The following is a 144,179-nucleotide window of genomic DNA, read 5'->3' as shown; positions in this document are numbered from 1 at the left end:
TCTAGAATCATTGAAAGTTCTGTAGCTAATGCACATACAACGCAATACATGGGGATTTTTATGTTCAAACAAAGACATTTCCTCCTTTTCTTTTAATGTACACCCTCTTCAGCGTGTGTGCACGTGCGTGCGTGCGCGCGTGTGTGGATAGGGGCTAGCTAGTGAGGGCGTATGCTACAGTTTTGGATTAGTGTTTGGTGATTTTTAACTCTGCAACTTGATAATTAAAATAAATTAATCTTCACTTTAGTCTCAGTTCCCAAGGATACCTGAATAAAAGGACTAAAGCTACAATCATATTCTCACGGTTAATTTTCACCTTTCAATAAAGAATATCCCCAAGAGATGATGGCGTTTACTTTGTATTACAGGACGTTTTTTTTCTTTCTTAGGATGCTTTGCATGAAACAATGGTGGTTCAGTTGTGTATGCGATGCTCAAGTATGGTGATACAGGTGTTATTTTCACTTTAAAAAAAAAGGACATGGTGACGTTATAAAGATGACATTATCTGGTGTTTGAGATTAGGAATTTCATGATGGTAGTGAGTTTGGACATTCGGCGTACAAAGACACCTAACGGCATTAGTTGTGCAGATCTAATTATGAACAATAGTAGTTTGTCAAGTGTCTAAGGTGTTGTTAAGACGATTACTTTAATTTTTCTGTAAAACTAATCGTGGCGTCGAGGTGCTCTCTCTCTCTCTCTCTCTCTCTCTCTCTCTCTCTCTCTCTCTATATATATATATATATATATATATATATATATATATATATATATATATATATATATATATATATATATATATATATATATATATATATGTATTGAGATTTGAAATATACCAAATCACTTTTGGACCATCAAGGACTATTTTTCATTTTCCCTATAGGTTGAGTTGTAGAGGACTCATTTTTTCATAGTATATGCTTATAGATTGATCAGATCTGCCGCGGTCTAGTTTTCAAAGGACCGGTGCAAGCCACTTAATGCGTTGTTAGTTTGTAGATGAAAAAACCACGCGCCTGTGCGCGCGCGCACACACACACACACACACAGAGAGAGAGAGAGAGAGAGAGAGAGAGAGAGAGAGAGAGAGAGAGAGAGTCCAAACCTGCATGTTGTTGTACCTATTGAAGCTCTTATTGCAGACCGAGCATGTAAACTGTGTAGCTCCAACGAGGATCTGTGAAGGTGTTGGGATCCAGTACTTGCTTTTCAAGTTTCCACCATCTCTTCTTTGATTACCCTGATCAGACCCTTTCCCCATGTAGTCCTCTTCCTCTCCTGAATTAGGCAAACCGATGTGTAGGGCAACCATCGCTTGCTCATCATCTTCTTCACTTTTCACAACCAAACTCTCTCTTGGTACTGATGTGACCTTTTTCTTTGGTGGCGGCTTCCTTTCTTCAAACTGGCTAAGCAAGGGAAGGCACCGCGTCTCTTCAACATGGTGAGTCTCCTCTTCAACATGGTTTCGATAGAAGAGTGGTAGGCTTAAGAAATCCATGGCATACAGTTTGCCTGAGTGAACAGATTGAGCAAGAGTCTGAGAAGATCCGATCGGCAAGATTTCCTTTGGTGTTTGAGACCCTGAACCTGATTCCTTCAGCCACTCAACAAAAGTGGTAGCCGGATGATCTTTAATTTTCATCTGAGAGAGAGAGAGAGAGAGGCTGGTGGGATCGCTCGGTGGACAAACGACGCGCTTTCACACGGGAGCAGACAAAGGGCAAAGGAAGCGCGCTTTGTCTCGACGACGTGGACGCAACCGATTGGGTCCGAGTCGTCTCGGCCAAATTCTATGGCTTCTGGTCCGAACCTTTTGGTTTTAATTCTACGAACGTCCCCTTTGGCTGTACGCACGTGGCGCGCATTACGTACATCAACGTATACCATTTTTTGTTTATACTGTGCACTCACTGGACACTGCTCCTACCAGACAACCGGAACCCCGTTGGTATCAACGTATACTAAATTGATCTTGGTGTATTTCTGCTAAATGCCAAGATATTAATATTTTAATGGTGTTTGCCACTGACGTCATTCTCTTCCTTTATTCTGGGATTGGTACTAGTAGGATCAAAGCCTCACTAATTGTGAGTTAACAACAATCAAGAAAACAGGTCATTACGGACCAAAATGATAGTGATGATAAATTATCATGGTCAATAATAATTTAATGCCGACAACATATAATGAAAATCTATATTGTCCATGATATTTTATCGTCCCTCTTATCCGGTCGATAATATGATTAGGAAGATGTCAAATATGGACATGAGGAGATATAGCCGATCATATTATCATCCACATTAAAGCACGATGATAATTAATCATCACATGAAATCTTTTATAATTACGATGATCATTAATCATCACCATTTCTAAGACGACGATAATTATCATCGAGTTTAGTCAATAGCCGACGATAATTATCGTCGAGTTTTGATTTTTTTTTTTAATTCTGAAACTAATATAGCTGTTGATAAAATTGGTTGCTTATATTTCTTATAGTGATGACAAATTATTGTCGGCTATATTAGTTGCAAAAGAAAAATATAGATCTAATCAACGATAAAAATCATCATATATATTTCTTATAGCGATGATAATTTATTGTTGGTTATGTTAGTTTTAAAATTAAAAAAAATAGATATCATCGTCAATATTTATCATCTGTTTTAAATGAATATAGCCGACGATAATTTATCATCGGTATTAGCAATATAGCCGATGATGTTTATCGTCGGTTATATCCTTATGAAACTAAGATAGCCGACGATAATTTATCGTCGATATTAGCAATATAGCCGATGATGTTTATCATCGGTTATATCCTTTTGAAACTAAGATAGTCAACGATAAATTATCATCGCTATACAAACTATAGGCAACCATTTTTATCATCAACTATATAAGTTTCAAAAAAAAAAAAAGAATTGGATATCACCAATGATCAAAATTGTCAGCTATATTTCTTATACCGATGATAATTAATCATCGGCTACATTACTTTCAAAATTAATAAAAAATTGATATAGTCGACGATAAAACTCATTCGCTATATTTCTTATACAAACGATAATTAATCATCAGCTATGTTACTTTCAAAATTAAAAAATGGATATAGTTGATGATAAAACTCGTCAGCTATATTTCTTTTACCGACAATATATTATCGTTGTCACTAGATTATAAATAATCAACATAATTTATTTTATTGAGTAAAGAGTGATTTTAAATGGAAAATGTTCGTACTGTATGTCAAGTATCACAAAAAATGAAATTAGCACAAATGGATCTACGAAAATCATTAATTTCACATGATATCCGATGCAAAATTCTCGATAATCCTTCTAAAAGCCCCTCACAAATTTTGCACATATAGTATTAAAATCATGACAATCCTTGCAAAAATCTCTTGCAAATTTGGTCAAGAATTTCACAGTGGTAGTTGCAAAAATGTACTTTCTATGCGAAAATCATGAAAAGTTTACATAAATGATAGACTTTTGCATGCAATCAACTTTAAGAGATGCAAAATTCTATTTTAAAATGTGAATTTACATGTATATATAGGGTTTGTGTTTTTTTTTCGTTTGTATGTGAAAAGAGCAGTAACCCTTTCCCTCTAGAACACTGACCCTTTTTGTTGTATCCTTGCAGGGATTCCTATGAAAGTGTTTTCGCTCTATTATGTTGTAGATCGACTTGCTCGATTAGTTTTTTTATTTCGTTCCTACATTTCTTGTTGTTTCTAAACTTTTTTTTCTATAGATATGAGCAGTTAATGGCCTTATAATATTTTTGTTTGGTTGTTGTTGTGATTATATTATGTATGTTTTCCTATTGTGGATGTTGTATTTAATATTTGACAAATAAAATTTGCAAGTTTAATAAAAAAGTGGAAGAGAAAGATGAATTTAACTAATCACCATAAAGAAAAATCACATAATTAGTCACTAAGGAACAAATAAAAATTTGTAACATGGGTCCTTTTCTTGAATTTCTAATCTTCATTGTCAGTTAAACTCCAAACAAGGGCATAACTTATATTTTGACAAGCAAAGAGAGATTGATCAAAATGCGTGAGAAAAATTAGAAAGTCAGATACAAAAAGATGGCAAACTATACTGAAACAAGACAAGTACCTCGAGCATCTTTGACATCGATACAATTTTATTTCTTGCACCAAACAATGTAAAAAAAGCTATCAATAAATTGAACAAACTATGCACTTAATAAAAGCATATCTCTTGGTGCTATAAACAAATTGGAGAGAGTCCTTGCATGCATGAGTGAGCTATCTGAGAGGGCAAAGTCCCTCCTCCATGACATCCTCTAGTCCCTTGAGAGTCTTACTGACCTCCATGACATCCTCAGAGTCAGTATTTAGCTATTAGTTTTTAATAAATATTCTATTATAAAATTTCTTTGTAATTTATATAGGGTTTTTCAATAAACTTCTCTAATGTCCTATGTCTGTTGTGTATATCTTAGGTATCTTGCGATGTCTGCTACACATAGACATGACACAAGAAAGGTCTTCAAGTATAGGTCACTGGCCTCAATGCCACCCCAAGCAATATTTCAATTATGGTAGTTGAGGTATAATTATTAATGTCTCGAGTTATGTATGTATACAACCAATGGTACTTGCATATAAGTATTGATATTCAATTTCAATTGGCTATGAAAATAATGTAATGAGAATTAGAAAGGTATGCAGAAGCCAACAATTCATGAAGCGCTTTTGTTAGGAGAAGAAACATTATTGGTCAGTGAAGTAGTATATCATATGTTGTTTGGTTTGCTATTTTTCTACCATCTAATAAAAACTAATCTATAAATATTGAAATTTATAGCAAATGCTCGAGAGGCAAAAAAAAAATGAGAAGGGTCTCGCAATTGCTTGGAGACTGACCAATTGTTGTATCTATTCTGTGAATGTGAGAAGGTATGCTTGACATTTACGTTTACATAATATAAATTTTCAATTGCACAATGACCTCAAACTCAATTTATGTTGTAGATCTTGATTCATGTCAACTGGGGCAATTATCATTGGGTTCTTTGGGTATAATTCTATGGGTCTACAAATCTTACTGATCAGAACCTTGGAGATATTGTACGATAACATTACTTATTCAATAATGTGCTTATTTTTTTCAAGTACTCGTCAGGTTAAATGATGTATTGTATGTTCATTTTTTTACAGGGTGGTTTGGCTATGATGTTTACACTGATCGGAAGGCTACTATTGTGCAAGATATTCCTAAACAAGTGAACTTATAATAATTTTATACATGCTTGTTAACTTAATTAATATGTGCTCATGTTATTGACTTGATATATGATTGTGGAATATTTGTCCTCATCTACATGCATTTCTTAGGCTTTGGCAAAGATTTAAATTTCACATAGGTTACTAATAACCCTTATTTTATTATGGCTTATGCATTGATTATAGAATATTTGTTATTTTTATTTTATGTTTTAAGCTATTATTAAAAAGTTACTAATATAATCTTTATTGCAGACTGATGCAAACACATACAAAAAGCAAATGATGAAATTTTATAAACGTGAGAGGAATAAGGTCTGGCATGTGTGAGCTAAAGTCATGGCTGAGAAAGAGGAAAAGAAGAAAGGCAACGACCTTAAGGAAGATCATACTAAGGGGGAGAAAGCGAGGGTCGAGAGAAAAAAAAAAGGCAACGACCTTAAGGAAGATCATGTTGAGGGAGAGGAAGAGAGGCCAGTGGACGATGAGTTGCCGGATGCTGAGGAAAACTTAGTTGAGTTGTAGACAAAATTTGATATACAATGGATGTAATATTGATGTAAACTTCATTCATAGTTGTATTTAAAAACTTTATTACAATTTTGATATAAACTTTGGTTAAAATTTATAATTTTTTATTTATGTTTGTATGTCAATTTTAGTTATAAATTTTAGATATTCTGTTTTAGATGATGAATTTGGATATAAGGTTCTTTATGTTATTGTTCTATAAATTTTAGATGTTTGTTAAATGGATATGTTTTGTCATAGTTAAATTGTTAAATAGATGGATATAGGAAATTTCACATAGTTTAAGAAAATTTGCATAATTAGAAGGAAATGTGCATGCTACCGTGCAAATTTGCTTATAAATTTTGTATAGTTTTATGGAAATTTGCACAATTAGAAGGAAATGTGCATAGAATAGTGTTAATTTGCATACAACTTTTGCACAATTTGATAAAAATTTGCTCACTTTGGAATAAAATACATAGAATCATATGAATTTGCATAGAACTTCTACGTAGTTTGATGAAAGTTTTCTCAATTAGAAGAAAATACACATAGTTTGATGGAAATTTGCACAAAACTTTCACATAGTTTGATGAAAATTCTTACAATTAGAAGGAAATGCGCATAGAATAGTGAAAATTTGCATAGAACTTTTGCATAGTTTCATAAAAATTCGCTACATTGGAATAAAAATTACATGAAATTGTATGAATTTGCATAGAACTTCCATATAGTTTGATGAAAATTTTCTCAATTAGAAGAAAATACACATAGAATCATGAAAATTTATATACAAATTTTTTATAGTTATATGAAAAGTCGATCAATTCTTGGGAAATTTGCATTGAATCATGCAAATTTCCCTAAACAACTCTTCAATTATTACAGAAAAATATAACACTTCAAACAAACTTTAAACTCTGCTATTACAGGAACATTTCTAACATACTTCAAACAAACCTCAAAAACTGTTATTACAGAACACTTTAAACTTTAATTCAAATTTCAGATTTTTCTGTTATTATAGAAATTGCTCTTCAATTCAAATAATCAAGCATATATAATTTAAAACAGTCCATAATGACAATTATTATAACAATTTTACATAATTCAACAATTATTATAGGAATTATTACACAAAAATATAAACAATAGTCCAACAATTTAATTAAAACTTCATATACAAAACAAGAACCACAAGAGTCTAATATAGTCCAACAAATTAACTACAATTTCAAAATCATTCTTTTAAGCATGACCTTAACTCATTGTTGAACTTCTCCATATTTTTGATAAGGGCAGTTTGACCTATTATTACAACTTCCTTTTCTTTAAGCAACTTCCTTAACTTGGCCATCTCTACATGAATGTTTAGACTTCTTGCCTCAACTTCCTCCTCTTCTTCCTGAGTTTGGACCTTAACTTTCTCATCATCAGGTATCATGGTACCAATGTCTTCCCCATCGTCGTATCAATCTTCAAGTTCGAATTCAAACAACATCGGGTAATCCTTCTTTTGATCATTGTATATGCCATAAACGATTTTACTTATTATACTAGGGTAATCAGGTGGTTTCTGCTGAACATAGCAAAATTGTCAGACCACTCAGCTGGCTAGTTGGCGATCAACTTCATTCATGTTGTATAATCAAATATCCCTTCTCGTGAGACCCTTCGATTCCATGACTACATCCTGGTTATCCTCATCCACCACATTCACATAGGGGCATCACATTACCTACGATAACATTTCATTCATGGTTGGTCCTATATTTTATTATAGCAAAAAATATAAGAAATTATTTCAAGAATACTTATATGTGTCATGGTAATCTTGCACAATTCTACATCACTAGCTTCCTTGCTAATACAATGACCCAACGATCTTCTCTCATTTGTACCCTCATCTTTGTGAATATGTCTCTACATTGCAATACAAGAAAATTCAGGAAAAAACTCAGATTCAGGGACCTTCCAATGGATAAGTGCTCTCATATCTAGACCTATAAGGATCAATACAAGGATTAATTAACAAACAAGTATATCAAATAAATTTATGTAATGTTCGAATATAAATCAAAAGTAAATGAAAAATAAAAGAATGAATACCTCAAACAACATAAAAAATCTGACAAGGTTTTTTTTGCCATTCATGCACTCATAAAAACTTGCATATAGATGTGCAAGTGTAACAACTCTCGATGCGTACTCATCGACTTGATCCAGTGATTGCAAGCATTCTAAGTATGATGCATGGATCACCTTTCTACCAGTGTTGATGAATAAACATATGCCAAAAAAGTAGAGAAAGAATGCTCTTACCTCCTTGTCCAGACTATAGCCCTTCCCTCCAAGACATGGTAACTTCATACTGGAACCTTGTGAAATGGCAGGGTCATAGTGACTCCTCAACTAAACTAACCCAAGCTTGTCACCTATGAATGTATCATCCTTTGTATTTAGGAGCAGTTTACCCAACTACTTGTTGTCCATCGATATCCCATCACTAACTTCCCATGGCACTTAAATCCATTGATTCATGTCACATCCTCCAATGTAATGGTCATCTCATTGCTTTCGAACTTGAATATGTTTATTGACGGATTCTAGAATTTGACAACAGACTCTAGTAGATTATGACCAATGTACTACAGTTCTATCTCAAAGAATTTTTGAAAACGCATCTGATCTAGCCAATCCTTCACATTTTTCGTTAGTGTTCAGAACCAAAAGTGGGATTGGAACCAATAGAATCGGTGCATGAGGGACACTGGACCCTATGAATCTCTCTGTGGATCCCGCATTCATAATTATTTTTGTCATGTTTAAAGCATGAATAATAGTATGTTTGAATAACTATGCTTACACAAACTAATATAACATTTTAAAACTTAAAATTCATAAGTTTATTTCAGACTTTGGATACAAAGCATTAAAATAATAAAAAAAAATAGCAATTGATATGTAACTCATAACACATACTACAATTCTAAGAAACTTGAACCAAGCCTAACAATGTAATCATCTATTGTACAATACTTTTAAACAATATGAAATGTACATTAGCAGACAATGTTTATATATATATATATATATATATATATATATATATATATATATATATATATATATATATATATATATATATATATATATATATATATATATATATATATATATATGCTAACAAAAGAACAAGATTAAAGTCAAAGTCATGTGGTTACACACAATAGAGGAATGTACCTCTAGATAAGCACCAAACCTTGTTGGCCGCTGTGACCTCTCCCTTGGAGACACTCTTTCTCGGAGCCCCACTCTCCTCCACTTTTGGGTCCTATGGAGGAGGAATCTCTTGTGCACTCTTATCCACTTTCGGGTCTGAACTCTCTTCTGCTTTCCTCCCCACCCTCATATCATCTTGGGAAGGAGGAACCTTCTGTGCACTTTGCAGCCAGCCTCACTATCATCCATTATAGGGCTCTTACTCTCCTTCACTCTGCTCCCCACCCTCGCATCCTCCTAGGGATGAGAAACCTTCTGTGCACTTTGCAGCCAGCCTCACTATCATCCATTGTAGGGCCCTTACTCTCCTCCACTATGTTGCACACCCTTGTATCCTCTTGGGGAGGAATAATCTTCTGTCCACTTTGTAGTCTAGCCTCACTTTCATCCAATATTTTAGCAACAACCATATCAAACCTTTTTGAAGCTTCTATTGTATCTTTGGGCTATTCTGAAACTAGTCAATGTTGTGATATTGGAAGTGCGACCAATTGTTGGGTTGAGTGAAGTTTTTTACATTCGGGCCTAGTGAAGGTATCTTTTTTATGCATTATATCTGATACCCACAATGTTGGCCATGGAATAGGCTCCCTCTCTACCAAGATAACAAGCTTATTGTATGTTTCTGTATAGAAACTATAACCCCACTGCGTAATGATCATTAAGTACTCCACGTTGTGTGTTTAAAGTACGTTTACTCTTATTTGTGAAGCCTATTATTGTAAGCTGTGATTTTTTTCTCTTCTTTGGTGCCATATTGCAATTCTCAGAATAAGAAATTTTTATAATAACAAAAATGAGGAATAAACAACTGAAAATGTATGACAAACAATATTGAAATGAACATAATTTCATTCTTGCCTACCTGATAAACAGTATTAAAATGAACAAAATGCAATTAAATTTACCAAATCCAATTATAATATTACATATGTTGGACAATATCTGACCTAACATTTCAGAATAGATCACGTATCAAAATGGTTAAGGACTAATGACCTGATTTTGAATAACTTACACTCATATTTTGTATAAACAACTGCCATAAAATTTCATTTAGAATGGTTTGTATAAACAAGCTATGTTTTGAAATTTTGTTTTAACACATGATTATGTTGTTTAGTGCTTCTATAAATCATCGGTTTATATAAACATGTACTAACATAATTAACTAGAATTGGTATCATCATGAGGAAAATGTTACACACACAACCCTAATTTCTACAAACATTCGTGGATTACAAACATAAAAAATCTATGTTTATGGTTTATATAGTTCCTATACCGAAACATCATAATTATGCTTGCATGCTAATTGATAAAAAAAACTTCTTAATGTTTTAATCAAAATAAAATCATGCAATATTCATGGATTTATGCCTAATGGTAATTTAAAAAAAAATAGAAAAATTCAAAATCCAGCAAACATAAAAAATTATGCATTGATGTTAAGTCATAAAAAACTTTAATATTCTAACCAAAATCAAATCACACATAAACTAAAAAATACACCAAAAAAAAAAACCTTAGAACCACAAACTAACCATTTATGTCATTCTAAAAACACCACATCAAAACCCTAAATTTGAAAAAATGACCTTACCACAAAAACACCACATCAAAACCTCATAACCATTTATGCAAATATTGGCACCATACTAAAACAACAACATTACTGAAAAAACTTAAAGGATTTCACCGATTCGGGACCGCAAGATGAAGTGCAGACAGTTGATGATCAAGTGCCGCCAAAAGTAGCCATCATCAGAAATAGTCGCCCAAAATAATCACCATAAATTTTGATTGGGAAGAAGAGGTTAGGAGACCACCATTTGGAGACCACAATAAGCCCTAGATTCTACGAAAATAGGGTTTGGGGACCACCGATTTGGTAGTTTTTCTTATATATATACTAAAACAAAATTTTGTACGCTATAACAAAATTTCATATTATAAGCCGACAACATGCAAAAATCTTGACAAATTTTACAGAAAATGTTTTAAGAAGGGAAATAACACACTTAATGCTTGCAAAATTCTCATGAAGAAAATAAATTTTGCCCCAATTCCAGCGATATTTAGAGATTTTTGCAAACATTCATCATTAATAAGCTGATTATTTGTAATCTGTTGATGATGATAATTATCGACGTTAATATTTTCATTATTTGTAATCTATTAACAACAATAATTATCATCATAGAAATACTCATTATTTCTAAGTCATTGATTTTCAAGCCTTAAAAGATCCTTCTTATATATCATAATCGGTTGATCCAAGAGTCTATTTCTATAAAACCATGCATCTAGATTTCATTCGTATGGTGAACTTTTAGAAAAAAAAACTATAAAAATCTTGGTACATGCCAGTTTACATATTTTAGTTACCCTGGATAAAAGGAAATTGAAATATATAAACTGTTATGAACCAAGATTTTTATAGGTCTTTTGAAAAATCTAACTCTGCAGATGCTTTTAGCATGGTCTATTTGCTTGGATTCGATTATTAGATAATCATAATCGAATCAAGCAATATGATTTTTTATGTTTTTATATTTACAAAATTTCTAAGCCATTGATTTACTCTCCTTAAAAGATCCTTCTTATACATCATAATCAGATGATCCAAGAGCTTGTTTCTATAAAACCATGCATCTAGATCACATCCATATAGTGAAATTTTAGAAAAAAATAAAATAAAAACTATAAAAAATCATGATAATTATAAATCTAATGATGGCAATAATTATCGTCATGAATATAAATCTACAACTTGCGATAATTATCCTCATCATTATGTAGATGTATTGGTAATTTATTCATATTACAATGATAATTATCATCGTCAATATGCTGAATTTGTAATCTATTTACTAGGATAATTATCATCATGAATAAATTGATTAAATTCGTACAATTAGAAGAATTTTTTTATCTATTCATCAATTTTTGCAAACATTAAGAGACTTTCACATACATTTTAGGAATTCCACAATGATTGTTGCGATTTTCATATTATAGATGTGAAAATCATGCTTACCATCCTAAAGTGTCAAAAGTTTTGCATCAAATATCATGTAATTGTCATTTTTAATTATATTTGGCAGAATCAAGAGAGCATCATGATGTAACATGCAAAACTCTGTAAATCTGCTTGCTCGAAGGGTAAAGAGGTCATGAAAAATAAGGTAACACATGTTAATTATCGTCGTTAAGAAACTAGATACACAACTGACGATAAATATTGTCATTGATGTTTAAATTTTAGATTTTGGTGAGAGCCCTCCTTCCCTTTTTCTTTTTGTTCTGTCCCAAAAATCTCACATCCCCCTTCTCATTGCCCTCTCCCTTCTAAGCTCCCTCTGTTCACCATCGTTTTCGGTGCCGACGACCTGGCCAACACCGTCGCAGGCCCCCGATCTATCTCTTAACCGAGCTCTCTCTCTCAGTGGAGTCCACAACCATTGCTCTAGTGGACCTCTTGTCCACCCTCAATCACAACATCCACAACTCAGAGTTTGAGTAAACCCTCTTTGTCAAAACCCATATCGGTATTTTCCATCTCTTCCTATTTTTTTCTTATTTGAAGGTTTTATGACATTGTTTTTTCGTGATTCAATAAAACCCCAAATTTTTCTAAAGATTCTTAGGGAATTTATTGTCTTGGGCTTGCAAAAAACCTAAGGATGGGTTTTCTTATTTTACTGTATGGAGCTCTTGGTGATATATATCGTAAAATAAGAAAATGCATGAAAGGTTTAAAACATAAACAAGAAAATCTATGCCTAGTGAATTTGATAGATGCACCTCCATGTGTGTGTGAAAACTCAAAAGATCAAGAACAAATTATATGTTCACAGGGATTCACAACATTAAGTAAGAAGCAAGGGCATGGATAAAAGTTTCCCTAGTGAGAAAAGAATGCAACTCTAGTTCCATGAAAATAGGAAACTCTTCTATTTCATCAAGATTTAAATAAACATATCAGATCTCCATCCACAAGCACAAAATTTAAAGGTCAAACTATCCAAAATTCAAAGGATTCACAGTTTACAAACCTATTGGCTTTCATCTGCAAATTTGAAAAAATTTGTCATCACCCTGCAGAATCACAAAGCAACTATCTATTATCATTGCAAAATTTTACTTTTGCAAGTCAAACTGACCTTTGAAAAAGATTTTGAAAATAACTCACCTATGTTTTAAAATGTAGGACAATTCCGAAGAATGAGACTCACTTGTCGGTACGAGGTTCAAATGTTTCGAGCACCATAACCAGGGGTAATTGAACCAAGGATCAACCATGTGCTTTGCTTTGCTCAACTTGTCTAAATCGATGTTCTATCCCTAAATGCATAAAGAATCAGGCATGTGCTATGAATTTCAGAAAAGATGCAGACTGAAAATATGATGTTTGCTTCAAATATTAGAAAATACTTGGAAGGAGGAAAACTTTGAAAATCGTGAGCCACATCTGAGAAGCATTTTTGAAGAAAGGAAAATCGATTTCTGAAGAAAAGGATATCAAATTCTGAAGAAACTTTGGAGATGTTTGAGAAAATCGGTTTTTGTTGAGATTGAATTGGAAAACATCAAAACATATGAGTGTGTGGCCTTGTGAAAGTCTTTTCATGATGCAGTCTAACTTAGATGAATGAATGAATGCAATTTGCAAAAATATTTTTGAAGAATTTGAGGAAAATCATTGATAAAAGATTTTTTGTGCCTTATAGAACTTAGATGAAATAAATTCTTTACATATCCCTGACTATGGCCACGAATATGTATTGAATATAGTTTATTTGATTCTAAAAGAAGAAAAATATTTAGAAAACTTTGAAATATGCAATAATTTCTAAAAATGCCAAGAGTGTAGGCCATTTGTGGCTTAAAAAAAGATGATAAATCTAGGTTTTGTTCGTATTCTGACTATGGCCATAAATACGAAACCCACCAAGTTTATCAACTCCTTAGAAGCTAGTGCATGTTTCATTTGTGTAGACCATGGTGAGTTTGAATATGCATGAATCATCATTCATCACACATTAATATTATTGAAAACTAAAACTATATGCAATGCTATCATATTCTAAGCAGGAAAAAGTAAATTCTTATTCCAATGTTTACAATTACAATTTACACAAAAAAGGAAAAAAATAAAATAAAATACACTATTGAATGCCCCTACAAAACTAGAAAACTTGTTAGCGAAAATATGTTAACTTTTCTGGATTTATCTAATAATATCTAGAAATTGTTGGATTTATCCGGATATAAGTCTTTTTCCATATTTTCCTGAGATAAACATAATAAAATATGATATAAAATTAAATAAATAATTAAGATAAATAACTTTATAATTCAGAATTTAGAGAAAAATGACAAAAATACCCCTGAAAACAAGACTATGACCTTGAAATCAGGGTTTTCAGAAAAAAATTTGGTAAAAGTTTAGATTTAGGGCTCAAATGGATGCAAATAAACACCAAATCGGGTGTGAATTACCCTAGCATGATTATAAACATAATCAAATATTAAAAACATAAAACTTTTTATAAAAAATTTGAAATATCACAAAATAGTGATTTTTGCCAGTGTTTTACTCAAACTGGGACTCCGTAGGCACCTCGTTTTCATGATTTAATCAAATAATATATCAAATGAATTAAAAATCCTATAAAAATCAACATGAATAGTTCTGATAACCTTAAAATTAAACTGCATTCAAAAAACTATATTTTTGATATTATTTTAATATGAAAATTGAATAAAACTCTAAAATATACAATTTTGCCCACGGGCACATACTTGTCACAGTGTCAGAACAGAATCAGGTATCAAATCACCATAGAAATTTATAAAAAATTACAAAGAGGTACTAGATAAAAAAACTGAGATTTTCTTTTTTACAGATTAGAAAAATCATCTTCGATTAGGGAGATATCGCTCCGGCAATATACGACTCATTTGTGCTTATATGTAACAAGTTGAAATAAATACATCCGGTTTTGTGTGCAGAAAAATACAGCAAATCCTGTTCAAAAATTGTAAAATTTTTTATATAAAAACAGACACACAAATGAAGGTTTTCCTTTTTACGGATCATCGATCGGATTTTTTGTGAGGGAGATACGATTGACACAAGTCAATTTAGGGTTTAGACAATGCATAACGAGCTCTATAAAATTGATTCTACTTTATGATAAAGGAAAAAGAGCAAACAGATGCATAAAAATCTAAAAAATTTATAAGAAATATTAGACATGATAACGAAGACACTGTAACTTACGAATTATCGATCAGATCTTCGATAATAGAGATATCACCTTGGCAAGTCATTTCTGAATCCGTATAGCGATTTCACAGTTTAAAAAGTAAGGTTTGGTTTTCTATTTTTTTGATAGGGTTACAAAATCCAAAATAATTTGATTTTTTTACAAGAAATCACTGACATATTCACGATTTAATCATAAAAAAATTAGATTTTTTTTGACAGAAAAACATACATGAAATAACACTGCTTCCGCATGCCCGAGATCCAGGATTGCATATTATCGATAAAACTTAAAAAACTCTAATCTAAACATGAAAAATAATAAGAAAAACATGTAAATAATATCACAAATTTGGATTTGATGCTTGAATGAGTAAAATAAACATTAATATGATAAGAAAATAAAAAAATCAGAGAATAAACGGTTAGAATTTGATTTAGCCTTCGAAAAGAGAGATTCGACCCATTTAACAGGTGAATCTCATCTTTCATTTGGTTTAAATATAAAAAATGATATTTCTAACGATTTCAACGAATTAGAATCATGGAAAATGCTCTCAAATAGCGTTAAATCACTTTTTTGAATCAATTTTATGGTTCTTGAATGACGAACAAGCTTGAAATCCATATGCAAGGGGCGACAATGGTGAAATCTATGGAAAACTTGTAATAAATTTAATAAAATAATGAAAATAAGTAAACAAAATTTACCTTGGGTTGCTGCAGCTTCAATGGAGAAAGGAGAGGATGTTGGGAGGAGAGAGAAGCAACAATAAAGGGAGAGAGAAAGCCTAGGGGTCGACCCCTCCTTTGCCTCCTTTTTATAGATTTTTTCAAAGGCTATTAATTAGGGATAATTAATGCCTTTTGACTTTTTCAAAATTCTATCTAAATCCACTAAGGGGGGTGATTTTTTGGTGGGATTTTAACCCTACATAGACTCTAACTAACTAACCCTAATTGAAATTCTAATTGTTTTAAGAAGCTTCCAAATGTGGCACCACATTTGGTTTTTTAAAACCCTAATTTTTGAAAACTTTAAAAACCAAAGTTAAAATCTAAGTGAAAATGAAAATTTTTAAATCAAGTTTTGATTCTTCTAGACTCCTAACCTAATTAGAACACTTGCTAACCCTGACTCTTTCAAATGTGGTGCCACCCAGAGTGGGGCCCACTTGATTTTCAAAACTTGAAAATGAAAGTTTTCAAAAAGAGGTTTAGAATTTGGAATTGAAATTGAAAGTTTTTTTAACCAAATAGAGTTCTGACTGGATCAAAACTTCTCCATATGTGGCGTCAACTGGGTGGGCCCCACATCAGGGTTTTAAAAAAGTTAAAATAAAGACTGAAAATGGTTTCAAAATAGAGTAAAAATCACCAAATGAAAATCAGAAGTTTTAAAAATAAAGTCCTAAGCGAACTGAAACTCTAGACTAAAGTCCTAAACCAACTAAAACTCTAAAATTTAGGTTTTTAAAAGCCAAATGAAGAGGTTTTTGAAATATTTTCTCAAAATAAATGAAAATAAGTCAGAAAAAGCAATCAAGGTTAGAGTCCTAACTCAACTGAAACTCTGAAATAGAGTCCCGAATCAACTAAAACTTTGCAAAATGGACAATTTTTTGAAAAACAACTGAAGAGAATGAAAATGAAAGTGGAAACATAAATTAGAATGGAGTCCTAACTGGATTAGGACTCTGGGACAGAGTCCTGATCGGACTGAAACTCTAGATTTGTTGGTTTTCTAACAATAATTGAGAGAGTTTTTAGAAAACATGTGGAAATAGGATGAAATTTGAAATCAGGATTAGAGTCCTAATCCAACTGAAACTCTAAGACAAAGTCCTAGTTCAACTGAAACTCTAAAATTTTGGGTTTGTTTTTTAAAAACAAGTAAAATAAAGGTAACAAATGAAATCATGGTAGAGTTCTAAACTGATTGGGACTCTGGGACAGAGTCCTGATTGGGACTCTGGGACAGAGTCCTGATTCGACTGAAACTCTAGAATTTTGCTTCTTTTGGAAAACAGATGGAAGGATTTTCGAAAACAAGTAAAAATACCGACAAGCAGTAAAATTAGAATAGAGTTCTGACCCGACTGGAACTCTAGAGATAGAGTCCTAATTCGACTAAAACTCTAGAATTTTGGCATTTTTGAAAGATGAATAAAAGAGTTTTAAAAGGTTTTCTCAGAATTTGATAAAATGAGCTGAAAAATGAAGTTAGGGTCAGAGTCTTGATCAAACAGGAACTCTGGGATAGAGTCCTAATTTGACTAAAACTTTCAGAATTTTGAACAAACAAAGAGGTTTTATAAGCTTTTTTGCAAAAATAGATAAAAACAAGGTGAAAACTGAAATCAGAATTAGAGTCCTGATCCAACTGAGACTCTAGGACAGAGTCCTAATTCGACTAAAACTCTTAAAATTTAGGGTTTTAGAAAATAAATGAGAGGGTTTTAGAAAATAGGTAAAAATAAGATAGAAATTAGAGTCAGGTTCAGAGTTCTGATCTGACTAGGACTCTGGGAAAGAGTCCTAATTCGACTAGAACTCTGAGAATTTTTTATTTTCTCAGAAGCAAATGACGATATTTTGAAAAGGAATTTTGAAGACAAGTGAAAATGAAATAACAAAAATGAAATCAGGATAGAGTTCTGATTTTATTAGGACTCTGGGGCAAAGTCCTAGTCTAACTAAAATTCTAAAATTTTGGCCAAAATGAAAGGTTTTGAAAGGTTTTCTCGAAAAGAGATAAAAATAGAAGTGAAAAGTAGAGTTCTGATCCGACTAAAACTTTGGAAAAGAGTACTAATCAGATTGAAACTTTGAGATTTTGGCCAAAATGACAGGAATGAACAAGGAATAAGACTACCTCTGATTTAAAACAAAAATAGAATTTCGAAAAAAGTTTAAAAAGTAAAAAGATAGAGTCCTGATCCGACTAGGACTCTGAAAATTTGATAAATTTGAAGAATGAAGGAATCCAGAAGTGACACCACCTAGATGTGTCTCATCTGAGAACTAAGATCAGTTAAAAATTGATTTTAAAATGAATCCAGATCATTTTGTAAAGAAAATATTTTGAAATACAAGAATATAAGATCTTGGGGGTTAACAAATGGCAAAATGTCGATTTAAAACCCAAATATTTGGAATTGATTTTGAAAGAAAAGTTTTAAAATCGAATCTGGATTGAATATTTTGAAAAACAGGAGTACTGGATCTCAAAAATGCCATGCAATGCCATGAAATGATATGCCAAATGCATGCAGTGATATGCAATGACACATGAAATGTAAACCCTGGATGAGGAACTTGGAATCCCGAACCTCTAGCAGACACAAAGGATTAAAAATTCTTATCTGAGGACAAGAACTGATAATTGAGATTGAGCCAAAATGAGGATTAAGTCTTGATTGTAGGATGAAGTATTGAAATTTATTGTAAAATTTGATCTATGAACAACCCTCACTCAGATATCGACCAGCTGGTTCTCTGAAGGCTTCAGAGGGAAGGCCTCTAGTAGCAAGAGGAAAGGGTTTGTGAATGAAGGTGAGGTGTTTACACTATCATAACATTTTTTAAAGTGTCAAAATATAAATTTTTGATAAACACGATATAACACAAAAATATTCTTCTAACAAACACAAGAAATAAAAAACAGGTTCATCTTATTATCCAAATCAAACCAATAATAGTTCATATTAGAGGCAAGCAAGTATGTTGTTTCATCAAGTTAAGTATTAGAACTTATGCTTATGATGCACAAGAGACTTATATATTATTCAAACCAAATGCATGCAGTGATATGCAATGACACATGAAATGTAAACCCTGGATGAGGAACTTGGAATCCCGAACCTCTAGCAGACACAAAGGATTAAAAATTCTTATCTGAGGACAAGAACTGATAATTGAGATTGAGCCAAAATGAGGATTAAGTCTTGATTGTAGGATGAAGTATTGAAATTTATTGTAAAATTTGATCTATGAACAACCCTCACTCAGATATCGACCAGCTGGTTCTCTGAAGGCTTCAGAGGGAAGGCCTCTAGTAGCAAGAGGAAAGGGTTTGTGAATGAAGGTGAGGTGTTTACACTATCATAACATTTTTTAAAGTGTCAAAATATAAATTTTTGATAAACACGATATAACACAAAAATATTCTTCTAACAAACACAAGAAATAAAAAACAGGTTCATCTTATTATCCAAATCAAACCAATAATAGTTCATATTAGAGGCAAGCAAGTATGTTGTTTCATCAAGTTAAGTATTAGAACTTATGCTTATGATGCACAAGAGACTTATATATTATTCAACCCTTATTTAGTACACAAGCATCAAACAAATGAATGAAGTCACTAGTTTTAATCCTTAGGGCAAAGAAAGCGCATCATTTTATAGTAAATAAGCACATCTGACATGAAACAATGAAAGAAAAATGTATGAGGGGTGAATGAAAATTGATAGAATCAAACCACAAAAGTCTATATTCCACCAGTTTTAATGCTTTTGTGATTGTTTTTTTTAGAAAAGTTAACTTGACATCAAAGAAAATTCTCTTCTCTTTGCATTTCAGAAAAGGAAAAAAATGGATCAACATGACGTTTTTGTAAGGGCTATTTGTGGCATCTATTGAGCTTGTCATTATGTAACGCCAACTTTCACTATTTATTTATCTATATAATTTAGATTTCCCTATTATTATAAAAACTTCTCTTCAATTCAAATAACTAGGCATACATAATTGAAAACAGTCCATGACAACAATTATTATAATAATTTTAATAGTGCATAATAAGAAGTTTCATCAATAATCAGTAAAATGTAAGAATATACACTATATCCTTAGACAAAAACATCTTATGTTTGCTCAACAGAACATTTTATGTTTGCTCAACCTAAATAGCAGAAACAAAAAATAAACTTCAATTGTTACAAACCCCAAATCATCAATCCAACACTAAAATACATTATGAACTTTTTTTATTCACTTTCTTTTCATCAAAGAAAAAATAAGGACAAAGCAAAATCATCCAAATCCAGCACGTGTCCATACCAGCATAAAAAAAATTGAACTTGAGGATCTCAGTGCAATGTGAACAACCATAGAACATAGAAAACACAATATATATTTAGTGAACAAACCTGAGCGGATAACTACGTAAAGATACATGCATAAAAGAAAAGTTATTAAACTGGTATTACAATATCTTTTAGATGGTATGGAAAAACTGTAAAACACTAGCATATTATTATTTAAAACTAAAATTATTTAATAATACCTTTTAATTTGAACTTCATGATTACTCTAAAATCGATGCAACCATTTTCTCAAAATGCATCAACCTAGCTTCCATTCCCTTAAACTGCATCAGCCAACTTCCACATTAACCACCGTACCCTTTATACATCTGACATAGCCAGGTCATCTACCAAGGACCTCTTTAAGTATCACATAATCTTCCATATTGGAGTCATTTGATGCCAACTATGTCATCTCATGCTGCAACACGAACGTATACTTGAATTAGTTATAGTCAAAATACATATTTATATATATAAAACCATGGAATAATTCAATTACGTACATAATTGTTGGGTGCAGTAGTGCTTAGAAAGTTGATGTTAGCATTTGTGTGAATTGATTTATACATCTAAATCAATACAATTTTTTCTCCTAAAGCATTGCTCTAAACATGAGAGAGCAAAATTAAGCTATGATTTATGGTCATATAGAAATGAACCAATCTCTCTAGCATGAACAAATTTTTATCATACACTTATGAAATAATGATTATACCTTCTATCTTCGATGTCTCATATATGATTTTGCCCTACGAGTATGACTAACCTCCAATCCAGCCCTATTGGATTTGTTTGTTGCACACTTGGCTGGAATGAAATGAAGATCAATCATTATATATATATATATATATATATATATATATATATATATATATATATATCCTCCAATAGGTAGTTTACTATCCATTTTGCATCGCAACAATAATTTGTTGCACATATCCTCTCACCATGCATTAAAAATATGCTTTGGAACATTGGCTATGACTTCATCCTTAATCGCATATCCCTTATAGATATTGTTGCAATCATGACAGATCTCTTTATAGGCTTGAGCAAACTAAACATTCAAGGCTTTCTTATCCTCTAATTGATTCATTTCTAAAATGAAGTCAGATTGAAACATATAACAAAACAATTAGGAGATGAGGGCTGATACACTTTGTTAAAATAGAAAAGATATATACTATTACAATAAGGCATGATACCTACCACTATCAAGTCTTGCAACTCCTTTTTATGTGTTTCAGGCACCGTCTTCTAGGATATATGATAAATTTGTGCATGCTCATGCACAATGTATGTCACCTGCTCAACAAATATAAGAGCATTTGGGCACTCCACTGCATGTGATCCATCTGGGATACTAAGTGGGATATGGTATTTTGCCTCAATAGTACAAACTTTGTGCATATGTTCTTGTTGTAAGGTGCCTTTGTAGATGGCATGGCCTTACAGACAAGTACATATAGTTAAAATAGATTGAATCAAGGTGATATATATGAAAGAAGAGACATAATTAACATGAAAAGAACCGCTTACATGCAGTACTACTCGATGTACCATGGTTAGAGGATGGTACCTATGGCGGGAGATCACCATCTGACTCATCAAAGGAAGATGTTAGTGTCCCCCGACCCTATGTGTCATCACCAAGACGAGTGACAGGAGGCGCCAAAGTACTCGTAACAATCGCCTTGCTCAATGAACCTCACACAAATCATTTATGCCCTCTTGTCATTTGTTTCTCATTAAAAACGTGACACTAGATGAACAAAATAATAGTTTGTACACAATTGTATATACACAATGAATTTGTGATAGGAAAGTAGCAGAGCAACTTGTATGAAACTTATTTTGATCTCGTGCTACCATTGCCTCTTGTCTTTGGCTTGAACTGAGGATGTCCACATGACCGGCATGATATGCTATTTTCCAGATTCTTGAAATACAACATGCAGTGATTTGGACAAACATCTATCTTTTGATACCCCATACCTAGAGCGTTGACTATAACCTTCGCACGATAGAAATTTTAGGGCAATTTCTCATCTTTGGGCAACATACTCTTCACTATCATGCACAAACGGTCAAAACATGATTGATTCGAATTATACTCGGACTTCAAATTCAGTAGTTGAAGAACTGCAAACAAGATAGTGTGACTCTCACAACCATTCCTCGAGAACCTAACGTGGCCATATGCAAGAGCACGTACTTGTTGTCTAACCTCTCGTCTATTCGGCTAATGCATGCTAATCTTAAACCAAGTTTTAAACTCCTCTTGATGCTTACATTCAACATATATAGCATGGCTCTCTCTTACAATCTTCTCTTTGTATTCACTACATTAAAAATAGATGAGATATAAAAAACAGCCAAACTATATATGCTACTTTACTTAAGAAAGATTAGGGAAAAATGTACCTAATGTAATCTCAGATTTTTGTGCAATTATCTAGCACATACCATCAAGCCCTAGCTAGAGAAATATCATACGGTTGTACGAACTTAGAGGCTCCTAACTCATGAGATCATTGAAAGAAAACATATAAGCCTATAGGGTTATCAACCAGTAAACCATCATAGTTATGCTCTTCATGGTTATGTCTTGTTTTAAGTCCATATAGATACATTGAACAAAAAGTCAACCATTCATCTGAGATATATACCTCTACAATTGATCCTTCTGGACATGCGCTGTTCCTTACAAAATGCTCTAGTTTTCCAAGATACCGTTCAATTGAATACATCCAATAGAATTGTAAAGGTCCTACAAGCTCAACCTCTTGAGGTAAATGAACTCTTAGATGCACCATAATGTCAAAGAAAGATGGTAGAAATATCTTTTCTAATTTGCATAGAATCAAAGCTATATTGTCCTTCATGCAAGTCAAGACATCTACTTTCAAATTTTGAGCACACAATTCTTTGAAGAATATGCCCAAGTCAGATAAAGTTGTGAAAATATGTTTGTTGGTAAATCCATGAATTACAATAGGCAGTAAGCATTGAACGAAAATATGACAATCATGACTCTTCATTCCCACCATCTTACCATTGTCAATGTTGACACAAGTGCTGATGTTAGATGTGTAGCCATCAAGAAATTTTACCTCTTTCAGCCAACGAAGACAATCAGTTTTCTCATGTCCTAACAATGTGAATGTTGTCACTGGCATATATATAGACGTACCACATCTTTGTAGATGCAAATCCTAATGTATGCCCATTGCAGGTAAATCCTTTCATGCATTTTTATTGTCTTTTGTTCTACACTTAACACATTGTCGCATACATTTTCTTCAATATGATGACATCTAAGTTGTGCCTTAACTTCAATGTCAACCAGTAAGGCAATTCTCATAAGATACATCTCTTGGTCCAATTCAACTCGATCTCGCTACACTTCGGCCTTCTTGTATCCTTCTTAAATGGCCTTTGTGGAAGTTATGCTAACTGCATAATTAATACCTCATCTCCAGATAATTCTTTTGGTGCTATTCTACTCTCAATAGTGTCATCAAATAAATTCTTTTGCCTTCGCCATGGATGATCTTGAAGTAAGTATCACTGATGTCCCATGTAACATGTCTTTTTGTCAAACTTGATCCATTTGTATTTTGTATCCTTGTTACATGTGGGACATGAAAGTTTACCCTTAGTAGATCACCTAAATAGGTTTTCATATATACAAAAATCATTTATGATTCACAAGAGTGATGCATGCAACTAAAATGTCTGGTCTATAGATGCATCATACATATGCAAGATGTAGTACCATAATTCTTTCATATCTTTAATGAATGGCCATAAATAGACATTTATTTCATTGTCAAATGCCCTAAGTCCTAGAATAAGCAGAAACAACATCATGAATGGTGATTTTATACACCTCCATGAGGGAAAATTATATAGAATTAACACTAAAAGACACATGCTGTGTGATATGCTCATAGTTCCAAATGGGTTGAAGTCACTTATTAAACAGGACCTCCATTGGTAGATAGATTTGCCTTCTATCGTTCCTAGTGACTAGCGAAGGCCACTCAGTAAACTGAAGGTGTTGATGATGTTGATGATGTCTGTTTCGAAGCACATCACCATTTGGACATGGGGTTGATGTTGATGATGATGTATGTTTTCTTTGATGATGATGGTCATGTATTGTATCTATGCCAAACCATTGGTCATGATGTATTGTAACTAAATACTCATGTAAATGAATGTGGTTGTAATGTATCATTGAAATTAACTCGATTTGTATTTATCAAGTTACCTAGATTTGGACTTACTAAGTCTAAATATCGTGAATATTTGTTTATTTTTTATTTTCTGCCATTTTTTAATGTCGTTGTATAAATCGTGATGTAACGTATCATTCCCTAGGACAAAGCTCGTGAAGGAAAATCACAATAGGATATTCAAACAGATTTGGTTTGATTATTTGATGAGTTTAGGTGGGATGACTGTACAGATCGTGATAGAACACCTTCTATAAAAAACAAATCGCGATCTCTTATATACAACTGGTTGCAAACCAATTGTGATCTCTTATGAAAAACAAATGTGATCACTTTTATTTATGAAGGTCGAACATTACAACGATTTGTTCAGTGGCACTTGTGTGTTACACTTATTAAAAAAAGAATTAAATAATTAAAGAATGTCACGTTACAAAAAATAATTATAGAATTACAACAAAGAATTATAGAATTATAATAAATAATTATCTGGATAAAAAGAATCGTTGTCATTTATTCAGTGGCACTTGACGACTCAAATGGACTATGACGACATACAAATCATCTCTTTCTTTTTCTTGGTGGACTCTTTATCCTCGATGGCCTCTTGGTTCCCTCGATCTTATTATAAACACTAGTCATCATCTGTACTAGTGACAACATTTGTCTCCCCAAATTCCTTACCTCCTTCTGTAAGTCTTTATTCTCCCTCTCTAATATCTCGAACCTTGTGCTAGAGACTTATTTCTCTTTTGTGAGCTGTGTTCGCTCTTCATCATGTATAATTACTAAGGTAATCATTGTTGTAGCCAGAGGGAGACGATGGACGCATTTTCTAAGCTGGGATGCGACATAATGGGGGACAGGAGGGAGACATGGGTTCTCAATATTCTCAATCTCCAGATTTCAATGCATGGGTTCCTAATATTTTTGGAAATAGTTGGAATCATATTGTCGTTCTTTATAATCATACGCTATGGCATGAATACCTCCTTTGTTTCAGCTATCCAATTGTTCTTGTAGTGTTCATGCCAATTCATGTTCCTGGCCCCACCACTATTCATCTTCCTTCTCACTTCCACAGACTTCTTTGTGAAAGACTGTCCCAAGCCAGATTGTAGGAGAACTTGACTATCATGCTGCAACTCAGCTTCATAATTGCTCAACAACCAAATATCACGGTCAGACAGTCTTGCACCCTCAGCAACATGCTCTTGGTCCTCGTCCTCCCCATCTCCATACGGTCTCCATACAACCTGTACATTGGAGATTATGGTTTAGGTATAGACAATTATTCATGCTAATGAATGCTAAATATTAAAATTATTTATAATAACGAGTGCTAAATATATTACAACGACTGTTACTAAGAATGCTAACAATTACAATGACTTACACTAACGAAAGTTAAATGCTCAAGAGATAACGATTTGTACTAAGGAATACAAAATTCTGCAACGATCATTACTTAAGAATGCAAACGATTGCAACGATTTACAGTACTGAAAGATAAATGCTAAAGCGATAACGATTTATACTAACAAAGACAAAATCGATCCTGCAACGATGATTACTTAAGAATGCTAAACATTTCAACAATTTATACTAATGAATGATAAATTTTGAAATGATTGTAAATAATTTTAAACCATTTACCTCATTTAATTGCAGACCATCTAAAATGAACTTAGCATAATCCTCCTTGACATTTATTCTAGCCCACCGACCGATTTGTAGAAAACCACAAATCGCAGGGCTACACTGAGAATGCAACGTGACAATATGCTTCTACGCCCAGGCCTACAAAAATAATATATTAGTAACACTACAACTTTCAACGAGCTTAGTCTACAAGTACTAAATATGTAATAAATAAATACCTGAACTAATGGCCAAAACCCCCCGACGGTTTTCGTACCCTTACTCGCATGGTAAAGTTGATTGTACAAGTGCACGAGCATAGCAACACCTCATGTCTAGTTGTCGACTTCATCTAAGTCTTCTAAAAATTGCAGCCACAAGTAATTTATTCTTGAACCAAAATAATTGAAAAATAAAGTAAGACTAAAAAAATAAAGAAGGAAGTCGCACAACTCATGGTTAGCTCTTTCAGATGCACATGTAGCAGACCGGCCTTCCCATTTATTACGGAAAGAAGAAACTTTCATTGATGTAGAATTGCTTTCACCATAAATATATAGACTTCAGTCGTCCATCGACATTCCTAGAAGGGCCATGCACTTTTTCCTTGCATTATAGTTTAAATCCTGTAATAAGACAACTTCTTTTCTTACCTCTCTATAACACAAAATAGCATATTTTTCGTATCAATTATAAATTAGTCTCATTTATACTTTTATAGCTCGCTGTACACAGTAATCGCTATAAATAATAATCGTTGCATACATGTTATCACAGTAATCGCTATACATAGTAATCGTTATACATAGTAATATCTATCACAGTAAATTGTTCACTGTAATCACTATCATAATAATCGCTATCACATTAATCGTTATCACAATAATCGCTATACATAGTAATCGCTATCACAGTAGTACCTATCACAGTAAATTGTGACAGACATGATCGATTTACGTACCTTTGTCACACTTTTCTCTTCTTCATCCCCTCCCTCTATCCTCTGCCTTTCTTGTTGCTCTGTCGTCTCCCACTGCTTTTCTACTTCTTTCATCCTTCACTCCATCACCTCCCTCCCCTGCTTTTCAATTTATTCCTTCCTTTCTCTTCCTCCTCTTCTTCTTTTCCTTCTCTTTCCTTCTCTTTCTTCTTCCTTTCTCTTTCATTATCTTCCTCGTCCTCCTTCTTCTTCATTTGCCTTTCATTCTCTTCCTTATCCTCCTTCTCCTATATTTGCCTTTCCTTTTCTTCCTCGTCCTCGTCCTCATTCTCCTTCTTTTGTCTTTTCATTCTCTTCCTTGTCCTCATTCTCCTTCCTTTGTCTTTTCTTTTCTTCCTCATCCTGATTCTTCTTTCTTTGCCTTTCATCTTTCATCTTTATCATTTGCCTTTCCTTCTCTTCCTCCTCCTTCATCTTAAATTGTCTTTCTCTCTCCTCGTCCTTATTTTTTTTTTGTCTTTTCCTCTCATTCGCCTCCTTCTTTATTTGCCTTATCCTCCTTTGCTTTTCAAAATATTTTTGCTTCATCATTTGTCTTTTCTTCTCTTCCTCCTCCTCCTTCTTCTTCAATTGTCTTTCCCTCTCCTCTTCCTCCTCATTTTTTTTGTCTTTCCCTCTCCTCCTCCTCCTTCATTTGCCTTTTCTTCATTTGCTTTTCATTCTCCTCCTCCTTTTTCCTTTGCCTTTCTCTCTCCTCTGCCTTCTTCCTTTGCCTTTGCTTTTCATTCTCCTCCTCCTTCTTCATTTGCTTTTCCTTCTCTTCGTCATCCTTATTCTTCTCTTCTTCATCTTTAGTTCTTCATTTTTCTTTTTTTGCTCTTCAGCCTCAATATCTGATGGATAATCCTCCACATAATACAATTCCAACACTTTGTCCTTGTTTTTATCATTCTCAATGTTAATTATATTTTTGTACCTTTCATAACGCTCATATAGATAAGACTGGCGGATAACCTCTCTACTATTCATCCCATAGAACAAAGGAAAAATTTTTGTTTGATGAGCTTTAGACATTGCTAACATGCACAACACATAAATTTAACCGCATCATTATATGTTACAACCGCCTCTCCAAGTATATAATAATACAAATTATCCCATTTGTTACACAATCATCAACATTACAAATCGTCGCAATATTTGGTTTCATAAGTAAACATCGTTGTAAGATTTAGCAAACTTAAGTACAAATCAAGGTAACTTTATAAATACACATCGCTAGTGCTTTAAATATATAAATCGTTGCTGCTTCAAACTTACAAATCGTTGCATAAATCGCAAGCTTCATAAGTATATATTGTTGTAACGTTTGGCTTCATACGTATACATTATTGTACGATTTATCAAACTTAAGTACAAATCATTGTAGTTTCATTAAATCGTTATTGTTTCAAACGTATAAATCATTGTTGCACCGAACATACAAATCGTTGTAAAAATTTAGCCTTCATAAGTACACATCATTGAAATGTTTGCTCTTCATAAGAACAAATTGTGCTAACTGTTTTTCGACGCCCAGAAGGTGGATAGGTACAAATCGATTTGGTTCAGTATGAAAATAGGTGTTATTTAGCATGAATAGTAAAACCAGTTGTAAAATTTAGCATTCATATTTACAAATCGATTTGTTTGCATAATGAAACCTTGGTAATCCGACATTAGAGGAGAAACACCCAGAAGGTAGATGGAGCGGATGGTGGCAACGATGCTGCCACCAAGCAAACGACGACAAAGGATGCTCTGACGACAGCAGACGACAGAAAAGGGTGCTCTGGCAACAGCAGACGACGACAAAGGGTGTTCCAGCACAAACGACAACAAAGGATGCTCCGGCGACAGCAGACAACGGCAAAGGAGGGTCAGATGACAGCAAACAACGGCAAAGTTTGTGTCGTCAAAGGGAGCTCATGTTACAGCAGATGGTGCAAAAGTTTAATGCTTAGGGCGAAAACAAAACATTTGAACTTTAAAGAGTTAACATCATTCTCGAACCGACGTTTCACTTTTCTAGATGGAGGATCTCGAACCGTCGTTTTCCATTTTTTGAATGGATGACATTTTTGTCATCTTCCTGAACCATTTCAGAATGGCAAGAAAGGGTACTTAAGTTTTTGCAATCGCACCGGATTATGATGCTAAGTGATGCCAACACACACGGGGATACGAGCCCCATGAGCTTATATACGTGGTGCTCATTGGGACCCCTGAACACGCACTGTGGCTAACGGTTGAGGGGGGAACATATAACCTGCTTTGCGGTCCACCACCCCACTTCTTAAGACTCCAGCCCAAGCAACTAATATGCGGCCCGATCTTACACTCCAAGGTATGAAATCGAAAGACCACCCATGTCATATTTGTACCGTCCCCAACTCTGATTTTAAGTTTTGATAGAATTTCAACAATCGTCAAGTTGTCAAACAGCTGATCCCGATCAGTCGGAGATGGTGCCCCCGTATCCATAATTTGATCATTGATGACTCGCCAAAGTCGATCCATAACTCTGCAATGGCAACTGTTTCACAACCATTTTTTCCTGGGTGCTGCATTCCGAATTTCTGTCTGCACGTCTCTGGCACGCTCAGGTGCATGCTGTTGCGGACCCTCAACAAACTGGGGCGCAGGGCAGAACGTGCTGCTCACCTCTCTGGGCTGGACACTAACTTGTGCAGCTTAGGTAGGGACGCTGGCATGCTGAGCACAGGTACTGTCAACTCGGAGACGCTGACCCCTAAATTAGTCAGTCCAAACTTAAGCCTTAATGGTGTGGACATGCTAAACACGAACATGGTATCTGAAGGACATCAAGATGGGGAAAGAAAAACTTGCTTGATCATGAAACCTGTCTGTGTTCGGCAGCTTCATCACCGTCTTGTTGTTTGCAAAAATGGGAACCTTTTTTTTCTTTTGGATATATAGTAAAGTTGGAAGTAGCCTATCTACTTGGGTTAAGGCTTGTTGTGATGATGTTGACGAAGCTGGAAGTGCCCCCCCATTGGGTTTTGAACTTTAGATCCTTTGGTTTCGTGGTGTGTCTCTATCCAGTCCGGCAATCTTGTTGGATCCAGGCCAGTCATCTTCAATATTTATTTATTTTTTTGAATGATTGAATTCTCATTTATAGATATCCAAAAATTTTAAGCCTAGTACAGTAATTCCTCATTAAGAAAAAAGAAAATTTGAAATTCTAGCGCTTGAAAGGTTATCCATGCTGTGAATCCACCTTGGGATCATTGAGTTCATGTATCACTCTCCTCTGGTGCATTGTATGTTGCATTAGAGGTTCAATTCTTTGACCCTTGACGTGACAGCTTCATGAGTAGAGTCATACTTCTAAAAGAGTTAAGGTTCTGTTAATACATGGACCTGGGTATAGTTTGTGAGATTTTATACCTGACCCGAGTTCTGTTTAAGACCCATAATTTTTCAATGTAAAAATGATAAAAAAAAATATGGTTTTACCATGTATGGTCCAGGTTTGGTTCATGTAGTTCTTATCGGGTTAGGGTATGATTTTTCTTATAGTGTTCCTGATTAAACATGTGTCTGGACCCGATACTATACCCAAAAATCAGGTCCAAGTCTAATACCACCTGGGTCTGAACCAAACCCGACCCGTTGACACCCCTACTCAAGATTGGCTCCAGATCTTGTCCCCGTCTTGATTATGAAGGGAAAAATTAAAAAGATATTGGATTAATAAAATAGATGACATAGGGACTGTACCACGTGGGAGGACCCTTGTAATTGGTTCATACAAGCGAAGGCCTGTTTATGGTTTAAAATTGCCCATTATTCCAATGTATGCAAGGACAAAGAATGGGAACATGGTGGACCTACACGGCTCCCTTCTTTTGATGGTCAAGCTGGGGTAGGGCCCAGCTGGATTCGAACCAGAGACTCCACGGTTAAGATACGTCGACTTCCCCATGGCATCCCCTCATTAGTAAATTGAAATTCTCGTTAATAGTTTATTTTTGTCATAAGCAATATAATATAAACCTTGACTTTTCCTTTTTTCTTCTTTTAATGGACAAGTGAGAGCTTTGAAGGAGAGGGCCGGCGGAATTTGAACTTCAGATATATGGGGGTGGGTTTTTATACCTTGTATTCATCACAGACCTCAATCTAGGAGGTGGCTCATGGGTCATGACCCATTGGTTTGACCCATAAAACAGGATAACTAGGTAGGACAGGAACAAGACCTAGCCCCAGATTTTTTTTTTTTTGAAAGGCAAGCTGGGGTTAGTCCGACCCCTACCAGTTATACAATGATATCATTGAGATTAGAACTTGCAACATCCCAACACAAGGTGACCTGCACTAGCTGCTCCTACCAGACAATCAGGATGAGCTCGGTTTCGATGTAAGACCTAGGCCGAAAACATGACTCAACCCAAGCCCAAGATATGTCAGGTCGGCTTGGCACACTAGGCCATAGAAGTTATGCCCACCTCTGAGATCCCTTGACATATGAAGTATGGCTTAGTTTAATCCAGCTCTCACCATAAGTGAGTTTCAATCTTCAATTTGGAGTGATCCTTTGTTAATCTGCCATAATAACAACAGCAATAATAACAGTAAGGATAATAATAACAGCAACATTCTGTTTTAATGCCAAGGATTACTGTTTTCTCTCAAATAATAATAATAATAATAATAATAATAATAATAATAATAATAATAATATTACCTACCACATTTGAAATTTGCATGATTTCGTTTTTGCTTGTCTCTTGTTGTAATGGCTTCTGAAAATATTGAAGCAAAGAAGCTGGCAGAACTAACCCTGCCGCGTTTAAATTGGCTGTACGTTTCGTTTTTACATCCATGTGTTTGATGCTTCTATGTACTTAGTGATGTCAATGGATCCTGTTTTATCTGACATCCAACCCAAGTCCGACTCAAATTAGTTAGATTTAGTAAGCCAAATTGGAACTCCTATTAGTTGGATTTAGTAGAGTCCGGAACGGGTGCAATATGATTGCACAAAAATTGTCCATTAAGCACCCCATCGCCCTCCATCAGGTCTTGGGCCCAACACCTGACAGACCTGTCCCCAGGATGGAGGGTGATCAGGTGCTTAATTCACAAATATTTGTGCAATCATATTGCACCTGATCTTTTCATGATTTAGTAAGCCAAAATGGAATCTGATTAATAATTAGATTTGGTTTTGGTTTTGGGTATTAGTATCTAATTCCACAGATATCTGAATCTGACAAAATACCCGAATGCGATTGCATATAAAGTTAGATCCGTATTATCCCTTTTGCTTCCAAATCCAACTCCGTACCTGAATAGCTATGTCGGTGCATACCCCAATTCGAACCACATTACTTTAAGTAAAAAATCAATTTGGTGATACGTGTGTGACGTCATTTTGTTGTGAGTGATGTAATCAACCCATTTACTCATGAGTCATGTCATACAAACCTTATTGTCTAGTTTCGATTTTCACAACAGATCTACCAAGGTCATCCATTCATATATATATATATATATATATATATATATATATATATATATATATATATATATATATATATATATATATATAATACACCAAAATTGATAGTTGCTCGCCTGTTAGGTGCTCAAACTGATGTCGCATCAACGTTCAACATCATTTTGTCCAAAAAAAAAAAAACTTTTACTTATACTATTTTAGTGTCAGAAAAAGTCTTAATCGATACTTTTAGACTTTTATTGAGCACTAAAATAAGTTTTTTTTGGGCAAATAACATTGAGCGTCCATCACAAGTGATGTTGTGCGATCATAAAATGCCATTGCGGTTGAAGAAAAAGTTTTATAGGACGACTACTAGGCCCATTTTACTATATGGTACAAAATAAAATGTTGGGCTGCCAAGAGACATTATATTAAAAAAATGAGTGTAGTTGAGATGCGTATGATGAGATGGATGTGTAGAAATACAATAAAAGATAAGATTCAGAACGAGGAGATACGTAAGAAGGTAGGCGTTGCACCCATTGAAAATAAGATGAGAGAGAATCGTTTACGGTGGTTTGAATATATTCGGCGAAGGCCTAATGATGCTCCAATTAAAAGGATGAAGAAATGAGAAAATATATTAGTTAAAAGAGGTCGGGGTAGGCCTAGGCAGACATGGATGGAGGTGATAGGAAAGGATATGAATGCTTTGAACCTCACCGAGGACATGGCATTGGATAGAAATGATTGGAGGAGAAGGATTCATGTGGAAGACCCAGAATGATTTTCTTTGTTGGTTCATATCGCTGACCCCAATTGTTTTGGGATGAAGGTGTAGTTGTTGTTGTTGTTGTTTTCCATCACAAGTGACCTTCGTTTGTGCACCTAACTAGTGACACACTAGTGAGCAGCTATGCGTCACTCTCTCTCTCTCTCTCTCTCTCTCTCTATATATATATATATATATATATATATATATATATATATATATATATATATATATATATAGAGAGAGAGAGAGAGAGAGAGAGAGAGAGAGAGAAATTGGTAGCTACTCACAAGTTAGGTGCTAAATGATACATGCTAAATGGGTTTTACTGCTTTTTTGGCATTTTTTTACAGTTTTGACCTCATAAATGTGTTGGGGTTAATTTACGAGGAATCCACACCTGGATCATGTGTTTTCGATGAAAAAAATGATATTTTGAGCCTAAAAATTTACAAAATTTCTAAACTTGTTTTTTTAAACCCTATGAAAACCTATCTATGTGTAGGAATCAAACTTTTCAAGAGCTGATCCCTATAAAATCAAGTACATAGATCACAATTTATAAATAAAGTAAAATAAAACTGAAAAACCCATTTAGCACCTAACGAGTGAACAGCTACCAATCTCTCTCTCTCTCTCTCTCTCTCTCTCTCTCTCTCTATATATATATATATATATATATATATATATAAAGAGAGAGAATTGGGTAGGTGCTTAATGAAATATGTTAAGCATACTGCTTAATGGGTTTTTCTGCTATTCTAGTGTTTTTTTTTGCAATTTGATCCCATAAATGTGTTGGGCATGGTCAATTTATGAGGCATCCATACCTAGATCATGTGTTTTTGACAAAAAAAAATGATATTCCGAGCTTTGAAAATTTACAAAAAATTTTGACCATTGATTTTTTGAACCTTATAAAATTCACCCTTGTGTGGGAACCCAATACTTCAAGAGCTGATCCCTATAAAATCAAATACATAGATCACGTCAGTACTGTCAGAACTTAAAAATAAAACAGAAGAAACCTGAAAAATCGATTAAGCATGTATCATTAAGCACCTACCCCTGACTCTACATATAGAGTGAGGGGTAGGAGCACAATCCATAGGTGCACAACTCAAAACAGAATGTTGTTAAGTGTTCATCGCTTGTGTGATGGATGCTTAGCATTTTCTCATGCTAAAATGCACAAAAATGATAAAAAAAATGAATTAATGGCTTTTTGAAGCACCGCAAAAGGATCCAACAAAATTGAGACTTTTAGTTGTGCTTCAAAAGTGCTGCTAAAGACCTTTTGTAATGCCGATCACATCCTTTAAGGCCTTAAGTGTGCTTTTGAAGGGACCTTTAGCGGCACTTCTAAAGTGCCGTTAATTCATTTTTACAAATGTGTGCTTTTGCACGCTGGCCCATCCATCACTCGATGGATGGCCAGCGTAATTCCACCATAGCTGTGCACCTAAAGATATGAAAACCTACCAGATAGAAAATGTACCAACCCACTAACAATTTTTTAGGTGTTTTTTCAAGTGATTAATTTACTAAAAATTGACACTTGGATAATACATTTTGTATGAAAAAATGGTATTTGAAGCCTCAAGAATTTATGAAAATTATAGACCATTGACTTTTGAACCTTATAAAAACTTATTGGTGCATCGGAATCAAATGATCGTGTCAATTTCTAGTAAATCAATCATGCTCAACACATCTGTATGGTCAGAATTTATAAAAAAACATCAAATTTGATGGTCCCAAGTAATCTGGTGTATATATATATATATATATATTTGGCCAAATGATTAAGGTATATCCGCTGTAGTTAAGTATATCACTCTGAATCTGCCAAAAATTAATTAAAAAATATTATATCAATCAAAATGTAACACATATTAAAACCATTAAAATAATATTAAAAATATTAAAAAACTATTTTAAGCTATTTTTTATATTTATTAAAAAATAGCCGATTCAATTCCGTATCGATTTTTTGAAGATGCGATACGTTAGTCAACCGATACTGACAACATTGGTGGTAATAGAAAACTGCGTGCAACCCCTCTCTCTCCCTAACATCACTTGGAAAAAGTCATGGTGGTAATCATGTTATAGGAAAAGTGAAAGAAGATTGCGTGTAAAATTTGATTCGAGTGACTTTTAACACAAAGGAACGTCAATGAATTTTGGTGATGTTTGATGCAGATCTGGTGAATGATGTACATACATACATACGTATCCAAAGTACGAAATGTAAAGCTTTTCCATCGATCAGAGATGGTTAAATATGGTTCGGTGCCCTTTTCATACAATGGCATCCAAATTGAAATAGGTGTGGTTCGTGTATTATTGGTGAAAAAAATAAAGATATTTATGTTCTTAGAAGCAAAATAAATTTATATTCTATTTTTTTTTTTTTGGCTCTTTCACCGACAGAAGATCTCGCAAGGATATCGATAAAATGCTCTTTTGCCCTTTTCCTCTTTTTCACATTGTTTTCTTGTCAACAAAGCCTTTCTTCTTTCTTGAGACATCCAAGACACAGAAACCGCCAAATGATCACCATAAGGTAGGGATGAAACAATGAGTCAGGTTGATTAGAGCTGTCTGATCTGCCTTGCAATTCCATTAATTGATTGCTTTGCCGACATGGTAAAAGTTGTTGGATTTAGGATCGGGGTGTGCGCAGAGTGAGGGAGAAGAGAATAGAGAGAAGAATATGGATATTGAGAAATCTGTGGAAAATGACATGCTTCAAGGGGATCCAATTTTTCCCAATATTGATCCTTACTATACGCTGGGCAAGGGGATATATTCTCCTTACTTGGGTAGCTGTTTTTTTACCTATTTAGTGTATTTATTTTTTATTAATATATTTTATATGTACATGTTTTTGGATTTCTTGTGTGAGTTACAAGCACACTATATATTGTGTGGCTCCTTGGATTTTAGTGTGAGACTGTTATTATAATACTAGATCCATTACCTGGATCCAACATCTTTCACTTAGCTATACATGACGAATAACCATATTATATCATAACCGGTGCATCATATATTGCATATAGCATTTAAAAAAAACATGCGTCAAATAAAACTTGCACAATTTCTTGGGTTATATCAATATCTAAGAATGATATTTTTCTCACATGTTATGGGTTGTTTTTTCATATAGTTATGCAGGTTTTTTATCATTTATTTTTTAGTATAAGGTTTTCAAACATGCTATAGGTTATTTCACATGCAGTCATTTGGATCTTTTCATCATTCATATTCAAGTATGAGGTTTTCGCACATGTTATAGATTATTTTTCATATAGCTATATACATTTTTCTTCATTTTTAAGTATGATATTTTTCACACATGTTACGAGTTATTTTTCACGTAGTCACGTGGTCTTTAAATCATCATATGGACCATAATTATTTCTGTATATAGTATTATTTTTTCATGCACTCATTTCACATAACCATATGAATTTTTCATCATGTTATAATTTAAGTCATAACCTTTAATGTGCAATACCATGTTCAAACAGATACATCATATTTTGGGTGTCATAGTGACTTATGGGGTTTTAATGGTGCTTCCATGACCATCTCATAAAACATTATCATGTGCTAATAACCTTGCATAAAATTTACATGAACACTAATGAAGTACTATGAATTTTCATCAACTTATAGATCCACGATAAAATATGATTTGCCAAACATAGCAAATACTTTCACTTTTCAAAAATTTCATCATAGGCAATACTCCCACTATTCATGTGCATCATACATGCAACATGCTTTAACTCTTATAAACGCCACATGATCATTTTGGATCGATATATCCAGATCCAAACAAACATAAATATGATTAAAAAATATAAATATCACCATGTTGCATACTATGCATAAAGCTTCTAAAGCATAAAAAATATCACTTCATTCATTTATATAATCAACCCATAAAGAGCATATTTGATAAAATTCAACTCTAACTTTTCTAACTTATTACAATTTAGCAATTTATGCATATTAAAACATCACAATCTAGAATCAATATGCATTAGAAGTAAAGCCTAAGTCTTCATATTCATATCCAAATTTAGATATGCACCAGATCTATATCCAATGAAAGTCATCTTTTCTATCTCGTTACCATTTGAATATGTCAAACCCGATAAGCTCATTCATTTTTTAAGGCTTTAAACTTATCAAATATGATAATAAGCAATTAAACCATAAGTATGTCAACATATAAGTTCAAATCCATTAAAAATTTCTATACACATATCCAAAACTGACTTGAGATGTTATCATCAACTCCAACATGATCCATATTAAAAATAGATATATATACCAGCTTAAGCAAAACCATAGATCACTCAGATTTTAATACAGTCCAAATCCATATACTAAGGTTCTAAATTTAAATGGATTCATATAACATATCCAAAATTATAATTTTCTTGGATCCATCTCTGAATTTGTTCAATAAGAGGACCCAATAAGGAACTATCTAAAAAATACATGTATTAAACCATTCATAGTTCCACATAACCAAGTTAAATAAACTTGAACGTCATTATAGTATTTTGGAATCACAATAGATCTATAATAAAAACAAGAGCTATCCATAAAGCATACCCAGAAAATTATTCTTGGATCTCGTAGCGTCAATATAGATTCAACTCACCTGTATCATGTATGAATTCCACACCATGGGTTTTGAGTCATAAAATAGTTTCAAAACTAGATTTACATACTTGATCCATATTGAGTTATAACCTTAAAACTCATAAGATGATTCATTCAAGTATGACAATTGTGCAAGCAGGTCTAATAGGTTTAACTGAATCCAATGGTGTTGCCTGGATCCAAAAAAAAAATAATGAATTTATTCAGATCCATTCTTGTTTAACCAGATCCAATGTTACTTTACCGGATCCAACTAGGTCTATTAGAATTCTATATGTCCCAACTTCATCCAACTTGCTCCTTTATCAGTTTTATCGATCCAAGTATCATATCCAATAGTATTTGATGCAATTCAACTTGATCCATTATAAAATCTAGACCAATATTAGGCCATACCAGATCTATATATTAATAGAATAAAAAATTGGATTCATACTATAAGGTCATCAAGCAAGGGTTTATCCACACATAGATCAAAAATGTATCTAGCATGCTGCTATCTGGATCCATCATAAAACTGGATCTAATTTGGACTCATACAATTAGTGGATCCAAAGAGGTATCAAACAAAACACACACATAATGGATTAATTATGTCAATATAAATAAATTTTTGATCCCATCAAGTTAATCTGGATGTAAACATACATTTTTTTTAAGTAAAGCCTCAATCTAAATCATAACTACATCCAAACCAGTTTTTGCCAAAAATTAAAGTACTAAGAGGTTTTCAGCAAATTAAAACCATTTTTCTAAAATATCAAAAAGTTAAAAGATTATTGTGGGCAGAAACAACAAACTATAACACTATAACAAAATTTTCAGAAATTATAAAGTTAAACAAAAAAAATTAGGAGATTTTCAACAATTTCAGAAAGTTTAGAAGTCTTTTTTGGTAAAAACCACATACAGAAACCCTGTCTCAGATATTTTTCAAAGAGCAGGCTTGTTTCTAAAATTTTCATAAACAGATCCCCTGTTTTGAAAAACAAAAAAGCATAGACATAATATACCATAAAGTATAGGGGCAATCAAGTAATTCTCTTTAATTCAAAGGAATTAATGAAAAGAGCAGGAGAAATACCATAAAATTACTCAAAAAAATATTAAATAGGGTTTCTCGACCCTTCTCAAACCCTCACTTCTTTCTCTTTTCTTTTTTTTAATTTTCTGCCATTTTTTTTTTGCTTTTTCCTCTTTTTTTCTTTTTTCTTTTCCATCCTTTTCGTAAAAGGGAAGCCTTAGGGTTTCCCCCTTTTATGAAAGGGTGTGCTTGATGAATTTAGAAATTTATAGTTCCAAAAGAGAGAATAGAGGGACGACAATGCACTAGCCTAAATGGTAGTTGTATTTACCTATGGACTGATTAATAAAGATAACCCTGAGCAAGATTTCAGGTATATCTTTACCGAGGTATGCTGGACCGAAATAGTCCTTTGGTCTACCTTAGAGAGGGTAGGCGGTGAAACTCTTTGGGCCCTTAATTATTTTGAGTTGTGAGGGGCAATACATCGATGATCCCTTAGCCCAGAGAATTTAGGGAGATCAGGATTGCTACTTTTATCCTAGGTGAGCATGTCCATGGGACTTCTGCAGAAGTGATTATGATCATCATGGCGGCCTGAGGTCGTCGCTCCTAGGTAGATTCTCTTGGAGCACGTCGCTTTCTCTCACGGTTTGACTCTGCTCCTTGAAAAGTATGTAAATCAATATTTTACTCAGAAAAATTAAAATACATAGTATAATAAACACCCCGATGTAGTCTAGGTTGTGTTCATATTGGTCCTACGCATACCCGATAGGCATGGATAATCAAGTGAAACATAAATTACTTGCTCCCTTTACTTTACTTATTTTATTTCTGTTCCTGAAATTTTGTAGATTCATGGTCATTGTTAAATATATTGATCTCATTTAGAATTGATGTTATAGATGCTTGAGATTATTATTTCATACTTATTTATGAATTATGGATGCATTAATATCTTGGGGAATCTTATATCTGCCCTTTTTATAGTTGATGCAGTTCTTTAGTTATCAGTTGTATATCATGCAAGCTTTATGTATTGTATCTTGCATTAGTTGTGTGAATTTTACTTGGACTTTTCAAAGTCTCATGCTTTCAAAATAAAATATTTTTCAAGTGATATGTGATGGTTGGAGCGAGTACAGGAGGCTGGAGGGAGTTGTGCATGTTAATGTTTTCGATGATCCAAAAGGCTCCTTGTTTCTTTTAAATTTAATGATTATCAATTATTTGAATGACTATTTAATTGAAAAATTGCTTTAATGGTTCAATATTGAAAAAAGATTATTTAATGCTCAGTAAATTTCTATTCATGGTATGTGATGATAGTAATGTTTGAAATGTAATGTGTCTAGAAAATTTAACCAAGAAACCAGTTTATGAAATTGATTTTCAAAATTCAATATATTTTCGTTGTGTTTGCTCACATAAGAAATAACTTAAGTATTTTGTCATTTGGATGCTTTCGAACTTTGTTCTACGAAGCTATTAAGTGTTTGTGCATGCACAGGCTGACTCCCTAGAGCTTATTTCGGTTAAGGCAATGCTAATGATGAAATACTTGGTTTAATATTTTTTTTTATGTAATGGTTCAATCAGATTCGTTGATGGTGGTTCCATACTAGATCTGATACTAGAAGGCTAATGAAATTCCACTAGAGGGGGGGTGAATAGTGAAATTTGTTACAGATCGATAATATAAAAAATATGACAATTAGGCACAATGCAATAAACATAGGATTTATACTGGTTCGGCCGAGTTACTGACCTACATCCAGTTCCCAAGTAAAACACTTGAGCCTTTCACTATAAAATCCGTGTTACGAGATAAATAGTACAACACCCTCTTCCTCAGAGGTCTACTTCTCTCAACAGAGAAGGGAAACACCCTCTTTCACAGATGTCTACTTCTCTCAACAGAGAAGGAAAACACCATCTTTCACAGAGGTCTACTTCTCTAAACAGAGAAGGGATACAGCAGTAAACAGAAAGTTACAACACTTTCCTATAGAACCTTCAGAATGATATGCATAGTATGAATGCACGTATGAAGATTCTCAGAATGTTCGCTCTTTTGAAAATAGGCAGAATAATCTCTCAAGAGAACAGAATGTTCTTTTTCTTTTTCTTCACACACTTGATTCTTTTGTCAGACAGCTTTTCTTGTCTTTTTCTCGTCTTTTTCTCTTTCTTTTTCTAAGCTCTTTTTCAGTGTGTCGAGTAAGAATATTTCTCTTTGAAAGCTCACCTGTGTTTTGATATTATTTTGTTTGTATATATAGGTCTTAAAAAATAGTCGTTGCTTTTTTAAATGCTTTTGAAATAATTGTCCTTTTGTGATGTGAGATGTCAGGTTAACTCAAAAACAACTTTCTATGAGAAAAGGTGTGAAAAGATGTGTACTATATATTGCTTTTTTAGAAATCGTCATTTCATAAAAATAATTGTCAAGTATTAAATGTTTGGTATATTTAAATAATGATAGTTTCTTCAAATCGTCGTTTCTAAATTAAATAGTTTGAGGTACAATATACATTGGTGTAATTAAAAATGATATTTAATTTGTAATGGGTCTTTTCTCAAATAAATATTTTCTAGTACATTGAACGTTAAAGTATTTAGAAATGTAATTTATATTGTGATTTGTCTTTACTCAAATAAATGGTTTATAGTACATCAATTGTTTTGAGTTTATTTTTATTACAAATCGTCACTTCTTTGTTTAAATGCATGTAAGTAAATAAATGCTTGTTTAGTACTTTATTTTACAAATGGTCATTTCTTGAGTAAATGCTTTAGAAGTATCATTTAATGCTTACTTAAAGAATGATGACTTCAAATATAAGTCGTCACTTTTTGAGTGAGTGTTTTTGAAATTATATTTAATGCTTAAAGAAATAAATGGTCATTTCTTAAATTAATAACATAATATTTATTTTTTCAAATCATCATTTCTAAAATGAATGATTTGAAGTACAATAAATGCTTGAGTAATACTTATATTATAAATAGTCATTTCTCAAATAAATGCTTGTGTATTATGAACCAATACATCTTTTCACAATTTGTCTTTTCTTATATAAATGTTTATGTATTATGAACCAAAATTTCTTACGTAAATGTTTGTGTATTATAAACCAATGCATTTTGTTTTTTCTTACATAAATGCTTATGTATTATGAACCAATACATTTTTTTATAATTTGTCTTTTCTTACATAAATGCTTATGTATTATGAATTAAAAATTCTTATGTAAATGTTTGTGTGTTATGAACCAATGCATTTTGTCTTTTCTTACATAAATGCTTTTGAAATCATGAGCTTTTATATCTTGTCAAATTGTCTTTTTCATAAATGCTTGTAGGAAGTACAATTAATGCTTTTGAAATCATGAGCTTTTTATATCTTGTCAAATTATCTTTTTCATATATGCTTGTAGGAAGTACAATGATTTGTTTCAAAAGGTGTTTTTTAAATACTACATATACATAACGTATCTTTTTATGAAAGCTTGACTTTTTGTATATGAATGACTTGTATGATTTTAAAGCATATAGTCTAATATGAAATATGCATGCTTCTGAAGGTTCTGTTACATATGACTCTAAAGAAGAAAAAATCTTCATCTTGAAGTAGCCGATCTTCATGGATAGTCTTTATGAGTGTATGTCCCATCAAGCTTTTTTTTCTTCAGAGAAGTATGATTGCATCACATAGTTGCACTTGGTCAAGTTGTCTTCACTCTCTTCAAGTGAAATAACCTTGCATCAAATACACGTTAAATACATAGCACATCATATTCAGTCATAGTATAACATATCGAGTTTCAAATATGAAAGCATATCATATTTATCATATCTCATGAAAGCATATCATATATTTATCATGTATCATATATATGCATCATGAAAGTATATCATATATTTATCATGTATCATCAAAACATAGTTTCTCAACATTCTCCCCCTTTTTTATGATGACAATATATGCTCTCCCTGTCAATAAGCCATATGTATAATGATAATTTAAATATGATATCATACATGAAAAATGCATAAGAAGATAGTAAAAAAAACATAATTAATAAAAAGTTTAAGTTCAGAAAATTGATTTTTCTCCTACATAGGAGATGTAGGTTTTTATCCCCCTTTGTCATTGACAAAAAGAGGGATCAGAGTAGGAAGGTTAATATTACAGACCAAAAAAAAATAAATCATGTCAGAGTCAGCAGAGAAGGAGTTAGAAGTGGAAGCCATGGAGAGTAACTAAGAAGATAAAGAATAAACTTGGAAAGGATGCAAGGAGATAGAAACTTTCGAATGTGTGATAGATAAGTGATGAATGCACAAGTTCATTAAATAGAAGGATGATGTATATTTTAATAACAACTTGATGTTTTATGAATGACAAGTGAAATGCATAAGATTTGGATACATTATTCGTGAATGTCTATTCATGAACAGAGTGTAGATATGGACATAAGGATGAGTGATGTTATCATGTCATGTTAGATATGAGACATAAAGATTGGATTGAATTCTTGTGTGTGAATATATAAAAAACATAGTTTTGAACATTACATTTTACCATAAAGGAAATTCGATATGGGAGAGTTCATTGTATTTAGAGAGAAGACATGGTTTGAGAATAGGATCCTATTTAGGACAAGCGTTTTATGTGTGATTGATATGGACAGACAAAGAAATGTATAGCACGATGTTTAAAAATAATTACCCATGGATTTTAAAGAATCCGGTCATAGAAGTGATGAGACATAATGAGATTTGAAATGAGGAAAAAATTGGCGTGAGAAGAAATGAATGTACAAATGATATAATGTGATATGATAGTGTGAAATAAAAAGTTCAATAATAGCCTAATAAAACAAACAACAAGTTGGTATATAATTCATGGGTCAAAATATTTGATTTAATTAAAGGAGATAGGCTCAATTTTCGTAAGGGAGGTTTTGAGAAAAAAACAAGAGAGAGTTATCAGATAGTGACATGAAAGAATGTCATGATGGCTTATTTAATGTAAAAATGGTTTTTATGGATAGGCGTGAAAGGAGATAGGTCATAGGCTAATCATGTGATGTGTACTTTGAAAGATATGATATTTTTGAAAGAAATGAGTGACATAAAGTATTTGTTTATGATTAATGTGTTTTAATATTTGTGTTTTTTATGAGTGTACGTGAATATGAGAAGGACTCACTTTGACTTTGAATAGTGGTAAGAGAAGTGATGAGACAAAAAGAGAAAGAGTCAAAAATATATTCGAGAGATTTAAAAAAATGATAAGAATAGATAAATGATAACTTAGATTAAAAATAAGAATAGATAAGAAAGAGTCGAATTCAAAAAAAAAATCTAATATAAATGATAAACTAAACAATGGTACAAAAAAATCATAAGATATTGCAAAGTTTTATCTAAGTAAAAATACAATTAAGTGTGATTAATTACAAGTCACTTAGTTTACATATTTCTAATTCTCTTATAATTTGTATAAAGTCTTCATGTTTTAAAGGTTTAGTAAAAATATCTGCTAATTATTGATTAGTGGGTACAAATTCAAGTTTGATTATGTTGTTTAAAACTTGTTCTCTTAAAAAGTGGTGTCGAATTTGTATGTGCTTTGTACGTGAGTGAAGAATAGGACTTTTAGATAATTTGATTGCACTTATATTATCACAGAAAATAGTTGTATTTTCAAATTTTAAACTAAAATTATTTAGGGTTTGTTTCATCCAGATGACTTATGTACATGCCAGGCTTGCAACAATGTATTCAGCTTCAGTAGTTGATAATGATACACAGTTTTGTTTCTTACTGAACCATGAAATTAATGAATGCCCTAGCATATGACATGTTCCACTTGTGCTTTTTCTATCAGATTTACTACCAGCAAAATCAGCATCACTGTATGAGATTAAATCAAATATAAATGATTTTGAATAAAATAACCTAAAATCAACAGTTCTTTTTAGACATCTCATTATTCTTTTTACAGCTTTAAGATGTGATTCCTTTGGATTTGATTGAAATCTAGCATACAAGCAAACACTGAACATAATATATAGACGGCTAGCAGTTAAATATAATAGTGATCCTATCATACCTCTGAATAATTTTGTATCCACATTCTTACCCTCTTCATCTTTGTCCAATACAGTGGTTGTGCTCATAGGTGTATTTTTTGAAGTTGTTGAGTTCATGTTGAACCTCTTCAGAAGTTCATGAGCATATTTAGACTGATCAATAAAGACTCCATCATTGGTTTGCTTAATATGCAGTCCAAGAAAGTAGGTGAGTTCTCCCATCATACTCATTTCAAATTCTTTCTGCATGGACTTAGAAAAGTCTTCATAAAGACCATTGTTAGTAGATCCAAAGATGATATCGTCCACATATATTTGAACGATTAAGGTATGAGTATCTACTATTTTTACAAATAAAGTTGAGTTTGCTTTGCCTACAGAAAATTCAGTTTTTAATAGAAAAGTTTTAAGTCTTTCATACCACGCACGAGGTTATTGTTTTAATCCATATAAAGCATGTTTTAGTTTAAAAACATGATCAGGAAATTGTTCATTTTCAAAACCTGGAGGTTGTTTTACATATACTTCTTCATTTATAAAACCATTTAGAAAAGCACTTTTAACATCCATTTGATATAGTTTAAAATTCATATAGCTTGCATATGCCAAAAACATTCTTATGGATTCAAGTCTAGCAACAAGAGCAAATGTTTCATCAAAGTCAATACCTTTCTCTTGATTGTATCCTTGAGCCACAAGCCTTTCCTTGTTTCTTATAATATTACCTAATTCATTCAGCTTGTTTCTAAAGATCCATCTGGTCCCAATGATTTGATGATCTTTTGGTTTTGGTACAAGAACCCATACGTCATTTCTTTGGAACTGGTTAAGTTCTTTAGTCATTGCTAGCATCCAGAACTCGTCAATGATGGCTTCATCAATCTTTTTAGGTTCAAGTTGAGAAATGAAAGTCATATTTGCAATACGTTCCAGCTGAGCTCTTGTTTGAACCCCCTTGGTCAGGTCTCCCAAAATCTGCTTTTGAGGATGATCTCTGATTTCAACAAATCTTCTTTGATGATCATCTTCATTTGATTTAGCTGAATTATCTAAAAGAAAATTTGTACTTTCAAGATCATCATCATTAGTCTGCTTATGAACAGATTGATCAACAGATTCATAAAAACTGACATGCATAGATTCTTCAATAGTATTAGTACTCTTATTAAAAACTCTATATGTTTTACTATGACTTGAGTATCCTAAGAATATGCCTTCAACAGATTTAACATCGAATTTATCAAGGCTATCTTTTGTGTTTAGGATAAAGCATTTACACCCAAAGACTTTGAAGTAGTCTATTCTTGGAGTTCTGTCATAGAATAGTTCATAAGGAGTTTTATTCAAGAGAGGTCTAATAAGTACTATATTTGAAATATATCATGTAGTGTTAACAGCTTCAGCCCAAAAATATTTAGCAAGATTGTTATGTTGGAGCATAGTTCTAGCAGATTCTTGAAGGGTTCTATTCTTTCTTTCTACTACACCATTTTGAGGTGCAGCTCTAGGAAAGGCAAAGTTATGAGAGATACCGTGCAAGTTACAAAAATTTACAAAAAGATCATTATCAAATTCTCCTTCATAGTCACTACGAATTTTAACAATAGTAGAAGATTTTTCATTTTGTAGCTTTTTACATAAAATTTCAAATTCACTTTTATTTTTCAAAAATATTACCCAAGTGAATCTTGAGTAATCATCAACAATAACAAAAGCATATTTATTATGATTAAGACTAGCTACCCTGGAAGGACCAAAAAGATCCAGGTGGAGAAGCTCTAAAGGTCTTTTACTTGACACAATATTCTTTGATTTGAAAGATGATTTTGATAATTTTTCTAATTGACAAGCATCACAAAAATAGTCTCTTTTAAATGGTATTTTAGGTAACCCACGTACCAAATTATTTTTAGCCAGTTTAGAAATATATTTAGAATTAACATGTCCCATTCTCATATGTCATAAATTTTGAGTCATTATTTGCTATAAGACAATGTTCAGTAATATTTTCTAGGTGTAATTCATATACATTATTTTTTCTTATACCTTTCAAAATAATATTTTCGTTTGTGTCTGCTATGAGGCATGCATCATGTTTGAAACTAACATTATATCCTATGTCACACATTTGACTGATACTTAAGAGGTTATGTTTTAAACCTTTAACAAGGAGAACGTTTTTAATAAGAGGTTTATCGCTATTACCAATATTGCCAATACCAATTATTTAACCTTTGTTGTTATCTCCAAAGGTGACAGTTCCTCCTTCTTTATGATGAAGAACAACAAAAAGATCTGGATGTCCTGTCATGTGTTTTGAACATCCACTGTCTAATATCCATTTGTTCTTCTTTTTCAATGCAGGCAATAGATCAAGAAAAAATTCTTTTTGGTATCCGAACGGGTCCCTTTTTATTAGATTTTGGAACCCATATCCATTTTGATTTGGGTTTATCTATAATCTTAGAGGAGTACATAGAATTAAAATTGAAATTATAATACTCTTGTTTAGGTTTAGCAGAACCTTTGACAAAAGTGGTCTTTTGATTCAGAAAAGAAGGTTTATTGTAATGAGAATAACTAATATCATTCTTGTAAAAAGAGATTTTTTGAGAGGATAGGAGTTTGTCCAGGTTCTCTTTTCCTTTGGTAAACTTGAAAACCATTTTCATAAGGTTTTTAGTTTTACCTTTTAGTTCTGAAATTTCTATTTGAAGATTTTTAGTCTTAGAGCTAGTAGACGAGATTTCATAAGTAAGCATGAAATTTTTCTTTTTCAACTCAGAATTTCCAATATTGAGTTTTTTATTTTTCTAGGAAAGCTCTAAATTCTCATATTTTAAAACTTTATTTTTTAGACTCATTTTTCTAGATTCTTCAAATAGTTCTTGAAAGGCATCTAGAAGTTCTTCAAAGGAAAAGTCAAAAGTTTCACTTAGAGAGCTTTTGTTTGCCATGAAGCACATGTTTGCAGTTTCGACTTCATTATCACTTGACTCTTCACTGGTGGATGGTTCTGAATCATCTCATTGAGTATGCAGAGCCTTTTTCTTGAAGAACCTTTTCTTTGGTTCCTCGACTTTAGATCTTCTCTTTAGTAGAGGGCAGTCACGTTTTACGTGACCTGGTTTATTGCATTGATAGCACATGGTGTCTTCTTTAGAATCTTTCTTTTCTTTGTGCTTTTTGGACAACCTGTTCTTTCTCATGAAGTGCTGGAATCTTCGAGTAAGTAGCGCAATTTCATACTCTTTTTCTGAGTCCTCATTCTCAGAGATGGCTGAGAAGGCTAGAATTTTCTTTAGAGATTGTTCTTCCCTTTTTTCCTTCATATGGACTTCATAGGTCATAAGATTGTCTATTAAGTCGTCCAGAGTAAGCTTGGAAAAATCCTGGGCTTCTTCAATAGCTATAGTCTTTTTCTCTTAGTCAGTTGTGAGAGATCTCAAGATCTTTTTCACCTTATCAGTCTGAGAATAAGTTTCTCCTAGAGATTTAAGATCATTGATGATATTGGTGAATCTAGTGAACATTCAGTAATGGTTTCATCTTTGATCATTTGAAAAGTTCGTATTTTCGAACCAATGATGAGATCTTAGCTTCTTTTACTCTGTTTGTTCCCTCATGAATAACTTCCAAAGAATGTCAAATATCATGAGCAGAATCACAAATAGATATTTTGTTAAATTCATTTTGGTCTATGGCACAGTATAAAACATTCATGGCTTTTGCATTTAAGTTTGTCATTTTTCTTTCTTCATCAGTCCATGAAGAGTAGTCTGATGTAGGAGAAGAATATGGACATTCTACGATTTTCCATAGAGAAAAATCTACAGACTTGAGAAATATGATCATTCTACATTTCCAGTAGCTATAGTTAGTGCCATTAAAAAAAGGAGGGCGAGATGAGTGTTGTCCTTCGATGTCACAAGCATAAGAGGTTGATGTCATTTTTTTGTGTCGAAAGACTTGTTATGTTCAAACCAGTAGAACCTACTCTGATACCAAATGAAATTCTACTAGAGAGGGGTGAATAGTGAAATTCGTTGCAGATCAATATAGGTACAACGCAATAAACACAGGATTTATACTGGTTCGGCCGAGTTATTGACCTACATCCAGTCCCCAAGTAAAACACTTGAGTCTTTCACTATAAAATCTGTGTTATGGGATAAATAGTACAACACCCTCTTCCTCAAAGGTCTACTTCTCTCAACAGAGAAGGGAAACACCCTCTTCCTTAGAGGTCTACTTCTCTCAACAGAGAAGAGAAACATCCTCTTTTATAGAGGTCTACTTCTCTCAACAGAGAAGGAAAACACCCTCTTTCACAGAGGTCTACTTCTCTAAACAGAGAAGGGATACAACAGTAAACAGAAAGTTACAACACTTTCCTATAGAACCTTCAGAATGATATGCAGAGTATGAATGCACGTATGAAGATTCTCAGAATGTTCTCTCTTTTGAAAATAGGAAGAATAATCTCTCAGGAGAACAGAATGTTCTTTTTCTTCACACACTTGATTCTTTTGTCAGACAACTTTTCTTGTCTTTTTCTCTTTATTTTTCTAAGCTCTTTTTCAGTGTGTCGAGTAAGAATATTTCTCTTTGAAAGGTCACCTGTGTTTTGATATTATTTTGTTTGTATATATAGGTCTTAAAAAATAGTCATTGCTTTTTTAAATGCTTTTGAAATAATTGTCCTTTTGTGATGTGAGATGTCAGGTTAACTCAAAAACAACTTTCTATGAGAAAAGGTGTGAAAAGATGTGTACTATATATTGCTTTTTTAGAAATCATCATTTCATAAAAATAATTGTCAAGTATTAAATGTTTGGTATATTTAAATAATGATAGTTTCTTCAAATCGTCGTTTCTAAATTAAATAGTTTGAGGTACAATATACATTGGTGTAATTAAAAATGATATTTAATTTGTAATGGGTCTTTTCTCAAATAAATATTTTCTAGTACATTGAACGTTAAAGTATTTAGAAATATAATTTATATTGTGATTTGTCTTTACTCAAATAAATGGTTTATAGTGCATCAATTGTTTTGAGTTTATTTTTATTACAAATCGTCACTTCTTTGTTTAAATGCATTAAGTAAATAAATGCTTGTTTAGTACTTTATTTTACAAATGGTCATTTCTTGTGTAAATGCTTTAGAAGTACCATTTAATGCTTACTTAAATAATGATGACTTCAAATATAAGTCATCACTTTTTGAGTGAGTGTTTTTGAAATTATATTTAATGCTTAAAGAAATAAATGGTCATTTCTTAAATTAATAACATAATATTTATTTTTTCAAATCATCATTTCTAAAATGAATGATTTGAAGTACAATAAATGCTTGAGTAATACTTATATTATAAATAGTCATTTCTCAAATAAATGCTTGTGTATTATGAACCAATACATCTTTTCACAATTTGTCTTTTCTTATATAAATGTTTATGTATTATGAACCAAAATTTCTTACGTAAATGTTTGTGTATTATGAACCAATGCATTTTGTCTTTTCTTACATAAATGCTTATGTATTATGAACCAATACATCTTTTTATAATTTGTCTTTTCTTACATAAATGCTTATGTATTATGAATTAAAAATTCTTACGTAAATGTTTGTGTGTTATGAACCAATGCATTTTGTCTTTTCTTACATAAATGCTTTTGAAATCATGAGCTTTTATATCTTGTCAAATTGTCTTTTTCATAAATGCTTGTAGGAAGTACAATTAATGCTTTTGAAATCATGAGCTTTTTATATCTTGTCAAATTATCTTTTTCATATATGCTTGTAGAAAGTACTATGATTTGTTTCAAAAGGTGTTTTTAAAATACTACATATACATAACGTATCTTTTTATGAAAGCTTGACTTTTTGTATATGAATGACTTGTATGATTTTAAAGCATATAGTCTAATATGAAATATGCATGCTTCTGAAGGTTCTGTTACATATGACTCTAAAGAAGAAAAAATCTTCATCTTGAAGTAGCCGATCTTCATGGATAGTCTTTATGAGTGTATGTCCCATCAAGCTTTTTTTTCTTCAGAGAAGTATGATTGCATCACATAGTTGCACTTGGTCAAGTTGTCTTCACTCTCTTCAAGTGAAATAACCTTGCATCAAATACACGTTAAATACATAGCACATCATATCCAGTCATAGTATAACATATCCAGTTTCAAATATGAAAGCATATCATATTTATCATATCTCATGAAAGCATATCATATATTTATCATGTATCATATATATGCATCATGAAAGTATATCATATATTTATCATGTATCATCAAAACATAGTTTCTCAACAGCTAAGACACGCTTGAGCTCAGGCGGGTCATGTAGTACTTGGTACGGTTGAAACGAATCCGTTTGTGAGACCATCGCATTATTATATTTTAGAAAAAAAATCTTGTATTTTTGGGTTGAAATGTGTCAGGCCATTACATCCATACAGGTGCTACTGGTGGTTCAAATTAAACCTTTATATTTTGTTATTATTGTATATCTTCATCAATAACTTGTTCTACTTGGGATTGATATTCATTGACTGATTTTTTCCTAATATCATCGAAAGGGACAATGATCGAGAAAATTGGGCATTTTTCTTTCACAGTTGAAACTAAATCATGTAAATCCTCAAATGCAAGACTTTGAGATGTATCTATCTCAATAAAACTATTTTCAGAAAATCTTATTTTATTTGTTTCCACTATTCATGATGTATAAGATGGATAATAAAATCTAAAGTCCTTTGATCTTTCTGGATAACTAATAAAAAATCTACTAGTCGTCTTAGGATCAAAGGCTTTTATATGTGGGTTATATAATTTAGCTTCAGTTGGACATCCTTATATGCATATATATGACAATGAAGGTTTTCTACCAGTCCATAAACCATAAAGAGTCTTTTAGATAGCCTTCATAGAAACCATGTTTAATATATGTACTACTGTCCTAAGAGCTTTACCTCTCAAGGTCAAGAAAAGGTTTGAGTGATTTAATATCGCTTGGACCATTTTTTTAAGTGTATGGTTTCACCTTTCAACTATACCGTTTTGGTAGGCAATACGAGACATGATGTATTGAGGCATAATGCCTTCTTTCTTTAGAAGCTACATTGATGATCATTCCTTTTGTCCCATCTTGGTGAAACGACCATAATATTCACCACCTCTATCAGACCTAACTACTTTTATAACTTCACTAGTCTATTTCTCTATTTATTTTTTGAATTCCTTAAAAATCTGAAAGACTTTATATTTCTCAAATAACTAGTAGAAATATATATCGTGAGTAATGATCTATAAAAGGTGACAAAATATTTTTTACCCGTGTAACATGAGAAAAATGGTCCACAAACATCCGTATGCATAATCTCTAATTTTTTATTATTGTGTTTGGTATCTTTCTTATATGTGTTGGACTGCTTAGCCTTTATGCAGTCAATATATAGTTTTGTATCAGTGAAGTCAAGGGATTCAATAATCCCTTCTTTCACAAGTCTTTGGACTATCTCTTTTGAGATGTGTTCTAACTTCAATGCCAAAGCAAATAGGATTGATGATCCTTTAAACCATATTTATTGTCAATCATCGTATTCTCAATAGAGTGCAATTTCTAGATATAAAGTTTGCTTCTCAAATGATACAAACCATCGCATGCATATACAAAACCAACAAAAATAAATTTTTTAACAATAATAAACTTGGAGTTTTGTAAATTAAATACAAAACCAAACTTATCAAGTTTTGAAATATAAATAAGGTTTTGACTATAGGATGAAACATAAAATCTATTAACCAAATTCAAAATGAACCGAGACTCCAACACAACTCTACAAGTCCCAATGTTCTTTACATGTGAACTCATCTTGTTTGTTGAGAAGATGCTTCTTTCATGCTTTGTTGGTTTCCTTTTGTTCAAAAATGTCTGCAAAGAGTTGGCAATATGCACCGTGATACCGAAATGAATCCACCAACTATTCAATGGAACATGAATTAAATTACACTCATTAGAAATAAATGACTTGTTACCTTTCTTCTCGAACTATTTTTCATGCTTTAGGCAATCTACCTTCTTATGTCCCTTCTTCTTAGTGAAGAAAAACTTTATAGATTAACCTCTAGACTGAGATTTGGCATTCGCCTAAGAGTTAAAACTCTCTCTAAAGACTTTTTTTCTTGCTTTTTTTCTTGAAAGAACTTTTTTTTGCTTCAGGCCGATACTTTCCCTTATGAGAAGTCATATGTGCACATTGCACCTTCTCACCCTTCAATCTTTCTTCCTCTCCAACACACTTAGTCAAGAGGTTATTAAAAGATCACTCATAATTATGTGTGTTGTAGGAGATTTTGAAGAGTTTGTATTCTATAGGCAATGAGGTCAAATAAGATGGACTAAGAAAGAATTAAAAATAGAGAGCTTCATGTTATTCAATCGAGATGCAATGTTCTTCATTTCCAAAATGTGTTGTCAGATGTTGCTATCTCCAGAATATTTCATAGATAAATATATCAAATATCATGCTAAAGTCATAAAAAAGTTTGAGATTAATAATAAAGACATGTATTTACGAGTCATATTCAAGATTAAGGCCTTCAAGCAGCCTAAATAGATCCTTAAAGACCCTGAATCGGTCACTAATGGCCCTAAAACAGTCACAAAAACCATGAACTGGTCCAGGAAAACCCTAAACTGGTCCTAGGAAGCCTAAACCAATCTAAAAAACTATTGAACCAGTCCTAAAATGTCTTGAATTAGTTCTAGAAAGCTCAAAATTGGTCTCATGATGCATGAACCGGTTCCAAAAACTCAATAACCGGTTTCCAAAATGGCTGAACCGGTCTTAGAATATTTGAACTGATTCCAGAAAGGGCCTGAACTGGTCCAAACAAGACCCGATTCAACTGGAACCTTCAATGGGTCTGGTCCCAGACTGGTTCCGACAGGGTAAGACCCAGACCCGAAAAACCCGGTCCCACCAATGGGTTTGTGTCTGGATTGGGTCCTGTCGTTCGGGTGCAGACCCGATCCACCCAGTCTCACCAATGGGTACAGGTCTGAATTGGGTCCTGCTGATTCGGGTGCATACCTGATCCACCCGATCTCGCCAATGGGTCCAAGTTTGAATCAAGTCCCATCGGGTTGGGTGAAGACCCAATCCACCTGAAAAAACCTTTTGATGAATTTTCAGGCTTGGATCGGGTGCAGACTCAATCTACCCTGAAACCCATGGGTTTTCGGGCTGAGATCGAGTTCCCCGGGACAGGCATAGACTCGATCCACCGAGAACCCAGAATTGAGTCCGGGTTCGGATCGAGGCCCCCGCCCTGCTGAACCAATCAGGTTTTAATGTAGCTGTTATAGTAAAACCCGATGCCTCTTCTCAAAAACCCAGTTTGGGATGGGGTTTCGCCCACTTCCACCATCTAAAAACAAGGCGGCGGTGGCCACCACCAGGGACCGGCCTAAACCGTCGATGGCAATGGTCGGCCTCCGGTGGCATGTCGCTGTCATACCTGAAGAAACTATTGGCGTTGTTCATAGCCATAGTCGTCGGCAGCTACCACCGGCCGCCATGAGCCTCAAAACCCAAGAGCCTTTCCCATGTAAAATATTGGCGTTGTTCTGAAGAAACTATTGGCGTTGTTCTGTACGAAAGGCAGCCTTTTCCTTGAGTAAAATATGATCAGACGGATGGGTGTTTCTTTCATCTATTGTGGGACATTTTCCTATAAGGTAAATGGGCCTTAGGGAGTAGGACTCTCATGACCAACTACAGACTAGATCAATTGATCGGACCCAAGTTTGGGCTTAATGAAATGGACGTGTTTAGCTAATCCGGTCAGACCTGAAAAATCCATGTAGGACATGGACCTAGGTCAATTTCAAACCAGTCTGATCAGGCCCAGCTAGAGTATTGTTTAGGATCTGAAATTTTCACTGTAAAACATACAAAAAAAAAAATTTATTCGCCGGATCTAGCTTTTGCTATCCAAATTCAAACCAGATGTGGTCCTCCCTAAGATAGGTTTGGTCAGACCCAGACCTTACACCCGGATCAGCACTCACTCGGATCTAGCTCAATTCAGACCCGCTATTATGGATATGCAGACTGTTCGGAACAGCTAAATACATGGAAGAGTCGGATTCAGTCGAATTCGGAGCAGTCAAAATTTGCAAAACCTCCATCATGGATACGAGCCATTTTGCATCCCTACCTTCGACAGTTCTACTACTTAGAGAAATTTATACAAGGATATTTTGTCATGGTAATCCAATGCAGGCTAATTAACAGCTTGCCAAATAGTGCATTAGAGAAATATAGAGAATTAAATCATTAATTAATTGGTGGAGGGTGAATGTATATCTGAGGTCCGAATCAAATAATTCTCTTACTCCAGTATCATCCTATGTTGCTTTACTAAATGCTAGCTAGCAAAGACACAAGGAAGAAATCTGAATGGATCAAGAAGGATTTTGCTGGATTGTAATGCATGTGAGCAGCTGCCCACTAGTCTGGGCTGACTGGGCCCCTTTGTTGGTCCGACTAACAATGGAATGATATTGTTGACGTGCATCCTGAAAGTGTTTGACAAACTATATATGAGACTTGCCGTTTCATTCATTCTATCCACTCGTCCATTCATCGACTACTGCATTCTCACCAGGCTTTGTCACATCCACATGGAGAGCCATATTTATGAATTTATTCTTATGCTAACACAATTCACATCTCTCTCTCTCTCTCTTTTGTTGCACATATTGACATATCGTCCATCAACATCAAGATTTGTGAGTCACATTCTGTTATAATCTGAGGATACGAAAGGTTTTAATTATCTAGATCGGTAAGAGATTTTTATTTATATATAGATTAGATGGGATTCAATCCATCATTATCTTATCTTAATTTATTTTTATATTTATTTATTTGAATAAAAAAACTTGTATAAATATGTGATTTGAGAGAGTGAATTAAAATGAAAAAGAAACAGACTGTGTGAGCTTTTTCCCGTGTATGCAAGTCTGACCAAATCAGGTATATATATGATGTGCTTTTCTCTTTTTCACCTGCTTAATTTCTTGTGTTATTATTTTATTTAGTCATTTCTTTATTTTTCACGTGGCATGAGAGGGGGATATGATCCAAATTTACCACCTTGAAGGTTGTAGTTTATGCGATCGGCAAGTTCGCACTACAACCTTCATTTTTCAGGTGACTTTGGTTTAGATTGTGATTTATTTGACGTTTTATGGCTGCCTAATCATCGTTGCAACATTAATGCCTTCAATCATTTTCCTCAATTCTAGCATGCATTTTGAAACTTCAAGTTGGTAGTTTTCTTTGGCCACCCTCCAATTTAACGAGGTATTTTAGAATCTACGATGATACTAAAGGTTTTATCTAAATCTTTTAGAGATTTTTAGTTTATATATGGATTAGATGAGATTCAATCTATCCTTCTTTTTTTTTTTAGAGGAAATTCATCATTATTTCATCTTGATTAGTTTTTATATGTTACAAATAAAATCCATTTATTTGGATCAAAAACCTATATAAATATATGTTTCAAGAGATTAAATAAAATGAGAAAGAAAGAGGGTGTGTGAGGCCTTTGACCAAACCTTGCATATGATGTGTTTTTTCTTCTTTTCTCTTTCCTAATTTCTTGTGTTATTATTTTATTCAGTCATTTCTTTATTTTTCACACACATTCTTCAATCCATAGAAACAACTTGTCTCTCTCACTCTCTTAATTAGGATGCATGTCTTATGATAGTAATTTAGGCTTATAAGGGTTCTGCCTTGTGGGCCAAGTGCGATTGTGGCTTGTCGTCGATCTGACATAGAATAACCTTGATTTGAAACCTACCGATATTCCTCCTTGCCGTAAGATCGAAGCTGAGCGTAGTATATATCTTGTTGGCAAAAGGAGTTGATCGTATATAAGAATTTTACCAACTAAAGGCCTGCTAATGTATTGTCAATGATGGTAGACTTGTGTTGACTGAACTGCAAAAAGAAAAAAATATCCAACAATAATTTAGTGGCATTAGTTTTATTTTGATTTCTCATATTTTTCACTGTTCACAATTATTGGTCAAAACTGCAGCAATGGCACTATGAGGGCTCCACCTGCATTGAAATGAATGAGGATGGATACCTGTAGTAAATTCCAAAATACATTGGCGAATAATGGCTTCACAATGGGAGACCGTAGGGGTTTCCTTTATGCTAGTTTGGGAGACTCAGCGCAAATTCAGCTGGAATGGTCTCTGATTGCCCAATCAATCAACCTGTAGATGTCTGCTTTACTACTCCACCTTAGCTTGCCTTTCAAAAAAGATGCCAAGTTAAAGCGTTAAACACAATATATAGTTTGTTTGACAGAAAATTATTTAAATGTCAACCTGGAAACTAGTGATGGGCAAAGGCCTGCCACGTCACCCAGTTTGGGCTGGCCCGTTGGGAAAACCACTGCCTACGGCCTGCCCGTTTTAGGCCTATGGGTCTAATCGGGTCGGGTTAGGCCAGGCTGGGCCTATTATATTATATATAATATATATTTTAATGTATATGAAATATAATATTATATTATAGATATTATATAAAATGTATATTATATATAAAATATATATTCTATGTTATATATATAATATATATTTTATGTTATATATATTTATATATATAGAGAGAGAGTAATGCTACTACGTGCTTCCGGAGCACCTACTCCCACCTACTAGAAATCATATTTGTATGTTGCATCTTTTCAATCAGACATGAAATTTTGGTACATTATGAGCCATTCATTTTTGGAGATCTTAAAAAACCTACATGTATACCATAATCACATGATCTAAAACATATTGTCCACTAAATATTATTGATCATATCTACAGGGTGAGAGTAGGTCCTTTGAGAGCACCCTATCATTACTAATATATATATATATATGTGGGTAGGTTCCTGAAGCTTTTTGTGTCTACCGTGTGCCTACCATCGATGGATAGGAACTTTTAGGTTGTTTTTTAAAAATTTGACCCTGCAGCAGAATGATTGATTTGCTAGAAAATCACACTTGGATCATGTTTTTTTTAGAAAAAAAATGAATTTTAAAGCATTGGATAATTTTTAAAATTATAAACCGTTGTTTTTTGAATCTTATAAAAACCTAACTTGATGTTAGAATCGAACCATCCAAAAGCCGATTACCATAAAATCAAGCATGTAGATCACATCTATATGGCCAGATTTTAGAAAAATTAGAAACAATACTTCCAAAGAGTGGTAGGCACAAAACAAATGTCAAGCACCTACCCATTATATATATATATATATATATATATATATATATATATATATATATATATATATATATATATATATAGAGAGAGAGAGAGAGAGAGACTACAAAAAAATAGTTGATTAGCGACGGAATTTAGCGACGGAGTTATATCGTCGCTACTTAGCGACAGATTAACGAGAGAAATGAATCCATCGCTATATTTGTAGAATTTTACGAAACTAGCGACAGATTTTATTCTCTCGCAAAATCCGTCGCTAAGTAGCGACGGATTTTGCGAGAGAATGTTTTGTCGCAATAAATACGACAGTTAGCGACGGAATTGCGACGGCTAAGATTCCGTCGCAACATAGCGACGGCCTAGGCGACGAAATATTTTCTGTCGCCTTTTTTGTTTTTTGAATTACGATGGCTTAGCGACGGAATTAATCCGTCGCTAAGCCGTCGCTATATGTCGCATTACCCCTAATCCCAGCCCTCTTTTTCCTTTCTCCTTTCGCTGCTCCCGCCCGCCGCCCTCTCCCTCCTGCCGCCCTCTTCCTTCCGTCAACCTTCCGCTGCCGCCGTCGCTGCCCGGAGCAACCGCAGGTACGTAAATGGATTGGAGGTCGACCCCCTGCTTTTTCCGGCAGGGGGTCGACTCTGCCAGGCGGTCGACCCCCTGCGTTTTCCGGCAGGGGGTCGACTCTGCCAGGCGGTCGACCCCGGTAGGTGGTCGACCCTCTGCCGTGTCCGGCCGGGGGTCAACCCTGGTAGGGGGTCGACCCCCTGCCGTGTCCGGCCGGGGGGGGGGGGGGGTCGACCCCCCGCCATGTCCGGCCGGGGGTCGACCCCCCGCCGTGTCCGGCAGGGGGTCAACCCCTTTTGATGTCCGGCAGGGGGTCAACCCCCTGCCTTGTCCGGCCGGGGTCGACCCCCTTGCCGTCTCCGGCCAGGGGTCAACCCCCTGCCTTGTCCGGCAGGGGGTCAACCCCTTTTGATGTCCGGCCGGGGGTCGACCCCCTGCCGTGTCCGGCCGGGGGTCGACCCCCTGGTTTCTTGCTCTTTTTTTTCTTTTTTCAGAAATTAGGGTTTTTATTTTATTTTTATTGTTTAGTTTTCTTTGATTTTCATTGATTAGGATTTTTTATTTTGATTTTCATTTATTAAGCAATTGAATCAAATTTCTTAAATTAAGGCTATTTGTAGTTAATTTAATTAGGGTTTTTTATTTGATTTTGTTTTATTAGGGCTTTGAATCAAAATTTAAAAATTAGGGCATTTTATAGTTAATTTGATTAGGGTTTTCTTGGATTTGATTAGAGCTTTTATTTTTATTTTCTATGATTAGGGATTTGAATCATAATTTTTTTAATTAAGGATTTTTAGTTAATTTGGTTAGGACTTTAAATCAAAATTTTTTAATTAAGGCTTTTATAGTTAATTTGATTAGGTTTTTTTTATTTATTTAGAGTTTTTATTTTTATTTTCTATAATTAGGGATTTAAATCACATTTTTTTAATTAATACTTTTTAGTTAATTTGATTAAGGATTTTTTTGTATTTGATTTGGGCAGGTTTTTTCCTTGTTTGATTAAGGTTTAAATTGTGGCTTTTTTATTTAATTTTATGGTTTATTTTTCTTATAGTTTATGATGTTTTGGTTTATTTATAATTTATTTTCTTGTATTTTAAGGTTTTATGATTTAATATGGTCGAATAATTTCATGGTGACTTCATTTTAAAACATCATTTTTTTTTGCAGATTTCTCAACAGAACTTTCTTGTGCCCCGCCACCCGTGGTAAGTAAGTGACAAAAACAATGCAAATCGGGTAAATACCCGTGGTGAGTAAGTGATGCAAGCGCATCACATGTTATTTAATTTATTGAATATAACACTTTATTGTTCACACACTCACTTAGTTGTTGATATCTATGACTACTTTGTTGGAGTTCGGAGATCATGCTGAGCATGATTTTAATGTATGAATATGGAAGTGTTCTTATTTTGGAGTACGGAGTCCATGCTATGCATGGTAGTAGTTAGTGGGATATTGAAGTGTGTTTGCTGCAGGTACATGTTTGATATTTGTTTGATATGAATTATTTCGATGTATTGCAATGTTTGATGTGATTGTATCCATGCTTACATGTAGTTACTTTCAATTTGATTATGTCTTCCATGTGAAATTGTATACTGAAAGCATGCTTCAAATGAATGTATCGTGTCATGAATAGTTTGCACATGAAAATATTAAGTTATCAATGCATGCATCATAATTCTTGTGATTGTATGACATCATATATTGCATGATAAATTTGATATTTTCTTCATCATAGTATTATGATGGTTCTCTTTTAACTGGTTAGGATACTATTCGTAACATCATACGACAGAATGACTGCAAACCGTGAATGGATGTACCGTAGGATAGTAGACAATGAGTTATCGCATGAATATATGGATGGTGTCGACAGTTTTATTGAATTTGCAACGGCAAGTGTCAGTACGGTAGATCCCACAGGTCGGATTAGGTGTCCCTGCAAGATTTGTAAGAATAATCGATTTGTAGAACCTCATGGCGTTAGACATCACCTATACAGGAAGGGTTTTGTGAGTGATTATCAGAACTGGACGTTTCATGGAGAAGAATTTAGAAACGATTTTGATGCACGGGTGAATGTGGTGCACGATAATCCATATACGAATTTGATATTTGATGCTGCAGGAACAGAACTGGGTTCTGCTATGAGTTCTAGTGATGTAAGAACTGTCGTAGATGAAGAATCACCAAACGATGCAGCTAGTAGATTTTATGATTTACTTAGAGATGCTGATGAGCCACTTTGGAACGGTTGTGAGAGTCACACTATCTTGTCTGCAGTTCTTCAACTAATGAATTTGAAGTCCGAGTATAATTTGAGTCAATCATGTTTTGACCGTTTGTGCATGATTGTGAAGAGTATGTTGCCTAAAGATGAGAAATTGCCACAAAATTTCTATCGTGCGAAAGTTATGGTCAACGCTCTAGGTATGGGTTACAAAAAGATTGATGCTTGTCCAAATCACTGCATGTTGTATTTCAAGGAGCAGGAAAACGACATATCATGCCCGTCATGTGGGCATCCTCGGTTCAAGCCAAAGACAAGAGGCAATGGTAGCACGAGATCAAAGGAAGTTTTATACAAGTCGCTCCGCTACTTTCCTATCACTCCTAGATTGCAGCGATTGTATATGTCTTCAAAGACAGCTAAACACATGAGATGGCATGCAAATAAAGTTCGACACGATGAAAACAAGATCACGCATCCTGTTGACGCTGAAGCTTGGAAGCACTTTGATCGTACTCATCGGAACTTCGCAATGGAAGTGCGAAATGTTAGACTCGGTCTATGTACAGATGGATTTAATCCATTTGGGGGTAGATCAACTCCATACTCATGCTGGCCAGTATTTGTAACTCCATACAACCTTCCACCAAGCTTGTGTATGAAACGTCCAAATCTTTTCTTGTCTCTGTTGATCCCTGGTCCGACCTCACCTGGCCAAAATCTTGATGTATATCTAAGGCCATTGATTGATGAATTAAAAGTACTGTGGGATGACGGTGTTACCACGTATGATGCCCACAAAAAACAAAATTTCAACATGAAGGCCGCTGTTCTATGGACAATCAGTGACTTCCCTGCATATGGTATGTTATCTGGTTGGAGCACACATGGGAGGTTGGCTTGTCCGTACTGCATGGAGGATTCCAAAGCTTTTAGATTGAGGCATGGAAGGAAGCCTTGCTGGTTTGATTGCCATCGTCGATTTCTACCCAGCGATCATCCGTTCCGACGTCAAAAGAATGCATTTACAGCAGGCACAACTGAAATGGAAGGTCCATCCTCAAGATTGTCTGGCATAGAGATTTTAAGAAGATTGCGATACTTTCCAGATGTATTAACAGATGCCCGCAGTCCTACACCCTTCCGTGGATTTGGGAAGGAACACAATTGGACGAAAAAATCTATTTTTTGGGAACTACCGTATTGGCCGACCCTATTGATACGACATAATTTGGATGTGATGCATGTAGAGAAAAATGTGTTTGATAATGTGTTCAATACAGTAATGAATATTAAAGGAAAAACGAAGGATAATCCGAAGGCCCGTATGGATTTAAAATTAATATGTAAAAGACCAGAATTGGAACTCAAAGAGTATAATGGCAAAGTACTGAAACCAAAGGCGAAGTACGTGCTCGGACCTGATCAAATAAAACATGTATGTCAATGGTTGAGACAACTGAGATTTCCAGATGGATATGTCTCTAACATTGCTCGGGCTGTGAAGATTGACGATGGACAGTTATATGGGTTGAAGAGCCATGATTGTCATATCTTTATGCAACGATTGATACCCCTAGCATTCCATGATATGTTAGACAAACCTATATGGGGGGTATTGTCTGAGTTGAGCGGATTTTTCAGAACATTGTGCGCATCGGAGGTCATTGTATCAGATGTAAAGAATCTCGAGGACTCTGTCATCACCACTGTTTGTCTGTTATAAAAGATATTTACGCCAGCATTTTTCGATGTTATGGAACATTTGATCATACATCTGCCATATGAACTAAGGGTTGGTGGCCCTGTGCAATATCGATGGATGTACCCATTTGAAAGGTATATGTTTTTTTATATTTGTCTCTTTAATGACAGATATTTAAAATTTGAAATGTATATTCTTGTCAGATGCATGTTCGACCTAAAAAAAAAGGTTCGTAATAAAGCAAGAGTAGAAGGCTCTATTTGTGAGGCGTACACTTTAGAAGAGATTTCAAATTTCTCATCTATGTACTTCGAACCTCATATTTCAACACGTTACACATGCCCGCCCCGTAACGATGATGGAGAACAAGTAACTGTAGCTGACAAGCTGTCGATATTTCAACGACTTGGGCATGCATTTGGTAGTTGCCGATCAAGGCTATTGACAGATCGAGAGCAAGATGCAGCACACATTTATATTCTTTTTAATTGTTCAGCGATCGACCCATACATCGAGTAAGTATATGTATATGCAACTCAATTATAAATCCTTTTATGTTCTATATGTGGATACATGGCTCGGTAATATAAGTATTTGTGGTTTGCAGACGATTTGATCTGGAGTTGCAAAGCAAAGTTTCACATCTCACTAATGCAGAAGTACAAAAAGAACGTGAAACTAAGTTTGTGGAGTGGTTGAAACAGTTGGTAAAGAAGCTAACATAAATTTTGTACTTATAAACAACACTAAGTTACTTAATTGATCGTGATCACAATAATTGTTTATGTCTGTGCGTAGGTTCGCCATGGTGATGTTAAAGATCAAGGAATATGTGATTTAGAAAATGGTCCGACCAAAGTTGTGCAATGCTACAACGGGTATATCGTAAATGGTTATCGATTCCATACAAAAGACTACGGTATAAACAAATCAACGATAAATAGTGGCGTGTGTGTCAAGGGTAGCAGCTACGGTGAAAATGAACATGATTACTACGGTGTTATAGAGGAAATAATGGAGTTGACTTACTTAGGCATGAATAACAGGGTTACGGTATTCAAGTGTCATTGGTTTGATCCAACTGCAACAAGACTCGACAAAGCTTCAGGCATTGTGGAGGTGAATCATAAATCCAGGTTTGGAACATATGAACCATTCATATTAGCCTCGCAAGCTCAACAAGTTTATTATACTTCATATCCGAGTATAAAAAAGTCAGATAGAAATGAATGGTGGGCAGTTTGCAAGGTGAAATTCAAACTATACCCCGAGTATGATCAGTTACAAGAAGATGAGTTAGCTGAAGACAGTGATTACTATCAATCAGATGATGTCTGTGACTTCGCTTATGGTCACGATGTTGCGCATGATATGCATGTCATATCTCCATTGGCTGATGAAACATTCATAGAGGAATGTGATCCAAATGATGTACCAAGTGGATGGGCAAACAATGAAGAAGAAGAAGAAGAAGAAGAAGAAGAAGAAGAAGAAAGTCAAACTAGTGACGAGGAAGAATTCTCAAGCTAGTGAAAAAAATCTTATACTACAAACCTCTATTTAAATGCATTGTAATACTTGATGTGAGTTGTATTGCAATACTTGGTGTGAATGATTAAAAATTTTATTTCAATGTATTGTAATACTTGATACGAATGATTCGAATGCATTGTAATTTATCTGAATGTATTATAATTTATGCAATTAACGAATGATTTGAATTAGTGCAATACTTGATGTCAATGATTTGAATTATTTGAATGCATTGCAATGCTTGATGTGAATGACTTGAATGCATTGTAATACTTGATGTGAATTATTTGAATGTATTGTATGACATATGTTATTTGTTAGAATATGGTTCGTGGAGGTTATAGTGGTCGCTCATCCAGTAGTAGCCAGGCTCAACCTTCATCTTCACGGGCTCCTGTGATAGGTATATCATATAACTAATTAGATGCTTGATTAGTTCAAATGCACATTCTGAGAACTTGGTGTGTATTTTTTTACAGATGATGTTGCGCCTGTATACGACCCACCTACACCAGTTGATCGCACAAGTCAACAGCCAACACAGGAAACAGGGTCTTCACAGGCTGGCACAAGAAGACTCATTCGAATAGTGTATATCGATAATCGACCGTAAGTATTTTGTTTTCAATTATTGCATATCTTTTAAATATTTTATATTGATATTTACTGTGTAACAATTCATGTGCAGCACGAGGTTTGAGCCACAAGAAGTAGTACGGGAGATTAGGAATTCACTTCTTCAACATCTACCAGGACCAGTTGCTCAATGGAAAGAGTACCCAAAGGAGGTATTAGACAGATTGTGGTCCTCATTCATGGTATACAGTTGTTCCTCATAGTTAATGTGTTTCATATTTAATTTATTTAAGCAATGTCTACTAACTTTCTGAAAATATTTGTAGGCTTCGAATCGCTTTGCAACTACGGTGGAAGAAAATGATGCAAGGAAGGTGTGGCAGAAGGTGGCTGCCAATCGATTTGCAGACATGCTGCACACTATGAAGACTGCAGCAAAAAAAGCATCTGGCGTAGTAGATGATCCATTACTGTGGAAGGGCCATGGTCCTATTACTATCAGGAGAGATTACTGGGATGAAATGTGCGATATGTGGGCGGGAGATGCATTTAAAAATCGCTCTGCGAAGGCTTCACAAAATCGATCGAAGATGCCCGAAGCCCATCTACACACAGGTGGATCTAAGACATTTGGGAGCCACCTAAAGAAAATGGTAACTCATCAATATATAATATTAATTTTATAAGTATAGTTGCAAATTTGTGTACTAAATCTTTTGTCATTTAACTTCGCAGGAAGCAGAAAAAGGAGGCAGTGTACCATATAAGGATGTGTTTGTAGAAACACATAAACGGAAGACCACGGGAGTCTTCGTATCAGAGAAGGCGAGAACGACAACGGTATGTATTAATTCTATTAATAATCATTGCAATATATATGCAAGTCATCATAATGTTATCATTAATTATTAATGAATACTTTAAACATTATTTTGTAGGAGGCATATGAGCAACAAATGGTAGAGCGATATGGTGAAGACGCTACTCAGCATCCATCATTTGATCCTACAGCATGGGTGACTGCAGCAGGTGAACCCAAAAAAGGTCGCGTGTTCGGGTTTGGGAGTAATATGAACACTTCACCAGTTATTGGTTCTTCCAGTTACGGCTCACCAACTTCTTGCGCCGACATAAGCTCCAAGCAGCCGACTATTCTTTCCGGTGATGATGTACGCGAGATCATTAATGAATCACTGAATAACTACTTCCAATACACCGTCGCCCCCTTTCTCCGAAATGAGATCAAGGCCGCTGTTCAGGATAGGGGATCTTCGATTCCAGGTCCCTCTCAGGTATAATCACATATATAGTTTTTTTGACTATCTTAAAGCACATCTGAGCATGGTAGAATCACATATAGAGTTTTTCTAGATGCCTTAGAACACATATGAACATGCTATAATCACATATTCAATTTTTTTACTGCCTTAGCACACATATGAGCATGATAGAATCACATATATATATATTTAACTTTTTGTCTGTCTTAGAGCACATATGAGCATGATAGAATCACATATAAAGTTTTTTTGATTGCATTAGAACACATAAGCATGCTATAATCACATATTCAGTTTTTTTACTGCCTAAGAACACATATGAGCATATTATAATCACATATTCTGTTTTTTGACTGCCTTAGCACACATATGAACATGCTATAATAACATATAGAGTTTTTTAACTGCCTTAGAACACATATGAACATGTTATATATCATTTATGATAGAATCACATATAAAATTTTTGGCTTTGCCTGCCTTAGAGCACATATGAGCATGCTATATTCACATATTCAATTTTTTTACTGCCTTAGCACACATACGAGCATGATCGAATCACATATATAGTTTTTTGCTTGCCTTAAAGCACATCTGAGCATGGTAGAATCACATATAGAGTTTTTTTATATGCCTTAGAACACATATGAACATGCTATAATCACATATTCAATTTTTTGACTGCCTTAGCACACATATGAGCATGATAGAATCACATATAGAGTTTTTTTATTGCCTTAGATCACACATGAGCACATGATAGAATCACATATAGTGTGTAATTTATTTCATTATATTTTGTTTATCAATACTGACTGTTCTTTTCTTGTGTAGGCTGCTAGCGATAATCAGGGTAGTGGAGCTGAAGGGACAGATAAAGACAATGAACAAGAAGACGCACAAAATCTTGGCGATGATTAGAGGACTGTGTTGAAGAAGTTCTATTTTTTTTATTTTTCCTAATTGTAATTGTTGAATTGTAAATAATTAAACTTCTTAGTTTTAAGGTGGAACGATTAATTATTATAGATACTTGTTATATGAATTTTTTTGTGTGGTTTGTTTTTTATTTACAGGAAATATAAATTGTACAGGAAATATAAATTGTATAGTTCTCCGTAATTAATTTTTAAATAAATTTTTTTTGATTTTTTTTCGTTTTTGCGACGGATTAGCGACGGATGATTCTGTCGCTATTCATATTAATCTAGCGACGGCTTAGCGACGGAATTAAATCCGTCGCCACGCCGTGGTCGCCGTTTAGTACCGGCGGATTGGCGACGGAATATAGCGCTCGTTATTCCGTCGCAATTAGCGACGGACTTGGCGACAGAATAATTTCGTCGCCAGTTAGCGTTGAAATATTCGCGACGTAAGCATACTGTCGCCGCGTTGTCGCTAATCCGTCGCTAACATGGTTAGCGACGGATTAGCGACGAAAGGTGGTCGTCGCTAATCTACTGCTCTGTTGTAGTGAGAGAGAGTAGTGCATAGGTGCATGATCACTTTCAAACCTGACCAGAACGAACTCGAACTGAACGTCCATCGTGTGCGCGATGGATGCCCGTCATTATTTGCGCGATGGATGCTCAGCATCATTATTTCTGCATAATACTTTTAGTGGTGACCTTTTGTCGCCGTTAAAGGTGTTATTTGATGCAAACTTGCGTTGACCGTCCATTGCTCATGCGATGGACACTCAGTGCGAGTTTCAAAAGTGATCATGCACTTATATATATATATATATATATATATATATATATATATATATATATATATATATATATATATATATATATATGGGTTGAACTGGGTCGTGGTTTGTCTGGCCTGTTGCCCAAACGAATCTGGGTTTCAGTTTAGCTACGTACTTTGGTTGCCGACATTGGGTAGAATTTCGTAGATTAGGAACACACTACAATTCCAACCCGTTATGGAAATCTTGAATATAAACAAACAGAATCAATTATCTTTAGCTCACGTGATATCTTTCACAAGATCCAGACAAACGGACACTCCTTAGGGCTGTATGTGGTGTTGGATCCAACTAGGGGAGGCTAACGGTCAGATAAAGGTTGGATCAGGCTTGACCCAACACAGGATCTATCTTTTGAAGAGGGTGCGCTCGGGATCTGATTAGTGATTCAAATCACAAAATGAAGTTCTGGATCTTTTGTTAAGATGACAGTTACCAGGAAACAAAACGGATTCGAAAAGCAATGCGTAAAGTGAAGAAGCAAGTATTAAAATATATAGTATGGAGTGAGAAATGGTGAAGCAATTATGCAAGTGCATGCAAAATGAAACATATAAAAAGCAATACTAAGTGCAAGGGGAAGCAAGTGAGGAGAGGGTGGTGTATGTTCTCCCCAGAAGACGGTCGTTAGCCACATCTCGTGTTTGGGGGTCCCAATGAACGCCACATATAAGAGCTCGTGGAGCTCGTATCCCCGTGTGTGTTGGCATCACTTAGCATCGGAATCTGGTGCGGTTGCAAAGACTTAAGTACCCTTTCCTGCTATGCTCGCCATGAAACGAGGATTCAAGAAAATTACAAAAATATCCTTCATTCAAAAGAAGGGAAACGACAGTTCGAGAAAAGAACAAAAAAAGTCCTACATCCATAAAGTACGATGTTAACTCTTCAAAGTCCAAATGTTTTGTTTTTGCCCTAAGCAGTAAACTTTTGTGCCATCTGCTGTAACGGGAGCTCCCATTGACAACACAAACTTTGTCGTCGTCTCTAGTCGACGTTCATGCCTTGTTTTTTATCCTGTTTTACAACACATTGTCGCCTTATCGTTCTTGCCTTGTATTACAAAACATTCCCGTGTTCGTGATCGACTAGTTCGATCATTGGTGGGCATCATAGGCGAATTTGTCGGCCATCTATTTTTACAGTCTTCTCTTATTTTTCGTTGTCGGTAGGCATTATGGAAGAAAGCAAGGACGCACAAACATTCCAACCAGTGTCATTTCGGCGTCGTGAGTAGCTTTCCATCTCATCATGCTATCGTTGAAGAACGTATGTCGTCTTGTGTGCCATTAAAGCGTTGTTTTGTTATTGTAGGTGGATCTTGTCCTTTCGATGGTTGGAAACTTATTGATATTTGTAAGACGCTGGGACCTGTTGACAAGAATGCTTGTTTAGAAATGCGAGGAAGGGCTTCTACCCCATCTGGTATTCTCCATTCACCCAGTATATGCATTGTATCTCAAATCGCGGTTTTAGTAACATACTACCGATTTGTGAGATATTGTTTTATTTTTTAATATCGATTTGTTTGCTATTGTGCTGAATTTTTGTATCGATTTGTAATATATTTTGCAATATATTTATCGATTTGTAAGATATTATGTGTTTTACAGTGTAAATTTGTAAGATATTTATAGAAACACTTTTAAAACATGTGCGTGCAGAAATACATTTTTACGCGCTTGCAGTGGCGATTTTCGTATTCAAATCACTGCTCATTTAGCGATTTCTATTGAACTCGCTTCACAGCCTCGTAGATATAATGAAAGCATTATCGTCAACCCACATGTACGGCATGTCATTTCTTTTATTGGCATGGTAAGTAACAACTCGATGCTTAGTATAAGCAAATAACAAACCGCAGTTGTTTTTATACTGTGATTCATTAAATTGTTTCTTTGATGTGCTTAACCTTATCGGTATTCGTTGTTATATGCATCCTGAATAAATCGTAGTAAATGTATGTGTTTGCTAACGCAAATTGATATCTTGCTTATAACAGTGGTGAGCTTATCATCGGGTTCTAATGAAGATGATCTATCTCAATCATTTGAAAGATATGGAGAAGTAAACATGTATACTAATGACGCACCTGAAGAAGTGAACATGTGCAATAATGATGCACATGATAAGAATGGTGCAGAGATTAGATTCACTCTTGACTTGAATGTTCCAGTAGAAGAAATGTAATTCGATAATGAGGTAGACATTCATGACAGTACATTTAATAAAAGTGCAGGCACTGGGAATGTACATGATAGTACACTAGACTATGTTCTCATAGAAGAAATGCAGTTTAATAATGAGGAAACTGCATATAAATTTTACAATGATTATGCCTTAAAACTTAGCTTCAGTGTTAGAAGGTATTCTTGGTCAAAAAATGCACAGGGTGTCATGGTGAGAAAGACATATGTTTGTTCCAAGCAAGGTTAGAAGAAATCAATTGGAAATCCAACAAGGAGCATGCCAGAATCAAGATGTGAATGTCTAGGGAGAATGGTGTTAAGAAGACTTCCGAATGGGAAATATGTAGTTTGTACTTTAATCAGTGATCATAATCATGATTTATCTGCTTCATTTATGACTCTTATGTTAAGGTCACGTCGTAAAGTAACTGTAGTGCATGCTGCAATGGCTGAAATAGCTGATAGCATCGGCATTGCACCAAGGAAGACATACAATTTGTTTGCCCATATAGATGGTGGTCGCGAGAATGTGCCATTCACACCTATAGATCTAAGAAACCACTTGAGAAGGAAGAGGACATATAACATGAAGAATGGAGAAATATGTTCTTTGGTTGATTACTTATAGAAGAAATCAAGCATTGACCCTGGTTTCTTTAGTGCAATGCAACTGGATAAAGATGGATATGTTGTGAATATGTTTTGGGCAGATTCAAAGTCAAGAGTAGATTATGAATGCTTCGATAATGTACTTGTTTTTTATATGACAGTAAAGATTAATACTAAACAGTGGCTATTTACGCAGTTTGTCGGAGTGAACCATCACTCACAGAGTTGTATATTAGGCGGCGCTTTTTTGTATGACCAGACCAAAGAAAGCTTTGAGTGGTTATTCAGAGTATTTACACAGGCAATGAATGGGAAGCAACCTGAAGTTGTACTTACAGATGATGATTGCGCGATTGCGATTGCAGTGTTTCATGTGTGGCCAGATGCACATCATCGCCTATGTTTGTGACATATCTTTCAAAATGCAACAAAGAACATAGGACGCATATTTAATTAGAAGACAGGGTTTGAGAAAAAGTTTACAAAGTGTGTACTTGAGAGCGTAGATGAGATCACATTTATGTTAGATTTGGAGAAAATGATTAAAATATACGATCTTGAAGATTATTTGTGGTTACAAAATTTATATGCAGAAAAAGAGAAGTGGGCATAGGGATATGTAAGACAATACTTTTGTGCAGGTATGATAAGCATACAAAGAGTTGAATTTATGCATGCCACGCTGAAGAAAATCTTGTATTCATGTTTAACAATATTTTTCTTCATGAAACAATATGAATTATTTGTAGATGGCCTAAGACAAAATGAGCTTGAACAAGATATGAAATGCGTCAATACACGACCTGTAACTTTGGGCATGAAAATATTGATGTGACCTGCAAATCTGTATACACTAACTGTATTTGAATGGATTAAGAAAGATGTTATACATGTCATGAATTGCAACATAAAAGGACTCGTGCAAACCGAGAATATGCATAAATACCATATTTTATGGAAGGGCGAAGAGCATCAGAAAAGGCAAGAAGCACATGTCACATACAATCTTGATAACAAAAAAGTTGAATGTACGTGCAAAATGTATGAATTCAAAGGTATTTTATGCCATCATGCATTAAAGGCACTTAATCAAGAAAAGATACAAGAAATACATGAGTCATATGTAATGCGAAGATGGAGGAGACAAACAAAGATCGAACTGCTAGATATGGATAATGTCAGTCAATATGGTGTTGACGAGAAGTGTCACATAGCCTTCTGTTACCAACAACTGTATAGGTCATTTATACATGTTGCAAATTTAGCATCGAAAAGTGAAGAAGGCTATGTATGCATGAGAAAAACGTCAAGGGAGTTACTTGAGAACATGCAGTTAATTCACCTTCAGTCCGTTGCAGCTCATGAATACCAGCCCAAGATAATGGGATCGAACAGCGTAGGTGAAAATCATGCTTCCCTTGACACTCCTGAGAAGTTGTGCCGAAGCGTAAACATCATCTTCAACAAGTCAGTAGTGAACGTTGTTGATTATGATGGAAATATTTACCAAACGAAGGGTATCAAAAGAAAACTTGCCTCTGATTGCAGTCGTCGGAGGGCAAAGGTGCACTAGAATTGGTTGGCAAGAAAAGGTCTAAGAAACAACCAACCTCTAATCAAAAGCAACAAAGGCCTTCGCATGAACAGGTATATAAGACATTATATTGCTTCCAATGTAAATTGCATTACGTGAAGCTTATCAATATCTAAGTTGTGTAATTTCCAACATGCAACAATACCCTATAGACATAATTTCCAATGTTGTAACCTTTCATCCTCCCGACCAGATATCTGGGAACGATAGCTTACGTTTTACAAGTCTTTTGGTATGTAATCAATGTTGGGAGGAGGTTTGCATTTCTTGTGAAACTTAATATAGTGTCTTATATTTTATGTTTCATGACAGGCTCAGATCAATTCGAAAGTGACTTATGGGACACAAGAATCGTGTGTGGACTAATTTTAAGTATTACCATCAAGTTAGTTGTCATGCCTCTTTGCATGACCCAATTTCCACATTGTCAGATTTGTTAAGAGTTTAACAAAACAGCAGAGCTCGTTTACTGAGAAATAGGGTACAGTGGGATGCCATTACTACTGAGCTCCTTTACATTGGAGAGGATGTATCCTCAACTGCTCATAGACATTGTAACCAACTATTAATATTTTTTATATATGAAAGCAGTTGTAAATCATGTAATTCATGTGAATTTATAGTTACGAAGTTACGACGACAACAATATGCCTTTGTTTTTATTTCTGAACGAAATCATTTGTATTCGAGAATATAACTCATTTTTTATCGTTGAAGCAAGACCCGAAATCCTTAAACCATCTTTCCCAATCGCCCATAAAAGCAATTAGGAAAAATCGATGACATAGACATTGCCCGTATTAACAAATCGCTACACCATGTAGCCTTCATAGGTCATTGTGTAAATCGAGTTTGTGCTTATCGTTCACTTAGACAAAGCTCGATGTCTAAAAGACATACGTCATTTTGTAAATCACTATGGTATAACGATTTACGGATTCATGTCTACGTCGGTCACAACTGGATGGCAATCACTCTGTTCATGAGCACAAATCGTGGTAAAGGTGCACTATGATTGCTTGTGCAAATCGATTCCACTGTTTATTAATATATTTACAAATAATGTTTATACACTTATATAAAGTCATGTTTAAAAAAAATCATTTCCAATTTATACAACGTGAATCACTTGAACGATTCTTAGTTACGAGGGGCAAACATAACAACGAATTGCTTTTACTATATAACTATCCAATTTATTGGCGTATCTATTGAAATTGAAATTTTATTTATTTGAACCTAGTGATATTTACATAATTTGTATACATAGTCTACAATAATTGTTTATACAAAAGTTGGTGGTACAGTCTATAAAATCTACTTGAAGTCGATGAACAACAAATTACTCTTGCATGGGGGGTTCCGTCATTCGTTGCCTTTTAGGTCTTCTTGTCGGCTGAGTTATTTTTTCTTCCGCAATTAGAAACGCCGTCAATTTTTTGCATAGTTCTTTGAGGAATCTAGGCATATCAACCTGCAAAAAAAATGTAATGTGGCACCAATATATATATATATATATATATATATATATATATATATATATATATATATATATATATATATATATATATATATATATATATGCATTGAGTCCCCAATAACAGAGGGCAATAAAGAGCATACAATGTCGAAATAAAGTTCTCGAACATTGTATATTGCTTCAATATACTTCATTACAAATATGTCACAATCGACGCTATTATTTTATAAAGGAGCATGGTGTGCCAAGCGATAGATCCACTCGCTAACGTTGACTCCCAAAATGTCTTTGACGAAACCGACCTATGATTGATGCGGACGAAAGTAAATTCTTGTCCACGTACATGATACGATACCCTTATAGATAGAATCTTACAAAATGCGAAATGTCAAGCTGTAAACCACTGTGTAAGTCCAATGAATTGTAACACCATATTTGTTTTCATGTAAATCCATCACGTATAAGACCCAATATTTTTCAGATTGCCAGAGTGTAGGAATCAATCTCTGTAAATTAATCGTACAAATGGTGTTAGGACTGTTATGCCGTAACCTTGCACTAGAGGTTTGCTCACTTACTTTTTCACTAGACTAAAGGTCTCTGCAATGATCATCGTTAACCCAGTATGGTAGTCCATCTTGAAATCCAAGTCAAATTAGGTACACAGCAAAAATCATGACCCAAACCCAACCAGCATAATGCTTGGGTCGGGTTCCAATCAACCCGAATATTATTTGAATCAGCACTTTCCATGAATTCAGATTCGGGTCAAGTCGGGTACTTGGTACAAACCGAACCCATTGTCAGACTTACACAGACCTCCTCTCCTGACATCCAGGAGCATATCTTGTGCAATTCTGAATACCCTTTGCTAATTCAAAGTTTCATAGATTTGCAAGTTTTTTGTGTGAATGTCAAGAGTTCCGCATACATCACCTACGAAGGGTAAAATGAGACAAAAAAAAGTCGTGATTGGCTTTTTTAGATATGCAGAGAATTTTGGCAAATTGGTAGGTATTTGCAAGAATGCACCAAATTTCGAGAATTATACAGCCATTTTCTATCTTTTCTCTAAAACCATGCTGAGACTTAAGAACCTTTTTATAAAACTTATCATCCAATATATCAAGAAATTTCACGACTTAAATTTCTTAATAAGTAGTCGTGGCAGAATCACAGTCTGCTCAGCTCCACAATTTAGATCCCCTTGTACAAATTTATAAATTATGATTTTCTTAAGTGCAGGCATACCAGCTCTAGTTACCACTCTAATCACCCTGACTCATGCTACGATCCATTCAGGCCCGTGATAGAATTGGCTCAACTTCAATCTGGAAGCATATTGGTTGGTTTATTATCATAGGGGCATTATGATACCAAAAAAAATTGGTTCCTCAAACTTATGGACTTGACACTTTAACAATGGAATACATATTTCAAGGTGGCCAACAAGAATTGTTTTGCGATGTCAAACCCAACGGTCTGGGAAATGTCTCAACAAGATGGGAGTCTGAATACAGGAACTTGTTTTTCTACTTTGATGAATACCATCCAACGGATGCAGCAAATGTGGATTTTGGCCACAAGAACGTATCATTGAGAGGTGAAGCCAATCCCTTCAATGTCAAGAATTTGGTGAGCTTAGTCTCAGAGTCAGCTGATTCGGCTTTGCTTTCTGAACCATACAGGCCCAAACAAGCAATTGCTGAGAGAGAACATTCATGTAGCTCTTGTGAGTACAGTTTAGGACTTCATGGTTCCTGTTAGTCACTCTTGAGGCAGACAATTTTTACCTAATGAATTGTCATCGCTTGAGTTTTGTGCCACTCAACAACCTCCCTGTATAACAAATCACCACCAAAAATATCGAGAGCACTCCCGACTGTGACATCTACACGCCCCAAGCCTGCAGTTTTTATCCTTTCCAGATCAGACATTGTTGTGACACCACCCGCATAAGTCACCGGAATCTGCACCAGAAACAGGCAAACATTTATCAATGTAAATTCAAACTGCCAATGGTTCAGGATTTGAATTGGACTGAGGTTTATGATCCATCAGATGATACCAAGTACTTGATTTCACAAACCAGCCAGGTAGGCTCGGCCAAGTTGTAGTAGTAATACCAGTTAGGCAGTAGGTCATTACAATAAACAACTTTCAAAAATGAGTTTTGCATAGTTCAACTGAATCAAATAGTTCATCCGTTGTAGTGGCACATGTTTCCTGTGTAGTGGCAAAAGATCAATCAACAAGACCTGACCTAGTCCATCCGCTGAAACTAGATCCAGGTTCCAGATTTCACTGAGGTTTCTAACTTGATGAACCAGTTCTTATCAATTACCAATTCAATGGACCAGCTAGACCAGGTTTTATGACATGAATTGGGTCCAACATTCCACCAGCTGAAACAGCCAGATAATCTGATCCCCACTTTGATTAGGTAAGCAGATGATCAGAATGGTAAATCCTATGCCTAGAACAATGGCCGATAGCCTGTGTACCCAGCCAAGCTGGCCTAGTAGATGCCAACGTGGCAGTCAGCCAATCCAGCAAACAAGCGCCAAAGAGTTTTGTCATGTAAACTGAGTTAATCATTGACCTCCAAGCAAAAACCACATCCATCCATTGAAATGTGAAAAAAATCCAGCTCTAATTGAGATTGGCACTATGAATAGTTTTTATCAAGACTATGAATTATAATGATTTAATGCGTCCATTTTTCCGCCTCAAAATTTATGGTTTTAGCAAATCCACATGGCTGTTTGGGATAAGTGGAACGGTATAGCTAGGGATTTACCACTTCCACTTGTGCAGCTGTTTGGAATGCAGCTGAAAAGCTGAAATTATAACTGGAAGAGCAATGAGAAGGCGGTCAGAGCAGTAACTGGTGTAGTACTTGGTAACTACCACCTCATCCAGGAGGGAAGTGAAATGTGGCACTGGAGTCATCAAATACCGCTCCAGTTCCATTATTTCCTACAACTGCATCCATCCAAAACAACTATGGCTCTAGGTATTCCCAACTTCCCACTCCAGCTACCTCCGATGGCTAGTTTCCAAAAAGGGCCTTAATTTGCAGACTAGCCTGCTGCTACTGTGACAACCATCATGGTGGTTCAACCTAAATAAAGCTATGTCACATGGATACGGCTGCAGATACGAGGATATAGAAGAATATGGCTAATGTATAAGGGGATATGGAACGAGAGCCAAAAGTATGCCATAGAAACAAAGCAATTGATATTTAGTAATATTGATAAGTGTTTTTCTGCTGCATCTGTACAGAAATGCCAATCTCATAGGCATAAGATCCACACCCCTTCTTCCAGCATACCAAACAAGATTGCTTGTGATATAGAGGCCCAAAGAAGATAGAGCATTTGGCTTCTTGGAAAGCCCGTATTACCACCAGTATCAGTCTCCTCTTAACTTTTTTACCACAATTTATCAGTTGGAGATCCAAATTTTGGCTCTTCAGGATCCACCAATTCTTTACTGTTGGATTCAATCACAGCCTACCCTGAATCAAAAGTAGGTTGGATCAAGAACCAACTAAACCTGGTCAAACTTCTCTATACGCTCCCTGACTTCGTTACAGTTCCAAGGCCAACACAATAAAGTCCTTTAAAAATCCAATGACCAACTTGGTTCTAAGTCATAATTTAGGATCATAGGCACCACAAAATCCCTAGAGTTTCATTTCTCAATAAAGCCCATACGACCACCAGTCTCAGTCTTCTCTTGAGCACTTTCACCAAAAGGTTCAAAATTTCATGACTCAGGACTCATCTTTGACTATGGGACTCATACACAGCCTAAGCCGTATCAAAAGATAGGTTCCATCAAGAACCAGTTACATGGATAGACTTATAGTCCACTAACTAGGTTGCTTTGTTTGACTTTGACTTGATTAAGTCTTTTAAAAATCCAATGACCAAGTCAGTTCTAAGTCATGAGACTTTAGATCCACACAAGCACATAAAAGCTTTAAATTTCATTTATTAGATTCATTTGATTCATTGAATTAGGTTTTTCACCAAAAGCAGTGTGTCTGAGGTTTAAACTGATAGTATTTGATCTACGATGAGTTAGTTGTGATGAGCTTTCAACTCTCTTTGCTGCTATCGTGGTTACTTTGCCAAGGCAACCACCTCTAGAAAGCACAAGGTAAATTAACAAGAGCCTATTGATAAGCCATGTGCATGTCTATAGCCAATTCCTGAGTTGATTACTTGATTACAGATACATTAGACTTTGGCAAGTGCAAAATGGAAAATATTGCGGTTAGAAAGGTTCTTTTAAAAAATATTAATAATAACTGAACATGCCTCTAAATTGGATGTTCTAAAATGGGTAAAATGCAAAAATACAAACCAATAAGATGCCCATTATTATTATTATTATTATTATTAATATTATTAAGAAGAAGAAGAAGAAAACACTACTCACAGGACAGAGTTGCCCAAGCAAAGCCACTAGCTCTTCCTCAATTCCAAGCCTGCAGAGATAGGTAAGTATTTTATAATGAGAAGGAACAAAAAAATATGGAGATGCTTCCGCAAGCAGTAAGAAAATATCACTTTGCATTTTGGTCAAAAACAGAAGAAGCCTTTTGGATCAAATTATCATGTAGATAAATATCCATAAAGATTAAAAAGCGCTAATAGCATTAATAACCAGTTTTGTTATGCATTTCAGTCAATAAACAGAAGAATCCTTTTGGATCAAATTATCACGTAAAAAATGTTCTCCGTAAATGTTAAAAAGGTACTAATAAAATAATTTACCGGTTTTTTCATGATAAAGATTATTAGTTTCATCACTACGAGTTAAAAACATTCTAGATAACAAGGAATCTGTTAGAATGACATACCTTTTCCCCTCAACATCTACTCCATGAACCAGGAACTCATCAGCATACATGGCAAGAAAGCCTAAAGTGTTTTCATCAAGAATTACAGAACTAAACTTCTGCCATCTATCAGTCACAATCACATAGTTCCCATCCTGAACACCAGCATAGCCAAGAACAAGGTGTATAATAATAATAATAATAATAATAATAATAATAATAATAATAATGACTATTTTAACAGTAAAAGCAAAAAGTAATGCTACTGTATTGACAGAAATGTGAAACCAAATTCTAACCTGGCACTGCTCAAAAAACATCTTACATTTAACTAGATGAAAAGCTATGAAATTGAACAACCCTTCAGGAAAAGGGCTCCCAAGTACTGATGCTGAAAACAGACATAGTTCAAGAAGATAACTTAAATGGCAAAAGCAAAACCACATTTGATGTATCATCTATGCCAACAATTACGGCGCCACTGCTAAAGGACTTGCCTCTACACAGCCCTTTAACGGTGATTTCACCGCTGCTAAAGGTCATTTCCCCACCCCCACCGCCTTCTTTTTATTAAAGGATGCTGGTCTGTCAAATGTGCAAAAAATTGAAAATAAATAAAAATATTATATTTTTTCACTAGGGGTAAGGATATATAATATACACTATCACATAGGTGTGCATGCGGAGAGTGCGACATGCAATTTCAAAAAACTTGGGTGTGGGGGTGCATAGTATATATATTCACAAATATCAGTCTCAGCTATATCTCAGCAATGCAAATTCTCGAGATAATATAGATTTTGCTGATAAATTCCAGAAAAATCTTAGGAAAAACTTGGTGTTTTAAAAAAAAATAAAAATACAAAAATAGTAGAAATAATTAAGAAAAATAACATGTTTAGATAATAAAATACACATAATAAAATAAATAAGTAAAGCATACAAAAGAAAGAAGAAAATGTAGTTACGATATAGAAAAGAAATAAAAAAAGTAAAAGGTAACTCATAGTATCATGATATTATTGCGATATCTATAAATTTCTGAGATTTTCAAAATATCGTGATATTTTGCCTTTAACATTATTTTATGAATTTATAACTATATTATCGCTATATTTTCAAAATATTGCCTGTATCTGTGACCATTATATATATATATATATATATATATATATATATATATATATATATATATATATGTGTGTGTGTGTGTGTGTGTGTGTGTGTGTGTGTGTGTGTGTGTTTATATACATAATATAGATAAAATTGGAGTTGATTAGGGTTAACCAAATCCACTTTTTAACAAAACTGAACCTTAGTGTGGTTGACTTAAACTGACACAAAGGAAGCCTTGTCCAAGTGTCACACCCGCCATCACTGTGGGTGCATTTTCTTGTTAGAAGTGTCCATATTACATAGATTGTGTATATATATAAAGATTCAATGCCAAAGAATTTTCCGTCGCCACCAAAACATATGAATCTCTAAAAGGTGATAAAGAAACCATTTGTTCCTCTTTTGATCTCTCAGATATTTCATAAAATGGGCTCTCTATAGATCCCCAATGAATGGGGTCTAATCAAACATAAAACAGGCTCTCTATAAACCGTTTTTTAATGGGCTTTAAAAGATTTTTAAGGGGCAAATGGGGAAAGCTCAAACATTTTAATAAGAGCCTCTTTAGGGCTTGATAAAGAAACTCATTTTTTAATAGGCAATAAGGGGGTCGACTGCAGCGACTGAAGGAAGTGAATGATGGGAAGAATGGAAGGAAAGGAAAGGAAAGAAGGGAAGGAAAAGAAGGAAAGGAAGGAAAGAAGAAAGGGAAAAAGAAAAAAGAGTAAAGAAAAGAAAAAATCTCAAGATGTCGAAGGGACAAGATTCTTTTTAGAGTCATGCAGATGAACTTGAAGGTGGAAAGTATTGGGGTACTAATGCCAAAAAGAATATTCCAGAGGGATCACACACTTCAAATATCATTTAGTGAGCATAGCATGCAAGGATGTTGCAGCATGCAAGAAAATGCCATCTAATGTGAGAGAAATAACATTGAAAATAGCTCAAGAGCTTGAAGTTCAACCTCCTAAGAAGGGAAAATTTCATAATTACTTTGGCACTTCAAGTCGATAAGGGGCTAAATCCACAGGTAACACCCTTTTTTCTGCTGCTAATTCATTTTAAGGGCTTAAAAAAAACAAATGGTTATTGGGATATTTAGAAAGCAAGAAAAAAAGAGTAAATTGATTCTCTTCTTTTTTATTGTATTGCAATGAACAATTTTCCCTTTAATTTGCTCTAATCTGAATAATTCAAGAATTTTGTTGTTGTCATTTCAAATCACGGTTTAGGATACTTTCCACCAAGTAATGAAGTGGCAAGAACAAGATTATTTGAGGATGAAAAAAAGAAAATCAGAGTATATGTTGATGAAATAAAATTTACACGGTCTCAAACCAAATGTACACTTATGCCCAATATTTGAAAAAATACAAATAGAAATAGACTGTATATAAATTTGATAGTGAGCTTCCCAAGAGACACTATTTTGGAAAGCAGAAAATGTTGAACGTACTTATATGCATGCCGAATTTGTAGAGTTTTTATTCTCTGTAATAGAAGATATAGGACTTGAAAATATTGTTCAAATTGTAATTAACAATGAAAGCAATTGTAGAAGAGAAAAATTATTTTTGAAGAACGTTATCGAACTATTTTCACATCATGTGTTGTTGCTCATTGCATTGATTTAATGCTTGAAGATATTGATTGTTTGGAACATGTGTTACCTGTCATGAACAATGTAAGGCGGATTGCAAAATTTTTATATAATAAATGACAAGTTTTGGATGCTATGAGGACTCACACAGAGGTAAGAGTTGAAGAGACCAGGTGTGACAAGATTTGCAACTCAATTTATTTGTCTAGAGTCAATTTTGAAGCAAGAAAAGAACCTTAGGATTATGGTGTTAAAATATGTGTATTATCGTCATTTGTAATCTCGTATATATTTATATTCATATATATATAGATACATATACATATATATATATATATATGTATATGTATATCTATATATATATATGAATATAAATATATATTCTTTATTCACCCGAAAGGGTATTTCTGTAAATTCCTGTTTTGCGCATATTCCACTTTGGAATATTGCTTGTAATTTTCCTTTTTTATTTTTCTTCTTTTTCCCTTTTCATTTTCGGCTTTTGTGCCACATAGGGAGGCTCCCCAAAGAGTCGTTGGGGAGCCTCCAACGGTCACATATGTGACCGTTGGGGGCTCCCAACGACTTTCTTGGGAGCCCCCTTTGTGGCTCCTTTTCTTGCTTATAAATAGGGGCTCTCCCCTTTGTATTTTCTTAATTCTAGTGAGAGCTTATGCTCCATTGTAATGGGGTTTTTACCCCTTCTCCATTATTCTTCAATGATATGCAACTTATGACTTTATGTCATATTTTTCCCTTTTTATGGGTTTTATGTGTTAGCACATTATGTGTTTATGTTGTTTCCCTTTAATGGGTATATTTGCACTCCACGTGCATAAGTATGGGTTCAATATTGAACCCAATGTATTCCAAGTCACTTTCTAACATGGTATCAGAGCAAGGTTGAGATCGAGTTGCTCTTTGGTGCATCGGGAAGCGTGCTATTCAAGAATTTGTTAAAGAAAAAATGGTGAAGTATTCATTTCTCTCTATTGTCTTTCTTATAGTTATTCGGTATGCATTCTATTTCTTTGAGTATTGTATGAAGAATGGAATATGTTCTTTTCTTTATGTGTGATTTTTGTCATTATGTCTTTTTTGAGTTTCTTGCTACTCCATTGAATCGTTTTCATATGTTTTTCTTTGAAAAACTTTAAATGATAACTTGTTTGGCGAAAAATTAGATATATGATTGCTCAAAACTTGCTTTAATGGGTCGGTAAAAATTTATGACCGTTGGAACTTTGAATTTACATTTTAAACCTAACCTTGTTTATGAAAATACCTTTATATGAATGTTTAGTCTTTAAAGAAAGGTATGTTAAGATTAAAATGCTTGTGAAATATAGTTTTTTGAAAAATGTTTGGCATATATGAAAAATTCCATATTATGTGTCCATTTTATATGAGCAACATTTAATTAAGAAAGTTTTTTTTTTAATACCGGTTGAATTAAGTTTTAAAATGGTCTTATGGAATATGGTGATTTTCTTTCCATCTTTACACTCTTAAGGATGTTTTCAACATTTAGAGAGTTCTCTCTCTTTTCAATAAGAGACATTTATATTTTTATGTTGTGATTGTCTCTTGTAGGTTTTGGTGTTTGCCCTTTTGTTTGTTCATTAGTGAATGTTGTAAGTGCTTAATGCACTCTTTTGCTTTTCCGCATATTTCATTACCAAAGTTATGGTCTTCACTAATGTTTATTGTGTACTTATTTCATTAGGAGTAGGTAATAATCTATTAAGTCATGTTTTTTGATAAAACTTAAGAGTGTTAAATTTTTCCTCAATAAATGTTTACTTTTTATTTAAAGCCATAGTACAATCTTATTTATCATAAGGTTTTGTTAATGAATCTATTTTGTTGGGATTTCTTCCACTTTAATGGAGTTTTCTCCTTCTTTGGGAGTTGTATATGTTTGTTTGTTCAAACTCTCCTTAAGGAGCCTTTCGGTCCTTATAATCTTCTTGTGAGTATATACTCTTTTATGAAGATTTCATGATTGTTTATCATTTTTAAGTTGAAATAGTAGATTTCATAAGTTTTTCGAAATTCACCATCTTTATGAATGCCTATATTGGCCTAAGTTTGTTATTTTTGAACTTCACCAACTTCACCGTTTAATTGCACCTTATGTCTTTCATAGTTAAGGCTTGTTTGTTCCAAATCGGTTCATACACATGATGTTGCTTAATATTTCATGTTATGTTGCATAGTAAGCCTTTTTTGGTGCACAAGACTTCTTTTGAAGATTAAGCATAATTCGTGGTTATGCAAAATTGTTTTGATGGATTATATTAGACCTTTGATTCAATTTGTTAATCGGTCCTCTTTGTAAAAAAAATTTATTTGGAAAATGATTCCTTATGTGTTTATTGCCCTTTTGTGGCATTTATGTTTGTCCATCACATGTTATTTAATGCATCATTGTTTTGGCCTTATTATTGTTTTATTAGAGATGTTTGTTGAGGTGAGTTATGGGCACCTCGTGTTATATCATTTTAGATTGTCCAAATTGCCATATTATAGATGGTGGTTGAGGTGAGTTATGGGCACCTTGGGACTCTAGAATGATTTGGTATATGATCTCTAATTATGAGTGTGACACTCGTTGTTATGTCTTTTTAGATTGTCCACTTACCATATTATAGATGGTGGTTGAGGTGAGTTATGGGCACCTTGGGACTCTAGAATGATTTAATATATGAGTGTGTCACTAGTTTGTTCTTGTGCCATTGATATTATGGATGCTTCTAAGTAAATGTGATGGACATATGGTATTTGAAACCTTAAATGTTTTAAGGTACATTTAAAATCAAGATGTTTTGGGATTATAGCCCAACCTTTTATTTGTTTATGAATCTTATGAGTGCATTTGCACATTTGTGATTCCGTATGTTGTGCTCGTTGTGCACATGTGTTCTTGTGATTTTGCACAAGTATTCTAAGTGTTCTTGGTGTGTGTATGTTCACACATTTGTTCTCAAGAATTTTATTTTATCGATTATAGTATCTTGTTGAAGATATTTTTTACATGCATGTTATTGTTATGAGAATTCATTTTAAAAGGAGTATTGTTTTATTCGAGGTTTATTTTCATTACAAGTTTATTGCCTCAAAAGTCTTTTCCTTTTATGCCCATTATCTAAGTGTCATCATATGTAGACAAGAATTTTATTACACCTTTGTGTGTTTTTAGCCCTTTGTTGGTTTTTGCTCTCTTGGTCTATTAGCTGAACACACTTGTCTTGAGTATTTTTATATGTAGACAAGGCACGTTGATTCACACAATGGTGTGTGATTTTTAGCCTATGTTAGCGTTTGTGTCCTTGTTCTAATCGCTTAAGATGTATGCCCATGGTTGGCTTATTTCATTCATTTCAAGTGTTATCATATGTAGACAAGAGATGTATTATGTTTTAGCCCATGGTTGGCTTATTACTCTTGTTCTAGTAGCTAAACATACTTGTTTTTAAGTGTATTTTTTACGTAGACAAGAGATACTTTTTAGTCCATGTTGGCATGTATTCTCTTGTTCTTGTCGTAGATGCACTTATTTCAAGTATTATTATATGTAGACAAGAGGTTCTTTTACACACCTTTGTGTGTGTCTTTGGCCTTTAATGGCTTTATATTCTTGATCTAGTAGCTTATACACTTGATTTATGGGTTTTGGAGGACTAATGAGGAAGTTGTTTGTAATGAATAAACTATTGTTGAAATTTGCAAAATTTCATTCATGACTTGTGTTTTTCAAGTAACTCATATTTTTGATATGCATATCAAGTTGATTTCTTAGCATTTAATCTATATATTAAGTGCTTATGGGTTTTTTGCCATCCTTATATGCAAAATGTGGATTTTGTCAATTAAGTATGACTTTTATAAATGATTTTAAAACCTTGTGAACTCTTGGGTTTATTTTGCCTAAAGTATGCTTGGAGATTTCTTCTCTCTTGTTTGGGACTTCATTACATGTTTGAAGCATGATCATTAATGAGTTCTTTGAGTATTAATTCATGATAAGTATATGCATATACTCTTTATGGCCTTTTTTTTTGGGCTCTCATTCAATAAATCATATGTATTTTATGCCTCTTCGTAGGCTTCTTGTGATATCCCTTGGATCTTTTTGTTATTCTCCATTATGGGGTTATATTTGTCCAATGTTGGACCTTATGAATGCGTTATGCATTCTTGCAATTTGTTTTTGCATAATTTGCTTCCGCTCAGTTTGTTTTAACATGATGTATGATTTTGAAACTTTAAGTATCATTTCTGCATAATTTGCATAATTTCTAACATAGGTCATCCATAATTATGCTAGTTAGAAATGGTCCATTTGAGTAAAAGTGCAAAGATATGTTTTACTTGTTTCTTTGTTGATTCTCCACAGGATCGCTAAAGATGTGGAACATTAGATGCATCATGGATTCGATCGATGGGGAATTGGACTTGAAGACCTAGCTCAAACTGTCATGAAGATAGAGTTTTTCTTAAAGACTTTTGAAGAATTGGACTTCGTCTCAAGACTTCCCTTTGATTTTCCAAACTTTCGGGTCTTTCCCCGTAAAGTTTGAGGGGGGATGTTAAAATATGTGTATTATCGTCATTTGTAATCTCGTATATATTTATATTCATATATATATAGATACATATACATATATATATATATATGTATATGTATATCTATATATATATGAATATAAATATATATTCTTTATTCACCCAAAAGGGTATTTCTGTAAATTCCTGTTTTGCGCATATTCCACTTTGGAATATTGCTTGTAATTTTCCTTTTTTATTTTTTTATTTTTTTATTTTTCTTCTTTTTCCCTTTTCATTTTCGGCTTTTGTGCCACATAGGGAGGCTCCCCAAAGAGTCGTTGGGGAGCCTCCAACGGTCACATATGTGACCGTTGGGGGCTCCCAACGACTCTCTTGGGAGCCCCCTTTGTGGCTCCTTTTCTTGCTTATAAATAGGGGCTCTCCCCTTTGTATTTTCTTAATTCTAGTGGGAGCTTATGCTCCATTGTAATGGGGTTTTTACCCCTTCTCCATTATTCTTCAATGATATGCAACTTATGACTTTATGTCATATTTTTCCCTTTTTATGGGTTTTATGTGTTAGCACATTATGTGCTTATGTTGTTTCTCTTTAATGGGTATATTTGCACTCCACGTGCATAAGTATGGGTTCATTATTGAACCCAATGTATTCCAAGTCACTTTCTAACATATGGTTGCTTTCAATGAATAGAGGCAATTAGAAAATTTAAAACACAAGAGGGAAAAGAGATAACCGACATCATTCAAGGTGATGATTTTTGGAAGGCTGGAAAAATAATCATGTCCATCGAGCCATTGGTAAAAGTCTTGAAATTGGTAGAAGGAGAAGGGGCTACCATGAGATATTTGTATTAGGTACTTGATAGAGCTAAAGAGGCCTTCAAGAGTGCCAATGAGGATAAAAAAGAAAAATATATGATATATTGGAATATCATTGATAAGAGATGGAACTGTAATTTGCATAACATTATACATGTTGCAGTCGCTTACCTAAATCTCCATTTTTTTTTGGGAAAGAATTGTGAAGATGGATGATAAAATTCGTGAAGGCTTGGATGTAGTGAAAAAAAAAAGCTTCTTTCTTATGAAGATGGGAAGATAATGGCCAAAAAACTTTTGAAATATCATACTAAAGATCCTTCTTTGTTTCACGATGGGTTAGCTATAGATTTTATTCACTCTGCACATCCACGTAAGTATTCTTTTTGCTCAATTATTTTTATGTTTTATTGTTTACTCTATGATTCCTTACTATATTCTCTATTGTCAATTTGTTATATTTTCATAATAGGGATTTGGTGGGAGATGTTTGGAAGCTCTATTCATGTGTGTCAGCAAGTAGAAATCAAAATCTTAAGCCAGCAATGTAGAGCTTCAGCATACAAGAGGATTTGGAGTGCATTTGATGCAGTTAGTACCAAAAAGAGATCCAATGCTTATGAAGAAGATGGATCCATAAACAAAGAAGAAGAATGCAAATCCAATCTACATAGATCCATTTTTTGATGATGAGATTGAGGAAAATCCACCTTCAAAAGATAACGAAGAAGAAGATATTTGTGGAAGCCATAAAAAGGGAGGAATAGAGCAGTTAAGTCTTTTGCATCATCAGATGATGACTGAACTTTTTGTTTTTTTTCAAGAAATTATGATGTTGAACCTTGAACTTTATTTTGGCGTTGTATGGGCTATTACTTATGGAGTTAAGGGTTATGACTTTTTTTCTAGAGTTGTTACTTATTACTTGTTAGTTGTTAGTTATTTCATGTTTACTTCTAAGTTTTGTATTGTTCTCTTTTTCCTATTGTTAGATGCATGCTATGATTATTTGTATGTTGTTAGTTGTTAATTATTTGTTAGTTGATCATTTATCATTTTATCTTGTCTATTTTAAGGTCTTTATTTTAGTTTTTATATTTTTCTATTTTCTGTATTTTTAGTTATTTTTTTAAAAAATTATTAAATTTTTTATATATTGCCAAGATTTTTCTGAGAAAAAACACTTTTTGAAAACCTCTCTGAGAAAAACTCTAGCCGAGAAAACCTTTAATAATACAAGACTGTGATATATATAGAGGTAACGTTTGCTACACTCATGGGCACGGTTGCTAGACTAGGAAGCAGAAGCGGAAAACAACACAAGAAGAGAAAGTGAGAAGCGATGCATTTTAATATGTATAGGAAGCAGGAAGGGAGGAATAAAAAACAATATAAGAATTGAATAGGAATCGAAATCGAACACAAATAAAAACTAGAATAAATATGACTTTTCTTAAGTTTCATTATTTTTTAGTGTAAGAATTAAATTTTTAACAAAAACTAAAAATGATGACTGCCAATTCAGAGAAAGCACATGGAAGTGAGTGAGAAGCGTGAGAGGAAACATAAAAACTATGAAAAGTTGAGTGAGAGAACATATAAGAAGAATAGATGAAGCATGTGGAAAGCATAGAAGAAGTGTGGAAGAGTTGAGATTCACATCAAGTTTTAGAAGCGAGGAGTATCGTGCTTTTGAAAAGGGTTTTCAAGAAGCAGTCTTTACACCTATCTAAGAAGCTTAAGGTAACTCTGCTCATGCGTAAGGAACCCTTTGGTGAAAAAATGAAATATTTTTACTTTGTTCTGTTTTTTGTACATCCAACCCTCTTGATGTGATCTATATATTAAGTATAGTAGAAACTGGCCTTTGGATCATGTTTTTCCAATGTATATGTCAAATTTTACTAGGGTTGAAAAAAACAATGGCCTACACTGTACAAAATTTTCAAACTTCAAAAAAACTTATTTTTAAGTCTAGAAACCAAGGTTGTCAAACTAGGAAGCAGAAATGGGAAACAATACGGGAAGCGGAAGCAATGCCTTTTAAAATGTATAGGAAGCGGGAAGGGAGGAATAAAAAAAAAGCAATATAAGAATTGAATGAGAATCGAAATAGAACACAAATAAAAACTAAAATAAAAGTGACTATTATTAACTTTCATGATCTTTTAGTGTAAGAATTAAATTTTTAACAAAATCTAAAAATGATGGCTACCAATTAAGAGAAAGCACATAGAAGTGAGTGAGAAGCATGAGAGAAAACACATAAAAAACATGAGAAGTAGAATGAAACAATATATAAGAGGAATAGATGAAGCGTGTGAAAAGCATAGGAGAAAAGTGTGAAAATTGAGATTCTCATCAAGTTTCGAAAGCAAGGAATATTGCGCTTCCGAAGCCAATTTCCAAGAGGTGGGCTTCCCACCTATCTAAGAAGCTTCTGGTAACTATGCAAGAAACTATGATCCACAGGTCTATTACTACTATTTTGTCTATGTTGAACACATCCATGAGGTCAAATTTTGTTAAAACAAACTCCCTTCCCTTATGAGTTCCAATCCACAGGTCTATTACTACTATTTTGTCTATGTTGAACACATCCATGAGGTCAAATTTTGTTAAAACAAACTCCCTTCCCTTATGAGTTCCAACTAGGGGGCTCCTTAGTCACAAAATGTTATTTTTGATATATATATATAGAGAGAGAGGCAAGGGGGACCGTCCAACCAAAGGTCAAAAATCTACAACCAACTATAATGAAAATAGAAAAAGAAAACAAGTAGATGCCTCTTATGGGCTACAAACACACAAGAACATACACAATCAAGGACTACTTATGGGTCAATACAAGAACACAAGCACAAAAGCCACCTAGGGGATAGAACACCAAGTAAAAATATAAATCTTATAAGAGTTGAAGTGATTGAGACAAGCATAATTCAACAAAGGGTTCAAGCCCCTTTATATAGGCATAAAGGCCCACAAAGAGTCAGTGAGATCCCAACGACTATAAATATAGTCGTTGGGGAGTTCCCAACGGCTCCAACGGTGTATTACCATTATACTCTTGAGTAAAAAATAAAGGACAAAAAAATAAAAATAAAGAAAGAAACAAAAAAACTAAAGTGCCCCTAATGGGCACAACCTATTACATAAATGAAAATGACCAAAATAACCCTAATGGGTATAACCTATTACATTAATGTAAAAACATATATACACATATTTATATGTATATATATAAACACTATATATAGGTATATAACAATGTGCATACACCTATATATATACAACTTAATACTCTCCCTCAAACTTACAGTGACATCATCGAAAGTTTGTCAAGAAGAGAAACTGAAGAGAAGAAAGCGCTTTCGTAAATAAGTCAGCCAACTGAAATTTTGATGCTACATAGGGTAGTGAGATGGTCTTCTTGAGATATTCTTCCGGAACATAATGAAAATCTATCTTGATATATTTGGTGCATTCATGAAATATGTAATTGCCAGTTATGTAAAAGGCACTTTTGTTGTCACAACACAACTTGGAAGGTGAGTACATATATACTCCCATATCTTCAAACAATCTTCTCAAGCACAATTTCTGATGTCGTGCTAGCCATGGCACGATATTCAATTTTTATTAATGATATGGACATTTTTTGTTGCTTCTTACCCTTCTAGGATACCAAAAAATCACCTATAAAAACGCAAAAACCAGTAGTTGAGTGCCTATCATTGGGATCTACTCCCCATTCAAAATTACAATATGCAATTAACTTAAGTGTAAGGGAAGAAGATAATAAAAGCCTTTAGAAATAGAATTTTGCAAATATCAAATAATCCTCATAACACTCATGTGCACGGTAGTAGGAGAATGTTGAAACTGGCTTGTTGTGTGCACTGCATGAAAAATGTCAGGTCGGGTGATAGTTAAATAAGTCAGAGCCCTAATCATCTGTTGGTAAAGAGTGGGATCATCCAAGGGTGTTCCATCATTAATTTTCATTTTTGCATTGATTACTTCAAGTGTGTCCACCCTCTTCTCATCAATAATTTCGGACCTATCAATAATCTCAGTTGCAAACTTGATTGAGTTATTAACCACGAGGGGAGTAGGATACTTCTATCCCCAAAAAGAATCTAAGAAACCCTAGACCTGTCATTTCAAAATTCAATTTAAGAACATTTTTAATATAAATAACTCTATGTTTGTATCCTCCAATAATGATAATATCATCAACATAGAGAAGTAAAATGACAATACCTGCATCAGACTTCTTAACAAACAGGGCAGTGTTAACATGATTTATAACCAAGCTTAATTATAACAGAGCTAAATCTATCATATTAGGCTTTAGAAATCTATTTAAGATGATACAAGGTTTTTCTTAAGTGAAGCACCTTTCCCATAGGAACCTCATTTCCATATGGTGGATCCATATAGACTTCTTCCTTCAACTAGCCATTTAAGAAGGCATCTTGCTATGTCATTTGGGCACGGGTATGGGTGCGAAGGGTATGACACGACAATTCCAAAAAAATGTAGGTGGGGGACATGGCTATATATATATATCACGTAAATACAAAATAAACCAAATATAATCTAAATACATATGATATATCTAAAATATATATTTTATACTAAAAATATAAAGTTATAAACTGAAAATATTATTATAAATTAAATACAAACTTATATGTACGGAGGGCAAAATAGCATGTTCGGGTGTCGATGCATCTCAACACGGGGATATGCATGTTGACATAGGTACGGAGGACAAAATGGAGTGTCCAGGTACCATAGCATTCTTGACATCCATTTCGTAAATGGGTCAATTTCTAATAGCAGCTATAGCTATAAGAGTTCTGACTGAAGTCATCCTAGCTACAGGTGAGAATGTTTCATCGTAATCTATGTTATATTCTTGAGAATAACCTTTGGCCACTAGCCTAGTTTTATATCTTTCTAAGATACCATCACTCTTGGTTTTTACTTTGAATACCCATCTACAACATATAGTTCTCTTCCCTTTAGGAAGATCTTCCAGTTCCTAGGTTTTGGATTTCTCTAATGCCTTTAATTTGACATTCATTGCACTAATCCATTCAAGGTAGTTTTTGGCTTGGTTGTAGGAGGAAGGTTCAAAGTGGAAAAGTATTTTAGCCAGGCAGACTCTATATTGGCAAGGAAATGATTCATACGACACGAATCTATCTGGTGGTCTAGGCATTATCTTTGACCTTCTAAGAGTACTTGGTTCTTGATTTTCTAAACTAGAATATCTTTCTAAAGCAATAGGATGCCTATCACCTCCTGTTCTCCTATATTGGATAACTAGAGGTTCACTTTCTTCTATGTCATGATGCTACCACCTTGGATATTGGATTGGGGTTCATCATCAACCTCAACATTAACATCATCATTATTTTTGGGAACCAATTATAGAAAAGAATAGTTATTTTCTTTCTTAGGCACATTTAAATCAAAAAAACTTTTTTGTTTTATAAAAGTCACATTTCTTGAAATATAGAGTTTATCATTTTTGAAATCATAACATCTAAATCCTTTTTGTTTTTTACCATAACCAAGAAAAACACAAGAGATCGCTCAAGGAGAAAGTTTATCATTCTTATTTTTAAGAACAAAACATTTGCATCAAAAAGTCCTTAATCTCAAATAATCAAGGGAAGTTTTATACAATTTTCCATAAGGAAAAATATGTTGAAGTTTTGTGAAAGGAATCCTATTTATAAGGTATACAGCAGTAAGCGCAACTTCGTCCCAAAATTCTTTTGGAATATATTTATAAATAAGTATGGTTCTAGTTTTCTCTATTATGTATTTGTTTCCTTTCGTCAAAACCATTTTGTTAGGGTGTGTTGGTACAAGATATTTGGTGTAAAATATTATTGGTCTCTAAATACTTTCCAAAGTCATTTGACATAAATTTTCCCCCTGAGTCAGAGAGAAAAATAGAAATATTTGATTTAAATAGATTTTTAACAAGATTATGAAAATTTTTGAAAGTTTTGAATACTTCATATTTGTGCCTAAGAAAATAAATCCAAGTGTATTGAGAATAATCATCCACAAAAATTACATAATAAGTGTATCTACCCTTTGATGCAATAGGCGTCGAACCCCATTGTATCCGAGTGTACTAATTCAAGAGGTTTAGAAGCAAAGAAGGTTCTCCCTTTAAAAGGAATGACTCATTTTTCCAAGAATACAGTAAGTACAATCAAAACTTTCATTAAAAAAAATTAAATGAAATACATTGGATAATTTAGATATGCTAGGATGACCTAGCATTTGGTGCCACAAAAAAATATTCAATTTTTTTACATTGTAACAAAAAATATCATTGGGTATAATCAACTGATCCATGTAATAGAGATCCCCTTATTTATGGTTTTCAATCTAGTTTCTTCCGTACAGAATTTGGCCAAAACTTCATGCAAAGGTGGGAGCTCCTCCTTGCGATGGATAATAGTGACCCATATTTATTCAAATTCGGGTCTAAGTTCCTTCATAAATTGAAAGAATTGAGTTTTAAGGATTTAGTTTTTTCTTTGACAAGCATCATTGAGGGTATCCTATGTGGGCTCCATTTTGGCCATTTGATCTCATAATCTTTTGAGAGTTTGATAATACTCTCTAATGGTTTTATCCCCTTGACTAAAATTATGGATCTGATCACGTAAATCCCACTTGTGAGTGGCATCCTTTTGAGTGTATGTTTGTTTGATGAAAACACATGCTTCATCGGCTCTTTCAAACTCAAGAATATTCTCACATGGCTCTTCACACATGCTTCTCATAAAAAGGGATAAAACTTTGGTATGGCCAACCACTCTTTAAAGGCTTTATTATAATCTAAAAGAGTCTTCTCTCTCTTACCAACCTTGAGGGTTTTTTTTTGGGTTTCCCCATTTTCACCTAAAATAGATTTAGTGAGAATAGGTTGTCGTTCCGGTAAGAAACCATCAACATATTGCCACAAATCCTTTTCAAACTAATATTCTTTTTATGGCAATTGCTTATATATTGCAGTTGGTCCCAACAAACTTGATGGAAACAACCATTACAAATTCTTTATCGGCCATAAGTACAAAGAAGAGAGAAGAAGAAGAAGATAGATGAAGAAGAATGTTGATGTCAAGCTTCCTGAAGCAAGAGAGTCCCCGATCACTCGATCCACTTTTATGCAATCTTGTCCACCACACTTCTCCACTTCAAGAGAACTCTGACGGTCCAAAATCAAGCCCAATTAATTTTGGTGTTCTTTTAATTTTAGTTAGATTTGACATTTTGATTTCTTGCCCTAATGGAGCGAGTGTAGCGAGTGTTTGGTTTTGGATATTAGTATTTGATCTATTTATTTTTAAAGTGGGTCGGGTCTATACAGATCAAGATCCAACAGTTGTCCCTAACCCAAATCTAGCTAGAGCTTCAAACCCAAGAGGGAATCCAGATCCAGCCAAGATCCAGATTTAATTGGCATCCAAGATCCAGTGTTAAGGTGGACACATGCTGATATGGTAGCTTAAGTAACGGGTCAGGAGTGGACCCTACTCAAGACAAGTTTTAGCTTCCTATAGAGTTTCTGAAATTGAGATGGCATCTCCAGCACATAACACGTGTCAACACCAAAACAAAGGAGAGCAAGCTAGCAAGGCCCACAAGGAAAGGGTGTAACCTCTTCGGAAGCATCTCCTCCTTCCAGAAAGAAGAGAATGTGTAGAATCCAATTATGCTTATTTAATTATCTTTTATGATTTTAGGAAACTAGGCTTAATAAAGAGTATTGTCAGGAAATAACTATAGACTCCTCTTTCTAGTTTAGTTATTGTTTTCACTTAGGACTCCTTTTTTGGCAACTAGAGAGTGTTTTAGTTTTATTGGATAGTATAATTTTAGGAATTAGAATTTGACTCTACCTTAAGTCCCAAGTCTATAAATAGAGACCTGAAAATCCCCTTATGATTAGGGATGCAATTTATGAAATTCTGAAATACACTCTCCCTCTTTGGATGTCCCTCTCTCTAGACGTCTCTCTCTTCCCTCTCTCCTCTCTCTCATTTCTCTCTCTCTCCTCTCAGTGACTCATGTGAGTACAATCCCTCACTGGAAAGGCTGGTCAAATCATTGCAAGGGTTGAAGCCCTTCTAGCCCCTAGGTGCTAACTTGAGGTGACGCCTGACTCGGGATTCTGACATGGTGTTGCTCCCCAGCTGTGGTTATGCTGGTCCAGCCCCTTGTTTGCATTCCCAAAAGTATATCAAGGGTATACCTAACCTGTCACAACCTTTAGAGCATCGTTGAACCATCCCACAACCCGAATCTACCTGAACACCCAAAATTGCACCAACCGAGTGAGTGTTGTCTACATATCGGGACATTTCTGACTTTCGGAACCAACTTGCACCTTCTCCAGCGTCTCAAACCTATACCAGACCTCAACCCATGTCCCAAAACATGTCCACATCACATCCAAACCATGGACAAAGCTCTTGACCCCGCCTTTCACCTATAGAACCCAACTACCCAAAACAAGCTTACCCAATTTAGCCATTTGGACATGTTTAGACTGTCACCACTCCACGCCTTTTTCAGCCTATCCACCTGTTTCAAACCATATTCAACTGTCCTAGGCCTTTGCACACGTCCCTAAGCAAATACTAAAGCCAACTTTGGAAGGTCATATCTCCTTAACCACTCGCCCGATTTGGGTGATTCTTGGTGCATTGGAAAGCTATTGACGAGGAGCATCCCCTAAGCTTAATTGTGCCCAGAGAAGTAGTCTGCACTAAAGCCTGAAAGTCGTTAGAGATAGCTGCACCACTAACTCAAGGCTACACAGAGCCCATAACCCACAGGTCCCAGACCGAAATTATGTGCCTGAAATTCGGGACTCACCAAGCACCAAGGCTCTGATACCATGTAATAAAAATAGAAAAAGAATACAAGGAGATGTCTCTTATAGGCAACAAACACAAAAGAACATACACAATCAAGAATCCGTACGGGTGAATATAAGAACACAAGCACAAAATCTACTTAGGGGCTAGAACATGAAGTAAAAAATATAAATCTAATAAGAGTTGAACTGCTTGAGACAAGCATAATACAACAAGGGGTTCAAGCCCCTTTATATAGGCATAAAGGCCCACAAAGAGGGGAGCTCCCAACGACGCTAATGATGTATTACCATTATGCCCTTGAGCCAAAAATGAAGGTAATAAAGAAACAAAAAAGACTAAAGTGCCCCCAATGGGCACAGCCTATTACATAAATGAAAATGATCAAAATACCCTTAATGGGTATAACCGATTACATTAATATAAAAACATATTTATAAATATAGACAAACACTATATATAGGAATATAACTATGTATATGCACCTATATATACAACTTAACACCAATGATGAGCAGACGACTCCCCTTCTCCAATACTTCAACATCTCATCGATCGGACCTCATATTTTTTTATAATTTATTAAGAAATATGCTTTACATGAAGACTTCACAACATATAGACATGTTTTTCGAAACGTGAAAAATCGATAGCTCACAATGCATTTAAAACTTCACAATACAAAGTATTGTGGGCCGTTGATTTTTAGTGCTTTCAAAAACGCATCTAAACATCGAACATTCATAATCCAAAACATGGTGCTCACTAAATGAATGATAAAAATCACATATGTAAAGTCTGATCAATGAAAAACTCGATCGTTAGAGAAGGAACATCGTCGATTATCATCGGTTGTAGATTTTGGACCTTTCTTTCGATGGACAGTCCCCCTTATATATATATATATATATATATAGAAAGAAAGAAAGAGAGAGAGAGAGAGAGAGAGAGAAAGAGAAAGAAAGAAAAAAAGAGAGTCACTAGAATATGAGAACTAGAAATATGGGCATTTCCAACACTGAATCAATCATTGGATCGTGTATTTTCGATAAAAAATTTGTGAGTTTTGAATGCTTGAATATTTATAAAGATTGAGACATTGATTTTAAAGCCTTAAAAAAATCTTGTTTATGCATCGAAATCGGATGATTCAAGAGCAAGTTCTTATAAAACCAAGCATGTAGATCACATCCCTACAGTTAGATTCAAGAGAACAGAACAAAAAATCCATGAAAATTGTGGTTCACACATTAGTTCTCATATTTTCAATTCTTATATTCTAGTGACTATATATATATATATATATATATATATATATCATAATCACCTGTATCGTTAACTTAGTTGTCATAGGCGCTAGGCAATGAGCCCCTAAAAAGGCCTAGGCAGTACTCAAAATAAAAATAAAAATAAAAACATAATAAGAAATATGTATACAACATAAAATCAATCAATAATAAGCAATAGACAAATAATATGTTATTGAACATTGTAAAACAATTATATTACATAACCCTAACCTGACAAATTAAGAATAAATTAACAATTGAATAAACAAACTATAAAACTAACAATGTGAATGAACAATACACAAAAATAAAATCATGTATACAAAAAAATTAACCATGGTTTTAAAACCCGGTGACTCGTCACTTGGCTCGTCCTTGAGTGACTCGAGACTTGGTCGGGTCAACTCGGTGACTCGACCGGGTCATGTTCACTTTATAGTTTATATAAAATATATAAATATATGTATATATTATGATTATTATCTATATTTTATAGTATTTTACCAATATATTATATATAATATACATTATATGATATTTTGTAGAATATATTTACATGTATAATCATATTTTTATAAATAATATACATAATATTTATATTATATTTTATATAATACATGTAATTATATATAAAATATATTATATATGTATATATATGCATGCCTCACCCATGAGTTGGCTGAGTCTTTAAAGCCGAGTTAAACCTGGTTTTTTACCCGGTGACTGGGCAATCCAAGCAGAGTCAACCGAGTCACCGGGTCAACCCGGTGAGTTTTTAAACTATGAAATTAACAACAACAATAGACATAATATAAAAAATAGAGAAATAATGTCTTCTTCTTCTCAACAATAGACATAATACAAGCAATAGACAAATAACATGTTTTCTCGAAGAAGAAAACAAATGATGTCTTCAAAAAAAAATCTTTAAAAAAAACTTTAAAAAAAGCCAAGTCTTTAAAAAAGCCTAAGCGGTGACAGCCTAGGCGACAATATGGGGCCCCACCGCCCAGACCTGGTCGCCTAAGCTGCCTAGGCGCCACCTTTGACAACTAAGATCGTTAAAGGTAATTTCTCAGCGAGGGTATTTCTCAGAGAGATTTTCAAAAGTTGATAAATATCGGGATATCTCGAGAGTTTAAAAAATAATATATATATATATATATAACAACAAAAACCTAAGAAAATAATAAGTTTTGTATTAGTTTTCTTTCAATAATATAAAGAAACATGTTTTAAAGGTTTTAAAATATAAAAAAACAAAAAAAGAGAAAAAGAGAAGTTAAAATTTAAAAAACAATAAAAAAATAAAAAACATCACAATATTTTGAAAATATCGTGATATATTCCCAATATTATCGACAAGCTTGAAATTGTCGATAATATCGCGATATATTCAAAATATCGATGATATTAGTGATAGTGATATATATATATATATATGTGTGTGTGTGTGTGTGTGTGTGTGTGTGTGTGTTAGGTTGTTGTCTACAATTCTCCTGTTATTGATTGTTAGTTCTCTGTATACAAATTTTAATTCTTGTTTCAGAGAAATTCTGGAGATTATTAAGTTTAGACATCAAACTGTCATTTATAGTGACTTATAACTAGAGTTATATTATTGAGTTTAGACATCAAACTGTCATTTATAGTGACTTGTAACTAGAGTTATAAGTGGATCAGATTCAGGTTCAGTTCCACTAAACCTCATTTTAAAATGGATTCAAAATTGATAGGAACTCGAACAATATGAATTAGGCTTGGATTTGGACCTGGCTTTATTATTTATTGCAAACCTCTAGGAATTTAGAGTTTTGTATATAATGGACTGGCAGACAACCAATCAAGTCTTTTAACAGATCAGGTTGGGTTCAGGTTGGACGTATATCAGGTCACTATAACAGGTTGAGAGTTGGAAATGGTTCAGGTATAAATAAGTTTGGATTCTTAAACAGATTGGGCATGGTTTAGTTCAAGCATGGTTGTATGTATCGTACAATACATATCGCTACTTTTGTGTTTTGTGATACGATACACACTTGTATCGCGATACGAGTGTGTATCGTATTCGTATCGGGTGTATCGTACAATACACCCATGTATCGTATGATACAATATGTATTGTACAATACACTATCGACGCACTTAAAAAAGGCCAAAAGTTGTCTTTTTTTATTTTGGGTTTAAAAGGCCTCTTGAGGGCCAAGTTCTCCATATGCCTAGAGTCCGTTAGAAGGGAGCCCATGCACCCTAGGTTCCGTGAGATCGATTTGGGAGCCAATTCGTGCGCAAGAGAGAGAGCTTTTGCAATTTTATCAAGTGCATTTCCACCATTTTTTCATTCAAGTGGGTTAAGGTACAAAATCCCTATTCTTTAGTTCTTATTGAGTGTTTTTGGGAAAATGTGTGTTTGGTGCTTCTTATTTTTTACTTCTTATTTTTTACTTCTTATTGAGTTTTTTAATTGATTTTATTTTATTTTAGATCATTCGATGTCGTCTTCACATTCATGTCATATTTGAAATGATCCTACATGGCAATACTGCAGAAGCATTGATGATGTATCACAACTAGGGTTACCATTGAATTTGAGATGTTTGTTTTGTGGTGCAATCATTAGAGGTGGGCTGCATAAATTTAACCAACATATTACAGGTCAAGATCAAAATGTACGTCCATGTGATTTTTCATCTATTCCTGTCACTTTTCGTGTTGATGTTATCGCTAAACCAAAAGAAATTTGAAGAAGAAGAATTTGCAAAAAATGCAAAGCTGAAAGACTTTCAATCATTATTCTAGAATCTGAAGATGATCATGATGATCCACTTACCAAAAAAATGGCCCAACATTAAGAGATCATCGAGTGACAGTTGGATGCAGAACTAAGAAAATACTATCCTTATGTTTGACAAATAGGCTCTAGAAAGTTTAGTTTTAGGATCTTTATAGTTTAGAACTTTAGAGATGAAGATTGGCATATAAGACATTGGTTAAATGTAATGTTTTTAGTTATCATAAACTCTTATTGGTTAAATGTAAGGCTTTAAGTGTGTTTAAAATTAAAATTATGTAGTGGTCTTTTATTTACATTTTCAGTTATCAGTTGCATGGTTTATTATTAATTTAAATTATGTAGTTGACTTCATATGTGAATTTATGGTTGTATTTTGTGTGATTCATCATTTTTTACGGGAATATGATTTTTTATAATTTATGCAAAAAAATTTTGATTTTTCTAGATTTTTTTAGAATTTTTGGAATTTTTTATTAAAAATTTACGATATATTTACGATACAATATGATACAATACGGCGTTACTTTGGGCCCGACCGATACGGGTAACAATATGATACTTACAACCTTGAGTTCAAGTATAAACTAGATAGGCTGCCAATTGGGAGGGCAAAACTTGACTAAAAAATTCACACAATATAGGAGTAATTGGAAATATTTTGATGAGGTAACATAATAAAATTAGGAACTGATACATTTATATAAGGTTCAAGTTAGTTCATAAATTCATGAGGTCTTGTATTTGTTCAGGTATGGATGGTATAACTTGACTAGAAAATTTCACACAATATAGGGGTAATTGGAAAGACTTTGATGAGGTAACTTCATAAAATTAGGAACTGATACATTTATATAAGGTTCAAGTTAGTTCATAAATTCATGTGGTCTTTTATTTGTTCAGGTATGGATCATTTCATGTCCTTGTTGGTTTGAGTTACTAATTCAGGTACAAATTGGGTTCAAGTTCAGGTCAGTTCAGGTGTGTATTGTAAAGAACCAATTGCAGGCACTATACAAACGGTGGCTACAAAGAATCAACATAATGGGTCTAAGTTTTGGACCTAACCCAAACCATTGGTCTGTCAAGATCAGGTCAGGTTGGGTATGACGCGTTTGCCAGACACAAATATGCCCCTGCTTCTAACATGTATGATGGAAAGTGTTACCAAACTAGTACGAGCTGAGGAGGCAGCCTCATCATTATCACCACAACAACCAAGCCTTATTCTTGCATACAGTTGGCATTTGAGCCCTATTTTTTCATTCATATCCAAGGCTGAATCCTGAATCATTCCAGATTCTTTCATGTTATCTCCCATTATTCCATCTCATGTCCTTATTCATCTTCTTTTTTCTTAGTTAACTTAAGTACTTGCATCAAATCACTCTGTCACACATTTGAAATATTTGAATTGAGAATAAATCTATTGAAAACAAATCACTGTTCTATTTTCATTTTCACACTGTTCGGGCCATTTCCAGGTACTTTTCACTTAACCATTCAGTTAAACGGTGTTCACGTTTTAAAAAGAGAGTTGTAACCATATTTGACTAAAGAGTCAAGAATGTCTACAAGCAGCACAAAAACAGACTTGTGAAATGTCAGACAACTTATAATTAATAGTACAAAATCAAAGTCAACAAAGAATCAGTTGCCAAGGTAATGGGTCACAGAAGGAATTAAAAGCTAGCAGAAACTGAAAGTTCAACCTTATGCAGAAAGGTTGCATTTAAAGTTGATGACATGATGATACACACACACACACACACACACACCAAAGAGGGAAAAGATTGAATAGTTAACGCATAAAAATTTTCAAGTAAACAACAGATATTACCTTCTTTCTACAACTGAGATCCAAGACCAACCTCTCTTTTCCAATTTGCTTAACTAGGTCTTTCAACCTCTCAACATCCATCTTGCCATCATTGAAAACATACTGAAACCGAATAATTCAAGATCATTAACTTCCGTCATAAAAATTGAACACTTGATCAAGCCATTTATTTTGAACAGGCTTCCATATACAGGTTATGAAATCATGAATATGGAACATTTATTGTTTGGTAGACATGATGTTACTAACAGAACTCCAAATATTATCAACCATGTTCTAGTAGCATAAAAACTTGGAAGTTTATGGAAAATCAAGGAACTGAATGATTCCCTTAAACTAGATGTGATGGTCAAACCCATTATACTGCACAAGGAGAGAGATCTAAGCATATCCACCCCAAACCGAGCCAACAAATTGGGATCTATAAGAGGGAAACCATACTTCAATTAGCTTAATTGGATTTAGCAATTAATCCAAAATGATAATTCGCTCTTTGTGAACTTTGGAACGAATCAAGCCAGTGAACAGATAAAGAAGACCTCATACCACCAAAGCTGTTGCTAACTGATACTAAATGTTAGCAACAGTATGATTGCTCAATTGTCTTCTAGATGTTTGATTAATCAGTAAACAACCAAAAACACATCAATAGGCAGGCCTATATTCATCGTGACATGGAAAATTCATATAAAAAAATTTGTGTACTTTTGCTTGTGCGAGACAAAGGACATGAAAGAGGCATTTCACATTTATAGGCCCCAGGACATTTATCAGAAATAATATGTCAGCATATTAAATCAGAGTATATCTCATCAATTCATTGAGTTTGAAAACAAGCCACTATGGCATGAGAGAGAGTTAATCAGTTAAACACAAAGAAGTTGCCTATAAAAATTGGAAACAAGAATGACATTCAAATTTCAAACACAAAGAGATTCCCTATCAAAATGTTGACACAAGAATATGTCAGCATTCGCACATACCGAAGTCACTATCACATGGCTGGCTCCTTCATCAATATAACTCCGAGCATTGTTTGAAGTGATCCCACCACCTACTTGTAAACCACCTAAATATTGCAAACAATAGTTAGTGCTTAACCATTGACATTATGCTTCAATATAAAAATATATATTTTTTATTTGCGTAATGAGGTGGAAGAATCAACTTTTGACCTCTCTTGATGCTGCCCTTTCTTTAAATGTTGTTCAAATTAATATGGAAAAATTTGTCTTTGCACACTAAGGATACAAATCATATTAAACAGAATATGCTAGCACTCTAGAGGTGTATTTGAGAGCCTCGGATCTCACCACCCCTAGGAACTTGAGATCCTACCATCTCAGAGTTAAAATATATGTACGTACATATATGTGTGTGTGTGTGTGTGTGTACAGATTTTGTCTAATTGCCCAATAGGGGTATTTCATCTTTTCACATAGTTGTTTCTAGAAACAACTATTTTTCTAGTTTAGGAATTTACATTTATTCATATGTATTTTTTGCTTTTTTATTTTTATTTTTTTATTACATTGGAGCCCCACCATAGAGTCGTTGGGGCTCCAATGGTCACAAATATGACCGTTGGGAGCTCCCAACGACTCTATGTGGGAGCTCCCAATACTTCAATAAAGTTTTGCATTCTTTACTTGTTGGCTTTGCCTTGTTTAAGGCTTTTGTATTGTCCCATTGTGGACTTCTTGCTTGTATGCTCCTTGCACCTTTGTGCTTGTCCATTATTGGACTTAGTTGATGTTTTTGTATCCTTGAGTTATATTTTCACATACTTCATTACATGGTATCAGAGCAAGGTTGTACTCTTGGTCTTGTAAAAGGTGACCATTGAAGGATTATGATTCGGGAATTTCTTTCATATATCTTGCTCTTTTTCTCTCTAAGCCACTATGGAGAATGAGCATAAAATTAATCTCTCCTTCAAGTTGAATGGCACCAACTATATGATGTGGGCATCTGCCATGGAGAATAACCTTAAAGGCAAAAAAGCTTTGAGGATACGTGATGGGCTCCATGTTAAATAATATGTAATAACCTAGGCTAACTAGGAATTATCTTTTTCTTTATTTTAGTTAGAATAGTTTAGTTAGAATAGGACTTTGACTCTCTTTTTTTACATTTTTAGCTTTTTTACTAAGTCAACTTTTTTACTTAAGTCAAAAAGCAAAGAGTCATTGGACTCCCAACAGCTCTATTTAGAGTCGTTGGGAGCCCAACGACTCCCTCCTCTAGCCTCTTACTATGTGTATAAATATGGGGCTTCGCCCCCTTACAATGTATGTATTTTTTTAGGGTGATTCCCAATCAATAAAATATATTTTTTCCTCTTGTTGTTGCATACCTTTTTTTGTATATTTTGTATGAACTTTTGTGGTTCTTGTGAGTAATCTTTAGTTGGAGCTATTTGAAATTTTGATTGGTGGTGATACAAGGACTCATCTTCTTGCATGGTATCAAAGCTTGGTGATCAAGCTAAGTTTTTGTTGATGCATCGAGAAATGTGCCATTCAAAGTTTGAAAAAGAAGTGAAGTTCTTTTCAAGTGTACGTGAAATCGTGATCGTGTAAAAGCTTGGAAGCTTGGAGGAGCACTCGTACTCATTATTCATGGTGGAGTACTCATTATCCTCACTTTCATCTCTTCTCTTCTTCTTTCTTATCTTCTTTATTTTCCTTCTCAAACCTTGTAAAATGGATGACAATGATAATGTCACCATTAAACCCATTAAGCTCAACGATTCAAACTATGTTATATGGGCTTCAATTATGAAGCACCTTATATGAGGAAAAGGGTTGTGGGGATTAGTGGATGAGACTCATTTGGAACCTAAGCTAATCCTACAAAGATTGAAGGTGAGAAAGAAATACCTCTTACGGAGGTTGAGAAAAACAAAGTCATTACCACTTACTAAAAAAAGTGAAAAGAATGGAGAATGAGACATGCCAAAATTATGTTTTGGCTCATTAGTAGTGTAGATATCAAAAAATGTTCAAGTCTTGCAAAATTTGAACATGCAAATAATGCATGAGATTATCTTAAGAGAATGTATTCTCTTAAAGACATTGCACATGTGTGCAATTTACAAGACAGTACGAAATATGGTTCAAGGGGACAAGAGCATTAGAGAGTACTATAATAGCTTATCCGAATTATGGGAAGAGTCGCTCTTCTTAAATCGAATGGGCATTATCCAAAAGGCATAGGACTTCATCAAAACCAAATAAATACGGAGGATTTTTTTCAATTTATTAGTGGATTAAGATCAAAATTTGAATCAACCAAATCTGTTCTTTTTTATCGAGGGAAGGTTCCTTCAATAGAAGATACAATAGAAGAATTAAGCATGGAAGAGAATAGGCGCAAGAAGAGAATCTCCAAGTGTGATGATGACTCAGTTCTAGCCGTATCTAGACCAAAAAACTATGTTCGTACCTGCAAACCTCCATACTATGGGAAGACAAATGATGAAAAACAAGGAAATGAATTTGAAAAAAAGAAAGTCATTTGTTACTATTGCCGTGAACCGATGAAAACTTATTGTCCAAAATTGAAGAAACCCTATGAGAAGAAGGTTGCCTCTGTCGAACCTCAACAAGAATCAAACGAACTATCCATTGGAAGCATGTCCTTAACACAATTAGTGGAGGCACTTCAACCTCTACTCAAAGGAGCATCTTCATCCACTGGAGCCGCAGTCTCTTCCGTCGGCATCTCGGATCTCGGTAAATCTCTTTGACTCATTGACTCAGGTGCCTCTTTTCATATGACACCAAACATTGATATGTTATCCGAATGTCACAACTCAAGTGAATCAAATATTTTTACCACCGATGGAACATCTCTTAAAATCAAAGGAATAAAGAATTTTGAAAATATTTCTCAAAACTCAAAAAAAAATTGTATTCCACAAATTAGATATATTCTTAAACTTAATCTAAATATTTTATTTGTCTCTCAATTATCTGACCAGGGATATAATGTTTCATTCTCTTCTCGTGGTTGTCGAGTGCAGGATCACCAATCAGGGAAGCTGATTGAAGAAGGCCATAGAGAAGGAGGCTTATACTACATAGATGTTTTGAAAATACCCAAGAATACTATGGTACAAGAGACTTGGTCATCCTAGTGTATCCAAGATCCATTTTTTTCCAAAAATGAAAATTTTTTATAATTTAGAAACCTTTACATGTGAAAAATGTATTCTTAGTAAGATGGAAAGATTACATTTTCAAGAAAGAACCTTTGTCTCTTCTCGACCACTTGAGTTAATACATTCGGATGTGTGGGGACCCGCACCTAGTATATCAGAAGAGGGTTTTTATGTATTATGTAATTTTCGTAAATGATTTTACAAGACATACTTGGATCTATTTTCTTAAGCATAAATCTGAAGTTTTCTCACACTTTCAAATATTTCATAATCTAGTCAAAAATCAATTTAAGAATGATATTTTAATCTTTCGCACAAATTCAAGGAGAGAGTTTTTATCGAAAGAATTTAAAGATTATTTGAATATATATGGCATTACACATCAAAGATCATGTCCATATACCCCTCAACAAAATGGTTTAGCAGAAAGAAAACATAAACATATTATAGAAACAACAAGAACCTTACTTATTACACACTAAGTACCAAAGATTTTTTGGGCCGAAGTCATTCTAACTGCAGTTTATCTTATTAACAGAATGTCATCCTCTTCATTAAACAATATATCTCCTGTTGAAAAGCTTTTCAAACAAATTTCAGATTATTCTAGGTTAAGAGTTTTTGGGTGCAAGTGTTTTGTTTTTTTTGACAAAAAGGATAAACTCTCTCCTCATGCTATTCCTTGTGTTTTTTTAGGATAAGCAAATCACCAAAAAGGCTATAGATGTTTTGATCTTAAACCTAAAAAATTATGTGTCAAGAAATGTATCTTTTTTGAAAAAGAGTTTTTTTGAGAGTGAGAACTCTAAGGAAATAGATGAGTATTCTTTTTTATTGGACTTAGTTCCAAAGATTAATGAAGGTGATATTGATAAAAGTCAAGAATATCAAAATGACATGATAAGTACAAAATCATTTCGTGATAGTCAAGATTTATTCAATACTCTAGGCGGGGTAATTTAGAACAACCATGTGCTCTCGAAAAATATACTAAAGAACAGGAACAAATACCAACAAAAAGGTCATCTAGAGTGTCAAAAGTCCCCGAAAAAATTGTCCTACGAGTCCTATTCACCAAAATATCAAGCCTACATTGCCTTAATATACTCCTACGTAGAGCCTTCTAACTATGTTGCAGCAAAGAAACAGTCTGAATGGGTCAAAGCAATGACAACAGAATTAAATGTCTTAGAAAAGGCAAATACCTGGACTATTTAAGATATTCTGCCAGGCAAAAAGCCTATAGGTTGTCGATGGGTATATAAAGTTAAAACCAAGAGTGATGGTACTCTTGAGAGGTTTAAGGCCCGATTAGTTGCCAAAGATTATTCCCAAGAGTATGGAATAGGCTATGAAGAGACCTTTGTGTATGTCACTAGAATGACCACAGTTAGAACCTTAGCAACTCTTGCCTCTGTAAAAAAATGGCATATATATCAAATGGATATCAATAATGCATTTTTCAATTGAAGCTTAGCCGAAGAAGTATATATGGAACCACCACATGGCATTAATATTCCTAAAGGAAAAGTTCTTCATTTAAATAAGGTTTTGTATGGTCTTAAGCAAGCCCCAAAATCTTGGTAATAACAAATTTAGTCAAGTTATGCTTGATTTTAGTTTTCAATTTTGTCTCACTGACACAACTTTGTTTGTTAAGAATTTTGATGCAGTAATGTTATCCTTCTCCTCTATGTAGATTGCATGATCATCACTGGAAGTGATAAATAGGGAGTTGACAACATTAAAAAAAAATTCAAAACAAACTTTGAAATAAGTAATTTGGGATTTTTAAAATTCTTTCTTGTTATAGAAGTTGCTTATTCCTCTAGAGGCTATTTGCTAAGTCAATCTAAATTTGCTCTAGATATTATTGACAGATCTGGTATCTCAGATGAAAAACATGTCGACACTCCCGAAGTTGTAAATATCAAAATGAAGATTAATGATGGAGAACCACTTAAAAATCCAACACCTTACACACAACTTGTCGGGGCACTGTCTCATCTCTCCATTACAAGACCTGACATTGCGCATGTCATTCACTCAGCAAGCCAATTTCAGCATGCTCCTACCACTGTTCATATGGGAGTTGTTTTACTTATTATTAGATATATTAAAACATTCATTTTTCGAGGACTTTTCTTATCTGCTTCTTCCTCCTTAGATTTAATAGATTATACTGATGCATATTGGGGAGGCGATCCCAATAATCGACACTCAACTATTGGTTTATGTGTATTTTTAGGTGATCATTAATCTCTTGGAGATGCAAGAAGCAACAGAAAGTCTCCCTCTCATCAACTAAAGCCGAATACAGAGCTATAGCTACAACCATTATGGAAGTAGTCTGGCTAAGGCGCTTGCTTCATGACATGGTTGTTCAGAGTACACAAGCATCATGACTATGCTGCAATAACAAAAGTTCTATTTACATTGCCAGCAATCGAACCAAGCATATCGAGATGAATTGTCACTATGTACAAGAGGAATTTCTACACGACACCATTGATCTTCCCTATGTTTCTTCAAAATATCAATTGGCAGATTTTTTTACCAAACCTCTCGTGCCTCCTCGATTTCACTTTCTCATGGGCAAACTTTCGGTTATCCAACCGCAAGTTTAAGGGAGAGTGTTAAATAATATGTAATAACCTAGGCTAACTAGGAATTATCCTTTTCTTTATTTTAGTTAGAATAGGACGTTTACTTTTTTTTTTAGCTTTTTGACTTAAGTCAAAAAGCAAAGAGTCGTTGGACTCCCAACGGGTCTATTTAGAGCCACTGGGAGCCCAACGACTCCCTCCTCTAGCCTCTTACTATGTGTATAAATATGGAGTTTTGCCCCCTTAGAATGTATGTATTTTTTTAGGGTGATTCCCAATCAATAAAATATGTTTTTTCCTCTTGTTGTTGCATACCCTTTTTTGGGTATTTTGTATGAACCTTTGTGGTTTTTGTGAGTGATCTTTGGTTGGAACTATTTGAAGTTTCGATTAGTGGTGATACAAGGACTCAATTTCTTACACTTCATTCTGGAACCACAACTTAAACTCACCAAAATGAAAGGAGGACAAGAAAAGGCTCTAGAGAGAAATGCTCGCACCAAAGCTCTTGAAGATCACCAATCCAAGATAGAGGATTGAAAAAGTAAACATGCAAAAATCCTTGCATGGTGTATAAACAATGTGGAGCTCAATATATGCGCCAACATAGCCAAATTTCGCAAGGCAAACGAGGCATGGTTTTTCATGAAAGGTATATATACAGAAAAAGATCTTGCAAGACAATTTTTTCTTCAAAAAAAAATATGTATCATTAAGCAAGGGGACATGAGTGTCCGTGATTATTTTAGCACTCTTAGTGCTTTATGCGATGAACTATCTCTTCTTGAACCCAAATGGGTTGATAATGAAGATATTGAACTAAGAAGAGAGCAAATGGAAAAAGAACACTTTTTTCAAGTTTACATAGGCTTAGGCCCGAATATGACCAAGTTAGATCTTTCGTCCTTCATAGATCTAAGCCTCTTTAGAAGATGTCGTTACCGAAATATACCAAAAGAAAACTCATCTTCGTATGATAAAAGGAGGAAATAAAGTGTTAGTCGTATCCAAGCTCAGCAATCACGTAAAAACTTACAAAACTCTACACTTTGGGAGGCAAAATAGCTATAATAGAGGCTATAAGGTCATTTGCCATCATTGCCATGAACCGGGTCATATACGGCCTAATTGTCCCAAGTTATATGAAACCTCAAATAACAAAGTTGCTTTCGTTGAAGAAACTGCGCCAAGGAAGGAAGAATCAACCAAAGGAAAGGATTTTTTTTCGCTTGCTCAATTATTGGAAGCACTTCAAATACTACTCAAATCCCCATCCACATCGGGTGTCACAATTGCCTCACCTTCACCTTCAGGTATGTCTTCTTGGATCCTTGATTCGGGAGCCTCTTTTCATATGACACCTCTTGAGAATGGTCTATTTGACTTATGCACTAATTCAAAAACCATGTTTTAACTGTCGATGGAACATCTTTACAAATTAAAAGTGTTAAACTTTAAATTGTTCTAAAAACTTTTTTGCGCCAAAAGTATGAGTTGTTCCACAACTAAATTTAAATCTTCTTTTCGTTTCACAAATTTCCGATCATGAATGTGGAATCTCCTTCTCATCTAAGGGTTGCACTGTGCAGGATCTCCAGTCTGGGAAGCTGATTGGGCAAGGTCATAAGAAGGGAGATCTCTACTAGATGAATTATTTAAATCTTCCTATCAACTCTTTTTGTAATTATGTCCAAGATAAAAATATTGAAACTTGGCATAAAAGACTTAGACATTCAAGTTTCTCTAAGATGTATCTTTTTCCCTTTAGGAAAAAATTTTGTAATGAAAAAAATTTTGCTTGTAAGGATTGTATCTTTGGAAAAATGAAATTCACTCCCTTTCCAAATAGAACCATTTTCTCTAAGAGGCTTTTTGAATTAGTGCATTCGGACGTTTGAGGACCTTCTCTGATCATATCGAAAGGAGGATACTCTTATTATATGACCTTTATTGATGATTTCACAAGATATGTGTAACATCTTGTGTTTTAGTACTTAGTTAAATTAGAGATTTTTGAAAATTTGACGAAGTATGAAAGAAAAATCGATAAATGCTCGGTATAAGGAATATGATATCTGAGTCTAGGCCTAGCTCAGGGCTCATTAACAAGACCTAAACTAACCAACTGAAAGGTGATAAAAAGTTTTATTTTCAACCTTTAAATTCAAGCAAAATTTGGGTTAAATTCAGGCAAATTTCGAAAACAAAATTTAAAGTATATACTGTTAGATACGTCTCAAAATTCTGAGCCCAACGGTATTTTACTTTTCTGAAGTCGGGCTACAGTTAACCCGAAAATCGCAATTTTTCAAAAAAGGCCCGCCTTGACGGGCTGGGTCCGGATTTGGATCGGACTAGATTCAATCTATATGGTCCAAATTAATATAGATTTCGACTCAGTCCAAGACCCATATTAAGTAGAATTTGATCCAGCTTAAAAATCCAAATGGATTTTGGATAAGGATCCAGATCCAATAAGTTATAGTTTTAAAATCAGAATAAAGGTTTAAATTGAAGATATTTAATGTTAAAAAGACTCCCAGAAAGATAAGGTACCCTTTGGAAATTTTTGGGTAATTATTAATTAATAAATAACTATTAATTATTTATTTATTATAAAAAATTTAAGAAATTCAAAAAATTATTAGATAAGGGTAGCTAGGGTTTCTAGAGGAATCCATAGCTACTATGAGATAAAAAGAAAGTAAGTAGTGTAAACAAAAAGTAAGAAAATCAAAAGAAGTAAAAAGGAAGGGGTTTAGAAAAGTCAAATTGGAAAGAAGGGTGGAGAAGGACCCCCATATGGGAAGTCCTCTCTCCAACCCCCTTTAGAAGAAGCTAGAAAAGGGAGGGGGGGGGGGGGGGTCACCCCCTTAGCGGCCTATTATAAAAACCTCAACAAAAAAAAATAAAAGAAAGAAAGAAAGAAAGAGGAAAAGAGAGAAAGGAAGGAAGAGTTTTCCGGCCTTCCGACGTTTTTCAGTCTTCTTTTTTAAGTTCAAAGCAAGGTACGGGTTTTCTCTCTTGATTTGAATGGGTAGGATTAGCATGGAATAGGTTCATGCAAGATTTTGTTGAAAAGAAAAGAATGATAGAAGAAAAGAAAAGGGGGAAAGTGACTTTGATTTGAATATATACATATACTCATATTTTGGAATACAAGATATTGAGTATATCGTATAAGTATGCACACACACACACACACACACATATGTTATTATACACATGGGAACCGCCCCCTAAAGGTTGCAGCCATGGGTTGGGTTCATATTTGACTCAAACCAGGGTTGCCGCAAGCCCAGTATATGTGTAACCCTCCATATGCTGGCACGGGACGGACTGCACATCGGCCGAACCATCAAAGTCTGGTTTTGGACCAGGTCTGATCCAAAACCAGACTGGTTGTAAGGTCTCGACTGTCAAAGCCAGACACATGATTAGGTCGCAACTGTTTGCGCATGTAGTGGTAAAAGCCAATATAATATATATATATATATATATATGTGTGTGTGTGTGTGTGTGTGTGTGATATTGAAAAATCTGGTTTCCTTGGTGTTTTAAAAAAAAATCTAGGGTCAAAACCAGTTTTTGGAATCTGTGTTTTAGTTAGTTGTAGGTTCATTGAAAATTCTGTTTTGAATACCTTCTCTAAATGCCAGTTGATTCATCTTAGGGCCTAAGTGTTAATCATGCAATAACTGAGTATGCTGTTAAGATCTAACTTTGAAAGGTCATTTCAAGAATGCCAGCAGATTTAGTTTCCAACTAATGAATGACACTTTACCTGGAATCTTGTAAACCCCTTTCACTTCTGATGAGCAGATTTATTTACTGATTGTCAAGCCCAGCCCAACATAGGTTGGCTGGGCAAGATGTAAAACGCAGAGAAACTGGAGACTGTTAATTGGTGAAACAGTCCCAGCCAAACAGCAAATCGGCTGGGCAGTGCTATGCCTGTTAAGCCCCAGCCAACTGCATCGGCTGGGCACTGTATGTTGATGACAAAGCCCCAGCCGATCGGCTGGGCAGCATCAAACAGAAACATAAAAAAATATATGGGCAGATCTGCAACACTGGTATAGGCTAGACAGAATCATATTCTGTCAGGAATCACACAGAAACATAGAAAAAATAAAAAAATATGGCAGGTTCAAGAATCACATAGAAACTAAAATAAAAAAAAGGACCAGGCAGTTCACAAAATAAATAGTGAATATGCAAGGTAACATGAATGCTCAGGTTAAATACTCATGCCTATGAATGTTAGAAGTCCATAATGGCCCACGTTAAGTGCTCATGTTCATGACCAGAACCACAAGCACATGCAGTCTTACATATATGTGCAGATTTACAAGTATGATCGGATTTTATGCTCGTAGATATGCATGCTAGATGTCTAGAATTACATATGTAAATGCTTATAATTATGTTCGGAATTTCATATGTCAAATGCACATAGTTATGTCCAGATTTACATGTGTAAAATGCTTATGTTATTTTCAGATTTACTTATGTTAAAAATTTAGTGTTTATGCATGCGAATGTATAATCATGTGCATGTGTTTTATGCAGATTTTGCATGTTTATGTTTGTTCAGCTCTTGCATGCTTATAAATAGACTATTACGCACGCTTGCATATGAGCATTGGACTGTTCATATGAGACTATCAATGTTGTTGCATGGGTTGGACTCGGTGGGTATGTGTGTTGTACCCCGAGCTTGCCAAAATGGCAAAGAAATTGTTGGTTATGCATGATTACGATATTTAAAATGTAATGCTTACATACTTATGCATGAAATGAAAACATGAACCCTGAAATTGTGTTTGTTGTTGCATTCGCATGATCACACATATGTTTGCATATTGAGCATGAGATGAATCATGAAAAGAAAGGTGTATTTTTGCAATCATGTAATCATATACATGTGAAATTTGTTATTCAGATACAATCTTATTTGGTGTGTGAATGTGCATTTGAGAGTATGTTGAGTGATTGCATAAGTGGCATACTCATTGTGGTTTTTGCATTATGTGCATTGGTGGTCAAAAGTGAACCACTGTAGGTCGCGTGGGCCTCAACCAGGTGCTGCTCCATGTTTAGTTTTTATGCATCGCAAAAATCAATTTAATGTTTATTGAATTTTGAATTAATTGCATTATTTCATGTTGTAACGGGATGAGGTCCCATGATGAGTTTCGTATGTTGAATTGTAAAACAAATGTTGTCGTGTTTTGCATGTTGATTTGCAAAACGAGTATTGTGAAATAAATCATTCTTTTGATAAAAAGATAAAAAAAGGAAAATTGTGTAATTAATATTTTTCTTGGATATTCCTTCTTTAGTGTGGGAATCTTGGATTGTAGTTTTGAAGAATCGTAAGGATACTAAAACTCTGTGTGTGTTTGTGCCCCTGAACCCAACTAGGTGGTTCACTTCCTGGCTACGGTTTTAGGGAGATTCCGTCATTTTGCCTGAAGGTGTTATATAGATACAGCTAATGTTATTGGTATACCAAGAAAGTGGCATTAGTGGATGCTGATTTCCCTAATATCCTGACATTAGATGCTTAATTCTAATGTTTCGATGGATGGTGTTGAATCCTGATATCGGTCGAGGGCCAAGTGTAGATCCCAATAATAAAAAATAAAATTGTGGGTTAAGCTACAACTGGGAACCTAACTTGAACTCAAAAAATTGTTGTGCCCGTTTTTTAGTATCCGCAGGTTTTAATGAAAATGGAACTAAAATTTTGTGCATTTAATAGGGACATGCAAATAAAAGAAAACTCTGATAATAACTTAATAAGTTATTCATGCATGTGTATTTATTCTATGAATATTTACTATTCTGCATTACATAATGCATCTTTACTGCTTTCCTACTTGTGATATATTCTGTTACATGATCCCTGTTCTTAAAACGCATGAATGGTTATTTGAAGTATGAGATAGTTGTTATATTTCCTCTAAAAATGTTGCATGAATTTGATTTATGTTGTTCTTGCTTGTTTGTTTCATTTGAAGAATTCATACGCAGGATCTATGATTGACACTGTATTTCTTATGTTTTTCACAACCTCTAATGCTCAATGATGAGACAAGTTGCTACTGTGAGCTACGAGGAGCACGGGACTACTTGACATTCTACTTTGGGACAGAATGGCTCTACATTTTGTCTTAACTTTTTTTTACTTACTGTTTTTAGACTCTATTGATTAATGAATAGTCATTTTGGCTTGGAAAATTATGGTGTAAGCTCCCTTATGGTTATTGATGTGTTATGACTGTAAGACTCCAGAATCTTCGGGATTGTTTTCGCAATTGTTTTAAAAAAAAATCACTTTTTCCACGGGTATGAGTTGGGGTCGTTACAATATGTATGGATATACTTTCTCAATTTCAAATCCGATGTCTTCTCCTTCTTTAAAAAAAATTATATGATTGTCAAAAATCAATTTTCAAGCAACATCTCTATTCTTAGATCTGATTCGGGTGGTGAATATTTATCAAATGAGTTTCAAAATTATTTAAAATCAAATGTAATTTGTCACCAAAATCATGTCCTAGAATTACCCAACAAAATGGATTTGTCGTAAGAAAACATAGACACATTTTAGAAACCACTAGGACACTACTTATTTCTAAAGACATTCCAAAAAGGTTTTGGGCCGAGGTCGCTCTAACATCAACTTATTTAATAAATAGAATGATCTCATCGTTCTTACAAAACATATCCCCCTATGAAAAATTATTTGAAAGAACACCCGACTTCAATAGGTTGCAGATTTTTTGTTGTAAGTGTTTTGTGCTTTTAACGTGTAGTCTTGGGTTATGGAGAACACCAAAAAGGATATAGATGTTTTGATCCTAAAACTAACAAACTATATATTTCTAAAGATGTGACCTTTTTAGAAAATGAAAATGGTTTTGAGATGACCAAAGACAATAATGAAGTTTAATATACTTTTTTATTTAATCTCTTGCCACAAGAAGAGTTGAATTCTTTTAATGATTCTTTGGATGACATAGGAGATAACCCCCTAAATATCAATGAAATGGTGATATGGAAGAAGAAATACATATAAATGATGATATTATTGATAGACCTATGCAAACTTATATCCGACGTAATCAAATAAATGCTCTAGAAAAATATTCTCAAAGTTCAACCTTAGAGGAAACCACTTTTAGAAGATCCAATCGTATTTCCAACCCACCAAATAGATTTGTATCCTATGACACATTAACACCAAAATATAGGTCATGTTTAATTGCATTACATTCATATCATGAACCATCTCATTATAATGAAGCAAAAAAATTTCCACAATGAGTTAAAGCTATAAATTTAGAATTTAGTGCTCTTGAAAAAGCTAAAACATGAGAAATAACTTCATTACCTATGTAATAGGGATTCGGCCAACCAGGTGTCGCACCCGCGTTGACGTGATGTGATATGGGTGCGTGTGCGGGTGCGGCACCCGGTGCGGTCAACCCGACTCTGGGTGCGGTCAACGCACCCAGGGTCATTTTGGTCCAACTTTTGATCTTAAAAAAATGCTCGATGAAATGGGCTGAGGAGAGGAGAATTAGGGCAAATTTTTTTTCCCTAATCCTCCATACCTCTCCTCCTCCTCCTCCTGAAGTCGACGCTGACGACGAGAGCTCAGCCAGACCTCGACGTCGGCGACGACGACGTCTCCTCCTAAAGCTGACACCGATAATGAGAGATCAGCCAGACCCCGACACCGGCGGCGACGACGACCTATCCTCAGGTACATACATGATACATCACTACTTGCTCTCTCTATCTCTCTTCTCTCGCTCAATCTCACTCCCTATCTTTGTCTCTCTTCTCTGAGTTCTCTCGCTTTTTTTGTATCTCAAACTCTCACACACACTCTCTCTTCTCTCACTCTCTTTGTCTCTCTATCTCTCTTCTCCCATTCTCTCTCACTCGCTCACTCTCACACTCGCTCTCTCCATCTCTCACTTACTCTCACTCTCGCTCTCTCCATCTCTTTATTGGTTAACGGATACAGTTTTTATTGTCTGTTTAGTTAATTTTCAAATTTCAATTGCATTAATGAAATTTAAATTTCTATCTGGCCTAATATGTGTAGTTCTCATATATATATATATATATATATATATATATATATATATATATATATATATATATATATATATATATATATATATTCAGATTCCTTTAAAACTCATATTTCGGATTCCTTTAAAAAGAAAGCATAGTTGTTCCTTGTTGGTGTTTTTCCTAAATGATTTAGGAAACGGAGAGATGGAACGAGAGAGAGAGAGAGAGGAACATGCATAGTATCTGAACATGCCTAGTATCGGATTTAGGCTAAATCCGAACATGCATGTATTGTAGATGCATTTATCATGGCTTGTTGCTAGAAAATATGCTTTGATATCGAATTAATTCAACCAAAACATTTGATTTTTTATGACAAAGTTTTGCTGCAATATAGACTGTGAATTTTAATTGGATCTCTTTAGAAAGTTAGAAATCCGTTTAAACATAAAAATTAAAGATACCTAATTTAATGCATGTTAAGTGAAAAAATATGTTTGCAGAGTATAGACTCTACACTTATATATATTTTTTATAATCCCATGCTTAGGAGTGTTCACTTTGCATTAATGATTAATGTTATTGTTATATATTTTTCTTGTACCTTTAGGTATTTATTTATGCGTACTACTACTATATTTTTTAAAACTTATTGTATATGTTATTGACCTTGCACTCAATATTATAAATCTTGATTGTGTGCATAATTGATTTTAATATAATTTTTTTTGTGTTTTCAAAACAAAAATGATGGATAAAGGGAAAGGACTTGCGTCATCCTCATCTCCACATATGAGTTCTGCTGCTAGTGTTGTTGATAGTTGTAATGTGAGTTATGATGTGGGGCCACTATGGGTACATGTAGATAAACTTGTAAAAACTGGAGGAGGTGGTGGAAACAAGAGATTTTGATGCAAGCTTTGTTAAAAAGATTTTGATGGGCCTTACAAAAGAGTTAAGGCTCATTTGTTGAAGATATCAGGATATGACATTTCAGGATGCAGAAGAGTTGATAAAGCAATGCGAACACAAAGAGAAAGTCAATGAGTGATTCTTGTGTAATTAGTTTGTCATTTTTAAGCCACCAAGAAGATAGTCAAAAAAGAAAAGAAAAGTAGATGTAAGAGGTAGAAGAACGATATAAGCATCATTCAATACATATGGAAGGGACAAGATTGATAGAAAAGTAGGGAGGTATTTTTATTCTAGTTCACTCTCATTTAATGCAGCTAGAAATCCTTATTGGAAGGATTTAGTTACTTCTTTGGCAAATTGTAATTTGAGTAGCTATGTACCTCCAAGCTTAGAAAAACTACGAACCACACTTCTTGCAGAAGAGAGGGCAAATGTTGAGAGATTGCTAAAGATTAAAAAATATTCATGGGAGCAAAATCGAGTTTCCACTGTTTTTGATAGATGAACAGATATTCAAAGGCATCATTGCTTATTCGCTTAGTGGCCCAGTATTCTTGAAAAGAGTTGATGCATCTGGGAAATATAAAAATGCTAAGTATTTGAAGGAATTGTTTATAGAAGTAATAAAAAAAATGGGTGATCAGAAAGTAGTACAAATCATCACAAACAACGCCCCAATTTGCAAAAGTGCAACATTGAGTTTAGAGAGTGAGTATCCTCATATTTTTTGGACTCCCTGTATAGCACAGGGCTTGAATCTGACCCTCAAGAGCATCTGCAACCCCAAAAAGAAGAAAATTCACCAACATATGCTTTATGTTCATAGATTGAGGAATTAAAAAAAAATGTCAAAAGCATTAAGAATTTTGTTGTCACCCATTATCATGTTAATGCTATATTTAATAGGCATTCTGACCTGAAATTGTTGAAGGTCGCTGAAACACGTTTTGTATCCATCATTGTGATGGTGAAAAGGATTAAGAAAGTGAAGAATACTTTGGTTAGTATGGTGACTGATGAGAATTGGACATTCTATCGTGATGATGATAATGTCAAGGCTCAAGAAATTAACAAATTCATTGTTGATGATGAGTTTTTAGACAGTCATATATTTTCTTCAATTTAAGCAACCTATTTGGGAAATGTTGAGAGGTTGATAAGGATGAGCCCATGCTTCCTAGAGTTTATAAAATGTGGGATAATATGATTGAAAAAATACAAATTGTAGTTTTCAAGCATGAAGAAAAAAATCCTGCATTAGATGATTCAGAATTTTTTAACCATATTCATTCAATTTTAGTCAGAAGATGGAATAAGAGCAACACTTCTTTGCATTGCATGGCACATTCTCTAATCCAAAATATTATGCAAAAAAATAACAGGAAGGTGATATTGGTCGTGTCCCTCCAAATTTAGAGCTAGAGCTATTAAGGCATAGAAATATGTGTATGACAAGACTTTATCTAGAATCACATATTCTAAATCAAGACATACAAGAGTTTGAAAGATTTGAATCTTCGAGATTATATGGGTATGCATTACTCGCGAGAGAGGAGGATAATATAGATTCTATCACATGGTGGTCAACATTTGGATCAGAAACACCTCTTCTCCAACGTTTTGCATTGAGATTGTTATCCCAGCCTTCTAGTTCATCCTGTTGTGAAAGAAATTGGAGCACATATTTTCAAATCCACAACATGAAGAGAAACAAATTAAGCAACAAGCGTGCAGAAAATTTAGTATATGTTCATTAAAATCTTCAACTACTTTCGCGAACCAATGATGAATACAAGTATTAATTTGCTCTCTTAGTTATTTGACTATTTTTTAGTTTTTTTCATTTAAATATACTTGTATTTAACATTTTCAAATTGTTTTAAATTTTTAATAATGCAGACAAGGATCATCCAAATTTTGGAATGTAAACCCAGAAGAGTGTGACTTAGAGGGAGAGCATAATTTCAACATTACAAACATGGATTTATCTTAGCTCAGTCTTCCTTCTTATGATGCATTTGATGATAAAGCAGAAAATTATTAGGATCCATTACCCCATCCTCATATACATTATCTAGGATATACTTTTGGTATGTAATATGCATTTTTTGTTTCTTTTGTTAGTATACTATATAATTTATTTTTTTTCTGCTTTACTTATTTGATTGTTTCTATAATATATTTAGGTTAATTTAATTGTGGTGTTAGTTTTTATAATGTAGAATAAAATTTTAGATTGTTAATTTGATTTATTGCATGCATGATGATGAATTGATTTGATGATATTATGATAATTGTTTTTTATTTCATTAGTGTTACTGTTGTTAATTGTTAATACTTAAAAATTCTATATAATATATATATATATAATTTTTTATATTTTTGCCGCACCCCGCACCCAAGTTTCTTTAAAGTGCCGCACCCATGTGACATACTTCATTACCCATAGGAAAGAAATCTATAAGATATATATGGGTTTTCAAAGTTAAAACCAATAGTAATGGGTCTTTAGAACGTTACAAAGCTAGACTAGTGGCCAAGGGATCCTCTCAAGAGTATGGGATTGACTACGAAGAAACATTTGCCCCGGTTGCTAGGATGACTAGTGTTAGGACTCTCATAGCCGTTGCATCTATTAAACGGTGGCTCATTTATCAACTAGATTTGAAAAATGCTTTTTTAAATGGTGAATTAAATGAAGAAGTTTACATGGATCCTCCGCCAGGGGTTTGCATTGGAAAAAATAAATTTCTTAAACTTAAAAAAAACTTATATGGTTTAAAACAAGCTTCAAAAGCTTGGTATGATAAGTTTAATAATGTGATGACTCATCTAGGTTTTCATTCATGTTATATTGGCACTGCTCTTTCTATGGTTGTTATTCTTCTACTTTATGTGGATGATATGATTATCACTAGAAGTGACAAATAAGGAATCAATGACATTAAGAATATTTAAAAAAAAAAATTGACATGTCTGATTTAGATTTTTTAAGATACTTTTTAGGTATTGGAGTTGTGTACTCTCCTAGAGGGTACATCCTTTCGCATATGAAACTTGTTGCTGACATTTGTACTAAGTCTGGTATTTCAGATGATAAGAAGATAGAAACCCTAGAAGTAATTAACGCTAAATTGAGGCTGGAAGATGGGACTCTACTTGAAGATCCTACTACTTACCGCCAACTTGTTGGATCACTCACATACTTATCCATCACTCGGCTAGACATAGCTCATGCAGTCAGTTTCAACATGCTTTTACCACTGTGCACATGAGTGTTGTCTTAAGAATTGTCAGATATATCAAGAATACTACAACCAAGGGAGTTTTTCTATCCTCAACATCTTTATTTGATTTATATGCTTATACTGACGCTGATTGAGGTGAAAATCCCAATGATAGAATCTCAACTACAGGTTTTTGTGTGTTTTTAGGTGACTATGATTTTATGGAGATACAAGTGTCACGAAATGGTGTGGATTCCAATGCACTCCATGATGATCTCCAAGACTCAAAACATTATAAATTTAAACAACAAACTTAAGAACTATAAGACACATCAAAATATAAATGAATAATTTTATTCATAATGGACAATAAAAGAAATACAAAATAAAATTACATTCAAGCCTCACTACAATGCACTCAAAGAAAAATAATACACAACCTTAATATTACCCATCACTCTCTCTACCTTGCACATTCACACACACACCCTTTATTTATAAAGGAGAAGGAGAGAAGGAAGTAAAGGAAAGGAAGAGAGAAAGTCCTCTCAATAGCCAATCAAGGGGAAGCCTCCCAACAGCTAGAATTTCTAGCCGTTAGGACTAAGTCACCTTGTTTGACTTAGTTCCTAATATATATATATATATATATATATACAGAAATATACATTTAATCTTAACACCCCCCCCTCAAACGTACAGTAACTCACTAAGTCTGTAAACGTTGTTTAAAATGTGTAAACACTATAGGAACTCGACCCTTAGAAAAAGACAATGGGTGGCCAAAAAATTTAAACCAAACTGGTTCAGCTGAGTCATTGGGCCATTTCACCAAACAGTTGGTGTGTGTCCCACACCCATACTGTAATGAAATATGCGGAAAAGCAAAGAGTGCACTAAGCACTTACAACTTCCACTAATGAACAAACAACAAGGGCTAATACCCAAACCCACAAGAGACAACACAACATAAAAATATAAATGTCTCTTATTGAAAGAGAGAGAGCTCTCAAGAGTAAAAAATACAAGAGGGGTTCACCCCTATTTATACACAAGAGAAGGAGAGGGGGAGGGCCAAGAGGCCTTAAAAGGAGAGCCACCTAGAGGGCTCCCCATGTTAGTCGTTGGGAGCCCCCAACGGTCACAAATGTGACCGTTGGGGGCCCCATCGACTACATGGTGGGGCCCCTTTTGTGTGAGCAAAAAAACAAAAAATAAAAAATATGATTTACAAAAAATAAAGAGAAAAATAAAATAAGAAAAACAAGTACCCCTATCGAGTACTTGTGAAATGACAAAAATACCCCTATCGGGTATTACATATATATATATATATATGAATTACATGTATTTTAACACCCTCCCTCAAGCTTTACGGGGATATAACCGAAAGCTTGTTAAGAAGAAACAAAAACCGAGGAGCCGCAAGAGCCTTAGTGAAGAAGTCTGCCAACTGGTACTCTGATGTGACGTAAGGTAGTGCTATAGTTCCTCTTAGGTATTCATCCCGAACATAATGGCAGTCCATCTCAATATGCTTAGTACGCTCATGGAAGGTGTGATTGCTCGCAATATAGATTGCGCTTTTGTTGTCGCAACACATCTTCGAAGGAGTAGAGATGACAATGCCCATATCACTGAGGAGGCTTCTTAGCCACACAAGTTCCATGGTTGTAGTGGCCATAGCACGATATTTTGCTTCCGTCGAGGACAAGGATACTTTGTGTTGCTTCTTGCATCTCCACGAAATCATAGAGTCACCTAAGAAAACACAAAATCCGGTAGTTGAGACTCGGTCATTGGGATTTCCTCCCCAATCTACATCAGTATAAGCAATTAAATCAAGTGACGAGGCAGAAGAAAGAAAAACTCCCTTAGTTATGGTATTTTTGATATATCTGACAATCCTTAAGACTGCACTCATGTGCACGGTTGTAGGTGCATGTTGAAACTGACTGACAGAGTGGACGGCATGAGCAATGTCTGGCCGTGTGATGGATAAGTAGGTTAGAGACCCAACAAGTTGCTGGTAGGGAGTAGGATCCTCGAGAGGTGTTCCATCTTCCAACCTTAATTTTGCATTGATGACTTCTGGGGTTTCTGTCTTCTTATCATCGGAGATACCAGATTTGGAACAGATGTCAGCAGCAAGTTTCATCTGAGAGAGAATGTACCCACGAGGAGAGTACGCCACTTCAATTCCTAAAAAATATCTTAAGAAACCAAAGTCAGACATATCAAAATTTTCTTTCAAAACCTTTTTAATATCATTAATGCCTTGCTCATCACTTCCTGTGATGATCATATCATCAACATAAAGTAGTAAAATAACTACTGAAGACCCTACACTTTTCACAAACAAAGCAGTGTCAGTATAACATGAACGAAAATTCAAACTTATCATTACATTACTAAATCTATCATGCCAAGCCTTTGGGGCTTGTTTTAAACCATATAACGCCTTTTTAAGTTTGAGAATCTTATTTTTACCAATACATACTCCAGGTGGGGGATCCATGTAAACTTCTTCATTTAATTCGCCATTTAGAAATGCATTCTTAACATCGAATTGATAGATAGGCCATTTTTTCACTGACGCAATAGCAATAAGAGTCCTAACACTAGTCATTCTAGCAACAGGTGCGAAGGTCTCTTCATAATCTATTCCATATTCCTGAGCATATCCTTTAGCTACTAAACGTGCTTTATAACGTTCTAATGAACCATCACTCTTGGTTTTAATTTTGAAGACTCATCTACATCCTATTGATTTCTTTTCAGTGGGTAACGAAGTTATTTCCCAAGTTTTTGCTTTTTCAAGGGCACTAAGCTCTAAGTTCATGGCTTCAACCCATTGGGGAATATCTTTGGCCTCATTATAGTGTGAGGGTTCATGAAATGAATGCAACGCAATTAGACATGCTCTATATCTTGGAGTTAGGGACTCATAGGAAACAAACCTATTAGGAGGATTGGAGATCCGACTGGATCTCCTTAAAGAGGTTTCTTCTATGTTGGATCCTTGAGAGTATTTTTCTAAGGCGCTCATCTGAGATTGTTGTTGTTGCTCATCTGAGATTGTTGACCACGTCTAACATATGTTTGGATTGGTCTATTATTCTCATCTATAACATTATCAAGAGGAATTTCCTCTAGGTCATTCAAAGACACATTAGAGATATCCTCTTCTTGAGGAGTCTCATCTTCTTGAGATAGAAAATCAAATAAAAAAGTATATTCACTTTCGTCAATATCTTTAGTTTTCACAAAACCATTTTCATTTTCCAAAAATGTTACATCTTTGGATACATAGAGTTTGTTATTTTTCAAGTCAAAACATCTAAAACCCTTTTGATTTTCTCCATAACCCAAGAAAACGCATTCAATAGCTTTAGGAGATAATTTGTCCCGTTTATGAGTAAGGACAAAACATTTACATCCAAAGACTCTTAATCTATTGAAGTCGGGTGTTCTTTCAAATGGTTTTTCGTATGGAGATGTATTTTGTAAGGATGAAGATATCATTCTATTTATTAAGTAAGTTGAGGTTAAGGCCGCTTCGGCCCAAAAATTCTTTGGAATTTCTTTGGAGATAAAGAGTGTCCTAGTGGTTTCCATGATGTGTCTATGCTTTCTTTCGGCCAAGCCGTTTTGTTGGGGAGTCCTAGGACACGATCTTTGATGACAAATTCCATTTACTTCTAAATAGTTTTGAAATTCATTTGATAAATATTCTCCACCCGAATCGGATCTAAGAGTAGAGATATTACTTGAAACTGATTTTTAACTATCATATGAAATTTTTTGAAAAAAGTCAAAGACTTTGGATTTTAAATTGAGAAAGTAGATCCATACATACCTAGTGTAGTCATCGATGAAAGTGACGTAATAGGAGTACCCTCCTTTAGATATGACGGGAGAAGGACCCCAAACATCCGAATGGACTAACTCAAAAGGTCTTTTGGACACAAAAGTTCGGTTTGGAAAAGGAGTAGATTTCATTTTGCCAAAAATACAATTCTTGCAAACAAAATGTTTCTCGTTACAAAATTTCTTTCCAAATGGAAAGGAGTACATTTTTGAGAAACTTGGATGTCCAAGTCTTTTATGCCAAATATCAATATTTTTATCTTGGACATGGTTACAAAAAGAGTTAGTGGGGAGTTTCAAGTTGCTCATGTAATAGAGATCTCCCCTCCTATGGCCTTGCCCAATCAGCTTCCCGGACCGGAGATCCTGTATAGAGCAATCCTTAGTTGAGAAGGAGATTTTACATCCATGATCACATATTTGAGCAACAGAGAGGAGATTTAAATTAAGTTGAGGTACAACTCTCACGTTTGGCACAAAGAAATCTTTTGAAAAGTTTAAGGTTCCAAAACTTTTTACTTGTAAAGATGTACCATCGGCAGTTGAAACATAGGAGTTTTTATAATTATTACATAAGTCGGAAAGCTCATTTTCAAGGGGGGTCATATGAAAGGAAGCTCCAGAGTCAAGGATCCAAGATGACATACCTGGAGGTGAGGAGGAAGCTACGGCGGCACCCGAAGTTGATGGAATCTTGATTAGAGTTTGTAGTGCTTCAGATAGTTGAGCAAGAGAAAAAGAGTCCTTTCCTTTGATTGTTTCCTCTTTCTTTTGAGTAGCTTCTTCAACGGAAGCAACCTTATTTTTCGGTGCTTCATTCAACTTAGGGCAATTAGGTCTTATATGACCCGGTTCTTGACAATGATGGCAAATGGCTTTTCTATAATTGCCATTATAGTTATTTCGCCTTCCAAAATGTGGAGGTTTGTAAGTTTTCATATGGTTGTCGGGTTTTGATACGGCCAAGACATCATTTCCTCCTTTAATCATGTCAAGACGGGTTTCTTCTTGGCATATTTCGGCTATGGCATCTTCCAAGGGAAGAGGCTTTGATCTATGTAGGAGGGAGGATCTAACTTGCTCATATTCGAGCCTAAGCCCATGTAAAAATTGGAAAAAATGCTCTTTTTCCATTTGTTCTCTCCTTAATTCCACATCTATACTAGAAACCCATTTTGGTTCTAGTAAAGATAGCTTATCCCATAGAGGGCCAAGAGTGCTAAAGTAGTCCCTAACACTCATTTCTCCTTGCTTGATAGTCCGGATTTTTTCTTGAAGAAAGAATTGACGAGCAAGGTCTTTTTGGGTAAACATATCTTTCATGAAGAACCATGCTTCATTTGCCATCCGAAATTTGGCAATGTTGGCGCAAATCTTGAGCTCCACATTGTTCATGAACCAAGCAAGAATCTTGGCATGCTTACTTTCCCAATCTTCTATTTTAGATCGGTGATCTTCAATGGCCTTCATGCGGGCATCTCCTTCAAGAGCTTTTTCTTGATCACCTTCCATCTTAGTTAGTTGAAGTTGTGGTTCCGGAATAGTGCCCATAACGTATCCCCAAAGCTTTTTCCCCTTGAGGTTGTTTTCCATGGCGGCGGCCCACATCATGTAGTTGGAGCCATTGAGCTTGAAGGAGAGATCAATCTTTTGTTCTCCTTCCATAATAATCACTTACAAGAGGATAAAAAGAAGAGAGATATAAAAAAAAATATAGCTACACAACTAGCTATATTAAGAAGAAGAGCATACACAAGGCTCTGATACCATGTATTGAAATATGCGGAAAAGCAAAGAGTGCACTAAGCACTTACAACTTCCACTAATGAACAAACAACAAGGGCTAATACCCAAACCCACAAGAGACAACACAACATAAAAATATAAATGTCTCTTATTGAAAGAGAGAGAGCTCTCAAGAGTAAAAAATACAAGAGGGGTTCACCCCTATTTATACACAAGAGAAGGAGAGGGGAAGGGCCAAGAGGCCTTAAAAGGAGAGCCACCTAGGGGGCTCCCCATGTAGTCGTTGGGAGCCCCCAACGGTCACAAATGTGACCGTTGGGGGCCCCATCGACTACATGGTGGGGCCCCTTTTGTGTGAGCAAAAAAACAAAAAATAAAAAATATGATTTACAAAAAATAAAGAGGAAAATAAAATAAGAAAAACAAGTACCCCTATCGGGTACTTGTGAAATGACAAAAATACCCCTATCGGGTATTACATATATATATATATATATATATATAAATATATATAAATTACATGTATTTTAACACATACTACTAACAGCGTTTTTGGCTTAAAATCCAAGATGAAAAAAATCATGAAACACAAACCCTGTCCTAAACCAAATTACTAAACAATTCAAGCAAGCAAAAATAGAAATCAGATTTAACTCAAAACTACATATAACAGTTGGTTAACACGGATAAATAGGAATAGCTAACAGCCTGACAAACGGCATTCAAATTGAATTGAATAGCGTCAAGTAGATAGAAAGATTAACAGCTAAATGCAAACAAAATAACCCACTGAAAATACGCGTTCAGCTGAGATGTTGGGACGTTTCACCAAACACTTGGTGGGTGTCCCTCAAACAGGCCACAGACAGTGTTTTGCCTTAAGATTCCAACACGAGTGAACAATAGAACCTGTCCTAAATAATATTTCTAACAGTCAATTAAAGAAACAGAAATCAGATTTAACTAGCAAGCAATGAGCAATAATCGATTATCACAACTGATTCAGCCTAGGCGCTTAACAAAGCATAACAATCCCAGAAGAACAAAGTAAATCACAAACGAAAATGTCGGCCAAGAATGAGAAACATGTCCTTAGCTCCGGCGATGATGTCGTTGGCCAAGTAACTTTCCCGCTCCTTAGCTCCAACACAGCACACAGATGGACCAGCAGTTGGTCGACATTCGGCCATCCTCCCAAAGGATGCTCCCACGACATAGGTGGCTTCCAATCGAGGTAGATGCGAAGGGGAAACTCCATCATTCAGCAATACTTAAAAAACGAAGAAGAAGAAGCTTCTTTCACGCTGTTCATGTTTGGCTGATATAGGAAGAAGGGGAAGGCTTCAACGTTCCTCTCTTTTTTTGTGGTTTAGAGCTGCCACCCCTTGGACCCAATAAGAGGGATCCAAGGTCCAACAGCTACATGAGGACTGAATGATTTTCCTTAGTTCCCAACAGCTAGTTTTGGGAACCTAAGGAGATCCAAAACACAAATATAAGGAAAAATATCCAGATCCAAAATAAAAACTACTCAAAAATCCACTACACCCTCCAATAGCCTAAATGGATCCTAAAGGGCTGCTAGAACTAGGTATGGGTTGTAAACAACCCCAAATTTTCCAAGATTACTTTTTCTGACCCTGGATTTTGCCTCTTGAGTCACTCGTATTTCTCGTGGTATTTTAGACTTTGTTTTTAGATTAGACTCGAAAAATAAAGAGGCAAAATTTCTAGGAAATTTTACAAAAGTGGTTTTAGGTTAAATAAGAAAGAATTTTTGGAAAAGAAAAGAGAAAGATAAGAAGAGAGAAAGGGGAAAGAGAAGAAGAGGAAGAGAGGAGGGAAAGAGGGAGAAGAGAGATCGGAAGGGAAGGAAGGAGGAGCTCGTGCCCTTCTTTTCTTTTTGAAAGATCGAACCCCCTTTTTTTTCCTTTACTACGTGAGTTTATAAAGGGGTGGGTGGGTTTTTTTTTCAAAAACGCCCCTACTAAATTTTAAAAAAATTTAAAAGGGGCTTAGCTACGAGAATTTTCCAAAAATCCTTTCTTATTTAACCCAAAACCACTTTTGTAAAATTTCCTAGAAATTTTGCCTCTTTATTTTTCAAGCCTAATTTAAAAACAAAGTCTAAATTACCACGAGAAATACGAGTGACTCAGGAGGCAGAATCTAGGGTCAGAAAAAGTAATCTTGGAAAATTTGGGGTGTTTACACGGGTCCATGGACGAAATTCAGAAAAACAAAAATTTTGGAATTTTCAACTACAAAAATTAACATAAATCCTAAATATTTTCTAGATACTCAAAAAATAGTTTCCGGACAAAAATAATATCTATATTTGCCAAAATAAATTCTGGAAGCTCAAAATTGATGTTTTTTATCCTACAGGGCTGGCTCAATCTTGGTGTGAGATTGGCTTTCGTATTAAAGTTCGATGGTACTTCTTCCCCGAACGTGTCTTCAACACATCCTCGTTGAGATCATCAAGATGTGCTGCATCAGAACCTGATCCTGATCCACGTGGACATACAAAGTGAACACAAACTATGTGCAGATCAATATTGCACAAGACTAGATTAATCTTACATAGGATCCAGTCCAATTCATATAGGCTACTTACCACCTAGATATGGACCTCAAATGTTTTGAATGTTCTATTGGATGCCTTCTAGGCTTTTTTGTTCATTTACCATAAGGTGACCATTCCCAATATAATGCACTAACCTATGTTCTTATTTGTTAATTTTTAAGAAAAAATAAATGAAGGATATATGGCATGTGAACTAAATTGGCACCTTGCTAAAATAAAGATGAGAAGAGCTACTTCCATGCCAACAAAAAACTTCCTTATGCAATTAAGGAATTCTATACAAGGGATGTCATAGGGCTAAGCATACTTCTAAGAAATTGGCAGCCAGTATGTTTTCTCATCATCTCAAAAGTGTTCCTCTTTTATTTTAAAGACAATAGGGAAATGAATTAACAAACTAGGAAATTGTTGAGGTAGAGTCAACAAAGTCATACCACAACATAGTGTGCACCCCTTTCTTTTATGACTAAGAATCCCAGCCAAAAGACCTTGGACCATAGCTTTCCCTTCAATACCTACGATTTGGCACCATTCTACAACTTCAGGTGGCTTGTGAAGTCCTAGGACAACCACTTTTTCTTTCTATCCATAACTACCAAAATGTCACCAAGAGACAACTGATATTTAACCATCTCAAGTTCCTTTCAAGCAAGTGCACTAAAATATTGCATCTTACAATTTTAAGTGGTTTTATCATTTTGTATGTTTAAGCCAGAATAGCAGTAGAGATTGTTGTTTTCACCTAAAAAATAACATATTACATAGTTAAAGAAAAAACTGAGAATCAATGGAGTAAATCATTCATATGGATATTATAAAGATCCCCTTGTAAATTACACATTTTGTTGGAATCTACTACAGTCTACAGAAATTTGCACTGTAAATAAAGCACAAAGAACAGCAACAATCGCTCAAGGCTTAGTGGCAGCATGCTGGATGAAGGTTAAATATGTATAGTTTTCTCTCATGGAGGTTCTTAATATCACATATAGAAGATGAATATTTTTCCACAATATTTTGAATCTGGAAAATTGAAAACAAAGTTTCCAAACAGAGCTTATCCAAAAGAAAAGAAAAAAAGTTTCAAAAGAGAAAAATCAGTAGCATGTGCCAAGGTAGAATCTGCCAATAGATGACGATACTATTTTGGTCATGATCCAAACCATAAAAAATGGGATAGAATGGAGCAGGTTATCATCACCAACATACCAGGATATGCATGTAAGGCTTCAAGTGCTGCAAACCTGCTAGAGGCATCAGCACCAAGCATTATTACATGGCCACCATTAAGACCATCCTGCTTGTACAAATCTGCAAACTCTGAAGGTGATTTATCTGATTCGAAATTAGTTATGAGGGAAGAAGCCTCTTTATTCAAATCTTGAAGAGTCGATCCAACTATTTGTTTCACTTTTCCCTGAAATATTAAAAGTCTAACCAATAACCATAAGAGAGAAACCTATTCTATAAATAGTGCAGGGATATGATACTAATTATGACTTTCTGGGTACACGTATCATACCAAACTGATACAGTTGTATCATCAAAAAACAAAAAAATTGGCAAACGAGAATATAGAATACCCTACGTTCATGTACTTGAGAAACTATCCAGAATGAGTTAAAAGGGTTACAAGCAAGGATGAAGCCAAGGCATGATGAACCATGAGTCATGTTATGCAAGCTATATATCTAGAAGATGGCCAAGAAGACTCAGAGAAAACAATAAAAACTTTAGAAGGGTATGACAACAAAATGTTGCTTAGTTCTTACTTGAATGTTAATTGCTTGAGGTCACGGACATTTCTACCATTTTTTTCATTTGTACAATACATTTTTACAATATTAGATATATAAAATAAGGAAACACATCGGAATTACTGAGGTGAACCAGATTAGTCCCAAGTCAAGACTGATGAGTCGAATCACAAATCACTGGGTTTGGCCACAGCTAGGTAGATATTAATACAGAAAAGATGGCGTTAACCCCACCAATTTCCAGCATCGCCATTGCTGTAAGCCATTAGAGTCAATTGGCCATCAAATACACTCGTGTGTACAGAATTATGCACATTTATCAAATGTATGCCATAGGCCTTTTAGTTTTAACGAGAGAGAGAGAGAGAGAGAGAGAGAGAAATTGCAGAAGTCTGGGGTTTCTCACCTTGTGAATATCTATGCAAGGCCTAAACCGAATGGCACAATGAATCGAAGGATATGCTCCTGAACCACAATTGAGAAAAAATAGATAATGACATGTTTCAGCCTCAAAGATCAAAGACCATACCAATAGTAACAAACAACGTGATTTTATCACGACACATTCAAATAAAAAAAGGATAGTCTGATAACAATGAGAATTTTAAATTACTGTTTCTTTAAAATTTATCACGATTTGACGCCATGTTAACCCCTTTTAAATTCTGTATATCTCTTTTATGTCTTCTACATTTTTTCCTACATCTTGAAAATTGGTCTGCGCCTATATTTTCCCAATAACAAAAGTTTCGCGAGATTTTGTCGCTGCCTAGAAAATCCCGATACCGCTATACGTCTAATTGTTTTCCAGAGCCGAAAAAAGAGAATGAGATAATTCAGAGAGAGATCAAAGATCTTTACGATTTTATACAGTCACAAATATCACAATAAAATCGTGACGTATACATAACCATAAAAATTGCGATAGTTTCAAAATGTCGTCTATTTTTAAACTATCGCAATTTCTCGCAATATTTTCAAAATTTTGAACATCTCAATAGCTTCCCCAAGAATTACCAAAAAAATTTGACTGATCGCCAGAGAAAAGATAAAATTCCGATACCGAGACTTGTGACACTGTCTTGCAAAGCCGAAAAAATCGATACGAAGGAAATAAAAATCCGAACTTTTAGAACAAGAGAAATCGACGCACGGGCTGAGCAGGTACTCCAAATCTTGAATATGCCGATATTTCCCGAGATTTATCCAAAAAACGTGAGTGTTTAGTTTATCGCCAAATTTTCCCATGACAAGAAATTCCCGATACCGCAAGTTTGCGACATTTCGCAAAGCCGAAGAGATCAAGAAGAAGGAACCGAGAATCAGAATCCAGGAAAAATGGAGAAATTGACTCACGTGCTGAGTTCGAGGAAATCCAATCCGCGTAATGCAAAATGTGGGAGCCAAGGGCGAGGTTGAGGGGCCGGCGGTTGAAGGCAGCAAGAGGAGTGCAGCGGGAGGAGACGAGAACCGCGCGGAATGAGACGCGCCTCATCCTTGCAGCATGCCGATGCCGCGCCTCAGTGCTCCGGTGATGAGAGAGAGAGAGATTCAAGGGAGAACTTTATCAGGCGCTCGATCTCGTCTCACTGTCGCCGGCGATGGATCCACAACCAGCGAGCTAGGGACCAAGGGTTGTGTTGGCCTAGCGGCGGCCGTGGGGATGGAGAGGGCCTCTGGGTGCCGTTCATCGCAAAAATGTATGGCATCGGAAAACCCTTTGAAGGGTGGGGGCTATTCTTTGCATTTGGGTCCCACACAACTAACCCCCCTTTTTTTTTTGTTGACAACGAGGAACCCTCGCCGTGGCCCGCGACCACCCTAACTTACGTGGTCCACCTCTGAAAGCTTCAGACACAGTGGTGCATAGGGATGGCAGTGGACCGGGGGAAAGCGGGGCCCCGCCCCGCCTCGCCCCGTTTGGACCGGGGATGAAGAGTATGAAACGGGGATGGAGGCGGGGATGAAGGTTAAAATCCATCCCCGTCCGGGGGTGGAGGCGGGGATGGACTGGCACGTTCCCCCGCCCCGCCCCATCCCCGCCCCGGCCCCGCCCCGCCCCCGGCCCATCCCCGTCCCGGCCCCGCCCCATCCCCGCCCCCAACTCAGATGAACTGTTTACTAACCCTAACTCCCTTCCCTAATTTCCTAACCCTGGAGCCGGGCGACGTTACTGTGCACGTAGGACGCCGGGTTCTCGATAGCGTACCGGACTCCGGCCTGGGCGGCGAGGTGCATCACGTGGGTGAGGGCGACGAGGTCGAAGAGCTTGGCCAGGAGCCGGGCGTCGTTGATGTCGCCGGCGATGACGAAGACGCCGTGGTCGCTGAGGATTCGACGGCGGGCCTTCTTGAGCGAGGGGTCGTAGTAGTCGTTGAAGTTGTCGAGGCCGACGACACCGTCACCGCGCTTCCGGAGGGCGAGCGAGACGTGGGTGCCGACAAAGCCAGCGGCGCCGGTGACGAGCACGCTCATCCCGCGGGGTCGGGGACGGGGCGGGGGCGGGGCGGGGACGGGGACGGGGCGGGGGTGGAGGACATGAAACGGGGATGAAGGCGGGGGTGGAGGATAAAATCCATCCCCGCCGCGGAGGCGGGGCGGGGGTGGAGGATAAAATTTTGAGGCGGGGCGGGGGTGGAAACCTTGTCCCCCGCCCCGCCCCGCCCCACTGCCATCCCTAGTGGTGCACCAGCTGAGTTTGATCTGGTGCTTTCATCTCAGCATCCTCACAACCATTCTGCTATCCACGCAACCGACAACACCAACCTTTTCGTGTCGTTCATTTTTTTTTGTTACAAACATCGGCATCATTTTTAAGTTTCATGAATTTGTGTTTTTATCGTAACACTAGTTTTTTTATTAAAAATATTAATCATTTTGATTTTTTCAAAATCCTTATTTTAATAAATATAAATTATTTTAATAAATATAAATTATTTTAATATTTTTAAAATATTAATTATTTTGATTCTTTAACATTCGTCGTTGGAATGAACAGTGTCCTCACTCTTGTGAAAAAAAATCACATTTTATCATACAAAGCATCTTTTAATGTTTTGATAATTGTAGCATTTTTTGGTTGTCATATGTATTTTTATATTTTAGCCTTTATATGAGCTGGCGTTATCTCACCAAGATCTGTGACAACGTCCTTCGTGACCGACGGAACGCTAGCAGTGCAAGTCGGATAAAGTCACGACCAACCATGAAAAAGATGCAAGAACCATAAAATCATAATTTAACAAAAAACCAAAATTTTAAATTTTAAAAGTTTATAAAGTTTCATTCTTTATAAAAAAAAATAGTTTTTTTTATTTGATTAATTTTTTATCGATATTTTTCTGAAAATTACAAAAAATATAAAAAAAATCAATTTCTCATGCCATTTTATGCATATTCACGATCCAATCAGAACTATGGTCACGTGCCACGAACCAATCGGAACCATCCCAGAGCATTAGATTCATGTTAGGGATGGCAGTGGACCGGGACGGACGCAGAAGACAAGGTCTCCACCCCTGCCCCGTCTCAAAATTTTGCCCTCCATACCTGCCTTCCGCATGGATTTTGATTTTAACCTTCATCCCCACCTCCATCCCCGTTTCATGTCCTCCATCCCTGGTCCAAATGGGGCCAGGCATGGCAGGGCCCTGTTTTCCCAGTTTATGCAGATCTAGATTCAAAACATGATAACAGGTAATTTTTTATCGAGGTTGGAATCTGGTCTAGGCCAACCCGTTTTAATTTTTTTTGGTATAATACGTTGGTGTGACCCATTTTGGCTTTTGTTTGGAGCCACATATCTTCGTACACATCAGGAATGTATCATAAAACATGACTTAGAACTGTATCCACAATAGGACCCAATTTACTTAAAACAGCATGCCACCCCCCGAGCCTTGATTAAACCGCAGCTTAGATGACATAAATGACACTGTAAACATGTTTGTAGTTGGCTTTTATGGTGATGAAGGATTCTTGTTGGTGTTGGAACATATAAACGGTTCAATGTGGACTGCCCAATTTTTACAATTACAAGCCTTAGAAACCGGATCTCTTGATATCCTCAAGTGTTTTGTTTCTTATTTCAAAATAAAATGTGTTGTTTATATCCAACACATTGGGAAACACCAAAATCCAATACTTGGATGGAAAGATATAGAGAAAGCAAACACAACCATTTCAATGAAAAACTAAACATATTTAATGATAATGAAATATTTTACATGTTAATGGTTTTCAGGCCTCATTGTCTATGATATCTTGCTTATCATTGAAATTTTCCAAATTGTTGTCAAGAGTGTCATTTGCCCCCCACCTCTTTTTTTTTGTCTTGGTTCGGCAGGGGCCATCAACCCCTGCCGCCCTCTCCCCCCCCCCCCCCCCCCACCCCCACCCCTTTTCTTTGTCTTGGTCCGGCAGGGGCTTTGGCCCCTGCACCCTCCCTTTTTTTTTTCTTGGTCACGTATAATTGTGCTTTGCAGGTGCATAACTGAGCTAATTGCGCGATGCTTAGTGCTAAGCATCGCATGCGGTTAAAAATAAAATACAAAAAAAATAAATAAATACAAAAGCAGTAGCATGCAAATCAGCTAAATACCCGTGGTAAGTAAGTGATGCAAGCGCATCACAGGTTATTTAATTTCTTGGATGTAATAATTTTTTGTTCATACTCACTTAGTTGTGGATATCTAGGCACTGAGCATGATTTTAATGTATGAAAATAGAAGTGCTCTTATTTTTTGAGTTCGGATTTTATGCTAGTCATGGTAGTAGTTAGCGGGATATTGAAGTGTGTTTGCTGCAGGTGCATGTTTGACATTGTTTTGATATGATTGATTTGAATGTATTGCAATGTTTGATGTAACTGTATTCATGCTTGCATGCAGTTATTTTCAATTTGATTATGCCTTTCATGTGAAATTATATCATGAAAATATGCTTAAAATGAATGTACCATGTTATGAATGAGTTTGCACATGAAAATGAATGATAAGTTATCAATGCTTCAAACATGCTTCAAATGAATGATTTTGCACATAAAAATATTAAGTTATCAATGCATGCATCATTGTTCTTGTGATTGAATGACATCATATATATATATATATATATATCACTTCATTACATCTACCACGAATGCATGATAAATTTGATATTTTCTTCATCATAGCATTCTTATAATTCGCTTTTAACTGGTTAGATAATATCCATAACATCATAGGACAAAATGACTACAAACCGTGAATGAATGTACCGTAGGATAGTTGATAATGAGGTATCACTTGAATATATGGATGGTGTTGACAGTTTTATTGAATTTGCAATGGCAAATGTCAGTACAGTGGATCCCACAGGTCGGATCAAGTCTCCATGCACGATGTGTAAGAACAATCAATTTGCAGAACCTTATGACATTAGACATCACCTATACAGAAAGGGTTTTGTAAGTGTTTATCAGAATTGGATGCTTCATGATGAAGAATTTTTGAACAATTTTGATGCACAGGTAGATGTGGTGCATGATAATCCATATGTGGTTTTGATATTTGATGTTGCAGGATCAGAAATGGGTTCTGTTATGGGTCTTAGTGATGTACCAACTGTGGTAGATGAAGAAGCAGCAAATGATGCAGCTAGTAGATTTTATGATTTACTTAGAGATGTTGATGAGCCACTTTTGAATGGTTGCGAGAGTCACACTATCTTGTCTGCAGTTCTTCAACTAATGAATTTGAAGTTCGAGTATAATTTGAGTCAATCATATTTTGATCGTCTGTACTCTATTGTGAAGCATATGTTGCCCAAATATGAGAAATTACCATAAAATTTCTATCGTGCGAAAGTTATGGTCAACACTTTAGGTATGGATATCAAAAGATAGATGTTTATCCAAATCATTGCATGTTGTATTTCAAAGATCAGGAAAATAGCAAATCATGTCAGTCATGTGGGCATCCTCGGTTCAAGCCAAAGACAAGGGGCAATGATAGCACAAGGTCAAAAGAAGTGTCATACAAGTCGCTCCGCTACTTCCCTCTCACATCTAGATTGCAACGATTGTATATGTCTTCGAGGACAGCTACACACATGAGATGGCATGCAAATAAAGTTTGACATGATGAAGACAAGATCATGCATCATGTTGACGCGAAAGCTTGGAAGCACTTTGATCGTACTCATCAGACCTTCGTAATGGAAGCGAGAAATGTTATGCTCGGTTTAGGTACAGGTAGATTTAATCCATTTTGGGGTAGATCAACCCCATACTAGTGTTGGCCAGTATTCGTCACCTCATACAACCTTCCTCCAAACTTGTGTATGAAGCGTCAAAATCTTTTCTTGTCTCTATTGATCTCTGGCCCGACGTCTCCTGGTCAAAATCTTGATGTATATTTAAGGTCATTGATTGATGAACTGAAAATACTGTGAGATGACGGTGTTCTCACATACGATGCCCACAAAAACTAAAACTTCAATATAAAGGTTGTTGTTCTATGAACAATTAGTGACTTTTTTGCATATGGTATGTTATCTGGTTGGAGCACACATGAAAAGTTGGCATGTTCGTACTTCATGGAGGATACAAAATCTTTTAGATTGACGCATGGAAGGAAGCCATGTTGGTTTGATTGTCACAATCGATTTCTACCCAGCGACCATCCGTTTTGACGACAAAGAAATGTGTTCAAAGCAAACACAACTGAAATAGAAGGTCCACCTACACGGTTGTCTGACATAGAGATTTTAAGATGATTTGATACTTTCTATATGGAGTGATAGATGCTCGTAGTGCGAGACCCTTCTTAGGATTTAGAAAAGATCACAATTGGGCAAAGAAATCTATATTTTGAGAACTACCATATTGGTCGACCTTATTGATACGACATAATTTGGATGTGATGCATGTGAAGAAAAATGTGTTTGGTAATGTATTCAATACGGTAATGAATGTCAAAGAAAAAACAAAGGATAATTTGAAGGCCCGTATGGATTTAAAAGTAATATGTAAAAGACCAGAATTGGAACTCAAAGAGTATAATGGCAAACTACTAAAACCAAAGGCAAGATACGTGCTTGAACTAGATCAAGTAAAACAGGTATGTCAGTGGTTAAGATAGTTGAGATTTTTATATGGCTACGTCTCTAACATTGCTCAGGTTGTGAAGATAGACGAGAGACAATTATATGGGTTGAAGAGTCATGATTGTCATGTTATCATGCAACAGTTGATTCTCTTAGCATTCCATGATATGTTAGACAAACCTATATGCGGGGTATTATCTGAGTTGAGTCGATTTTTTAGAACATTGTGTGCATCAAAAGTTGTAGTAACTGAGGTAAAGAATCTAGAGGATTCTGTTGTCACTACTATTTGTCAGCTAGCGAAGATATTTCCTTCAGTATTTTTTGACGTTATGGAACATGTTATCGTACACTTTCCATATGAACTTAGGGTTAGTGGTCCTATGCAATATCGATGAATGTACTTATTTGAAAGGTAAATTTTTTTTCATATTTTTCTCTCTAATGCTGTTTGAAATTTATTGTATTACGAGATGTATGTTGTTAATAGATGCATGTTTGACCTAAAAAAAGTTTAGAATAAAGCAAGAGTGGAGGGTTCAATTTGTGAGGCGTACACGTTAGAAGAGATTTTAAATTTCTCATCTATGTACTTTGAGCGTCACATTCCAACACGTTACACTTGCACACCTCATAATGATGATGGAGAACAAGTTATTGTGGCTGACAAACTATCGATATTTAAACCACTTGAGAATGCTTTTGGTAGTTTTCGATCAAGACTCTTGAAAGATCGAGGGCAAGACACAACACAAATTTATATCCTTTTTAATTGCTTAGAGATAGACCCCTACATCGAGTAAGTATACATAATATGTTAAGTACAGACCCCTACATTAACACTAAGTTCTCTACGTACATGATTTAATAATATAATTATTTGTTAAGTGCAGACGATTTGATCTGAAGTTGCAAAGAGAACTTTCACATCTCACTGATTCAGAATTACAAAAAGAACGTAAAAATAAGTTTGTGGCATGGTTGAAAGAGGTTGTAAGGATGATGACATGTATTCTTTTCGTGTAAACAATAATATGTTACTTAATTTGGTCATTTTTATAGTCATTGTTTATGCTTGTAGGTCCACCATGACAATGTGAATAACAAAGGAATATGTGATTTATAAAATGGTCTGACCAAAGTTGTGCAATGTTACAACAGATATATCGTAAATGGTTATTGATTCCATACAGAAGACTACGATGTAAACAAGTCAACGATGAATAGTGACATGTATGTCAAGGGTAGCAGTTACGGTGAAAATGAACTTGACTACTACGGTGTTATTGAAGAAATAATGGAGTTGACTTACTTAGGCTTAAATAACAAAGTAACTTTATTCAAGTGTCATTGGTTTGATCTAACAACAACAAGAGTCGACAAAACCTCAAGCATTATGGAGGTGAATCATAAATCAAGGTTTGAAACACATGAACCATTCATATTAGCATCGCAAGCTCAACAAATTTACTATACTTCATATTTGAATACAAGGAAGTCAGATAAAAATGAATGCTGGGCAATTTGCAAGGTAAAGTCTAAACTATACTTTGAGTATGATCAGTTACAGGAAGACAAGATTGTTGAAGAGGGTGATTACTATCAGTCAGATGATATGTATGACTTATGGTCACGATGTCACACATGGTCTGCATGTCACATCTTCATTATTCAATGGCACACGTATGGATGAATATAATTCAAATGATATACCAAGTGGATGGGCGCCCAATGAAAAAGAAGACGAAGAGGACGAAGAGGAGGAAGAAAAAGAAGAATATGAAAGTCAAACAAGTGATGAGGAAGCATACTCGAGCTAGTGAAATACATCTTATAATACATACCACATCATTTTCTCATATGCTCTTATTTTTGTAGTTCGGAGACCATGCTAGTCATGGTAGTAGTTAGCAGGATATTTGAGTGTGTTTGTTGTAGGTATATGTTTGACATTGATGTGATATGAATAATTTGAATATATAGTCATGTTTGATGTGATTGTATCCATACTTGCATGAAATTGTTTTCGATTTGATTATGTATTCATAGAATTGCATATCATGTAATTGATCCAAATAACATTTTTATTTATTAAACTATGGTTCATAAAGGTAATAGTGGTCAAGCACCTAGTGCTGGAGGACCAAGTGGAGGTCGTGGGTCATCATTAGGTAGATGTCTTTGTGTTATATTTAAATATAGGCATTCATTATGTTTTTGCTTATATGTTGATATAAAAATTGTTACTTATTAATTGTTTTTACAGGATCACAGCTCAGTGATAGACAGTCTTAGCCTTCATCTTCATGTAATGCTTCGATAGGTATATTATTTAAATAATTGTATACTTGATTAGTTTAAATATGCATTATGTGAATTTCTAACTCAATGTTCTGTAAGTGATGTTTCGCCTACACATGACCCACCTACACCGGCTACTCATACACATCACGAGACAATATCGAATGCAGGGTCTTTTGAGTCTGACACACGATGACTCATTCAAATAGTGTATATCAATAGTTGACCGTAAGTATTTCATTGTCACTTGTCCAATACTTATCTTATAAATAGTGTATATCGACAGTCGATTGTTAATGTATACCAAATCATGTGCAATGCGAGGTTCGAGCCACAAGAAGTAATACAAGAAATTAGGAAGTCACTACTTCAACATCTTCTAGGACAGGTCGCTCAATGAAAAAAGTACCTGAAGGAGGTGTTGGACAGATTATTATCCTCATTCATGGTATGAAATCGTTTATCATAACTAATGTGTTTTATATTTAATTTTTTGTTATAGTCATGTGTGTTAACTTTTTAAAAGTATTTGTATGTTTCGCATCGCTTCGCGACTGCGAACGTGGAGAAGGACACAAGGGTAGTATGGCAAAAGGTCACTGCTAATCGATTTACCAACATGCTGCACAATATGAAGACTGCATCAATAAAAGCAACTGGTGGGATAGATGATCCACTGCAGTGGAAGGGTCATGACCCTTCTACTATTATAAGTGATTATTGCGAGGGAATGTGCGACAAGTGGGAGAGCAATGAATTTTGAAACCGCTCTGCAAAGGCTAAACAAAATTGAGCAAAGATGCTCGATGTTCATCTACACACAGGTGGATCTAGGACTTTTGGGAGCCACCTGAAGAAAATGGTAACTCATCAATATATATTGTCAAATTTATAAGTATTTCTGTATACTTTTTAATTGATTTTTTTATCATTTAACCTTGCAGAAAGTAGAACAAGGAGGCATTGTGCCTTATAAGGATGTATTTGTTGAAACACATAAACGTAAGAGCACAAGAGAGTTTATATTAGAGAAGGTGAGAGTGACATCAATATATATTTATTATATTAATAAACATTATGATATACAAGTTATTATGAATTACATTATCGTAAACATTATAATTCTTAATTATTAATTCATATTGTAATCATTATTTTGTAGGAGTCATACGAGCAACAGATGATAGAGCGATATGGCGATGACTCCACTCAGCATCTGCCTTTTGATCCTGCAGCATGGGTGACTGCAACCGGTGAACCCAAAAAGGGTCGTGTGTTCGGGTTTGAGGGTAATATGAATACCACACTAGTTGTTGCCTCCTGCAGCCAAGGCTCTCAGAGTTCTCCCGCCAGCATCAACTCTCACCGTCCGATTAACCCTGCTATGTCTTGGGATGGTATCTGTCAGCGTCTTGAGGACAAAATGTGTGACTTTTTACATGAAGTCATTCTCAACCTTGTCCATAATGAGTTATGCAACTTTTTTTAGGACAGGGAACTTCGTTAGCATTCAACATAAGTTCTGGTGCTCGTTAGGTATAAAGATTCATGTAATTTGTTTCATGTCGTTAGATTTCAAGCTAGTACATGCATGATTGAATACATATATGCATGATTGAATCACTATGAATTTTTTTGACACCTTTAGAACACATATATGCATGATTGAATCACTATGAAAGTTTTTTTACAACCTTAGAACACATATAAGCATGATTTCATCACTATGAAAGTTTTTTGACTGCCTTATAACACATATATATGCATGATTGAATCACCATGAAAGTTTTTTGACAACCTTAGAACACATATAAGCATAATTTCATCACTATGAAGTTGTTTAACTGCCTTAGAACACATATATACATGATTTAATCACTATGAAAAAATTTTACTGCCTTAGAACACATTTATGCATAATTGAATCACTATGAAAGTTTTTTGACAACCTTAAAACACATATATGAAATTCCACTAGAGGGGAGGTGAATAGTGAAATACGATAAAGATCGATAAAATAAAATAATCAGGCAATAAAGCACAACACATAAAACACAGAATTTATACTTGTTCGGTCAATACCCAGACCTACATTCAGTCCCCAAGCAAACCACTTGAGCTTTCCACTATAACATCCGAGTCACCGGATAAATAGTACAACACCCTCTTCCTCAGAGGTCTTCTTCTCTCAACAGAGAAGGGGCACACCCTCTTCCACAGAGGTCTTCTTCTCTCAACAGAGAAGGACAACACCCTCTTTCTCAGAGGTCTACTTCTTTCAACAAAGAAGGAATACAGTGAATAACAGAGTTACAATACTTCCTATAGAACCTTCAGAATGATATGAATGCACGAATGAAGGATTCTCAGAATGTTCTGTTTGTCACTCAGAGGATACTCTTTGTCAAAGAGCTGGACTTGACTTTTTCTCTTTTCTTTCTTTTCTTTTTCTCTTTCTTTTTCAAGGCTCTCTTTTCAAATAATGAATAGAATTTTTCTCGTTGTAAGCTCACACGTCTATTCCATTCCATGTTGAATAGTTTATTTGAGTGTGTTTATATAGCTTTAAAAAAGTAGTCGTTACATTTTAAAATCGTAGCCTTTTTGAAATGTGAAATGTTATGTCATTTCAAAAACATCTTTTAGAGAAATTCGAGAGTGCCTTTTTCCATAAAAGTAAAATATAGGGTACACTAGTCGTTGTAATATTTTAGGTAATACATATTTTATGTAAAAAGTCTATTTCTTACAATAGTACATTGAACGTTGGATTGTAGTTTTGTCTTTGTTCTAATTAATGATTTGAGGTACATAAGTACTTTTTTACTTTAAATGAGTGTAAGTACAATGAGTGCTTTGAGATATTTATTTGTACATAGTCATGTCAAGTGTTTTCTTTATGTTGTGTTTTTCAAAGTCTTCAGAGAGAATGAGGACTACAAGAAGTTCGACATTCTTGAGAAGGATATTAAACAAGGATTTCTTACAGGAGGTATTAAATGCTTGTACAGAGAGAATGATGACTTCAAGTAAGTCGACATTCTATGGGTTTGTAGAAAGGTAACTAGAGTCTTTATGAAAACCTTTATTATATTTGTTTTCTTTGTGTAGCCGATTTTCATGTTTTGTCTTTTACCCATATTTAAAATTATTTCTTTAAAGAAGATAACTAGAGTCTTTTCAAAAAAACATATTATATTTGTTTTTCTTTATGTTGCCGATTTCATGTTTTGTCTTTTACCCATATTTAAAATCATTTCTTTAAAGAAGGTAACTAGAGTCTTTTTCAAAAACATATTATATTTGTTTTTCTTTATGTAGCCGATTTCATGTTTTGTCTTTTTCCTACATTTCTTTTCATGTTGTCTTGTATATGATGTAAGGTACAATTATTATATTTTGAAATCATGTCAAAATACTTTTTTCATAAATGGCTGTAAGAAGGTACAATTATTAGTTTTCAAAAAGGAGCTTTTTGAAACTATCGTATACTTTTATGATATAGTTTTTATGAATGAGTGTGTAATATGCAATATGCATGTTCCTGAAGGTTCTGTTACATATGACTCTAAAGAAGAAAAAAATTTCATCTTGAGGTAGCCGATCTCTTTAGTTGATCTTTAGGAATGCATGGCTCATCAAGTTTTTTCTTCAAGGAGTATGATTGCACTAGTTGTACTTGAAGAGGAAGTCTCCATCCTTTTTTGGTGAGATATCCTTGCATCAAATACTCGTTAGATTTATGGCAAAACATATTCAGTCATAATATAACATTT

General features: G+C 34.7%; 2 protein-coding genes and 1 pseudogene across 4 annotated transcripts in view; 1 reads left to right on the top strand and 2 right to left on the bottom strand.

Moving 5' to 3' along the window:
- LOC149847097 (zinc finger protein WIP6 pseudogene) overlaps positions 1–1,654 on the bottom strand; it is a 2,942-nt pseudogene extending 1,288 nt beyond the window's left edge. The window contains exon 1 of the transcript XR_016428534.1: positions 1,115–1,654. The product of XR_016428534.1 is annotated as a zinc finger protein WIP6 pseudogene (transcript). The remainder of the gene's footprint in view (positions 1–1,114) is intronic.
- A 64,722-nt stretch (positions 1,655–66,376) lies between these two features.
- Positions 66,377–67,681, top strand: LOC149847096 (uncharacterized). Its single transcript, XM_089998292.1, has 2 exons — positions 66,377–66,624; positions 67,447–67,681. Exons 1-2 carry the CDS (start codon positions 66,403–66,405, stop codon positions 67,531–67,533), a joined length of 309 nt encoding a protein of 102 aa, XP_089854418.1. The 5' UTR covers positions 66,377–66,402; the 3' UTR covers positions 67,534–67,681.
- Positions 67,682–74,080: 6,399 nt separating this feature from the next.
- Positions 74,081–132,534, bottom strand: APG10 (Aldolase-type TIM barrel family protein). Of its 2 annotated transcripts, XM_089996810.1 has the most exons (9): positions 132,373–132,534; positions 131,423–131,481; positions 130,469–130,676; positions 103,027–103,112; positions 102,044–102,145; positions 79,117–79,250; positions 78,693–78,741; positions 76,034–76,210; positions 74,081–74,234 (listed from the first exon to the last, which is right to left on the bottom strand). In XM_089996810.1, exons 1-8 carry the CDS (start codon positions 132,509–132,511, stop codon positions 76,034–76,036), a joined length of 954 nt encoding a protein of 317 aa, XP_089852936.1. In that variant the 5' UTR covers positions 132,512–132,534; the 3' UTR covers positions 74,081–74,234. The 2 variants fall into 2 exon arrangements, with proteins under 2 accessions (XP_089852936.1, XP_089852935.1); XM_089996809.1 differs by lacking the exon at positions 74,081–74,234 and having other exon boundaries at positions 75,573–76,210.
- Between the last annotated feature and the right edge of the window lie 11,645 nt (positions 132,535–144,179).

Source organism: Nuphar pumila, chromosome 2, assembly GCF_984573655.1.
Source record: "Nuphar pumila chromosome 2, dmNupPumi1.hap1.1, whole genome shotgun sequence".
NCBI lineage: Eukaryota > Viridiplantae > Streptophyta > Magnoliopsida > Nymphaeales > Nymphaeaceae > Nuphar > Nuphar pumila.
The sequence above is the reverse complement of the archived record's forward strand: the minus strand, read 5'-3'. Positions and strand labels throughout refer to the sequence as shown.

Bases quoted from the DNA above. Each gene is read 5' to 3' on its own strand.
- LOC149847096 (XM_089998292.1), top strand. From the start codon at position 66,403: ATGAACACTTCACCAGTTATTGGTTCTTCCAGTTACGGCTCACCAACT. The intron at 66,625-67,446 runs GTATAATCACAT...TTTCTTGTGTAG, and splicing joins CGATTCCAGGTCCCTCTCAG to GCTGCTAGCGATAATCAGGG.
- APG10 (XM_089996810.1), bottom strand. From the start codon at position 132,511: ATGAGGCGCGTCTCATTCCGCGCGGTTCTCGTCTCCTCCCGCTGCACT. The intron at 131,482-132,372 runs GTGAGTCAATTT...ATTGTGGTTCAG, and splicing joins GATTTCCTCGAACTCAGCAC to GAGCATATCCTTCGATTCAT. The intron at 78,742-79,116 runs GTATGTCATTCT...CTATCTCTGCAG, and splicing joins GTAGATGTTGAGGGGAAAAG to GCTTGGAATTGAGGAAGAGC.